At 39.6% G+C, this 144179-nt stretch overlaps 1 protein-coding gene and 1 non-coding gene across 2 annotated transcripts; one reads left to right on the top strand and one right to left on the bottom strand.

Annotated features, from left to right (window-relative positions):
- Nucleotides 1–33723: 33723 nt before the first annotated feature.
- LOC103302990 (protein FAM200C-like) lies at nucleotides 33724–133949 on the bottom strand. Its single transcript, XM_054719735.1, is given in 5 exon segments — nucleotides 33724–34257; nucleotides 34259–35483; nucleotides 35485–35524; nucleotides 132314–132589; nucleotides 133751–133949. Coding segments are annotated over 5 exon segments (2274 nt in total).
- Nucleotides 98538–98644, top strand: LOC114229885 (U6 spliceosomal RNA). The gene has a single exon (XR_003615775.2). It is a non-coding gene; the product is annotated as a U6 spliceosomal RNA (small nuclear RNA).
- Nucleotides 133950–144179: the final 10230 nt, after the last annotated feature.

Here is a 144179-nt window from a genome sequence, read left to right as displayed (position 1 = left end):
ATTTTTTTTAAATTTCTTTATTGATTAAGGTGTCACATATTTGTCCTCATCCCCCCATTCCCATCCCACCCCTCTCCCCACGCATGCCCCAACCCCATGTTGAACTTAACCGTTGGATAGGCTCATATGCTTGCATACAGGGCCTTTGGTTGAACTCTCCCCCTCCCCCCACCCTCCCCTATCCTCCCTCTGAGGCCCGATAGTCCGATCGATGCCTTCTTGCTTCTGGTTCTGTTCTTGTTCCTCAGTCTATGTTGTTCATCATTTCCCCTAGATGAGCGAGATCATATGTCACTAGATATATACTTATAAGAACTGAATGTGAGACGAGCAATAATAGTTATGCTGACAGGCAAATGAATCAGTCTGTAGCGAGCTTCCCCCTGGACCAACAGTTCTTTTGAGACCCAATTTCAATGTCCAGCAGTTCCTTATGTGTACATGTCAGCACTGACCCCTCAGCTCTGGATGGTGGACAAATGGTGGTCACGGAGGTCCGACTCCCTCTGGTTTGGTCTCGGCCGGACCCAGGGGCACGGCATCACCCGGACTAAGGGGCACGTGGCCTCACCCATACCCAAGGGGCGCGTGGCTTCACCCGGGCCTGAGACCCAGCCTCACCCAGATGGATCCAGGGGCACACGGCCTCACCCGGACCCAGGATCCGGCTTCACCCGTACCCAGGGATGTTTGGCCTCTCCCAGACCCAGGGGCATGTGGCCTCACCTGGGCTTAGGTGCACAAGGCCTCACCCAGATCCAGGGACACATGGTCTCTCCCGGACCCAGAGACGCTTGGCCTCTCCCAGACCCAGGGGAACGTGGCCTCACCCGGGCCTAGGTGCACGAGGTCTCACCCGGATCCAGGGACACATGGTCTCACCCGGACCCAGGGACGCTTGGCCTCTCCCAGACCCAGGGGCACGTGACCTCACCCGGGCCTAGGTGCACGAGGCCTCACCCGGATCCAGGGACACATGGTCTCACCCGGACCCAGGGACGCTTGGCCTCTCCCAGCCCCAGGGGCACGTGGCCTCACCCGGGCCAAGGTGCACGAGGCCTCACCCGGATCCAGGGACACATGGTCTCACCCGGACCCAGGGACGCTTGGTCTCTCTCAGACCCAGGGGCACGTGGCCTCACCCGGGCCTAGGTGTGCGAGGCCTCACCCGGATCCAGGGACACATGTTCTCGCCCGGACCCAGGGTCCCAGTATGCTAATTTAAAGTCTCTTTTCTCACCATGAAAAAGTTTTAAAAAATTTTAGAAATGCATCTGGGAAACACCCCAGAATTGTTTTTTTCCTGCAAAAAGAAAGATGGTGAATTTGACCCAGGAAAAAATTCCGGCTAGGTTCTAGCAGTGAGTTTGGCATTTCCATAATAAAGAGTGGTTTTTAAAATGCTAATGAAGTGTGTTAAAAAGTGAACTTTCAGACCTCTGAGAAAATCAGTAAATTGTCTGTTACAAAAAATTTGCCACAGAAAATGCTTTAAAATAATTATAATTGACTCTAAAATCTCAAAGAAATTGTTGAAATATAGATAAATAATGTATTAATTATAAAGATCTAAGTAGCCCAGGTAAAGACTGGTTACACCCTTTGTTGATGGAGGAAGGGGATGGTCGTCCTTCCCCCAGCAGAAGAAATAGGTAGGCCAGTTCCCTCCAGTAGCCATCTTTAAAGAATGTGGTAATTTACATTTTAAAAGACTGAACCTGTTTTGCCATCCAGAAATGTAGGTTTGACAGCTTAAAATTTTGGAAGTTTGCTTCCTCATGAAAAATCTAGAGGACAGAATTAAAGCTAAAGATTGTTAATGTCTTGTATTTTGGAAATTTATCCTTAAAAATGTAAGGTAATACTAATCTAGAAATGCTAAATATTTGACTTGTCAGCTCTAAAAGTTCAAAGTTCAAATTAAATTGGGAAAAAATATAATTGTGGTAATTAAATGCCTAAAGTATAAAAATTTATTTTTGAGAAAATAAAATGTTGTGTTTCTCTGAAAAAATTAGGAATTCAAAATATGTTGCTTATTGGTCTAATTTAATAAGGATTAATTCTGTGATCCCAAAAGAAAATTTTAATACAGAGACCAGTTTAAATTTAATTGATATCTTAAGATAATTATAAAAAGTATATAATCTTTAAATCATATATATGTTAACGGAAAAAAAACATTGAAACCTGTAAAGAATTTTAGTGAGTTTATTTGAGCCAAACTGTAGACATATGCCGGGAAGCAGAACCTCAATGAATTGAGATAATGCTCCAAAGAATGGTGGGTTACATCTGTATTTATACATTGCCATCAGAGTAGGGACATAGGTGGGCTACATGAAATTCATTGGTGATGGATTAAGGAGGTGGGATAAAGTAAAATGGTGGGAAACCCCTGGGATTGGATAAAAAGTAAAATGATGGACACATACTTAGGTGGGTACAGGAACAATTAACATGATAATGAAGGAATTTGAGGCATCTGTCCTGGTGCCCATCACATTTGGTTGTGCCCCAGGGGCTCCAGCAAAAGAAGGAAGTTACAAGTTACCCAGACATCTCACAGATATGTTATCTTAGAGGCAAAAAAGGCAAATGGGCTCAGGAAAGATCTAAGTTGATCTTTGTCAGGGAAAATATCAGCTTAGGAATGACTGCCCACTATAACCTGTTTGTAGTTAAATATTTAATTTTCAGACCATCTTTTGTGGTTATTTTAGGTCTCTGAGTTTTCAAGACTGCCACACAGGCCTCCCCTGAGCTTGTCAGGTTAGCAGGTGGCTTCTTTTGTTCACACACACACACACACACACACACACACACACACACACATATATATATATGTTTCTTTCCAAGTTAAAATTTCAAGACTTTAACTGAGAGATGATTCTTGGAAAACTCCAAGTGCCTGGAATGATTCAAAGAATTTGTTCTCTCTTCTGAAAGGAAATATTTTTGAAATTTAACCGATTTAATATACTTGAAATCACATGGAAAGCTTTATCAAATAAAAATTAATCAATATATTTTACTTATATACATATATTTTAGATGTTATAAAGGTTTTGGACTCTAAAAAGGGCAAAATGAAGTAAATATTTCTTTAAGTCCAACAGAGGAAATCCTATCTAATAATAGACAAATATGCAAATTGACCATACCTCTGAAACACCCACAAGCCACGCCCACCATCCAATCAGAGTGAGTATGCAAATTAACCCAAACCAAGAAGGCTATAGCCACAGAGAGCAAGGTTTCCTAAGTAACAGAGGAAGCCAAGCTTTCCGCCTGCCCTTGCCAGGCCTAAGCCTCCACTCAAGCTACAAAGTTTCAATTATAGAAGGTAAACAAATTCAAACAAATGGCGGCAGAATGGAGCTTGAGAGAGCAGGCCAGGGTTGCCTCCGGCAACAGGGGAAGCAAAGCTTTCCGCACACCCTGGCCAGGCCCACCCGCTTAAGGCTACAAAGTTTCAATTATAACCCCAACAGAAATGGCTGCCGGCCTCGGAGGGAGCCCCAGGCTTGGCTCCACTCCAGGCTACAAAGTTTCAATTGTAGAAGGAAAATAAATTCCAGATACCAGGGCCTCTGCTTGGGTTGCCAGGGGGCATGGCCAGCCTGCAAACCACCACAGGCCCCTTGCTCAGGCCACCCCACGCCCCAAGGGAACCCCCACCTGATCCAGGATGCCCTTCAGGGCAAACCAGCTGGCCCCCATCCCTGTACTAGGCCTCTATCCTATCTAATAAAAGAATAATATGCAGATTGATCATCACTGCAACACACAATATAGCTGCCCCCATGTGGTCAAAGATCCTGCCCCCATGTGGACACAAGATGGCCACCACAAGATGGCCTGCAAGGGAGGGCAGTTGAGAGGGACTAAGCCTGCAGGAGAGGGCAGTTAGGGGTGACCAGGCTGGCAGAGGAGGGAAGTTGGGGGTAAACAGGCTGGCAGTAGAGTGGTTAGGGGGTGATCAGGCTGGCAGGCAGAAGCGGTTAGGAGCAATCAAGAAGGCAGGCAGGCAAGCATTTGGGAGCCAGCAGTCCTGGATTGGGGTCCCATATTGGAGAGGGTACAGGCTGGGCTGAGGGGCAACCCTCTTCCTTGCACGAATTTCGTGCACCAGGCCTCTAGTTTAAAATAACAAAAAACCTCTAGCCACCTGCATTTTTAATTAGGATGGAGGTGGGGCAAGTTTTGCACCTTGTGAATCAGACTTAAAAATTTACTGAATTTGCTTTGCTTTGCTTTTTCATTAAAGATACCTACTTAAAAAAATTAGCTTTTTAAAATAAATCAAGGTCTCATATAAATTGAGTTATATGATAAACCAATATTTTTATAAACAATTAAATTCTAATAAAGCCACCAGAAACAGCTAGTGAAATTTCTGTTTTGACTGTCTATCTTTTAGGGATTTTGGTTTGTTCTTTCTTTGTTTATTGTGAGAATAAGCAAACCATCTTTTCTGTCACAGAGCAGTTTAGACAGCCGCCATTTCGGATTGCCTGACTTGGCAGCTGCCATGTTGGCCACATGGCTTGCAGCTCCCCTGGGGGCTTCCATCTTGAAACAGCAAAGGCCAACCCCTCTCTTTGAATTAGCCAATGTCTTTGTAAGCAATTTGATTAAGTCTTCTAAGAAAGTTACTGTGACCTCCCATGATCCTTCTGTATATGCAAATTAGTCAAAGGGGATACTCTTTAAAAATAAAATTCTAGTTTAATAAAAAGGAGAAATTTTAAAATTTTAAAATTTTGAAATTTCTTCCACTAATATTGACAGGGTAAACTAAGATTGTTGTTGGAGTATTAAATCTGACAGTAAAATAATAGTCAAACTTACTGTAATGAGATTTCTTATAATATGGCTATTCGGCAATATCTGCCAGCATTAAGCAGCAGCCCTGTAGGTTGCTTATTGTAAAAAGAAAGACAAAGATTTTCAAATGAAACTCTCTGTAGCCTGAAAATTATTTTGGAAGGGAATAAAGAGAGGTTTTCTTCAAACATCTGAGGAACTGTAATTAAAAGTCAATATATTTGGCCTTGTAAACTAAATAATTTGTGTTTTTGCCTCTCCAACAAACACTGTGTAAAGTTACTTAAAGATTAATTGCAGAAATTCGATGTCACTTACTATCCATAATCTAGGACAAGTAAAGTTAAAGTAAATCAATAAATAAATAAACCTTATTTTGGATTAATTTAAATTGGCTAATTGAAATAAGTGAATATTCATAAAAACTTAATTGTACTGGACAAAAACCTGTTCCTGAAGTATTAACTAAATTTTTTTATTGATGGTTCATCTCATAGTAAAACTGCTTAACATGCAATGAATCTCAAGCAGTTATATTTTTGTGCAAAAAAAAATTAAAATTGAAAGTTATCAAGACTGAATTATAAAATTTCCAAAAGCCTCCTAATATTTAAATAAAAAAGGGGGGATAGTAGAATAATATCCTATAAAAAATAATACATTGTAAGAAAATTACATCAATAAATTTTTTACTTTAAAAATTAATTTTCATTTGTAATGTTGATAGCAAGACACCCATGAAAAATCACATGGTGTCAAAATAAGCCAAAGGAAAATTGTTTGGGCAAAAAATGAAAAAGGATCCCAAGTCTACTTTATAGAAAAAAAAAATTCCTTTATTAACCTTTGGTCAAGACTATGTTTGTATATTTCCAAAAACCTCCAAGATCATGTGGATTCCTGCAACAACGGATGCCAGGGAGGAATTGACAGTACTGCTCCAGCCACAGAAATAGCAGTGGCCCTAAAAAACAGAGGAGGAACAGTCCATAAATGAAGATGGTGAAGACGCCTTGCCATGCTAGCAGTCAGCAGCTGTGCTTTGCAGCAGGTTGCCCAGGACCAAACCAGAAAGGGTCGGACCTGCATTGCCACCATTTGTCTACCAACCAGAACTGAAATATCATTGCTAACATGTACACATAAGGAACTGTTGGGCATTGAATTTGGGACTCAAAACTATTGGACATTGAAATTGGGACTCAAAGAACTGTTGGCCCAGAAAGAAACTGACTGCAGGCTGATTCTTTTAATGCCTGACAGCAATTTAAAGGAACTTGATAGAACTCTGTCCTTTCCATTGAATTTAAAAATCTTAAAACATACATTCTTGTTAAATTTAACCTTGTGCACTCGGATGTCGAGTGTGACTCGACACGGTTAGCATCGGTAGCAGCTCGAGAAAAAAGCAAGTGAGTGCAAAGGGTTAAAAAATCAAAAAGGGTGAGATGCCGGGAACCAATTCCAGCATGTAATAATTACAAGAATTTCACCAAAAGGTTGGTGAAGTTTGGGTGGCTCAACAAGGGTGAGCCACATACGTAGTTTACCTGTTGGAATGGCTAAACAGTACTTCTCCCAAACCTGAATAGGATTATTGCTTGCTGCCAGACAGCTCAGGGCATCTTAATCTTTATTGCCTCCTGTTGGCCAAACACCTGAACAGCTGTAGGCTATTCCCTAAACTGACAATGCTTCTGTAAATCTTACCCTTTGAAGTGTATATCTCCACCTTGCCTTAGGACAAATTGTGTTAATAAAAGCAAGGGCCCTAGACAAGGAGGTAGTCTTTTAGCTCCTTTAGCTGAAGCACCTCTCTGACTCCCAATGCCTTTAAAAATTATCTTTCGTCCTTGGACTCCTTCTTGAATCTACGCATCAGCCCCTTTCTCCAGAATGCTGAACCCTTTGTAAGGCTGGGACAAGAATCCCAGCATTCTATGTGGCTTCTTCTTTAAATATCTAGTTATAGAACTTCAATTCAGTTAGATTTCAGGCAGTTCTAAATGATGTTTGTTCTATAGTTTAGTAGTAATTTTGATGTGGTTGTGTGAAGATTCTAGTATTGCATTTATCTATGCTGCCATCTTGACCAGAAGTCTCTATTGTATTTTTTAAATAAATCTTTATTGTTGAAAGTATTACATATGTCCCTCTTTTCCCTCCATTGACCCCCTTCATCCTTCCCCCACCCTCTGCCCCAGGTCTTCAGCACCCTATTGTCTGTCTCCATGGGTTATGCATACATGCCTACAATGTCTTTGGTTGGTTACCTCCCACCCACCTACCCCTCCCTTCCCTCTGAGATTCTGCACTCTGTTCCATGCTTCCATGACTCCCACTTCTAGGAATATATCCTAAATCCCAAAATACCAATCAGAAAAAAGGTATGCAACCCTATGTTCATAGCAGCACAATTTATAATAGCTAAGATCTGGAAACAGCCCAAGTGCCCATCAGTAGATGAAAGGATAAAAAAGCTGTGGTACATTTATGCCATTCAATACTATGCAACTATAAAAAAGGAAAGAGCTCTTAGCCTTTGAGATAGCATGGAGGAACCTGGAGAATATCATGCTAAGTGAAATAAGTCAGTCAGAAAAAGGTAAGTATCACATGATCTCACTCATATGTGAAATATAAATATTGTATTTTAAACTAGAATAAATAAATTCAGTGTCCGTCTTTTGGCAGATGTAGTAACAAGCAAAACTCAGGAGGTGTTGCTGGTCATGGTTTTCATCATGTAAAGGATGCTGATGTTCAGTGAAAGAGAATGAAGCTGAAGTAAAGGCAGAAGTTGGGGTAAGAGATAGGGAGGAGTGGAGATCAGAGAGAGATGGTACCTCCCTAGGTTCAGTTGTTTCTGAGACCCAGCTATGTCCCTGCAGAAAACCAGGTCCCTCAGTTTTATTCCTTTCAGTGATTTCCCTTTTTTGTCTAAGCTTGTCCAAGTTGAGTTTTTTATTGAGCAAACCCAAAGAGTACAGATTAATAAATGGACCACTCACTGAACAGCAATGTGTTTTCAGAGTGGCTTATTAATTTGGTATGGCTAAATGATAGGGTGTGTGGGAATGAGTGGTGGAACCACTGAAGCATTTAAACAAAAAAATACTATGGCCAGATTTGTTCTTGGGAAGATCACTGGTAGAAATTTACAAGATGAGTTTGATGGGGCAAAAGTCTGGAAATTGTGAAACTGGTTGTTAAAGGAAGACCTCTTGAACTTCTAATTTTGCTTCAGCAAGTAGTAGTCAACTCTCAGAGAATAAAACCTTAGGAAATAAACTAAACAAAACTGATTTTGAAAATAAAATAATTAATTACACACACACACACACAAAAGCACAATGCCACATAAGACTTTTATATGAACCTTCTGTATCTTGCTTTAGGTCATTTTAAAATGTTCTTTGCAATTGCTACTCTTAAACTAAAATTGAAATTTGTCTCCTTCTTCTCCTCTGCAACTCTTTCCTTTTATGCAATACATTCCTCCTTTTTTCATTCCCTGGATAATCCTGAACCAGGGTTACTAATTCAGGGCAAAAGAGTGTCAGGTGTTAAGAAGGAGCACTTCCCTTTCAATAATAAGGATTTGTACAGAAATATTATTGTGGGTTTTAATGGCACAAAGGCCAGACCACCTATTATCCAACATCTAGAGTTGAATCACAAATATTGAAAGAGATACAAGAATACTAATTTGTTGTCGTAGTCTGCCAAAAAGCTAACTTGATATCATAAAAATTTTTATTGCATGATAGCTATCTGTAATACTAGCCAAAGGGCTGTATAATGGGCAGTCACAATTGAAAATGACCTTTATTATGCTGAATTCATTTCTCTAGTGCGACCATTTTCCTCATCTTACATCCCAACAGTAATAATATACATGGAAATAAATCCAAATTGTGATTCAAATTTCAGAATGTGAGATTCACAGGTGTGGTGGCTTTTCTCAGCTGAATGTGGGGGGTAGATGAGTAAGAAACCTAGGAAGATTTAACAAAGTGAGGAGCATTGTTCAGAAAATCAGATAGGGGCTCAGCATGGGCAAGACTGTCTATCTTAAAAAAGAATCTTCACATAATGCAACAAGAATGTACGTGAGTGATATGCAATTCAGGAAGAAAAGATAACGCTAAGGAACAAAAGCCAGGCTTTACAGACCAGCCCCAAAATATTATTGAGCATATGTTTCTACTTTCTTTGGGTTGTACTTGTGTTGCTACTGGAGCCACAGAACCATTTGGCTGCTGTTCATTTAGACTGGCTATGTAGTTAGCAGAATGAGTGTTGGACTCAGAGTCAAGAGAGCTGGGGTGGAGTTCTGGCTTTGCTACATAATGTCTGGGCCATGTCCAGAAGTCACTTACCTCAGAACTTTAGATTTTGCAACTGCAAAATGGGACTATAATCACTGCACAACCTACTTTGTGGGGTTATTAGGATCAAATGATAGAATGGATGTGGAGGGGCTTTGTTAATTGTAAAAGGTATTGTCATTGTTGTTGTCAGAGTGATTCATCTTCCTTATTTCAGAGGACATCGAAATGGTAGAAAACTAGTACCACAGGTCCAGTTTATTAATATTATTAGTTTCTATAGCCTGATTAGTTTTACACAATAATAAGTCAGTCTGTCTCTCTCTCTCTCTCTCTCTCTCTCTCTCTCTCTCTCTCTGTCTCTGAGAACTGTCAGGTTGGGTTGCATTCAGCTCTTTTTTCCTCTCTTGCTACAAAAGTGTATGTGAAGTGTGATTTGATCAAGCTACTTTGTGGTTGATTGGGAGATCCAGGCTGGGTCAACACTATATTAAATCAGGATCAATTTAGTGTATAAAGTCATCAAGCCCCTTGATCTTTATATGTGTAGAGCCTCAATTTCCTGGATTAAAAGACAGTGACAAGCTCATAACCTTTTGCTTAATGCAATATCTTGTTGCCTTCTATTACTCAGGGTATCAAAGGAAGCTGCCAAATCAACCTGAGGGAGTAATTCTTAATTAGATTCCTGAAAACATACATGAATAAATAGTGTTGCCATTTCCAGGAAAACAGGAACTCCATTTCCTTTATCTAATGACTCATTCACTTGCTGGTGAAGTGCCTTTTGTCTTTTGTGCAGAATAGCCCTTGCTTAACAGAATAATAGCTGTTCTGTGCTTTTTTAAAGCAGAGCTTTTACATACATTATCTCACTTGAACTAATTTTATTCTTACAACTACCTCCTTGCTCCGTCCCTTCACCAAGCTTCTTAAGTAAGCTTCTTAAGATCATCACTGTATCTTCATAATTGCTTTCTAGTCACTTTTCAGCTTTCTCCTTATCAACTGAAATTTTCTTAAACCTATGCATGACCAAATACTATTTAATTGATAACTCCAAAGGTCTTTTCTCCATTCTCATCCTTCCCCAAACTCTTGGTAGTATTGTGTGTTTTTTTTTTTTTTAATTTTCCCTTGCTTCTTAAAAGTTTTATCTCTTGAATATTCCTCCCCATCAACCTCCACCAGTCTTATTTGTTTGTTTTTCATCCTCTGTCTCTTGGAAACTCTTGTTCCTCAGAACTTACCCCTGACACACTTTCTCACTCTATGTTCTCTCATTAAGCTATTATAGCTTCAGTTATCATCTCTAGGCAACATGATTAAATCCAATGCAGATATCTTGCCCTTATCTTCCAGCTGTAAACCTCTACTTCTAAAGACATTCTAGGCTGCTATAGATGGATGGGCTATGAGCACTCCAAGCTCAACAAGTCCTAAACAAAATTATGCTTTCCTAAAACTTTTGTATTTCCTCTCTTTTTAATGATTCTATAATTCACCTAATTGTCTAAGATAGAGTGCTTTACTCTGTCTCTTCTGTTTTCCTGACATTGAATCAAACATCAAGTCCTCTCATTCTTCCTAATTATCACCCAAATTTGTCTTTCCTCCATAATAACTACCACTTAAGTTTATATGAGACTAACAAATAGCTTTCCACCCATTCCTAACTGCTCTCTTTCTCTCTCTCTCCCTTTCCTCCAGCTCACCCTCCAAAAAAAGATATATAATGGGTAACAAGCACATAAAATGATGCTAAACATCATTAGTCATTAAGGAAAAAATCAAAACCACAATGGGATACTACTTCACACGCACCAGGATGCCTATAACCAAAAAAGTCAGACAATAGGAAGCATTATAACAAGCATTAGCAAGGACATGGAGAAATCGAAGCCCTCATACATTTCTGGTGAGAATGTAAAATGACACAGCTACTGCGTAAAACAAGCTGGCAGTTCCTCAAATAGTTAAGTATAGAATTACCATATGACTTAGTAATTCCACTTCTGGGAATGTACCCAAAATAATTGAAAGCAGGGCCTTAAACAGATATATTTACACCTCCGTTTATAGCATCATTATTTACTAGTGACCCAGTGCACGAAATTCGTGCACATAAAAAGGGGGTTAATTAGAGGAAATAATTTAATATTGTTATTTGCCCTTTCTCTATAATAGAAGTGTCAGAGATGAAAGAAAATTAGTAAAATGTATATGAAAACCTTCCTCCTGTCAGAGTTTGGGGCTTACCACAGGACCCAGAGTCAATTCCCCGCCCACCCACATGCACCTCAAAATCGCGTTAGACCCAGACCCGGCCACCACCCCCCCATTAGGCTAGATCCAGACCCGGCCAGTCCCACCCTTGTCAAGCCCTGCCAGGCAGGGGGTGTAGCCTCAGGTCTACTGGCCTGGTGCCAGGACGGGGAGTGTGGCCTGAGGTCCCCCAGCCCAGACCAGGGTGGAGGGGGCATTCCTTGAGGTACTCCATCAAGCCCTGCCAGGTGTGAGGCACAGCCTCAGGTCCTCCAGCCCAGCACTGGGAGGGGGTCACAGCCTCAGGTCCCCCATCAAGCCCCACCGGCAGGGTCACAGCTTCAGGTCCCTTGTCAAGCCCTGCTGGGCGGGGGTGTGGCCTGAGTTCACCTGACCCAGCACTGGGGGTGCACCTTGAGGTCCCCCATCAAGCCCCACTGGGTGGGGGACATGGCCTGAGGTCCCCTGTCAAGCCCAGCCAGGCAGGGGTGTGCAGCCTCAGGTCCCCTGGCCTGGTGGTGAGGTGGGGGGTGCAGCCTGAGTTCCCCTGTCAAGCCCCACCAGGCAGGGGGTGTGGTCTGAAGTCCCTGGCCTGGTGCCAGGGTGGGGGGCGCAGCCTGAAGTCCCCTGTCAAGCCCCACCTGGTGGGGGCTCGGCATGAGGTCTCCCGGCCTGGCACTGGGGCGGGGGGAGCAGCCTGAGGTCCTCTAGCCCAGCACCAGGACAGGAAGTGCACCTTGAGGTACCCTGTCAAGCCCTGCTGGGTGGGGGGCATAGCCTGAGGTCCCCTGTCAAGCCCCGCTGGGTGGGAGGCATGGCCTGAAGTCCCCTGTCAAGCACCACCTGATGGGGGGTGCGGCCTGAGGTCCCCCAGCCTGGTGCTGGGGTGGGGGGGCAGCCTGAGGTCCCCTAGCCCAGCACCAGGATAGGAAGTGCACCTTGAGGTACTCTGTCAAGCCCTGCCGGGTGGGGGGCATGGCCTGAGGTCCCCTGTCAAGCCCTGCTGGGTGGAGGACATGGCCTGAGGTCCCCTGACAAACCCCATGAGGGTGGAGGAGGGCATAGCCTCAGGACCCTGCTGATTGCTCGTTAAGGCTCCTTATGGGAACTTGGCCTCAGCTGTGGGTGCAGCCATCTTTGTGATGGAGTGATGGTCAATTTGCATATTCCCTCTTTATTATATAGGATAGTAGTCAGAATTGGAAACAACCCAAATGTACATCCATTGATGAATGGATAAAATAGTATGGAATATCCACACAATGGAATATTATTTGGCTACAAAAAGAAATAGAGTACTGATTCATGCTACAACATGGATAAATCTTGAAAACATTATGCTAAGTGAAAAAGCCAGACACAAAAGAACATATATGATTCAATTTATATGAAATGTGCAGAATAGGCAAATCTATACAGACACATATTTGTCTATTGATCAGTGGTTGCTGCTTAGGTCTGGGGCTATTGCCAGTGGGGAATTGTGGAGTGATGGCTAAAGAGTAGGAGATTATTTTTTTTGAGGCAACATGAATATTCTGAAACTGATTGTGGTGATCATTGTACAACTCTGTGAATATACTAAAACCCATTCAGTTATTGTACAGTTTACATGAGTGAATTGCATGGTATTTGAATTATATCTCAAGCTGTTACAAAGAAAATGTTTGCTGGCCCTGTTCTCTGTATTTGGTACTGTCTGGGTGTGAATGCAGACTGAGCCCCCCAACCTGCATTCTGATGTATATGCTTGCTAGCCCCAACCCCCTTTCCACTTGTATCCTAGCTAGCCTTGCAGAACCTGTTTATCTGCATGGGTCATAAAAAGCCTCCACAGAAGATTAACTGCTGGCGCCAGCTAACCTGAGTGGTTGGTTGTAATCTCACTTCCTCTATTCCAACCCACGGGGGCTGCAAAGCCCATGAAAAGTCCAGAAGCCTGGTCAATATTTGGGAGACAAAGAAACTAAGGTGATAAAAGGGAAAGTACCCCCCACATTCAATGCTCAAGCTTTAGAGAATTACTCCCCTGAGTCACCGCACTAGTGCTTCAGCAAATAAAGGGTTTTTCCTGAATTTTCTGAGTACCAGTTATGTGTCTTCCAGTTGCCTGGTAATTTCTGCAACATAATTTGGTTCCATGCCTGGGAAATGCACAGCCAAGTTGCCCCTTTGAGGCATCACCGTGAGAGAGCAGGTGGGTGGGCCCTTTCGACTGAACCCTTGTCATGAAGGGAAAGACGCCACCAGTGGTTGACTTGGTCCCAGTCTTCGCTGGGCTCAGACAGATCAGGCCACCCTCCCTGGGTCCAGTGGACTCTAAGAAAGACAGGAAAGCCCTTCTGGGACCAGACGTCTGGTTGGTAAGTGTCCCTGGGGAACAAGTCTGAGTTCAGGCCTGTCTTTCCAGACAGAAGAGGTGACTGATCACCACCTAGGAAAAATATTTGCCTCAGTTCAGGGACTTTCTGTGGGTGGAAGTCAAACTCAGACTGACTTATGTGTGAATGTGAGTGTGAGAGTCTGCATGAAGTGTAAGTTACCTTGTGTTTGCCCTATTCAACTGGGGGGGATTACACACACACACACACACACACACACACACATACACACACACACACATACAAAATGGGAAGTAGTTCCTTTAAACCCACTGTCTTTAAATGTATGCTAAAGAATTTTAAGAAGGACCCAGACTGCTGCCTGCAATGCAGATGCCTCGCCATGAAATGAGGGGCCCCCAGCTTATGGCCGAGGATGGGAAACAGAAATTCCAGGCTTGGGAAATATATTCTCCCAAAATATTCCATTGGGGAGAATGCTGAGATTCTGGGGAGGGGTAGTTCCTGAACCAGGGGCAGAAGACATTGCTCTGTGGTGTAAATGTTTACTGTGTTGCACGTGCCTGTATAAGTGTGTTTGTTGATGTTTTGTGTCTCTTTGTTGTTTGTTTAATTTGTTTAAAGATGGGGCAAGTCCCGCTTTGGGGAAACCCAATTATGTGTGGTGAGATAGAACATGTGACAGAGACTGCAGGTAAGTCTCAGCAGCTGCCAAGAATTTTTCATCTTGGGGACTCTTCCTGCTGTCCCTCTCAGAATGTTAGCCACCAGAAACTCTTTTTAAAAAAATATATATTTTATTGATTTTTTACAGAGAGGAAGGGGGAGGGATAAAGAGTTAGAAACATCGATGAGAGAGAAACATCAATCAGCTACCTCCTGCACACCTCCCACTGGGGATGTGCCTGGAACCAAGGTACATGCCCTTGACTGGAATCGAACCTGGGACCTTCCAGTCTGCAGGCCGACGCTCTATCCACTGAGCCAAACAAACTTTTAGCTAGTGAGATTTCTGTCTGTGTGTCTATAATGTAATGTTGGCTTTCTACCTTTTAGGAACTTTAGTTTGCTCTTCCATGGTTTATGAATATAGGGGCAAAAATTACATAAGGAAGTAAGCTATGCAGGCTGGGTTGGGCAACAAGGTTAATGCTTCCATGATAATGGGCAGTTCTTGAATGAGGATGGACCACATTCTAAAGGTGACTCCCAGGTCCTGGGGGCATACAACTCCCAGCCAGGGTGGTATGTCCTTTCTTTGAACCAAAAGGGCAATTATGGTTAACTTCATAATTAATATTTCCCATAACTACAACTAGTCCCCAATGTTCTATTTTCCCCCATAACACTGTGAGGAACAGATCTATAGAAGTATCCTCTAGCTGTGAAGCAGGGGCACTCCTATTTTCATAAAGGAAAATAAAATAAAAGGGTACTTTCACATTGAGTTATCCCTGTTACAAAATTGGTCAAGAAAATGCTTTAGGTAATAATTGACTTTAAAACAGTGATGGCGAACCTATGACATGCGTGTCAGCACTGACACGCGTAGCCATTTCTGATGACACGCGGCCGCTGAGGCGGCCGCATGCCGAGGATAAAACATTTGCTGCTCCTGAGGATGAAACATTTGCGAAATAATGTTTTTTCCTCAAAGTGACACACTACCCGAGTTATGCTCAGTTTTTTGGCGAAGTTTGACACACCAAGCTCAAAAGGTTGCCCATCACTGCTTTAAAATCTCAAAGTTCTTAATATATAATAAATAGATGTAACTAAAATGAAGGATTTATGATAAAGCTTTTCAGTAATAATTATAAATATATTAATAATAAAAGTCCAGTAACTCAAGAGGAGATTGACTATGCTCTCTGTTGGAAGAAGGGGCCAGTTGTCCTTCTCGCTGTAAAAGTAGAGAAGCCTAAAAGAGAATAAGGGCAGACAGAGAAATAAGATCCCTTGTTCTGCTTTCCCCTCCCTATGTGACCAGGGACAATCCCAGCCTCCCCCTCAGGAGGAGAACTGTCTTGATAAGGCTCTAACCAGCTCTGAGGCCTCTGCACTACAAGAAGCCAGCTTTTCTAGGTTGCAAAAGAAGTTCGAGCAGTGTAAAACAAAGTTAAACCCTCTGCTGGAAGACCCATGTGGCTTAGCTGACCAGCTAGACCCACAAGTCTATATATAGATCCAAGTTAATGTCTATCTTGGGAATACTATTCTCAGGAAAAGAAGGGGGAATGATTTGAAGGTCATCTATGGCTATCTGGGAAAGGGAGCACCTGGCTAGCCCTGGTGTGCTTCCAGCAGATGTAAACTTTCCAAACCCAGGAGCCCCAATGGGACTTTAACAACAATACCCATAGGGGATACGAGATAACTCTCAGGAAACTAATAATTAAAGGGATTAGGGAAGCAGTTCCCTGGTCTCAGAACCTAAATAAAGCCTTCAATATTCAGCAAGGCAGAGAAGAAGGGCCTTCTGAACTTTACCAAGACTAAAAGATCAAATGAGAAAGTACTCTGGGCCATACCCTGAGGACCTGTTGGACCACGAAATATTAAAAATTACATTTTGTCATCAATAATTGGCCTGACATCTCAAGAAAACTGCAAAGTCAGAGAACTGGAAGGATAGAAGTGCAGAAGAGCTGTTTTAAAAAAAGGCTCAGAAGGTCTATGTACATAAAGATAAGAAAGGCAGAAAAAGAAAGCTTACATAATGTTCACAACTATAGAACAAGTGGCCCAGGGAAGGGATGGTCTGGAGAGCCAGAAACAGAAGCCACAACAGTAGAGACAATACAAAAGAGGGGGAGCATATGGGTCACAGAGAAAAAGGAAGGGACCCCTCACTGAGCTTTTAGATCCCAAGACCACATTCTCACCCCCTTTCCCTGGAACAGTTTCTTTACTTAACAGTCTGGCTACTATCAAAAGCTGAACTCATTATCACCCAAACTTTAGCATGTTATCTCTAAGGAAAAATGTGGCAGTTTTGAATCCAAGCAGCTAGAGGTCTGGGAACAAGCTGCAGGGCCTGCTCCCTTCTCCTCCACCCTTTTCTCCAGCCTCATAGGCCTATACATAATTTTCCAAAGTCTTTGATAACTTGAAGGCTTTAGAGCATTCCTGGGTTAAATGATAAACATCTAAATATTTTGAAATAACAGGATACTGAAACATTGATTAATCTGAGTTTGCCTCCTCTAGAGAATCTAGAGGATGGAGTTGAATCTATTAATGAATGTCTTGTATTTTAATTGAAATCTTTCTTAAAATATGAATGTATTGCTAATCTGAGGAGTGTTAATTACTTACATGTCATCTAAAAATTAAGATTAAGAATTCTAACAAATTGCAAGGAAAATATGGCTTGGTATAATAATAATAATAATAATAATAATAATAATAATAATAAAGCATAAGGCATGGAAATGCATTTTGAAGGAGAAAGATGATTTCCAAAGCTGGTTATTTCTGAAAGTTGTAAGAATGTTTCTGAAAGTTATAAGAATGTCTATGAAAGTTTGTAGGAAAAAAATGTTAAAAGAAAATTGAATAAATGACACAAACCAGTAAGCAAGGACAAGCAGAACAGGGAAATTGAGATAGTAAAACAGCAATTTGCAGCCATCTAGAAAATCCTATCTTCCCTAAACCAAGGACACTTAAGAGTAAATTATTTGCATTTGGCCTCCCTAAACAGAAGTTAAATAGCTTATATCAATGTACTCAGGGAGACTGATAGCAGAAATGCAATTAGTGTAATTTGCTGTCAACACCCAAGGACAAATGAAGTTAGAAAATAAGACTTATTTTGGTTAGTTCTTTTCTAGTAAAATGGTTATATTATATTAATAAAATATTTTAAAATATAAAAACATATTTTAATCGTGGGAAATGAAGTTTGCTAGCCTATATTTGTGTCTAATACACTTTGATATATGATCTTTAGGTAAAATTAAGTTTTATAATCCTTCAAGAATTTGAATTTTAAGAAACTTTCCCTTGACCTAGAATTGACTTTAGATCATCCAAATAGGCTCTGAAATGCCTCAAATGTTTTTCTCTCTCATGAAGGAAAATTTTATGCTGAAGGTACATAGGAACCTTTGTAAAATACAGTTATAACTAACTAGAGGCCTGGCGCATGAAAATTCATGCACTCAGGGGGGTCCCTCAGCCCGGCCTGCACCCTCTCACAATCTGGGCCCCTCAGGTAGTGTCCCTAGGCCTGGCCTGAGATCAGGGCCTATCGGGGCTTTCCTTCCCCTGGCTGCAGGCAGCTGGCCCCACTGCTGCCGCTGCCACTGCTTGCCATCTGTGCAGTGCTGCCCCCCCTGCCTGCCACCAATGGCCTCCCTCTGCAGGCGACAGGTATGGGGTGTGATGGCTTGGCTGGCCTGGGACTCCGTCTGCGGGGCGATTGTTGGCCAGCTGCACTCCTGCCACAAAGTTGCAGCCAGTGGCCTGGGCCTCCTTCTTTCTTTGCTGGCAGGCTGGGCCAGCCCTTCAAGGGGCTGTCTGCCTACCTGATCGCCACTAACCACTTGCCTGCCTACCTGGTCAGCCCCAAACACTTGCTTGGGAGTGGGGCCAGCCTGGTGAGGAGCCGTGGTGGTTCTGGTCTCTAGTTGTTTCTGTTCCACTTATGGTGGCTGGCATTTTATTATATAGGACTAGAGGTCTGGTGCACAAAATTCATGCATGGGGTGTGTGTCCCTCAGCCCAGCCTGCACCGTCTCCAATCTGGGACCCCACGAGGAATGTCCGACTACCTGGTTAGGCCCAATCCCAGTAGGATCGGGCCTAAACAGGCAGTCAGACATCCCTCTCACAATCCAGGACTGCTGGCTCCCAACTGCTCACCTGCCTGCCTTCTTGATTGCCCCTAACCGCTTCTTCCTGTGAGCCTGATAACCCCCTAACCACTCCCCTGCCAGCCTGATTGATGCCTAACTGCTCTCCTGCCAGCCTGTTTGTCCCTAACTGCCTTCCCCTGTAGACCTGGTCCCTCCTAACTGCCCTCCCCTGCAGGCTCGATCGCCCCCAACTGCCCTCCCCTGTAGGCCCGGTCGCCCCCCAACTTCCCTCCCTTGCAGGCCTGGTCCCTCCCAACTGCCCTCCACTGCTGGCCTGATCACCCACAACTGCCCTCCCTTGCAGGCTTGGTCCTTCCCAACTGCCCTCCCCTGATGGCCATCTTGTGGAGGCCTTCATGTGTCCACATGGGGGCAGCCATCTTTGACCACATGGGGGCAGCATCTTGTGTGTTGGAGTCAATTTGCATATTACTCTTTTATTAGATAGAACAGAGGCCTGGTGCACAGGTGGGGGCCAGCTGGTTTGCCCTGAAGGATGTCCTGGATCAGGGTGAGGGTTCTCTTGGGGCATAGGGCGGCCTGGGTGAGGGACCTATGGTGGTTTGCAGGCCAGCCATGCCCCCCAGTGACCTAGGTGGAGGCCCTGGTATCTGGGATTTATTTATCTTCTATAATTGAAACTTTGTAGCCTGGAGTGGAGGCCTGGGCCTGCCAGGGTGTGTGGAAAGCTTGGCTTCCTCCATTGCCGGGGAAACCCAAGCCTCCTGCTCACTCCGTAGCTGCAGCCATCTTGGTTGGGTTTATTTGCATACTGGCTCCTTATTGGCTGGTGGGCATGGCTTGTGGGTGCAGCAGAGTGATGGTTACTTTGCATATTACTTTTTTATTAGATAGGATGGTTATTGCTTATAATATTATAGAATGTTGGGTTTTGCAGAAAGGACAAAAAATCCATGTCATCTGCATTATAATGAAATCCATAACCATGTCATTTTTAATTTTTTCTTGTCATTTGGAGACAGTTACTGTTTTGTTATAATGCATTTGGAAAAATATTACATTTTCTAAAGAGTCCATGGAAAGGACTGACAAGGAACATCAGAAGATCTTAAAGCAAGTTAGTGTCTTTTTCTCCTTATAGGATCCCTCTGAAATTTGGCAATTCTTAATAAATGAATCATGGCAATGCATTTCTTTGCATAAATTCAATAAGACCACTTTCTAATGGTGGTTTTATTGAGTGAAAACTTTGACTGGAGTGTCATGTTTAAAAGAGTCATATCTGGACTATGAAGACTTGAAGCCAATAAAAGTGCCATGGAGAAAGCCTGGTATCTTTCTTGGTAGCCCTGAAAATGGATGGCACTGGAGCTTCAGGCCCATACCTTGCCATTACTGGTGGTTGGTCAGAGTGGAAGGGGAGCAGCAAGGGTGCCTCTGTATCCCTGCAGAACCCCCACGCATCTAGACCACAACGAATAGGAGGGCTGCTAAGGTGGACCTTGAAACCTAAGGCATGGGCCTGGGTGGAGCCACTGCAGGTACATGTCTTGGTGAGGAATTCACCTAACCCATCAGATATCACAGGCATGCCTGACAGCAGCTGGATGGCATGACTTCTCTGCCCTATGGGCACATTGAGACTCAATCATAAAATTCTAGCAAAGGTAGTCAGTTACTATTCTTGTTGTGTTTATGCAAATGATCAGGCGAAATTGAAACTAGACTTAATGCAATAGATGAATTGGTCTTAATTTGGCTCTGTAATAAAAATAAAGGTGATTTTAAGGAGAAAAATATGATTTCAATAGGAAATTATTAGAACTGAAATGTTTTCTTTTCCCTTTCACCAGACCATTTGTTGTAATTCTTGCTGTTTTAATTGCTCAATAATACTAAATTTTATAGTACTGTTTGTCTCCACCAGGTCACAAGCCCATCTCCTTCAGTGCCCAGGCCTCATCATCCCTCTGACAGAGAGCAAGGATTTCTTGGCTCTGAAAGAAACCTTCGTCCCTCCTCAGCATTGAAGCAGTTAAGAGGAAGCCACCAATGCCCACTTTCCCTAAAAGAATTTAGAGCCAAGGTCCTTGAAGGGATGTGTTAGGCAGTTAGACAGACATGAGCAGAGCAAGGATGATGGGCCAACTGGAGGAGAAATGGATGGGACCCTGAAAAGTGCTTCTCACCACTCCAACTTCTCTGAAGCCAGAAATGAAGAAACCTGTGTAGACTCCCTCTCCCTTCCTCTAAAAAAGCCAACAGGTTTTAGAACACATAATGCAGATAGAATCAGTAAGCCCTGAAGCTCCAGATGTTACACCAGACCAGATCTCTGGACTGCCATTACAATCCCTTGGTTGATGAAAATGAAAAAGACTCGAGCTGCTGAACACCCTACTCCCTAGCTTTGAGTCTTATATTGAATCCCCAAGGCTGAAAATCAGCTTGAGGATCAAGGGGGAGGGGGCAGAATGTGAAGGTAGCCTGAGCTCCCCCAATCTGCATTCTGATGCATATGCTTGCTAGCCCCAACCCCCTTTCCACTTGTATCCTAGCTAGTCTTGCAGAACCTGTTTATCTGCATGGGTCATAAAAAGCCCCCACAGAAGATTAACTGCTGGTGCCAGCTAACCTGGGCAGTTGGTCATAATCTCACTTCCCCCATTCCAATGCATGGGGGCTGCAAAGACTGAAAAAAGTCCAGAAGCCTGGTCAATATTTGGGAGACAAAGAAACTAAGGGGATAAAGGGGAAGTCTCCCCCCACATTCAACACTCAGGCTTTGGAGAATGACTCCCCTGAGTCATCACACTAGTGCATCTGCAAATAAAGGGTTTTTCCTGAATCTTCTGAGTACCTGTTGTATGTCTTCTGTCTCCTGGCAATTTCTGCAACATGGGTACTCAGGGAATGGTTACAGAGATAAATAAGACTCAGAAGCCTTCAAGGAGCTTATGATGGAGACAGATAGCAAAATAAGCAACTATTATGATAGAGTAAAAGAAAGTGCTCTAAAAGAGCTTGGGGTTTCTGGCAAAAATAATAGATAGTGATGCCTTATGCAATAAGTAAGGATTGTTTCAACTAAGAGGCAAAATTTAACCTGGATCTTACAGTATGAATAAGAATTCCAATTAAAAAAACAAAGCATCAGGTTGCTGTTGGGACAAGGGTCAAAAAGGAATGTCATTCCACATTGAGGGACCAGCATATGTGAAGGAATGACAGTATACAGTTATCTAGCACAGTCAAGGGGCAACCAATTTGGAAAGTGCATAAGGATGTGGAAGGGTGTTATGAGAGATGAATCTGGAATGGTAGCTTGGGGTGAAATTCCTGAGCACCTTGAATTCCCTGAAGCTTGGAATGTTTCCTGAGATAGGACTTCATTTCACAAGGCAGTGGTGTGGTAAAGCTCCCAGTATGAATCATAAATAAGTATCTATGACACTACCACTGACTAGCTGTGACCTTGAACAAATCATAAGCCTAATCTTTCTGCACTTCAATTTCCTTAACCTGAAAATGAAGATAATGATTCTACTCATACAGTTTAGTATTGATCAAATGAAAGGGGAATGTGGTAGACACTGTGAGCTGAATAACTCGATATCTTCACTGTTCCCAGTCCTTTCCTCTCTTGCCTGCATCTACAACAGAAGCTTGAAAAGACAAATAGATGCTCAGTCTCCATTGGATCTCAAGATAGCTACAGAATAGTAATACACTTATGGCTAATGATACATAAACAAAAGACTGATGAGGGGCTTCTAGCAGAGATTTTTTTCCTGAAGAAAATATAGAGACATTGCTAACACTGTCAACTGCACCTTAGTTTCTGCATTGAATGCAGACATGATACATGGGGTCAAATAGCCATCTTACAACTAGTTTATGGCAGCAATGAAGATGAAAACCCAAAATGCTGAGTATGGATGGTAGTGCAGAAATATCAGAAGAGATGCTGGGCTGTTGATGGTACCAATAAATGAGTGCCAGCAACAACCTACCTGTAACTTATGTGAGAAAAATAGATCTCTATTTGTATGAGTTAGTTGGGGTTTCTATTACTTGCAGCCAAAATCACTCTGAATTGATATAGAGTTGATGAAACAACTTTAGAAGCTGAAAAGTGATTTATAAAAATAATGATTTTTTTGGAGGAGAGTTATATACTTTCAGTTTTATTTTGATAACAGGGTGAAAATAATACTAGTGTACAGGTGGAAGCTGAAGCCATGGGAGCAGATGAGATCACTCATGAAGAACAGTAGAGCAGAGAAGAAGATGGCTAGAAATGGAAACTTGGGTGGGGAGATGGTTACCTTTTAATATTGGATAAAAATGGGAGTCAATGAAGAAGAGACTAAAAAGCACTCATCATTCAGAAATATTTGTTGAGTGCCTATGTGTCAGACCCTGGGTTTGAGGCTGAGCAGTCAGAGAGGTAGGAAGGAAACGAGAAGAGCATCTGGAGAGTGGGTAGCAGGGGTGTCTGGTCAATAGTGTCACATGCTGCAGAAAAGTCAAGTGAGGTGAGAAATGAGAAACTCCTTTCCTCAACCACATTCATCTGAATTCCTTTAATGGGAGTTTATTGTTAGCTGTTAATAGCCTGTCTGGAAGATAAATGCTAAATTAATTTGGGAACTGACTTGTAAAACTCTCAAGTGGCCTAAATCATTTAAAAGAAGTTCAAATTATATTATGTGAAATTGAATTGGTTTCTGCAGGTGGTTGTGGAACCTTCTTCTCTAGAGATATGTTTGTCAAATATGGTTTCTGTCCAGATCTTCTTAGGAGCACAAAGAATGGTGCTGTGAGAGCAGCACAACTCCATCAGGTCTCTCTGGTGCCTTATTCTGTAAATATAAATTAGAGCTCTTTGTTCTGAACTCTAATAGACCTTAAGGCCTTATGCTGTGCAATATACACTTGGTTCATGTGGTCTTTTATTTTACTTGTGTCATGAATATTTGTCTTGCCTTTCTAAATAAACTGAAAGTTCTTTGAAGGTAGAAATCATATCTTGTGGTTATCTTTGATTCCCCTCATGGTTAGGCAAAGAGTAGGCCTTCCAATAAATATTTAAATATGAGAAATGTGGTCAAGGTATAAAATGCCAATGTGCATTTTATAAAATGTGTGCATTTTACAGAAACCAATATCATTTTAAATTATAATACCAGGAATCTAGCTATATAATTTCATTTGGTACAAGATTTAGTTTTGAAGGGTAGAAAGTGCATGAATGAACTAGCCTGTGTACATTGTATCTTGCATTGCAGTAGAAAGCAAGAGAGAAACAGATACAGTTTTAATGAAGCTCAGTACCACTTGGCAGCAATATCCCATATCTCTGTGGGGAAGGCTGGATTGGTATCAAGTGGATGGAAGATATTCAGGTCACAGTCAACTGTGACATTTGAAGATATGTGTTTTGGATCTATATGGGTTCAGTCAACAACAACAGGTGCATCAGAACCTTTTTAATACGGAGAGTTCAATAAACATTTATAGACCCTATATCATGAACAGGCATATGAATCCAGCCATTAAATAGTAAAGCTCCTCAGAGCTTAATCCTAGGCTATTTATCTCTTCTCACTCTATACTTTCTCCTTAGATTATTTCATTTACAGCTTCTGCTTCAATGACCATCCATAGGCAGATGACTCACATGTTTGTATCTTCAGAACAGAACTTTGCTCTTATACATATAACTTCCAGCTTGACATTTCCTCTCAGATGGTTCCCAGAAATTTCAATTGAAAAAGGTCTTAACCTCATGCTTTTCTTATTCTCCCTTTCTCTCTACCACCCCCTTCAACCAAACCTGGCCCTCTTCCAATGTTTTCTGTCTCAACTGATGACAACTTTCTCTATCTTTTTCCATGAGCCATAAACCTAGCAGTCATCATGACACATCCCACTTTTTCACTCTCATATTCAGTCCTGCAGGAAGTACCAACCATTACTTCAACCTAGTGTATCTGCTCACTTCTCTTTCTCTCTGATGCCACAACCCTAGTTCCAGCCATCATTTTTCTCACCTGGTCTGGACCATTGCAACTTTCTTAATCGGTATCTCCACTTATACTTTCATCTCTCAGTTTGATATCTAAACAGCAGGCAGAGTGATTGGTTTGATATACAAATCTTAACATACCACCCATTGCACAAATCCTTAAATGGTATACCATTTGTCTTAGAATAAAGAACAAAATCATTTACTTAGCCTACAAAGGCCAGAATGATTCCCAGGTTTATAACTTGAGCTTTCATTTAATATATAAGGTATATTTTTTATAGTGAATCCAAACAGAATTTTGAAAGCTCCTTTAAGCATTGCATCCCATATTTGTCTTTACTATACTGAACATAAGTTAACCTTTTCATGATGACTTGGTGATTTTGGCATCTTCTCGCTTCTTGTTAACTTTACTTGTCAGTGTGTCAGCTTCAAAGAATCCCTTGATTATCTCCCTTTTATGTATTTTCAATAGATGTGTGTGTGTGTGTGTATATATATATATATATATATATATATATATATATTCATTATATATAATGTTATATTATACTATATACTTTATATAGCTAATCTATCTATATGTTGATATATCTATAATCTCTATATTTCTCTATCTATCTATCTATCTATCTATCTATTTATCAGTTGGCTTACATGATTGTGGAAGCTGGCTAGACAAGTCTGAAATCTGTAAGGCAGGCCATCAGGAAGGGCAGGCTGGAATCTCTTGGGGATTCCACAAGCAAATTTTCTTCTTCCTCAGGAAAACTTTAGTTTTGCTTTTCCAATTGATTGGACAAGGCCCACCTAGATTATCCAGAGTAATCTCGTTTACATAAAGTCAACTGACTGTAGATGCTAACCACATCTACAAAATACCTTCAAGAAACACTTAGATTAATATTGGGTGGAATAACTGGGGACTCTGACCTAGCCAAGTTGACACATAAACCTGACCATCACATTTTTGAAGCAAATACATATTCATAGTTGACATATGATCTATTCCATAGGCTGGAGGGAGGCTTTTGGATAGCTATTGCCCTCAATGTTCATAGACTTTTTCATTTCTTTCTGCATTAACAGTTGTGTTCCAGTTGGTTAAAACTGCTGGAAACCCCACCTTCAGGTAACTGAAGTGGTTCTATATGATTCTTAGAATTCACATATTTAATTTTGAAATAAAAAAGTTAATTATTTGACACACACAATTATTAATATATAGGTAATATGCAGAATACTATTGGTCCTCAAAGTCATATGGGGTCTACAGTGTACCACAAAGGATGATTAGGACAAAAGGGAATAGAACTGGCCAGCCAGGAAACAGAAGAGAGCTCTGGGATTGAGGTAATGAGAATCCTCATGCCATGATTGGGCTAAATTTTTAATAGGAAACACTATAAGAAGTATGTCATCTTTTTATATTTTTTATTTCAGAGAGGGAGGGAGAGATAGAAACATCAATGATGAGAGATAGTCATTGCTCGGTTACCTCCTGCATTCCTACTACTGGGGATTGAGCCCGCAACCCAGGCATGTGCCCTGATCTGGAATTACACCATGATCTTCGGGTTCATAGGTCAACGCTTAACCACTGAGCCATGCCAGCTGGGCAAGTATCTCATCTTTTGATGTTTAGGTAAATATATATATATCACTAGAGGCCCCGTGCATGGGTCGGGTCTGGCCCGCTTGCCCCGATCAGGCCAATAGGGCCAGGCCGGCCAGGGTGAGGGGCCGTGGGCAGTTGGCCATTCCAACCTCTGGTCAGATTCCTGGTTGAACTCTTGATCGAACTCCCAGTCAAGGGGACAATTTGCATATTAGCCTTTTATTATATAGAATTAGAAAGAAAACACTCTAAATTAATATATGTATTTGGGCATGGTGACATGAAATTAAAGAAATTATGTTAAGAATAAATAATTTGTGGAATAAAATGAACAAAATAAAGTGATGAACAAAATAGATCTACAGACATAGAAGCATGGAACAACTGATGAATCTCAGAGGCAAGGCAAGGGTGGGTGGGGAGACATTAACCAAAGAACTTATATGCATATATGCATAACCCATGGACACAGACAATAATGTGGTGAAGGCCTGAGAGAGGGACTGGTGCAGGATGGAGGGGCCAATGGGGGGAAAAAAGAGGACATCTGTAATACTTTCAACAATAAAGATAAATTAATAATAATAATAATAATAATAATCACCAAGCATTGTGCTAAATCCTTTGGATAAAGATTATCACTTTTATTTCTCAGGCAAGACTTTGTAAAGGTAAGAGTAAGCAGATCATAGTTTTATCCTAATGCTGAAAGTACTCCTTAAGTAAAACTGGAGATGTGAAGGAAGTTTTAGTTGAGTAGATAAGCCTAGACAAAGTTGAAGATATGCTGATGTTTGTTTGGAAAATACCTTAAGGTCTAGAAAATATAAGATTCTTGCTACCAGCAAAGCTTAAGACTAAATTATGTTGGTGTACATTTTTTTTCCGTTTGTTTGGTGGGGAGATAATACAGAGAGGAAGTAAACTTAGTATATTTGAGGCATATATCTCTAAACATCTCAGAAGAGATGAGAACCACCTCATTGGAAAGGAGCAACTCTAGTTAACTGACCCTGGCATAGGGTCCCAAGAGGTAAACAATGTTTGGTTCAGTAATTCCAGCAAGCATAAACTTGAGACACCTCTGAGTCAGCCTTGGTGTTGCTGAGACTAAAGGGTAAATACGGAGTCTAAACATGAAGGCCCTTGCTTCTTTAATGACCAAGGAAATTGGCATTGGAAGGAAAGATGGACTATAAGGTAAAACTAGGGAGATCAGTTAGAATCAGATTTGAGATTTACATAGCTTGTATAAAGTTTGCTTCAGGATTTCCTCAGACTTATAAACTACCAAATTATGAACATTCCTTATATATAAATGGCCTTCCTACCTTCAACTTTACTCTCTAATGCTGCAAAATGTGAATCTCATTTCCTTCCCATCACATTGGACCCCTGTCTGCCCCATCTACCATCCATAGGGCTGGAGATGATTGACCCATGCACTCAGCCCCAGACCCCAAAAGCACTGTCTTTATTCTCCCTCTTTCCATCTCTCTTTATAGGAACAACAACATAATTGTTCTCCTGTTTTTTTTTCCTTAAAATTTTCCCTCTTGGGCACAACATCTTCCTCAACTAGGTGCCAGTGCTCCACATTTGGGATTGAAATATCAGGCTGTGATGAAAACAGAACTCAACATCGACTCAGACGCTCTTGGATTTGCATCCCAGCTCCATCTCTCTGAGTTTTGGTTTCCTTATCTTTAAAATATGAATTGTAATATCTGTTTTGTCTGCTTCAAAGAGTTTTTGAGAACAGCAAAATGAAACTGAGTTAATGGAAAAGAAGGTACTTTGTCAATTCCAAATACATATACCCATACCCTAAGCAGAGAAAGAAAAAACACAACCCAAGACAAAAAAAAAGTAAAAAAAAAAAAACACAAACAAACAAACAAAAAACAACAACAACCCAGAAACTAGGAAATAGAGAGTAAACAAAATGGATTATGAAATTTTGCTTTGAGGCTTGGGGCAATTTTTTTGGTTGTTTCTGAGTGAAAGCAATGTTCTTTTGTGAGCTGAAAACAATCCTGATCAAGGCTCGGTAAGAACACTGCTAGTGATGCATCTATATCCATAAGCTTTGAAGTAAAATTAGACATTAAAACAATATAAAACAACAACAACAAAAACCAGTGCCCTCAATCTCTAAAACCCTGGAAAATGGCCCAAAGTTACCTTTAGCTTTTCAACAAAAGTCTCTACCTCTTTATTTTTCTTAATTAAATTTTATTTACCTTAAACAATCTTCAATATAAACAAACACTATGCAAGTATATAATATTTTATTTGCTGGTATTAGAACATGGTGGAGAACTGATGCATATGTGTCTTTAAAAGTATTTAAATATGCCTCTTCAAAATAAACTTTTTGATGTTTCAAATTAAAGGTTGCACCAGATTCACTTTTGTTTTCAAAATTTATTTTTTAACACTTGTAAACATATAATATTTGGCTATATTATGGGTTAAATTGGGTTTTGTGGGCTAAGCCTTGGATACTAACCAGAAAGGCCACATTTGATAATAGAGCATAAAATGAAGAGCCAGAACTTTGTTTGAGCCCCAGCTCTGTCCCTTACTTGCTATGCAATCTCAGTTTTTGTGAAGCTTAGTTTTTTCTTCTATAAAGTAAAGATGATACCTACCTTTCTGGGTTATAGTAATGACTATAGATTATATATGTTTAGTTTCCTACTTGTGCCATGACAAATGACCCCAAACTTAGTGTTTTAAAACTACACAAATTTATTATCTTCTAATTCTGCAGGTTAGAAGTCTAACCTGTGTCTCACTGGGCTGTAAAATCAAGATGTCAGCAGGGCTACATTCCCTTTTGATTCTTTTTTAAAAAAAATATTTTTTTATTGTTGATAGTATTACAGATGTCCCCCATTTTCCTCCCATCCCCTACATCCCCTTCCAGGTCTTCACCACCCTACTGCCCATGTCCATGGGCTATGCATATCTATATCTATAAAACCCTAATATGCAAATAGACCAACCAGCAGAACAACTGAACAACCAAACAACTGGTCGCTATGATGTGTGCTGACCACCAGGGGGCATGCACGGAATATGGCGGTCATCATCAGCAGGTGGCAGAACATGGAGGGCATCAGCTGCAGCAGGATGGTGGAACAGGTGAGTGGGGGCACCAGACTATGGTGGGGCAGCAGTCGCTGTCATTGGGGCAAGCCTCTGGTGGTTACTGAAAATTCTTTGCTCCTGCAAGCCATGGTCCCACCAGGAACTCGCACCTGCTACTGGCACCCAGCACTAGCCCTGATAGCTCTGTGCCGTCAGCGGGTGCAAGTGGGGCTGGCGCCATCAGTGCATGAGAGCAGGGCTGCCAGCAGACAGGGGACTGGCGGTCACAGCAGGAGGGGCCTGGCTGGGGTGAAGAGGATGGGCCGAGACCCACCTTTGTGCCCACCGCAGCCTTGCGGCCCACAGTTCCTTTCAAGGCACACGAATTCATGCACTGGGGCCCTAGTAAATATATAAGTTCTTTGTTTTATCTTTTCTCTTCCCCCCATCCCCACATCAAGGTATGTCAGTTTGTTCCATGCCTTCATGCTTCCAGTCTTCTTTTGTTGGTCAATTCATTGTGCTCATTAGATACCACAAATAAGTGAGAACATGTAATATTTGTCTTTCTCAGATTGGCTTATTTTGCTTAGCATAATATTCTCCAGGTTCATCCATGCTGTCCCAAAGGGTAAGAGATCCCTTTTTTCACAACTACATAGCATTACATTGTATAAATGTCCCACAGCTTTTTTTTTTTTTTTATCAATTCTTCTGCTGATGGGAACTTGGGGCTGTTTCCAAATATTAGCTATCATAAATAATGGTGGTATGAATATAAGGTTGCATATATTCTTTCTGATTGTTTTTTTGGGGTTTTAAGGATATATTTCCAGAAGTGGGGTCGCTGGGTCAAATGGGAGTCCCATTTTTAATTTTTTGAGAAAACTCCATACTCTTTTCCATAATGGTTGCACCAGTCTGCATTCCCACCAGCAGTGAACTAGTGTTCCTTTTTCTCCACATCCTCGCCAGCCAGCATTTGTTGTTTGTTGGTTTTTTGATGATAGCCATTCTGACAGGTATGAGGTGATATCTCATTGTAGTTTTAATTTGCATTTTTCTGATTATTAGTGACTTTGATCAAGGAATGACCCCGTCCCCCGGGAATTCCAACACTGCAAAGTGAGGGAGATGGAGATGAAACAGCCACTGAGAATGAGAAGGAGAGGGCAGTGAGGTGGAAGAGGACCAGAAGAGTATGGAGGCCAACCAAAGCTAGTATTTTCAGAAGGAAAAAGTGGTATAGAGGGTTAAATGCTTCTGATAAATCAAGTACAATTGGCACTGAGAGGTGACCATTGGAGTCAGCAAGGTGAAGGTCATTGGTCACCTTCACAAGGGAAGTTTTAGTGAGGTGGTGAGGGTAAAAGCTTGTTTGGAATTGATTTAAGAGGAAATTGGAGGAGAGGAATTGAATATGATGAGTATGGGCAATACAATTGTGTAGTTTTTTTATATAAAATTGAAAAGAGAAATAGTAATTGTAGAGTAAGATTAAAAACATTTTTTAAGAAGGGAGAAATAAAAACATGTTTGAAATGCTGATGTAATGATCCAGTAAAGACGGAAATAATTATGATGTACAATAGAGATAAGATTAAGTAGGTGAATTGAAATGGGGTTGAGTGAACAAATGGAGTGGTTTGCCTTAGCTAGAAGCACAGAGAGTTCATCTATAGTAACAGGGAGGATGGTAGTGTGTGTATACAGATGGAGTCAGCTGGTGGTGGGAATATGAGAAACAACTTCTCACCTGATTGCTGTTACTTCCTAGTGAAATAAATAAGGATAAGAAGAAGGATAAGAGAACTACTGGGGGTTGGGAAAGGAAGTAAGGCATTATTTGTTTAGATGAATGGAAGAGTGAATGAGTGGGTAAATTTAAGGAAATTACCGAGTAGCATTAAGAGTCCACTTGAGGACAGTGGTCATAAAATTAAAGTGAGACCAGTAGGCATTTCATGTGTTTCCCCCAGACATGTTTAGCTGCCCAGATGCAGATTGAAAGGAGGCAGGAAATCTGATTAAAATAGAGTGGAGACTTTGCCAGATGGATAGGATAAAGCAGGACAAGGGCAAGGGAGTCATGGGTATATACAAAAGAGAAGTTATAATGATTGACCATGGACTCTAGGCTGGGTACTGAAAGAAGTGAAAACTACTGTATGTGGGATACGAAATAATGAAAAGGTTATAGGATCAATGCAACAAGGAAGGCATAGTAAGTATTTTTGTCTGATGATATGAGATTCAAAATGAAAGTATTTTGGTAGAGGAAAGAAAGGTCTGGAAAAGGCAATGGAAAGACCTATTCTACCTCCAGATCCAGTAGTATAAGGAGTAGACTGTCAAACTTCAGTGGGAAGGCCAGGGGGTGGGGGTGGTAAGAGATCAACCAAAGGACTTGTATGCATGCATATAAAAGCATAACCAATAGACACAGACACTAGGGGGGTGAGGGCATTTTCTGGGGGATAGTGGTAGACGGGGGTGGGGGATGTCAATAGGGCAAAAGGAAACATATGTAATACTTTAAACAATAAAAAAGAAAAAGAAAATAGCCACACTTAAGGCCATGAGGAAAAGATATTCTCAGGGGCAAGCTGAGTTTCAGTTAGATCAAAAGGGAAAAAATATTTAGAGAACAGTCCAAGATTATAGGAAAAACAGTTTAGGGAAAGATGACTGGACTTTGATATGGAAATATTTGGCCCATTAAGTGGTGGCAGCAGAATATTGTGTGTTCTGGGCTATGTTTCTTGTCACATGCTTTTCTTAGAGACTTGAAAAAGGAGTGCTGCAGGGTATGACATAGTCAATGTCTTTCTAGCAATGACCACAAAAGAGAGTTCCTGATCAGTCAACATAAACCCAGGGATCTGCTGGAAATGTCTACCACTTTGAATCCATATAACAACTCTTGTCCTGACTTCTGTAGACTTCAAATAGCCTTTAGACTTTAATTTGGTTTCCCAAGTTATCTTTTTTTTTTTTCTGGCAGAGAACGCACTAGCTGGCTGGCAGTTCTATTTTTCAGTATAAATTAATCAATTGGCTTCCCATTTAATCAGTTAGTTTCCTGTAAATTTGGTTAACATGACTCAGTCCCCTGAAGTGTGAATGACATAAAAATCAAGTTTCTGATTTTGTTAAGCTGAGGACCAGACGCTGGAACTCATGGTGACCCCAGTAATGTGGCCCAGCCTGAAGCAACTGTGTCTGCTTTCTCCACAGATTTACCTTAATTCTATTCTAGTAAGAATACATCAAAAAGAAAATAAGGCTGAACTCTTATATAAAATGTCCTGTTGTTTAGACAATAAACAATATTTACATTGGATTATTTATTCTTATGCAAATAGGATACAAGATGGAGGTGTAAAGAAACAATGTGCTTTGGAAAATATTTTGGTGAAGTTTACACACCTTCTCCGCATTTTCTCAAGAACTCTGGCTAGGGAAGTTTGCTTATCATTATCATTATATTTATTATTATATTTTATCTGGCCTTATTTCAGAAAAGTAAAACCAGAAAACTAAAGTCCAGGTGGCTAAGGGAATCAGTGCAATGATGGATTAGAATTCTCAGTCCACAAATGCCAGGACCCATGCTCTGAAGACAAATGTTTCTGGTTTGAAGCCCAACATGAACATTAACTAAGTTCCATCAAATAGCATGATCTACATGAATGAATATTCTAATACTTTTTTACTTTAAAAATTCACAGTTCTGGGATTAGGACATACTGGTGTCCTTCCTTGTAAAGAGACTGGCTTTATTCATTTGTCTGAGCATTAAAATTCAAAATGTTAATGGACCTAGCCACACCAGTTTCTCAGAGAAATAAGAAAAGATGTTTATCTCAATATATCAGTCTCTCTATTACCCCACTACCCTGTGTGTGTGTGTGTGTGTGTGTGTGTGTGTGTGTGTGTGTGTAGTTTACATCATTGTTGGGTTAAAAGTAGAACCATGAGGAAAAAGAGAGTCAAAGTAAAGCAACAATGCTGGGATCCATCTAGAGCAGTGGTTCTCAACCTTCTTAATGCCGCGACCCTTTAATACAGTTCCTCATGTTGTCGTGACCCCCCAACCATAAAATTATTTTTGTTGCTACTTCATAACTGTAATTTTGCTACTGTTATGAATCATAATGTAAATATCTGATATGCAGGATGTATTTTCATTGTTATAAATTGAACATAATTAAAGCATAGTGATTAATCACAAAAACAATATGTAATTATATATTGTGAAATATTTATTTCTAATTACAAATAAATGAAATTTTGTCTTGAAGCATGGTGCAGCATGGGTAACAGTCTTAATATAACAACAGTAAACTACATTGCTACATTTTGCCACAGTATGCATGAAAAGCTAACGTCTCTGTGAAGCTTGAGATTGCTTCTTTCTCACCAGATCAGAAATTCTCTGGGCAGTCTTTGCAAGAGCACAGCGAAGATCATCTTCCACAAGTCTACTTCTGTATTTAGACTTGATAACCAACAAGCTGGATAACCCTGTTTCACAAAGATATGTTGTTGGAAATGGAAGAAGAAGGCGCAACACAGTCTCAGACAGAACAGGATATGACTGCAAACACTTGATCCAGAATTTTGTAACTGGCATTGTAGAGAAATCAGTTCTCACTGCATCGCTGTTAAGTTCAATGAATTCCTCTTGTGGTGTCTCAGGATCATCTTCAACTTTGACTGTGAATGGGCTTCTGGCAAGTGCAAATGGGGTGTCAGGTAGATTTGGAAAGTATGATGACATTTCGTCTGCAAGCATGTGCAAGTGTTCTTTCACAGAAATTATCATTGTAATCCTTTTGTCTGGTTCAATGTCATGTTCCTCAAAGAAAGCAGATAAGGTAGGCAACATGTAAATTTTATTTTCATCTAATTTTTTTTTGCCAAAGCTGAAGTTTCATTTGCAATGATCGGATCTTTTCAGACAAATCAAGGCATGTTGCATTTGGTCCTTGCAGTGATAAATTTAATTCATTCAAGATGGCAAAGATGTCAACCAAGTAAGCTATTTTCTGCAGTTCACTTTTATCACTGAAAAGTGCTTCGAACTGTGGTCTTGCTTTCTGATTAAAAAACGTTTTGAGTTCATCACGAAGCTCAAAAACACGGTTTAAAACTTTTCCTCTTGACAACCATCTCACTTCAGTGTGAAATAGCAGAACATTGTTCAGCGCATCCAACTCATTGCACAGTTGCAAAAACAGTTGACTGTTTAAAGTGCTCGCCTTTACAAAATTGACAGAACTTATGAGGTTTTTCATTACTTCTTGTAACTCTTGTCGCAGTGTCTTCATTGCTAATATTTGCCGATGAATCATACAGTGAGTTCCGATGACTTTTGGTGACTCATTCAGTACCAAACATTGAAATCCAGATCAACATCCTAGCATAGCTGGAGCACCATCTGTGCAAACACCACAAACCTTTTCCCAAGAGATCTTATGCTTTTTCAGAAATGAACCAACTGTGTCAAATACATCACGTGCAGTAGTTGTCGTTTCAAGAGGTTTACAAAAAAGAAACTCATCTTTAAAGTCGCCATCATTAATATACCTCACATAAACCAGTAACTGTGAACAGTTTGCAACATCTGTAGATTCATCAAGCTGAATAATAAATATTGGAAGTGGAGCAGATTTAATTTCCTGGATTACCTGATCAAGAATATCAGCAGACATGTCATCTATTCTTCTGCGGACAGTGTTGTTAGATAAGGAAATTGCACTCAATTTCATAACAAATTCATCTCCAATCATAACTTGAACAATGTCTTTGGCCGCTGGCAGCAGTAAATCCTCAGCAATGGTGTGAGGTTTCATAGCTCTGGCAATTCTGAGTGCCACCAAATATGAAGCTTCAATGGCTGCTACATTTTGTTTGTGGTACTTGCCACCAGTGTCAAGTCTGGCTTTCTTGCTTCTAAAATAGTTGGTATCCTTGCTGGAAAAGCTCAGATGCTTGCTATCAAAATGGCATTTTAGTTTCTTCGGCGTCATAGATTCGGCTGATCGAACTTCACAACAAATAACACATTGCTGTTTCTCAATTCCTGTTGTAATTATTGAGGTAAAACCATACTGTAAAAAATCATCACTATATTTTCTTAATGTTCTTCTCTACAAGATCCATTGTCATGGGATAGTTTGCTAATGAAAATAATATATAACAATAGCTTGAATAATACAAAAGATGATACATGGCATAGTTCAGTCAATACAGTTCATTAAAGTTTCCTATGATTCACCATTCTCTTATTGTTTTTTGTACATACCTGTTACTTTCACAAGGGGGCAGTATTCACATCAACCACAGCTGAATATAAAAAGATCGATCAGCATCTAGATTAAGTTCTCATGGTACAGATATCTTTTTTTTTGCAGTAGTTGATGATTTTACAGTACATGATTTTACATTCACCCAGTAATTATAATTCATGAAGTGTCGTTTTATCTCCAATACTGCTGCTCTCAACACAGTAGCTGCTTTTAACAGAGTAACTGCTTTCAACACAGCAGCTGCCTTCTACACAGTAGCTGCTCTCTACACAATAGCTGCTCTCTACACATGTGTGACGGTCCACATAAGTACATTATGGCGCCAACCCTGTCACATACACCTGTATTTGTACGGGGTGTATGTGATTGGGTTGGTGCAATGATGTCATCACGCCGGGTACTCGTATGGGCATATCTGCATGTGGGCGGACCCTCCTGGAGACGGATAGAGGAGCGGTGTCTCGGTTCTTAAGACCATCGGAGATATGTGTTTTCCGATGTTCTTAGGTGACCCCTGTGAAAGGGTCATTCGATCCCCAAAGGGGTCGCGACCCACAGGTTGAGAACTGCTGATCTAGAGACTTTTAATGTGTATGCAAATTGGCCAAAATGAGGCTGAATAGATAGGAAATAACAGAAAGGAAACAACTATGATCCCTTCCCAAACATTCATTAGTTGATGGCGAAATTCAGGTGAAAGAAGAAAAGAGCTGCCCTAGCCAGTTTGGCTAATTGGATAGAGCATTGGCCTGTGGACTAAAGGGCAGGGACCTTGATTCTGGTCAAGGGCATTTACCTCAGTTGCAGGCTCCTCCCCAGCCTGGTCCCTGGTTGGAACTCCTGCAGAAGGCAACCAATCTATGTGTTTCTCTCACATCAATGTTTCTCTCTGTCTTTCCTTTTCTCTTCCACTCTCCCTAAAAATCAATGGGAAAATATCCTCTGGTGAGGATTAATGAAGAAGAAGAAGAAGAAGAAGAAGAAGAAGAAGAAGAAGAAGAAGAAGAAGAAGAAGAAGAAGAAGAAGAAAAGAGAAATAAACACTCCAGGATTTATCTGGCCAAAACAGGCATTGAAGATGATAGCTAGAATAGAGGTCAGCAAACTATGGCCAGCAGACAAACTATGGCCAGCCTGATACCTGAATTTGTTTGGCCATCTGGCTAGAATGTTATTTACAATTTTTTGTTGGTGTTGTTAATCTTCACCCAAGGATATTTTTTCATTGATTTTTAGGGAGAGTGGAAGAGAGAGGGAAAGACAGAGAGAAACATTGATGTGAGAGAAACACATTGGGTGGTTGCCTCTTGAGCGAGCCCCGACCAGCGCCTGGGCAGGGGAGGAGCCTGCAACCGAGTTACGTGCCATTGACCTTAATCAAACTCAGGACCCTTTGGTCTGCAGGTTGATGCTATATCCACTGAAACAAACTGGCTAGGGTATTATTTACATTTTTAAATGATTAAAACAAATAAATGGAAGAATAATATTTCAGGACACTTGAAAAGTATATGAAATTCCAATGTTAGTGTTCAGAAGTAAATTTTTATTGGAAACCATAGACATTCATTTATATATTGTCTATGGCTGCTTTCACACTATAGTGACAGAGTAATTGTGGCAGAGGTCAGATGGCCCACAAACCCATAAATATTTAATATTGGTCCTTTACAGAAAAAGTTTGTCATTTTCTTAGCTAGAATGGTAAATGGCTATTTGGTTTTTATTTGATAACTGTTTATCAGTTCACATTCTTAAAACTAAAACCTAAAGTAATCTGAGGGACGATTGAATGGATATTTAAGTTTATTTTCTACTAATGGATTCTTTAATAAAAATCTTTATCAGTGAATGTAACACAAGTATTAACTCAGCAACTCAATTAATTCTCAAGTAACTCCCAGAGGTAGAGTATCATATAGTAATTTGGAAGTTGAGATCTGAAATTCGTAGTATCCTTTGGTACTTTAGCTTTTAATTCTATCCAGTGATTATATATATATATATATATATATATATATATATATATATATATAATGTCCAATGTCCACCTGGAGCAGAGCTGAAGAAGAGGAAGAAAAGGGGCCTGTTATAATATTGAATCCAAAATCAGATAATAAGAAAGTATCTTCGGATATTAAAACTTGACTGCTAAAATTGAAAATTCAGCAAAACTCCCGAATGATAGAATGTGTGTGTCTAAAGAAGGAATTAGTTATTGGAAATTTAAGTAGAAAAAACCTCACAAAATATAAAACAAAGAGATGGAACTATCAGAGAAAAATTGAAGTATGCAGTATCAACTCAGATCCATGAAGTTATCACTACTCAGGCTCCTTCTATCTTTTTGTTACCACCATTCTCTATGTAAGCCACCATTCTCCAGGTATGGCTTCCATCCTCAGCTTACCTTGCATCCAAGGTAGCTTCTGGGGCTCCAGCCATCTTGTCTATATTCCAAACGGCCAGATGAAGAAAGTAGATGGAAGAGTAAAATGGACAATTCTCCCAGTTTTGTCAGTTCTCTTTAAGGAGGCTTTAGGGAAATTCCACACAGTTTTACTTTTAATTTCATTAGCTGGAAGTTGATCATGTGGCCACATTTGGCTAAAGAATGACTGAAAAATCAATGGCTTTTTAAATTTTTTTATTTTTTAATTAAGGTATTATATGTGTACATATCTTACCATTGCCCCCACCACCCCATTCCAACACATGCCCTCACCCCCCAGTGTTTTGCGTTCATTGGTTATGCTTATATGTATGCATACAAGTCCTTTGGTTGATCTCTGATCTCCCCCACCTCTCCCTAACTTTCCCACTGTACTTTGACAGTCTGTTTGATGCTTTACTGTCTCTGTATCTATCTTTTTGTTCATCAGTTTATAATGTTCTTTATTATCCATAAATGAGTGAGATCATGGGGTATTTTTCTTTCATTTACTGGCTTATTTCACTTAGCATAATGTTCTCCAGTTCCATCCAGGTTGCTGCAAATGGTAAGAATTCCTTCTTTTTATGGCAGCATAGTATTCCATTGTGTAGATGTACCACAGTTTTCTGATCCACTCATCTGCTGATGGCCACATAAGCTGTTTCCAAATCTTACCTGTTGTAAATTGTGCTGCTATGAACATAGGGGTGCATATATCCATTCTGATTGGTGTTTCCAGTTTCTTAGGATATAATCCTAGGAGTGGGATTACTGGGTCAAATGGGAGTTCCATTTTAGTTTTTTGAGGAAACTCCATACTGTTCTACACAGTGGCTGCACCAGTCTGCATTCCCACTAGCAGTGCACGAGGGTTTCTTTTTCTCCGCATCCTCGCCAAAACTTGTCATTTGTTGATTTGTTGATGATAGCCATTCTGACAGGTGTGAGATGGTACCATATTGTCGTTTTGATTTGCATCTCTCGGATAATTAGTGACTTTGAGCATATTTTCATATGTCTCTTGGCCTTCCTTCTGTCTTCTTTCGAAAAGATTCTATTTAGGCCCGTTGCCCATTTTTTAATTGGATCATTTATCTTCCTTTTATTAAGTTGTATAAGCTGCCTGTAGATATTGGAGATTAAAACTTTATCAGTGAGCCCAATACATTTGCAAATATGTTCTCCCATACAGTGGGGTTTCTTGTTGTTTTGCTGATGGTTTCTTTTGCTGTGAAAAAGCTTTTTATTTTGATGTAGTCCTATTTGTTTATTTTCTCTTTAGCTTCCATTGCCCTAAGAGCAGTATCAGTGAAGAAGTTCTTGCGGCATATGTCTGAGATTTTGCTGCCTGTGGATTCCTCTAGTATTTTCATGGTTTCCCATCTTATGTTTAAGTCCTGTATCCATTTTGAGTTTATTTTTGTGTATGGTGTAAGCTGGTGATCTAGTTTCATTTTTTTGCATGTATATTTCCAATTTTCCCAACACCATTTATTGAAGAGACTGTCTTGGCTCCATTTTATGTTCATGACTCCTTTGTCAAATATTAATTGAGCATAGTGGTTTGGGTCAATATCTGGATTCTCTATTATATTCCATTGGTCTATATGTCTCTTCTTGTGCCAGTACCAGGCTGTTTTGAGAACAGTGGCTTTGTAATACAGCTTGAAATCTGGTATTGAGATCCCTCCTACTTTATTCTTCTTTCTCAGGATTGCTATGGCTATTCGGGGACTTTTTTTTATTCCAGGTGAATTTTTGGAGAGTTCTATCTAGGTCTGTGAAATATGCCGTTGGTATTTTTATGGGGAGTGCATTGAATCTGTAGATTGCTTTGGGTAGTATGAACATTTTAATGATGTTGATTCTACCAATCCATGAACATGGTGTGTTCTTCCATCTTTTTAAGTCTTCCTCTATCTCTATTTCAGTGTCCTGTAGTTTTCCACGTATAGGTCTTTTACCTCCTTGGTTAAGTTTATTCCTAAGTATCTTAATTTTTTTGGTGCAAAGGTAAATGGGATTGCTTTTTTAGTCTCTCTTTCTGTAAGTTCATTATTGGTGTATAGAAAGGCCATAGATTTCTTGGCGTTAATTTTGTATCCTGCTACATTGCTGAATTCATTTATTAAGACTGTTAGTTTTTTGATGGAGTCTTTCATTTTTTTTTGTGTACAATATCATGTCATCTGCAAATAAGGACAGCTCTACTTCTTCTTTTCCAATTTGGATGCCTCTTATTTCTTCTTCTTATCTAATTGCAATGGCTAATACTTCCAGTACTATGTCAAACAGGAGTGGTGAGAGAGGGCATCCCTGTCTTGTTCCTGTTCATAGGGGAAATGGTTTTAGTTTTTGCCCATTGAGTATGATGTTTGCTGTGGGTTTATCATATATAGCTTTTATTATGTTGTGGTATGATCCTTCTATTCCCACCTTGTTGAGAGTTTTTATCAAGAAAGGGTGTTGGATTTTGTCAAATGCTTTTTCTGCATCAATTGATATGACTATGTGATTTTTATCTCTAAATTTGTTTATGTGATGTATCACACTTATTGATTTGCAGATATTGTACCATCCTTGCATTCCTCGGATAAATCTTACTTGGTCATGGTGTATGATCTTTCTGATGTACTGCTGGATCTGATTTGCTAGAATTTTGTTGAGGATTTTGGCATCTATGTTCATGAGGGATATTGACCTGTAATTCTCTTTCATTGTGTTGTCTTTATCTGGTTTTGGTATTAGGGGGATGCTGGCTCCATAGAAGGAGCTTGGAAGTGTTCCTTCCTCTTGAATTTTTTGGAATAGTCTGAGGAGGATAGGTTTTAGTTCTTCCTTGAATGTTTGGTAAAACTCCCCTCTGAAGCTGTCTGGCCCTGGGCTTTTGTTTGCCAGAAGCTTTTTGATGACTGCTTCAAGTGCTTCCTATTGAGTTGTTTAGATTCTTCCTGATTGAGTTTTGGAAGGTTATATTTTTCTTGGAATATGTCCATTTCCTCCAGGTTGTCCAGTTTGTTGGAATAAAGTTGTTCGTAGTATTTTGTAACCATCTTTTTGCTCCGTTGTTATTTCTCCTCTTTTATTTCTGATTTTGTTTATTTGGGTCCTCTCTCTTTGCTTCTTGGTTAGCCTGGCTAGAGGTTCATCAATCTTGTTTATTCTTTCAAAGAACCAGCTCTTGGTTTTGTTAATTTTTTGTATTGTTTCTTTGGTCTCTATGTCGTTTATCTCTGCTCTGATCTTTATTATTTCCTTCTTTCTGTTTACACTGGGCCTTTCTTGTTGCTCTCTTTCTGACTCTTTGAGTTGTAGGGTTAGGTAATTTATTACCATTGTTTCTTGTTTTTTTGCAGTAAGCTTGTAGAGCTATGAACTTCCCTCTCAAGACTGCTTTTGCTGTGTCCCATAGATTTTGGATTGTTGTGTTTTCATTGTCATTTGTTGCCATGATGTTTTTTATTTCTTCCTTGATCTCTCTGGTAACCCAGTCATTGTTTAATAGCATGCTGTTTAGTCTCCATGTGTTAGATTTTTTTTGGATTGTTTTTATTGTAGTTATTTCCAATTTTATGCCACTGTGATCTGAGAAGATACTCGGTATGATTTCTATCTTCTTGAATTTGAAGAGACTTTGCCTATGTCCCAGCATATGGTCTATCTTTGAAAATGACCCATGTTCACTTGAGAAGAATGTATATTCTGTGGCTTTGGGGTGAAATGTTCTGAAGATATCAATTAATTCCATCTGGTCTAATGAGTCATTTATTATTGATGTTTCTTTGCTGATATTTTGTTTAGAGGATTTGTTCAATGGTGATAGTAGGGTATTAAAGTCTCCTACTATGAGTGTATTGCTGTCAATCTCTCCCTTGATATCCTCCAGGAGTTGTTTTTTTTTTCTTTGTATTTGGGTGCTCCTGTATTGGGTGCTTATATGTTTACCTGAGTTATTTCTTCTTGTTGGATTGCTCCCTTTAGTATTATGAAGTGGCCTTCCTTATCTCTTCTTATGTCCTTCACTTTGTGATCTAATTTGTCAGATATAAGTATTGCGACCTCAGCTTTTTTTCCATTTCCATTTGCCTGGAAAACCCTTTTCCATCCCTTCACCCTCAGTCTGTGAGCATCTTTCTTTCTGAGGTGGGTTTCTTGTAGACAGCAGATTTATGGGTCTTGTTTTCTTATCCAATCTGTTACCCTGTGTCTTTTGATTAGGGCATTTAATCCATTTACATTTAAAGTTATTATTGATAGGTACTTAGTTGTCACCATTCTTATTCTTTACACCTGTGTTCCCTCTTCGCTTCCTATATTCTTTCTTACAGCAGACCCTTTAACATTTCTTGCATTGCTGGTTTAGTGGTGACAAATTCCATTAGTCCTTTTTTTGTCTGTGAAGCTTCTGATTTCACCTTCAATTTTGATTGATAGCCTTGCTGGGTACAGTATTCTTATATTCAGACTCTTCCTTTGCATGACTTTGTATATTTCATTCCATTCCCTTCTGGCCTGTTGAGTTTCTGTTGAGAAATCAGTTGCTAGTCTGATGGGGTCCTTTGTATGTAACTGTCTGTCTCTCTCTGGCTGCTTTTAAGATTCTTACTTTGTCGTTGGTGTTTGCCAATTTAATTATAATGTGCCTTGGCATCGGTCTTTTGGGGTTAATTTTGCTTGGAACTCTGTGAGCTTTTTGGATTTGTGTGGGATTTTTCTTCCCTATATTGGGGAATTTTTCTGTCATTATTTCTTCAAACAGGTTTTCTATTCCTTGCTCAGTTTCCTCTCCTTATGGGACCCCTATTATGTGGATGTTGTTTTGTTTCGTGTGGTCCCACAGTTTCCTTAGGCTTTCCTCCTGCTTTTTAATTAGGGAATAAGAGAGAAAGAAGAAGAGAAAAGAGAAAAAAAAAAGGACTGTCAGAATGAAATTGGGAAAAGGAAAAAAAAGTAAGAAAGAAAAGAAAGAGACTAATGAAGAAAAGGGGAACAAACTATATATATGGGGAGAAACTCCAGTAGAACAGCCACTAATCCCAGGAAATGCCAGCAACAAGTACCTGGAGATTAATACAAACTACAAACAACAACTAATATTAATTTTTTTTCTAGAAGCTGCTCTAATTGGGTATTTTTTCCCACCTTGTCTTCTAGCTTACTGATGCCATCCTCTGCTTCTTCTAGTCTACTCTTGATGCTTTCTATTGAGTTCTTTACAGCAGCGATGTCCTTTTTCATTTCTTCTTGGTTCTTCTTCATTTCCTCTTGGTTCTTATTCATATTGTCGAATTTGTCTTCCATTCTTTTCAGCCACCTTATGACCATTTCTCTGAATTCTTTCTCTGTTGTTTGCCTCTTTTTTGTGTACTTACATTTCTGATAATGCCTGCTTTTATTTCATATGTGGGCTGTTTCTTTGTCTCCCCATAGTCTCTCTTCTCTGGATGTCTGGTTATGTACTTCTCTCTCTCCTGCGTTGATTTAAAGGCACAAAATACTACACAACCAGGTACAAAACACAAGGCACTGAACAGAAATGTATTCACGCTATTGATAACCCCCAATAAAGGTGACCACCAGAGAAAGGCAAATTAGGGAATAAGAGAGAAAGAAGAAGAGAAAAGAGAAAAAAAAAAGGAAAAGAGGAGAAAAAAATGGCGACGGAATAGAGTCGGGTTTGGAGTCTGTTCCTGGGGCGGAGTGTAGGAGCAGCAGAGGCTCGCAGAGGGAGTGTATGTGGGCAAGCCAAGGGACAGCTAAACTCCAGGAGAAGGCGGGGAAGTGCTGGGCAGTGTTCCTCTGACTGCGCAGCACCCACAAGGGCTGGGTCCCCTCCCGGAGTTGCGGGCTCACCGGGCGCCTCGCCATCTTGCAAGGAAAGGAGGATTTTATTGGAAACCTGACTTTCTGCGACAACTGCAAACACTGAACTGCTGCGATCACCAGACCACCGGTCCCCTATCGGCGCAAACATTTGGATTCAAAGAAACTCTTCACTGCACCACGGAAAGTTCAGATTTCGCCTGAAATAAGGTGCGGTTTCTAATCCCCGCGGTGGGTGAGGGAAGCGCTGGGTGAGGGAAGCGCGGCAGACGCAGGACCTGCAGGAGCCGGGAGGTCTGTGCCTAGAAAAATTGGTGGCAGTTGGAACTGCCGTGATCCGTGAATGAGGAGGGGGGTCTTCTGAGCTGCTAACAGAAGTGACCTCTTGAAAGCAACTCACTGTAATCTGACGAGGAGGGTCAGACTAAGAATTTTCAAAGGAGTGCAGTATCCTCAGTCTGGCGCACAGACCCACTGTATGCACACTTGGGCTCTTTCCGACTCTGATTGCTAAGCCCAATACATAGAAAAACCCAGGTGGAGGGACCCTGAAAGACTGCAGGGGGAAGTTGTTTTTTCGGAACCTGGGGACCAGAGCTGCGTGTGACCATCAGAGAGGCAGCTCTGAAGCGCACACCTCCACAAGCTCTGAGGCGCACACCTCCACAAACCGGTAGTGAGTGCCATAGAGGGGGGAAAAAAAAAAAAGAGCTAGAGAGGCCCGGAAGTCAATTCAGAAACACTGCCACCCAGGGGCTGAAACGCTAATTGTCTCTGGTGTAATAAAAAATAAATATGAGAAATTAAGACACGGCTGGCTTAAAAAGCAGGACTGGCTTCCAACACTGAGGAGCCCTGGAATGAAGCTGAACTGAAATATCGCCCAGACTGGAAAAAATGGCGTACCAAACAGAATAATAGAGGAAGTGAATGACAGCTGCTACTGCACATTTTAGTCTTCCTATTTTTTTAATTTTCAATTCTTTTTTTAATTTTTTAAAATTTTTATTCTCATATTTTTTTATTTTCATTTTTTGCATCTTTTACTTAAGAAACTAAATTTTTTTTTCCTCACTCGATTTTCACCTTTTTAATTATTACATTTTTATTTTCAATCAGCATTATTATTACTATTATTTTACTTTTTTTTTAATGTCATTTGATTTTCTCTTTCTTTTATTTTTGGATTAGTGTCCTACATTCGATTTGCATCTTTCCCTTACAATCGTTTTACCCTATCTCAAAGCTAACATTATGCCATCACTCTCCTCCTAACCTTTCCCCTTTTGGTCCCCAGTTTATCTTAACCCTTTCTGGCTTTAGATTTTCCCTACTTTTTCAGTTTACTCTCTGCTAAAACTTCACCCTACTTATATATCTAATTCCCAACCCCCTGCTCCAAATCCATACAAAACTCTCTCTACGCTACCTTAAAAAAATTATTTTTCTCTTTGGCCTTTTGCTGTTGTTTGCTTGAATGTTGATTAGAATGAATTTTTATGCTTTTTTATGAGATTGTTTTGATTATTCTTTTTGTTGGTTTGGTTGGTTCTTTTGTTTGCTTTGTTTTTGTTTGTTTTTTACTTTTGTTTTCCCTTGCCTCACTTGATATTAGCTGGTGTTGCAGTTTGTATTAATCTCCAGGCTCGTGTTGCTGAAATTTGCTGGGAATAGTGGTTGTTCTAGTGGAGTTTACTCCCCATATATATAGTTTGTTCCCCTTTTCTCTCTTAGTATCGTTCTTGTCTCTCTTACTTTTTTTTCTTTTCTTTCTCTTTTCTTTTTCTTTTCTTTCTTTCTGCTCTTTTCCCAAGTTCAGATTCACACTCTTTGTTTTTTTTTTTTGTTGTTGTTGTTCTTTCTTTTTACTCTCCCTCTTCCACTCCTATTCCCTAATTTGTCCTTCTCTGGTGGTTACCTTTATTGGAGATTAATAATATCGTGAATACAATTCTGTTCAGTGCCTTGTCTGTTGTGCCTGGTTGTGTTGTATTTTATACCTTTAAATCAACGCCAGAGAGAGAAATCTATATAACCAGACACCCGGAGAAGAGAGACCATGAGGAGACAAAGAAATAGCCCCCGGAAAGAAAAGCAGGCATCACCAGAAAAGGAAGTAAACGATTTAGAGGCAAACAACCTATCAGAGAAAGAATTCAGAGAAATGGTCATAAAGTGGCTGAAAAGGATGGAAGACAAATTCGACAATATGAGTAAGAACCAAGAAGAAATGAAGAAGAACCAAGAAGAAATGAAAAATGACATCGCTGCTGTAAAGAACTCAATAGAAAGCATCAAGAGTAGACTAGACGAAGCAGAGGACCGCATAAGTGAGCTAGAAGACTAGATGGAAAAAAATACCCAATTACAACAGCTTCTAGAAACAAAAATTAGAAAGATTGAGGAGAACCTAAGGGAACTTCGGGACAACACAAAACAAAACAACATCAGGATAATAGGGGTGCCAGAAGGAAAGGAAACTGAGCAAGGAATAGAAAACCTGTTTGAAGAAATAATAACAGAAAACTTCCCTGATATAGGGAAGAAAAAACCCACACAAATCCAAGAAGCTCACAGAGTTCCAAGCAAAATGAACCCCAAAAGACCGACGCCAATGCACATTATAATTAAGTTGGCAAACACCAACGACAAAGTAAGAATCTTAAAAGCTGCCAGAGAGAGACAGACAGTTACATACAAAGGAACCCCCATCAGACTAGCAACTGATTTCTCAACAGAAACTCATCAGGCCAGAAGGGAATGGAATGAAATATACCAAGTCATGCAAAGGAAGGGTCTAAATCCAAGAATACTGTACCCAGCAAGGCTATCAATCAAAATTGAAGGTGAAATCAGGAGCTTCACAGACAAAAAAGGACTAAGGGAGTTTATCACCACCAAACCAGCAATGAAAGAAATGCTAAAGGGTCTGCTGTAAAAAAAAAAAAAAGAGAGAGAGAAAGAAATAGGAAGCAAAGAAGGAACACAGGGGTATAGAATAAAAATGGCGTCAAATAAGTACCTATCAATAATAACTTTAAATGTAAATGGATTGAATGCCCCAATCAAAAGACACAGGGTAACAGACTGGATAAGAAAACAAAACCCATATATCTGCTGTCTACAGGAAACCCACCTCAAAAAAAAGCATGCACACAGACTGAGAGTAAAGGGATGGAAATAGGTTTTCCAGGCGAATGGAAATGAAAAAAAACCTGGGGTAGCAATACTTATATCTGATAAATTAGATCTCAAAGTGAAGGACATAACAAGAGATAATGAAGGCCACTTCATAATACTAAAGGGAGAAATCCAACAAGAAGAAATAACTCTGGTAAACATATATGCACCCAATACAGGAGCACCAAGATACATTAAAGAACTCCTGGAAGATATCAAAGGAGAGATTGACAGCAATACAATCATAGTAGGAGACTTCAATACCCCACTATCACCATTGGACAAATCCTCTAAACAAAAAATCAGCAAAGAAACATCAATCCTAAATGACTCACTAGAACAGATGGAATTCATCGACATCTTCAGAACATTTCACCCCAAAGCCACAGAATATACATTCTTCTCAAGTGCACATGGGTCATTTTCAAAGATAGACCATATGTTAGGACATAGGCAAAGTCTCTCCAAATTCAAGAAGATAGAAATAATATCAAGTATCTTCTCAGATCACAGTGGCATAAAACTGGAAATCAACTACAATAAAAACAACGCAAAGAAATCAAACACTTGGAGACTAAACAGCATGCTATTAAACCATGACTGGGTTACCAAAGACATCAAGGAAGAAATAAAAAACTTCATGGCAACAAATGACAATGAAAACACAACAATCCAAAATCTATGGGACACAGCGAAAGCAGTCCTGAGAGGGAAGTTCATAGCTCTACAAGCCTACTGCAAAAAACAAGAAACAATGGTAATAAATTACCTAACCCAACAACTCAAAGAGTTTGAGAGAGAGCAACAAGATAAGCCCAGTGTAAGCAGAAGGAAAGAAATAATAAAGATCAGAGCGGAGATAAACGACATAGAGACCAAAGAAACAATACAAAAGATCAACAAAACCAAGAGCTGGTTCTTTGAAAGGATAAACAAGATTGATGGACCTCTAGCCAGGCTCACCAAGAAGCAGAGAGAGAGGACCCAAATAAACAAAATCAGAAATGAAAGAGGTGAAATAACAACAGACCCCGACGAAATACAAAGGATTGTTACAAAATACTACGAACAACTCTATTCCAACAAACTGGACAACCTGGAGGAAATCGACATATTCCTAGAAAAATACAACCTTCCAAAACTCAATCAGGAAGAATCTAAACAGCTCAACATGCCAGTAACTACGGAAGAAATTGAAGCAGTCATCAAAAAGCTTCTGGCAAACAAAAGCCCGGGGCCAGACGGCTTCACAGGAGAGTTTTACCAAACTTTCAAGGAAGAACTAATACCTATCCTCCTCAGACTATTCCAAAAAATTCAAGAGGAAGGAACACTTCCAGGCTCCTTCTGTGAAGCCAGCATCACCCTAATACCAAAACCAGATAAAGACAACTCAATGAAAGAGAATTACAGGCCAATATCCCTCATGAACATAGATGCCAAAATCCTCAACAAAATTCTAGCAAATCGGCTCCAGCAGTACATCAGAAAGATCATACACCATGACCAAGTAGGATTTATCCCAGGAATGCAAGGATGGTACAATATCCGCAAATCAATAAACGTGATACATCACATAAACAAACTGAGAGATAAAAATCACATAGTCATATCAATAGATGCAGAAAAAGCATTTGACAAAATCCAACACCCTTTCTTGATAAAAACTCTCAACAAGGTGGGAATATAAGGATCATACCTCAACATAATAAAAGCTATATATGATAAACCCACAGCAAACATCATACTCAATGGGCAAAAACTAAAACCATTTCCCCTAAGAACAGGAACAAGACAGGGATGCCCACTCTCACCACTCCTGTTTGACATAGTACTGGAAGTATTAGCTATCGCAATTAGGCAAGAAGAAGAAATAAGAGGCATCCAAATTGGAAAAGAAGAAGTGAAGCTGTCCTTATTTGCAGATGACATGATATTGTACATAAAAAACCCAAAAGATTCCATCAAAAAACTAATAGACTTAATAAATGAATTCGGCAATGTAGCGGGATACAAAATTAACGCCAAGAAATCTATGGCTTTTCTATACACCAATAATGAACTTACAGAAATAGAGACTAAAAAAGCAATCCCATTTACCATCGCACCAAAAAAATTAAGATACCTAGGAATAAACTTAACAAAGGAGGTAAAAACCTATACGCAGAAAACTACAGGACACTGAAAAAAGAGATAGAGGAAGACGTAAACAGATGGAAGGACATACCATGTTCATGGATTGGTAGAATCAACATCATTAAAATGTCCATACTACCCAAAGCAATCTACAGATTCAATGCACTCCCCATCAAAATACCAACAGCATATTTCACAGACCTAGAAAGAACTCTCCAAAAATTCATCTGGAATAAAAAAAGACCCCGAATAGCCACAGCAATCCTGAGAAAGAAGAATAAAGTAGGTGGGATCTCAATACCAGACCTCAAGATGTATTACAAAGCCACTGTTCTCAAAACAGCCTGGTACTGGCACAAGAACAGACATATTGATCAATGGAACAGAATAGAGACCCCAGATATCGACCCAAACCACTATGCTCAATTAATATTTGACAAAGGAGGCATGAACATACAATGGAGTCAAGACAGTCTCTTCAATAAATGGTGTTGGTAAAACTGGACAGATACATGCAAAAAAATGAAACTAGATCACCAACTTACACCATACACAAAAATAAACTCAAAATGGATACAGGACTTAAACATAAGACGGGAAACTATAAAAATACTAGAGGAATCTACAGGCAGAAAAATCTCTGACATATGCCGAAAGAACTTCTTCACTGATACTGCTCCTAGGGTAATGGAAGCTAAAGAGAAAATAAACAAATGGGATTACATCAAAATAAAAAGCTTTTTTACAGCAAAAGAAACCATCAACAAAACAACAAGAAAGCCCACTGCATGGGAAAACATATTTGCAAATGCTATCACTGATAAAGGTTTAATCTCCAACATCTACAGGCAGCTTATGCAACTTAATAAGAGGAAGATAAATGATCCAATAAAAAAATGGGCAACAGACCTAAACCGAATATTTTCAAAAGAAGACAGAAGGAAGGCCAAGAGACACATGAAAACATGTTCAAAGTCACTTATTATCCGAGAGATGCAAATCAAAACAACAATAAGGTACCATCTCACACCTGTCAGAATGGCTATCATCAACAAATCAACAAACGACAAGTGTTGGCGAGGATGCGGAGAAAAAGGAACCCTCGTGCACTGCTGGTGGGAATGCAGACTGGTGCAGCCACTGTGGAGAACAGTATGGAGTTTCCTCAAAAAACTGAAAATGGAACTCCCATTTGACCCAGTAATCCCACACCTGGGAATATATCCGAAGAAACTAGAAACACCAATCAGAAAGGATATATGCACCACTATGTTCATAGCAGCACAATTTACAATAGCTAAGATTTGGAAACAGGCTAGGTGCCCATCAGCAGATGACTGGATTGGAAACCTGTGGTACATCTACACAATGGAATACTATGCTGCCATAAAAAAGAAGGAATTCTCATCATTTGCAGCAACCTGGATGGAATTGGAGAACATTATGCTAAGTGAAATAAGCCAGTCAATGAAAGAAAAATACCACATGATCTCACTCATTTAGGGATAGTAAAGATCATTATAAAGTGATGAACAAAAAGATAGATACAGACAGTAAAGCATCAAACAGACTTTCAAATTACAGGGGGAAAGTTAGGGAGAGGTGGGGGAGTTATGAAATCAAACGAAGGACTTGTACGCAGGCATATAAGCATAAACAATGGACGCAAAACTCTGGGGGGGGGAGGGCATGTGTGGGTGTGGGGTGGGGGGGTAATGGTAAGATATGTACACATATAATACCTCAATAAAAAAATATTAAAAAAAAGAGAAAAAAAAGGAGTGTCAGAATGAAATTAGGGAATGGAAAAAAAAAAAGTAAGAGAGAAAAGAAAGAGACTAATGAAGAAAAGGGGAACAAACTATATATATGGGGAGAAACTCCAATAGAACAGCCACTAATCCCAGGAAATGCCAGCAACAAGTACCTGGAGATTAATACAAACTACAAACAACAACTAATATCAACAAAAAACAAACAAAAACAAAGCAAAAAAAAAAAGAATAAGCAAAACAATCTCACAAAAAAAGCATAAAAAATCGACATAGTCAACATTCAAGCAAACAACAGCATAAGGACAGAGAGAAAAACAATTTTTTGGATAGTTGACAGAGAAGAGAGAGGTGTGTATGGAGTTTGAGCAGGGGATTGGAAATTAGATATATAAGTAGGGTGAAATTTTAACAGGGGGTAAACAGAAATAATAGGGAAAATCTAAAGCAGGAATAGGATAAGAGAAACAGGTCATCAAAAGTGCAAAGGTTAGGAAGAGAGTGATGGCATAAAGGTAGAGTTGAGATAAGAGTAAAACGATGCAAAAGGAAAGATGAAAATAGAATGTAGAACACTAATCCCAAAGTAAAATAAAGTGAAAATAAAATGACACTTAAAAAAAGGGTAAAATAACAGTAATAATACTGATTGAAAATAAAAATGTAATAATTAAAAATGTAAAATCAAGTGAGGAAAAAAATAAAAAAAATAGTTTCTTAACTAAAAGATGAAGAAAATAAAAACAAAAAACAAAAAACATAAAAAGTAAAAAAAATAAAATGTTCAGTAGTGAAGGTCATTCACTTCCTCTATTATTCTGTTTGGCCGCCTGTTTCCCATTCAGGACAGTGTTGCAGATCCCTGCATTCCACTGCTCTTCAGTGTTGTAAGCCAGTCCTGATTTTTAATCAGGCAGTGTCTTAATTTCTTGTATTCCTTTATTTTTTGATTACACAAGAGTCAATTTGTGATTCAGCCCCGGGATGGCAGAGTTTCTGGATTGACTTCCGGGTCTACATGGCCTCTCTAGCCTTCTTTCCCTGTGGCACTCAATACCGGTTTGTGGGAGTGGGCTACCTCAGAGCCGGCTCTCCGAAAGTCACTTCCCGCTCCGATCCCCAGGTTTCAGAAAAACATCTTTCCCCTGCAGTCTCCCAGGGTGTCCCCAACTGGGTGATCCTATGTATTGGGCTTAGTAATCAGAAGCAAGGATTTGAAGAGGAAAAAGCCCTAGTGTGTGAACAACGGGGCTGTAGGCAAGTCTGCGTATCCCCTTTTCCCCTTGGTCCAAGCAACCGGCACACTTTTAAGACCCTTAGGCTTTTCTTTTGCGTCAGAACAAAATGGGTTGCTTTTTAGAGATCCCTTCTGTTAGCAGCTCTGAGGACCCCTTTTCACATTCATGGATAATGCCAACCCCAACAGCCACGGACTTTTCTAGGCACAGATCTTCCCCAGTCCTCCAGCTCCCACAGTGCACGTGTTTCTCTCTCCCACAGGGACCAGAGACCTCACCTTATCCCAGGCGAAATCTGACCTTTCCATGGTGGAGTGTAGACCTCCTCTGAAACCACGTGTTTGCGCTAGTTGGGAACTGGTGTTCTGGGGGCTTGCAGCTGTTCAGTGGTCGCCGCAGTTGCAACTTTTCAAGCTTGCAATAAAATCCACTTTGCCCTTCAAGATGGCATGGTCTCCTCATCCGAGCCGGTCTCTCTGAGAGGGAACCCAGCTGCAGTGGGGGCTGCCCAGTCAGGGGAACCCTGTCCAGCAGCCCCCCACCTTCTCCTGGAGTTTATCTGTCCTTTAACTCGCCAAGAAATACTCCCTGTGCAACCCTCAGCTGTTCCTTCTTTCTGCTCTGGGACAAGGCTTGGGACCCGTCTGTCTATTCCGCTGCCATTTTTTTTTCTCTTCTCAATGGCTTTTTTTATATACAAATAATGACCTCACAAAAAGAAAAAAAAATCCCATTTATCATTGCAACAAAAAATTAAGATACCTAGGAATAAACTTAACTAAGGAGGTAAAAGACCTGTACTCAGAAAACTATAGGACATTAAAAAAGAGATGGAGGAAGACATAAACAAATGGAAGAATATACTGTGTTCATGGACTGATCACATCAACATCATTAAAATGTCCATACTACTCAAAGCAATCTATAGACTCAATGCAATCCCCATTAAAATACCAATGGCATATTTCACAGACTTAGAACAAACTCTCCAAAAATTCATATGGAATAAAAAAAGACCCTGAATAGTCACAGCAATCCTGAGAAAGAAGAACGAAGTTGGAGGGATCACATTACCAGATATCAAGCTATATTACCAAGCCACGGTTCTCAAAACTGCCTGGTACTGGCACAAGAACAGACATACACTGAGTGGCCAGATTATTATGATCTCTGAATGCATTATAATGTGGCCACTCAGTATATATATATATTCTCTGAGGTAGCCCACTTAGAGGCCTGGTGCATGAATTTGTGCATAGGTGGGGTCCAGCCAGCCTGACCACGGGGAGGGGACATGGGTGGTTGGCCGGCCTGCCTGCTGCTCAAACTCCTGGTCAAGAGGACAATTTGCGTATTAGCCTTTTATTATATAGGATATACACTGAGTGGCCAGATTATTATGCATTCAGAGATCATAATAATCTGGCCACTCAGTATATATGATAGACCAATGGAACAGAACAGAGAACACAGTAATCAACCCAAGCCATTATGCTCAATTAATATTTGACCAAGGAGACAAGAGCATACAATGGAGTCAAGACAGTCTCTTCAATAAATGGTGTTCAGAAAATTGGACAGATACATGCAAAAAAAATATGAAACTAGACCACCAACTTACACCATATACAAAAATAAACTTAAAATGGATAAAGGACTTAAATATAAGATGGGAAACCATAAAAATCTTAGAAGAATCCAGAGGCAGCAAAATATCAGACGTGTGTCGTAGCAATATCTTTACTGATACAGCTCTTAGGACAATGGAAACTAAGGAGAAAATAAACAAATGGGACTAATAGTACATCAAAATAAAAAGCTTCTGCACAGCAAAAGAAACCATCAACAAAACAACAAGAAAGCCCACTGCATGGGAGAACATATTTGCAAATGTTATCACTGATAAAGGTTTAATCTCCAACATCTACAGGGAACTTATACAACTTAATAAAAGGAAGATAAATGATCCAATAAAAAAATGGGCAACGGACCTAAATAGAATCTTTTCAAAAGAAGACAGAAGGTAGGCCAAGAGACATATGAAAACATGCTCAAAGTCACTAATTATCTGAGAGACGCAAATCAAAATGACAATGAGGTAACATCTCACACCTGTCTGAATGGCTATCATCCACAAATCAACAAATGACAAGTGCTAGGAAGGATGCGGAGAAAAAGGAACCCTCTTGTACTGCTGGTGGGAATGCAGACTGGTGCAGCCACTGTGGAGAACAGTATGGAATTTCCTTAAAAAACTAAAAATGGAACTCCTATTTGACCCAGTGATCCCACTTCTAGTAATATATCCCAAGAAATCAGAAACACTAATCAGAAATGATATATGCTCCCCTATATTCATAGCAGCACAATTTACAATAGCTAAGATTTGGAAACAGCCTAAGTGTCCATCAGCACATGAGTGGATTAGAAAACTGTGGTACATCTACACAATGGAATACTATGCTGCTGTAAAAAAGAAGGAACTCTTACCATTTGCAACAGCATGGATAGACCTGGAGAACATTATGCTAAGTGAAATAAGCTAGTCAGAGAAAGATAAATATCACATGATCTCTTTCATTTGTGCAATATAATGAATAGCATAAACTGATGAAAAAAAATTGATCCAGAGATATAGAAGCATTGAACAGACCATGAAACATCAGAGGGAAGGCTGGGGGTGGTGGTGGTGGTAAGAGATCAACTAAAGGACTTGTATGCATGCATATAAGCATAACCCATTGACATAGACACTAGGGGGGTGAGGGCATGTACTGGGAGGTGGGAATGGCCAGGGAGAGGTCAATGGGGAAAAAGAAGACTTATGTAATACTTCAAACAATAAAGAATTAAAAAAAAGAATTACTGAAAAAAATATAGTATTTACTGCAGGCAGCAGTTACTCAGCTAAAAATTGATGTTTACTAGTGTTTCCCAAGGAAATGGGAATACTGGAATTTGGTTAGACATTTAGCATTCTCTTCCATAAGTCCTATTCTTAGGTAAATTAGCTTTCAAGTATGGAGGGCAAATACATACTCATAACTTTTATTATTCATGGACCTTCTCTGAATACTCAAGGGTGTAACAAAATTAAAAAGTAATATAACAGCCCTAGCTGGTTTGCCTCAGTCCATTGGCCTGTGGACTGAAGAATTTTGGGTTTGGTTCCAACCAAGGGCACATGCCTGGGTTGCAGGCTCGATCCCAAGTAGGGGGCATGCAGGAGGCAGCTGATCAATGATTCTCACTCATCATTGATGTTTCTATCTTTTTCTCTCTCTCCCTTCCTTTCTGAAATCAGTTAAAAAATGTAGATTAGTAATAAGGTATTTGGAAATACCTAGCATCTTACCTGGTTCATGGTAGACCCTCAAAAATTACCATTTCTTCTTCTGTTCTACCCCTCTATCTTACCTAATAATAGACAAACATGTAAATTGACCATACCTCCGCTATGCCCACAGCCAATCAGGAGTGAGTATGCAAATTAACCCAAAAAAAAGATGGTGGGTTAATTTGCATATGCAGGCACGGAGCAGCCAGGAGGGGCGGGATGCCTGCTATGAGAGGGAGGTGGGCGTGCGGCGGAGGAAGCTACAGGAGTGGTGCTCCGGCAGGGAGTGGAGACTTGCTGGCTCCCGAGCAGCTGGGAGTGAAGCCAGGGGAAGGAAGGCCTATTCTTGCATGAATATCGTGCAACAGGCCTCTAGTATATATATAAAGTAATGTAACAAAGAGAAAGACATGACATATAAGAAACCAGTGGTGTGCTTGTAAATATTTAACAAATGACTCCCTGGAGAGGGGAAATCTCTGATTTGTAGTGTTTGCTGATTTCTGCGTTATTTATGCTCCCATTATGGCTGACATCATATTTCAACATGATGCCACTACCACAGAGTTGAAAAGAGCTAATAACTATTGGTTCTTGTGAGCAAGTATGTGTTGACTCTACCATAGCACTGAAGAAAAAAAATGATGAACAACAATAAACAAAAAGTCAAAAACTTCAGTTAAGTCTAAGTATTTGCTAATGCCTAAGGCAAAAGCAATTCATAACAATTTGGAACTAAAGTTTGAAATGATCACACTTTGAGAGAGGAGCTGAGGAAACAGTGAGACTGAAGAGATTATTGATAGCATGATAAAGAGCTTACCTTCTTCAGAGAAAGGAAGTAGGAGCTCATTAATTCTAGATATTTATAGAATAATATAAACTTTAAATTTTAAGGTGATTACTAGAAAAATGGAAATGGTATGCCTAACTTCCAAACCACTAGATAAAAAAAAATGGTACAAAGAAAATCAATCAATGCAACTATTGTAAACATTCATTTTTTTTTTTGGATGCCCAACACCTTTGAAAGTTTTTCCTATACAGTATATGGGAAACTATCTCACATGAAGAGTTTGAGCCTTCCAATGCATAAGACACAAAGTTACTTTCCCAGCCAACCTTTCACTTAGGGCACAATCACATGACCTAGATTCAATAAGAGACTTTCACACAACACTTTGAATTGGAAGGAGAAAAAGGCACCATGCAGATGTTCTAGTAAGGGTATTGGTCAATGCATCCAGTTGGTCGGAGGTTGGATGACAGGTGTTGAGTACTTATCACTTAGCAACAGCAGCATGAGCGTCTCCAACGAAGAAATTCTGCAGTGTGGTTTCAATGTTGTTATGTTGACTCTAAGTTTATTTCTTTTATCTTCCCAGAGATTCTATTTAAAATATGTAACTAAATTATTGTTTTGAAACTAAAAGTCAACAAAAAGACAAAAAAGTAAAAGAAAAAAAAAAGAAATGAAAGGCATCATAAAGAGAAACATAAGATAGAAGGGATAAGTTCAAACATATCAATAATTCCAATAAATGTGAACAAATTAAATTCCACTGTTGCCTTTAGATGGGGTTAAAAAACAGCATATGTGGTTTATAAGGGACACATACCTAAAATTAAATGATAAAGAAAGTTTGAAAATGAAGACTTGGGAAAATATAAGACAAATGATATTTGGAATTGTATGAAAATAAAGGAACTGTATATTAAAATCTTTGGTGGGTGGCCAAAACAGTACAGAAGAAAATTAGAATGCTTATAAAAGAAAACCTAAAAAAATAGTGGAATAATTATCAAACTCAAGATGCTAGGGGAAAAAGAGTAACACATATCCAGTCATGTAGATGGAAGAAATTAAAGATACGAGCATTACTAAAATAAAAAATAAGCAAATATAGACCTGACCCAAAAAGGCTAATTCTTAAAAACACACAATAAAATTATAATTTTTCCAGTATTTTATTAAAAAGTGCAATGTGTCACTGTAAAAACATTTGGCAAATCTAATTAAGAAAAAAGAGTAAGAGATTCAAATAAGCAATCTTTGCAACAAGAAAGTCATAAGAGACATGGAAAAATTAAAACATTTTCAGAGACCTGAAAATACCTTTTGTCTATAATATTGACTCTTGAAATAATTTTAATATTTTACATATGCAAAACATGAAATTAAATCAATAACGATGAGAAACCCTAAAATTGAATACAAAGGCAAATCGACCAATATATACCAAATTAATAATATAACATTACAGTGGATGAAAAACAAATCCAAGTAACTTTTGACCACATGCCTTCAGTCTAAAGATAAGAAGAACTTAAACAAAGCTTGAACTTTTCTTAGTAAGCTTTTTAATGACAGTGGTGTCACTGCAGCAATTCTAAAACTATTTTGTGTGTGTCTATAGGACTGAGCAAAGGAGTAATTATACGAAAGTTGTTGAAAGCTAGGGCTCTCACTGTGGGAAAAGAAAAATATATCTTTGGAATGAGAGAAGAAGAACCCTAGAAGTCGTAACACCCCAGTAACAATGAACACAGCTAGTGCCAAGCACTTGGTTTCTAAATACCATTCTTCACTGAAAGCAACCAGAACCTTTTGAAGAAATTGCTGGTTCTAGAGCTAGGGAAATTGGAAATATCTTGTTGTGCCCCAAAGTAAGACAGAGGCCACATACTGATGGAACATGTCAAAAGGGTATAAGAGCTGGCTTGAAGGTTTTTACAACCTAATTGAGAACAATTTTATCATCAAAGCAAGCCCTGAATGTAATAAATTTAACATGATTTAGAATAAAATCCACAAGTACAAAATTGTACTGAAAACAGAAAAAAAAATCAATGCATTAAAAATGGAGAAAGAAGGGAAGTCTTTTCTGTATAATAGAATGCTCACTAATTAATGTTGTGGAAATAGTAGAGTTCAACATCAATAATTTGCAATTAACATAGTAATAATTGATTTAAGCAAGAAGCTAAAATCATTGGGTGCAAGTCTGTTGAAGAGAATCTAAGTTATTTCCCCACAGATTACTTATTAATTATAAAGGAGAAAATTATGGTGGAGAAATCTGGTAGACACAACCTTAACAAAGTAATTAAAATGAACATTCACACACTCAAAGAAGGGACAAAATGACATCATGGACTTACAACTGTGCCTACTGAGAAGAGCACAGCATCACTTCTGTGGTATTCCTGCCTAAAATTCATATTCTGAATACAATCATAAAGAATCATCAGACAATAGCAAACTGACAGCCATTCTACAGTATAGCTGACCTGTACTTTCCAAAAATGGCAATGTGATAAAATATAAAGAAACACTGAGGAACTGCTTCAGGAAGTTAAAGACACAGGACAACTAAATGCAATGCACTATTCTAGACTGCAGCCTGGATTAGAAAATTAATTGCTACAAAGCACTTAATTGGAATAATTGTTGGAAATAGAATTTAGAATGTACATTAAGTAATAGTTTTTAAATCAATGTTGAAGTTCTTGAATTTGACATTTTATCATTGTTATGTAAGAAAAATCCTTATTTTAAATAGATATTCGCTGAGGTTTTTGGCAGTAAAGGGTTATTAATTGCTGCGACTCACTCTTACCATGGCTCAGGCCAAACATAATTCATGAAGATATAAAGCAAATGTGGAAAAATGTTACCAAATTATTTTTAAAGACTACTGTTTACCATTGTATGCCAATAAATTTGACAATCTGAGGATGAGTTTCCAGGAAAATATATTTCCAAATTTATTCCAGAAGGGCTTTAATATATGAATAGCTTTACTATCATAAGAAATATTTAGAAAACACATAATTCCTTTCTTATATAAAATGTTCTGGAACATAAAGAACAAGAGGAAACACATGCAGGACTAATGCCAAGGAAAGAGACCTATGGACATGTCTACTTTATGTATTTGGACTTGCATGTCATTGTGATGAACAGAGTAGAATAATAGACTACCAGACTGGGAGTCAGTGGACCAGGCTAACTTTGCCTCTCAGTGCAGTGGGGATTTGAGCAAGTCATGTAATTTCTCTGAGCTTCCACTTCTCCCCATTGTTCCGCCCCCCCCCCCCCCGCCACTCATGCCCTCACCCACCTGGTGTCTGTGTCCATTGGTTAGACCCTATAAAATGGGACTAGTGATGTTTACTTTTTCTCCTTTGCAGATCTGAATCAAATAAGCTAACACTGTAGGAAATAAAAATCCCTGGACACATATAAGAAATGCTAGACAAGAATTCAGGGAAGTCCATATGCATCTTGGGATTTGACTTGCATTTGCAATTCCTTTTCAACAAATGTCTTCTGTTAAAAATAGTTACATTTGGTCTAGGTTGTGATTTTGAAAAAGGCCAATGGTGGAATTTCCTAAACTTTGTATGTTTGATATTCTCTCTGCCTTGAAACAGTTTATATAATGAAGGAATTGTCTCTTTCTTCATGTGAGTGTGTAAATATAGAATTACTCCTTAGCTTTAATGACAATTCCAAAAAGCTCTCCTGACCCTCCTGGATCAGGATAGGGGTTCCTGCCACATAGCATTTTGTACTTGTCTCATTACTCATAGCTTCCCTGCTAGGCATAAGCTCTAAGAGGGCAAAAAAACTAGATCTACCTTGCTCATCATTATAGCCTCAGTGTCTACATAGTAGGCACTGAATAAATATTTGTGGAAAGGCAGCTTTTATAGAAAAAAAGATAAATGAGTAAAAATCCCTGCTGAAAGAAGAGTTGTCTGCTTTCAATAAATATTTTTTAACATGTATGATGAGCAGTGCCCTGTGCTGAACAGTGTGGGTGCAATAGATATTATCCCAGATTTCCCAGTTTTTGACTACTCAGCTCTGTCTGAGTTATTATCTTCTCTGGATGCCAGGAAGTGACCATTTGCTGAGTCACTCTGCCACCTTTTGGCTGTACCTAGGAATTGCACCTTCTCTGGCATCCTGAGAGGAAGTACAACTCTAAACTTGCCCTGTAGCCTTAAGGCAACAACACCATTCCTTCATGCATTCCACACTCCTTGAACTCAAGCCTCATGCTAGGTTCTGTGCCATAATCTGGAGATATAGTGGAAAAGCACACATGGCTCTTGTCCTCAAGGAGTTGACAGTCCAGTTTAGGGGGAGAGAAGATAATAAACATGTAATTACCCAAATAATTAACTACAAATGTGTTCAGTACAATGGAAGAGAAATGCAAGGTGCTATAAGAGTGTCCTATGTCCTTGTATTCCATCTTATTTCTGGATTAGAATCCAGGCATTGGTTCGCTCTCTGATACCCCAACCTATGCTCTTGAAATGGGAGTGCAATACATGTTGCCACCCTAACCAGAAGAGCAGCAATATCAATGCTTGGGCTCAGATGAAGGTGCAGAAACATAATCAGAGTGGCTGTGGTGATTTGTGTGTGTAGTTTTTATTTTTATTTTATTTTTTCTGAAATTATTTTATTTTATTTTATTTTCCTTTATTGATTAAGGTATTACATATGTGTCCTTTTCCCCCCATTCCCCCCACCCCCCTACTCATGCCCTCACCCCCCCCTGGTGTCTGTGTCCATTGGTTAGGCTTATATGCATGCATACAAGTCATTTGGTTGATCTCTCCCCCTTACCCCCACCCTCCCTTACCTTCCCTCTGAGGTTTGACGGTCTGTTCTATCCTTCTCTGTCTCCGGATCTGTTTTTGTTCCTCAGTTTATGTTGTTCATTGTATTCCATAAATGAATGAGATCATGTGATATTGATTATTATAATACCCAGGCTTACCTTTTTTCCAAACCCAAACTGATTCATTCAAAGTGACTTGCCAAAAAAGTAAATACTCTAGCTTTCAATACTACTATTACTACTAGTTAGTATTTATTGAGAGCTTACTTTATGCTAAACACTACTATGCACTTTAAATGCAGCATCTAGAATAACATTTCTAACAAGCCTATGAGGTAGGTATTATTATTATTCCTGTAAATACAGTACTGGTGAGGAGCATAGGGTCTGGAAGAGGATTGCCCACTTTGAACCTGATAATGCTATCCTCAAGCTGTGTATCTCTGAGCAATTAAGTTCTCTGTGTCTTCATTTTCTCATCTATAAAATAGAAATTATAAGAGTAATCTACCTTATAGGGTTGATGTGAAGAGTGAGTTAATATATGTAAGGTATTTAAGAGAACAATGTCTGGCACATAGTGGGGGCTCAGTAGGTGTTAGATGATATTTTTATGGACAATGGCATTTGGACTTAAGTATCTTCCACAGGCTCTCATAGTTACTGAATGATACAGATTATAAAAACAGGCAGTCTGATTCCTGAGCCTGGCTTGCACACTCGTCCTCTATGCTGTTCTGAATATCCTGTTCCTGGGTATTTTCTGTTTCTCAGGCAACAGAAGTCTCAATTGACTCTGCACAATAAAATTCTGGAATAATTTTGCTGAGCCTTGGTCTTAGCTGAACACTGACAAAAGTAGTCTTCAATAAGCAATTGCTATTTCATATTCCAGGAGAAGATCACAAAGGTACATTGTGGAAATAATATTTCTTTTTGATATTGATGGAAGCACTGGAACAGGGAAGTTTTCAACAACATCATTTCTTTCGCATGCAGTGTCTTTGGGAACATGATGTAGTCACTGTGCAAAGAACAATTGTTTTAAAGCCAACCAGATATGCATCCAAATCTCAGTTCTCCCATTTGACCCCAGGCCAGGCCTTTTTTTTTTGTCTGTCCCTCAGTTTCTTTACACTGAAAATAAGAGTGATAATGACTAGCTCATAAATTAAGGGTATAAAGGAGTAAAATATTCTATCTATCTATCTATCTATCTATCTATCTATCTATCTATCTCTATCTATCTATCTATCTATCTATCTATCTATCTATCTATCATCATCTATCTCTATCATCTATTTTTGTTATAGGGCTTCACACAGTCCTTGAGTTGAAACTTAACAAATGCCAACTCTCTCCCATCAAGGGATTAGTGGTTGTGGTTACAAAAAGGTGAAGGGGCTGTGTAAGATTCAAATGGAAGGCAAGCGTAAAAAGCCAACATATGACAGGAAGAGTAGAAAAGGGGGATAAAGGCAGTCAGGAGATGTGAATAATTTAATCCAGGACACAGACTCAATTCCAGAATGAGGGATGACTTCTTAGCAAAGAATCAACCCCGATCTGTAATTATTGAAGCCCAGAGTCTCCACACTGACAGCACCACCTGGGATAAATGTGCCTATTTAGAGCTGCAGCCCCAGTCACTGTTGCTCCCCCACTGAGAGGAAGGTTAATGTCAGGGTTAAAAGTAAAGGCAGGTGGAACGTGTCTCACTAGCCTACTCCTCCACTTGCCTTAATAAATGACACCTCCAAAGGCCCTTTGTTCCTGGAGTTGAGGGCCACCTGCCTCAGAAGCCAAATCAAGTTAAATTGGCATATTTTGGGATACTTTCTTGATCTCTTAATTATATGAGAAAGTATCAGGGTGGGGCTGATTCTGGATAAAACTTGCACTATTCCCAGAGCCATGACTCTGCTGGTTAAGGCCCAATTAGTTCTCATGGCTGAGACCTCTGAGTGTATTTGGGAGAGATTTAGTTTGTGACATACTGGGTTGGACAAAACTCCCAACTTAGCTTAAAGGTTCTGGGATCAAGTTGCACAATTTGGAATGATGCAAATGAAATTTGAACACAATAGAAGCTACAGAAAGCAAGTGCTATATCAGCTTCAGAGCTGGGAGCCAAGACAGTCAGCTTTCTAGATGTTTCAGAAATGGGGCTTCTGCAATGTTTGTTTTCTGAGGTTTGCTATAAGTAAGCTGAAGGCTTCAATTGTCTCAGTAATGGCAGAGATTCTATTTTAAAGCTTCAAAGGAAAGCTTTCAGGCAAATACAACCTACTCCTGGGAATCAGTGCAATTGTAGGAACATTTGTTGTGGCTCCTTTAGGCAAACTTCAAAGTCACAGAGACTTGGCTTAATGGCTTTCAAAAGGCCACCTTCACATTTGAATGGAGCAGGTGAGAAATTATCTCAAATGAGCTTGATGTGAGCAACCAAACATTTGATGAATACCTTCTATGTGCTGACCGTTCTGTTAGGCATTGTGAGCCATCCAGAAGAAGCATATGACCTGACTTCTCCACCTCATCACGGAGCCTGCAAAACAAAGAAACTGATATGTGTTTAATAATCTAGGAACAGTGGGATGAAAGCTGAGAAGCTTAAAGGCATTTAGAGAATGTGGTGGCTAGAGACATTAGTAGGTTGGCTAAGTTGTAAATCAGGAGACAAGAAGACCACCTGGCCATAACACAAAATCTAGATCAGGGAGAGATTATGGTGAAGTAGGTAGTATGAGGATGAACAGAGGGAGCCTTATAGGGTGTCTGGATAGTAGGGAATATGATAGATGGATGAAAAGCTGTTTTTGTTTTTTTTAACAATTGGCCTTTTCATTCCCTCTGACTTCATCTTGCAACATGCTCCTGGTATTGAGGTAAGAAATTCTAGTACTGAAGTGATCACCCCAAAATTCTCAATTGTAGCCATCATTCCATGCACTCAGAGGTATGATGCCATCCATTTTGTGGCTCGAAATCTTCAAGTGATTTGGAATTGTCTGTTGGTTCTTTTTCAGCCAGCAAGTAGATGAAGGAAGAGAGAGAAGAGTTGGAGGGTTTTATAGGTCAGTCCTGAAAATACTTACATTCCATTGGTCAGAACTCATTCATATGGCCACATATAGGGGTAAACAAAGGCTGGAAGATGGAGTCTGGCCGTATGTCCAATCAGAAGATAACATAGGTAGTGGTGATCACTCACAACCTGTGCCACATGCCTCTATGACCACTATGACCCATTCTTCCAACATGCCAAAGTTCTTTTCTTCTCAAGGCCTTTGTAGTTGCTATTCCTGTGCCTTCTATAAATAGCACCCCTTGACTGGTTGATGAAGAGGCACTGTCTCAGAAAGACTCACAGGAGGAGTCTCATTCTATCACATTTTACTCTTGTATTTATTTCATAGTACTGCAAAAGCATGTATATTACTGGTTGACATTATTTTGCTTATTGTCTCTCTCTTGATTGAATGTAAGCTCCAGGAAACCAACAACTTTGTGCTGCTTGTTAACTGTCATATACTCAGCACCTAGTATACTCAGCTTGACTCATGGTACATGTTTGATTGAAAATTAATCAGTTAAAGGAATGGGAAAAAAAGAAAAAAACAACAACATTTCCTAGAAGCAGAATGCAGGTAAGAGGGCACAGAAAGACTGAAAGCAGGTGGACCAGCTGGCATGTTAGTCAGTTGCATAATAGTTCATGCTTATATAGCATTTATTATGAACCAGATACTGTTCTAAGCACTTTATGTACATTATCGCATCAAGTCCTCACAAATTCTATGAAATTGTCACTATTATTATCCTCATTTTACAAGTAAGAAAGTTAAGGCACTAATAAGTGTATTCAAGATTACACAGTTTAGTAAGTAGTCAGGTATGATTTAAACCCAGGACTGCCTGGCTCAGAATACATGCTTTGAAGGCAGCACATTACTCTTGTTTTTCTTGGCAGGTGATAGGAGCCTGGCTTAGAGTAGATGTGGTAGAAATGCAGACTGGACTGGAGAAATGAGGAGATGGGATGTTTATCTGAGACTTGGCTTTCAATTTTGTTTAGAAAAAATCCTATATAATAAATGTATCTGCAGGTATGAAAGGCATTCTAGCACTCATTCATTCCCCACTTCCCATAACTAGTCCACTCTTCTCTGTCACTTCAGAAAAAATGTTCTGGGACACAATGAGGGAAATGCAAAGAGCGGTAATTATTTTATTGAAATTTTGTGAAAGTAAAGGAGAACGATATATTCCAGAAAACAAGAGGGCCACATAACAGGTTAACTCCCATCACTCCCAAAGAGTTGATTTAATAAAAGTTGAATCATTTTCACTTGCCTCCCCATAACAGTTACAAAACAAAATTAATATAAAAATAGAAATTCCTCTGCTTGCCAGTGAATATCTGGAGGAAATGTGTGATGCATGCCTCAGATAAAAAACACTGTGAACCTTGAACTCTAGTAGAGAAGTTAAATTGCCTTTGCTGGCTCCTCCTCTTTTGCTCTAATTGCTGGAGTGTCTTGGGACTTAGTGCTGTTTCTTTTTTTCCCCTGTCATCACTCTCACTTTTTCTCTAGGTTTTCCCATCCAGCCTCTGGCTTAAATTACCATCTATATGCTGATAACACCAAAATTTATATCTTCGGCCCAGGTCTCTCCCTTAATCTCCACACTTCAATGTATATCTGCTTATTTGACATCTCTACTTGTAATATCTAAAGAGTACTTTAAACTTCAAAGTAAAAACAGAACTTTTGACTTCTGTACCCTCCATGCCTGCTCCTCTCCCAGTTTTCCCCATTTCAACAAATGGCATCACTGGGCAAACAGTTTCTCTGACCGCTCCCCCAAACTAGGAGTTGTCCTTGATTCTTCTATTTCTCTAACTCCTCTACTGTAAGTGGACAAACAATGGGTCTGGGATGCCTGTCACTACCTGAGCCAATTAATCAGAGACAGGATTGAATCATACATGAGTCTTTATTCCAATATTGCTGGCAGTATGGGAAAGCAGCAGGGCATCTACAAAAATCTGCTTTGCCTCCCACCATAAGCCAGCTGCTTATATGGGTAGAAGGACAAAGATTACATGGGGGTAGGCAAAAGGGTATGCCAAATGGGCAGTTTACAGGTAATGTGGACTGGAAATTTGCAAAGGCCTGCAGGTATGCAAAGGCTTTGAAGAGCTGATGATATGCAAAGGGCTTTCAGGTTCTGGTTTCTGCAGCAGAGTTGTTAATTCCTCCATGATAATAGGCAGCTCCTGGATGAGGAGGATGAGCTGCATTTCCAGGTGAGTCCTCAGGTCCCATGTGCAACTCCCAGCCATGGTAGAATGTGTCTTCCTTAATCAGAATAAAACAATCATGGTTAAAAGAGCATGGTTAATATTTCTTACAATTATAGCTGGTGCCAAACTTTCTATTTCTGCCCCTATCACTACCCCCACTCCATACTCAAACTAACATCAAATCTTGTCAATTCTATCTTCAAAGTCTTTCTGGAATCAGTTAAATCCTCTCCTTATTTGCCACCATTCTAATTGAAGCCTAAATCACCTCATACCTAGATGACATAAGCAGTCCAAATTGGTCTCACTGCCTTGACTCTTGGAGCAGCTAGAGTTATTCCTTTTTGTTGTTCTTTTATAAAATACTCGAGACCCAGTGCATGAATTTGTGCACCTTAAAAGGACCTGTGGGCCACAAGGCTGCGGTGGGCACAGAGGTGGGTCTTGGCCTATCTTCCATATCCCCGCCGGGCCCCTCCCACCACGCCCCTGGTCCCCTGTGTGCCAGCAGCCTCGCTTCCACTGTTGCTCCCATGTGCTGATGGTGCTGGCCCTGCTCATCTCCACTGATGGCGTGGAACGATTGGGGCCGGTGCCAGCAGCAGGTGCGAACAGGGCTGGTTCCATCAGTGGGTGCAAGCAGCGGCTGCTGTCCCTCTTGCCCCTCAGGAGCAGGGGGAGGTGGAGAAGCCCTGAGGAGCAATCGGGGCCGGCAACCGCCACTTGCACTCACTGATGGTGCCGAGCTATCAGGGCCATTGCCAGGCACCAGCAGTGGATGCAAATGGTGGTTCTGGCACCAGCAGTGGGTGTGAGTGGGGCCGGTGCTGGCAGCAGGTGCAAGCACCAGGTGGGACTGCGACACGTGGGAGCAAAGAATTTTCAGTAACCACCAGAGGCTCACCCCGATGACAGTGGCCAGCGCCCCACCTTGGTCTGGTGCCCCTGCTCACCTGCTCCACTATTCTGCCACAATTAACGCCCATCATGTTCTGTACTCCGCGGCCTGCTGCTGATGCGCCATGTTCTTTGTGTGCCTCCTGGTGGTCAGAGCATGTCATAGCGATCAGTTGTTCAGTTGTTTGGTTGTTCGGTTGTTCCACCGTTTGGTCTATTTGCATATTAAGGTTTTATATATATATATTTTAAGAATGATATTTTAAAAATGTGACTTAATGAATCCTGTGGTACTGAACAACCATGAGAGATATCAGTGTGAACTCATATTTAGTTTAATGTATATATAAATAGATATAGAAATAATTATAGATATATGGATATATCTGGGTTAGTACACCTAGGTATATAAGCTGAGAGGAATTGGAAGCAATGACACCCCACCAGCAGTAAGAATAGTGTGCAGATCTTGGTTTTTAATACTGTGCTATAATAAAAGAAACCAGGGCTCCTTGGAGAAATAGCTGATTCTAGGACTGAGAACGGAAAAATAGAAGATAATACAAGATAAGCACAGAGCATCTTGTAATGCCACAGGGTAAAAAAAAAAATGTGAAGAAAGAAAGAAAGAAAAAGAAGAAAAAAGGGAAAAAGAAGATGAGCATTCCAAAAGAATATAGAACCCAATCTGAACAACCTCCCAATAGCTAAAGCTGGAATAATTTTAACAATAACATAGGTAATATAATATTTTGACTATAACCCAAAGTATAAAATACCCATGAGGCTATACTGATATAAAGAAACAGTTGGGTAAATAAAATAATTTTTAATGGGGAAGAAAGACTACATCTTCTTTACAGAAGAATTCAAATATTATATGTAGATCCTATCCACTCCAGTGGGTGAAATTTACTTAATTCCTCTCTCCACCTCCCTGAGGATGGGCTAGACTTAGTGACTTGCTTCTATAGCATGAAGTATATAAAAGAAAAATAACTTTATAGTGGATAAACTTGGCAGAAATCACCTTAAAGTGATGAAAGTTAACATCTCCAGTAAGGTCATGTGGTATCATGTGCCCCTGATATCATATGATGAGAAGAGCACATCACGTCAGTGATAATCTTTTCAAGCACCCATAACCTGAGTCTAATTATGACTGAAAAAATTAGACAAATCCAGATTGGAGGATATGTTATAGAACACCTGACCAGTACTCTTCAAAATTGGCAAGGTTATGAAAAATAAGGAAAGATGGAAATTACAATAGATTAGGAAAAAATTGGGATGACATGATGACTACATACAATGTGGTATCCTGGATTAGATCCTAGAATAGCAAAAAACATTAATGGAAAAACTAGTGAAATCCAAATAAAGTCTTGAGTTTAACATTCATGTACCAATGTTGATTTCTTAGTTTAGACAAATATACTGTGGTATTTCAAGATGTTAAAAATATGGGAAACTGGATTCAAGACTATTCAGAAATTCTGTACTATCTTTGTAATTTTTCTGTACATTTATAATTATTCCAAAATAAGAAACTTGTTTTTAAAAAGATTATTTGAATTATATGGCTATCTCACTTAAACCTCTCCAACTATTCCCTTTGCATCTAAAAGAAAACTCAAACTCTTTACCAGACCCACAAGTTTCTCTCCAAATTCATTATGTACCACTCTTGTTACTTCATTCTAGCAACAGAGGGATTCTGAAATTTCCTCAATCATACCACTCTTCCTGTATTGGTGGGCATCCTTGATCCTCTGTCTATTCGAAGCAAACTCTCTCCACCCCTGGCTTTACTTTATGGTCTAATTTTACTTACTTCATTTCATAGCACCTCTAATGATTTGAAACTTGCTTATTTATTACACTAGAGGCCCGGTGCCCCAATTCGTGTGGGGGGGAGGGACCAAGGGAGGTTAGCCAGCCAGGGGAGAGACTGTGGCAGGAGGTTGGCTGGCTGGGGGGGAGGAACCATGGGAGGTTGGCCGGCCAGGGGAGAGGGACTGCAGGAGGTTGGTTGGCAGGCCTGATCAGGTGATTGGGGCCTGTGCCCAGGGCAGGGACCGTGGGAGGTTGGCCACCGGCCCCAAGGAGGGAGCTGGCCCTCGGCCCCCCAGGGAAAGGGGCCATGCCCACCACCACCTTCCCCTCAGTTCCCTGTCTCAGCCCGGGCCCGAGGGCCCCGGTGGGGTTGGGAGAGGAGGCGACAGTCACTGGGCTGGGCATGGAAGGAATGGACACCAGATGCTGACACTGCTGTCGGTGCCCTGCCACCGCATGGTTCCTCAACTGCCCCCTCTTCCTTCCTTCACCACCGCGCAGCCACCACAATGAAAGAAACCAAGGCTCCATGGAGAAATGGCTGATTCTAGGACTGAATGAACTCCAAATAAAGTCTTGAGTTTAGTTAACATTCAAGAGGGAGCTGCTCTGCTATGTATGAAACCCCAACCCAGAAGAAGATCTTCTACAAATAATTTAGCACCAGGGGCTGATGAGAGCTTGCTGGCTGCGGGGAGGGGCCATGGTAGGTTGGCTGTGGGGACACACTGACCACCAGAGGCAGCTCCTGCATTGAGCATCTGCCCCTGGTGGTCAATGCACATCATAGCTACAGGTTGACCAGTTGTTCTGGTCATTCCAGTCATTCTGGTTGTTCGGTCATAACGGTTGCTTAGGCTTTTATATATTGTATATACTAGAGGCCCAGTGCACAAATTTATGCATAGGTGGTGTCTGGCTGGCTTGGCGGATTGGGGCCAGGCATGTTGGGAGGAGGAGATGGCAGGAGGTTGGCCAGTGGGCCTGCCCTGATTGGGGCCCGATCAGGGCTGGCCGGCTGGGGGGAGGGGCTTCATAGAATTGGCCGGTGGGCCCCACCCCCAATTGGGGTGGGGGAACCGATTGGGGGTGGCGCCGGCCATGGGGAGGGGCTGTGGGCAGTGGGCTGGCCAGCCCCACCCACAATTGGTGTGTGTGTGGGCCAATCAGGGACCAGCAGCCTGGGGGAGGGGCCATGAGTGGTTGGTCAGCAGGCTCTGCCCCTGATCAAAGTAGGGGGGGGCGATTAGGGATGGAGCTGGCTGGGGGGAGGGGCCGTGGGCTGATTGGGGTGGTGGGGGCCCATCGGCAGTGGGGCTGGCCAGGGAGAGGGGCTGCAGGAGGTTGGCCGACCAGCCTGGCCCCCTATTGAGGTTGGAGGGGGCAATCAGGGGTGGGGCTGATCGAGGTGGTGGGGGCACATTGGGGGCAGGGCCGTCCAGGGGGAGGGTTTCAGGAGGTTGGCCAGCTGGCCCCACCCCCCGATAGGGCTGGTTCACTGGCTGCAGTGGGCATCAAAGCAACTGGTCATTCTGGTTGTTCTGGCATTCCGTTTGCTGGCTTTTTATATATATAGATAGACTAGAGGCCTGGTGCATGAATTCGTGCCTGGGGATGGGGAGGGGGACCATGGGAGGTTGGCCAGCTGGCCCTGATCTAGTTGTGTAGATGTGCTGAGTTAGTGGCAAGCAAAGACCACAGACAGAGTGGCCCAAAATGGCCTGAACACCATCTATGCTCTGAGGTGGAAATACAGCTCTACTTAGCTGCCTGCCTCACTCTCCCTGGGGCAGAGTTACTGACAGACAGAGAGGTCAACTCTCCTACTTCAGCCACACATTTACTTGGGGCTCTTCCCCCAAGCATGATAGGTAGCTGACTTCATCCAATTGTGGCACACCGCTGTAGGAACACTAGCCAATCAGTGGTTGGGGGCCCAGAAAGATGCAGGGCCGAGTTAGAAGTGGCTGACTAGGGCAGAAGGGTGAGTGCTTGGCACCGGCGGTGGCAGAGATAAGATGGCAGTGGTGCTTACTTTATGTCTTTGCAGTTAGGCTGCTCCCTTGCCTCTTTTGCCCCCTCCATGCTGCTACTCTGTCTTGATCAGCATTGGGGTCGCTCTTCTCCTATAGGTTTTCTGGACCCAGATTCTCTGGTGCCCAGAGCCTTAGCTGGGGGGAGAGACCAGCAGGGGGGAGGGACCGCGGGAGGTTGGCTGTGGGAGTGCACTGATCACCAGGGGGCAATTCCTGCATTAAGCATCTTCCCCCTGGTGGTCAGTGCGCGTCATAGCGACTGGTCGACCAGTTCTGGTCATTCTGGTCGTTTGGTCATAATGGTTGCTTAGGCTTACACTTATATAGATTATAGCTAGACTTTGAACTGTAAAAGTCCTTACCTCTTGTTCATTACTCTTTTTCAAGAACCTGGTAGGCATCAAATAAGTATTTGGGGGGAGTATTGATCTTTTGGTGCTTCTGAAAGTTTGCTCACCTTTGGATTCACCCTCACAACTGTCCAGAGGCAGAAAAGGCAAGAAGACTGGGAAATTAGTCTTACGTAGCTTTGAGAGATTCGCTAGTGATATTGCATGCTATCTCTTAGAAGCACAGTATAGGGAAAAGTGACCTTTGGTTGGAAGAGAGAGAGGACTTTAAACTAAAGGTTTAGATTGTAGATCTTAATCTTGGATGTCTCACAATCACCTAGGGGAGCTTGTTAGAAATACTGATATCCCTGGGTATGTAGTCATTCTGAATTTCCTTGGGGGGCATCCCAGCTACCAGGTCTGAATTTGGTCCCTGGTTCTCTTATGTTAGAAACACTTTTGGTGGGGTATTTAACATGCAATTTCCCAGTCTCCAATCCCAACCTACCAGAGTCTATATTTTTTAACTCAGTACTCACTAAAATTTATGAATCAATGCTTAAAAATATGGGACTGAAAACTATTTTTTCTATTGAAGACAACTAATTTTCAGGGAACAAAATTCATCTAAGGCCATTTAAGTTACAAAAATAAAACTAAGTTAGTAATAATGTTCTCGCAGAGGCCGATTTGGCTCAGTGAATAGAGCATCGGCCTGCGGACTCAAGGGTCCCGGGTTCGATTCCGGTCAGGGGCATGTACCTTGGTTGCGGGCACATCCCCAGTAGGGGTTGTGCAAGAGGCAGCTGATCGATGTTTCTCTCTCATCGATGTTTCTAACTCTCTGACCCTCTCTCTTCCTCTCTGTAGAAAATCAATAAAATATATTTAAAAAAATATTCTCTTTGTAAAGATCAGAAAATCTAAAACTAGTATATATAGCAAATGATGAAAAATACATTCTAATTCAAAACTATGAACAATTAAGAAAGTTAAAGAGAGAGATAAACACAATTAATAGATGAGAGATAAAAGTAGGGGGATGAAGGAACAAGAAGCAATTATTACTACTTACAATGAGACTATAGATTTTTTCCATTGATTTTTAAATTTATATTTGTTGTTGAAAGTATTACAGATGCCTCCTTTCCCCCCCCATTGACCCCTTCCACCCCACTCCCCTCCCTCTCTAGGCCTTCCCTGCACTATTATCTATGTCTATGGGTTATGCATATAAGTTCATTGGTTAATCTCTTCCTACCCCCACCCCACCAAATACATCAGTCTGTTTCATGCTTCAATGTATCTGGATCTTTTCTTTGTTCATCAGTTTATTTTGTTCATTGGATTCCACATATAGGAGAGATCATGTGATACTTGTCTTTCTCTGACTGGCTTATTTCACTTAGCATAACACTCTCCAGGTCCCTCCATACTATCTCATAGGGTAATAGATTCTTCTGCATAGTATGCCATTGTGTAAATTTACCACAGTTTTTTATCCACTCATCTACTGATGGGCACTTGGACTATTTCCAGATCTTAGCTATTGTAAATAATGCTGCTATGAACATAAGGGTGCATATATTCTTTCTGATTGGTGTTTCTAGCTTCTTAGGATATATTCTTAGAAGTGGGATCACTGGGTCAAATGGCAGTTCCATTTTTAATTTTTTGAGGAAACTCCACACTGTTTTTCATAGTGGTTGTACCAGTCTGCATTCCCAACAGCAGTGTACTAGGGTTCCCTTTTCTCCACATCCTTGCCAGCACTTGTTGTTTGTTGATTTGTTGATGATAGCCATTCTGGCAGATGTGGAGTGGTACCTCATTGTCATTTTAATTTGCATTTCTCTGATTATTAGTGATATGGAGCATTTTTTTTATAGGACTCTTGGCCATTTGCATGTACTCTTTGGAGAAGTTTTTTTTTTTTTCAGGTCTTCTCCCCATTTTTTAATTGGGTTATTTGTCTTCCTTTTGTTGAGTTGTATGAGTACTTTATATTATTTGCAAATCAACCCCTTATCAGAGACTATAGATTTTTAACAGAGATAAACTGTCAAACTTTGTTATGTAAAATGCTTTAATCTTACCTAAATTTGCACCTTCTAATGTTTTCAACACTCTCTTTCCCTAATATTCATTTAAAAAAATTATATATATATATATATATATATATATATATATATATATATATATATATAATTGATTTTTTACAGAGAGGAAGGGAGAGGGATAGAGAGTTAGAAACATCAATGAGAGAGAAACATCGATCAGCTGCCTCCTGCACACCCCCTACTGGGGATGTGCCCACAACCAAGGTACATACCCTTGACTGGAATCGAACCTGGGATCCTTCAGTCCTCAAGTCGACGCTCTATCCACTGAGCAAAACCGGCCAGGGCCTAATCTTCATTTTTTTAAAATTAAATTGTGACATTGGTCCACATGAACATATAGGTTTCCGGCATGGGTTTCTATGTTATAAGACTGATATATTGCACCATGTGCCCACCACTTAAAGTCAAATCTTCTCCTGTCACTATATATTAGGATCTCCTTTCACCTCACCCTCTTCCCTCTGGCAACCTCCATAATGCTATTTGTGTTCACGAGTTTCAGTTTTATATTCCACATATGAGTGAATCATATGGTTCTTAGCTTTTTCTGACTGACTTATTTCACTTAGCATAATGTTCTCAAGATCTATCCATGTTGTTGCAAATGGTGGTATTTCATCCTTTCTTATGGCTGAGTAGTTTTACATTGTGTATATGTAAAACTACTTTATCCAGTCCTCTATTGCTTGACACTTTGGTTGTTTTCATGTATTGGCCACCATGAATAATGCTGCAATGAACATAGGGCTGCATATATCTTTGTGAATACATGATTTTGAATTTTTTTTGGGTATATACCCAGGAGTGGGATTACTGGGTTGTATGGTAGCTCTATCCTTAATTTTTTGAGGAATTGCCAGACTGCTTTCCATAGTGGTTGTACCAGTCTACATTCCCACCAGCAGTGAATGAGGGTTCCCTTTTCTCCACAACCCCTCCAACACTTGTTATTGCTTGTCTTGTTGATAATGGCCACTCTAACAGGTGTAAGGTGTTATCTCCTTGTAGTTTTGATTTGCATTTCCCTAACAGCCAGTGAGGTTGAACATCTTTTCATATATCTATTGGCTATTCTTATGTCTTCTTGGGAGAGGTGTATTTTCAGATTCTCTGCCCACTTTTTGATTGGGTTGTTTATTTGGTGTTGAGTTTTATGAGTTCTTTATATATTTTGGAAATCAAATTTTTGTTGGAGCTACTGTTTGCAAATATCATCTCCCATCTGGTTGCCAGACTCTTTGTTTTGTTGTCAGTTTCTCTTTTCCTAATCCTCAGTGAAGAAAATTTCCAACTTTCTGCTCTGATAAAAAGCTACTCAATTTCAGTAGCAAGACAACACCCCTATTTGCTGGCCTTCTGACATATTGCCACTGCTGACAAAAGGAGTTTCCACAGCAGAAGTAAGATGGCTCTACCCCTCTTCCCACACCCCCAGCCAGCCAGGTCTAGAAGCAGGAAACAAAACCCCATGCTGGTCTCCCTCTCTCTCTGAATAAGAACCTGCTTTCCTGAGAGTCCTGATGAATCCTGTCTGTCCAAGGTCTTGGATGCTCACTGCCACTTCATAAATATATTATAGCACAGATTACATGACACCTTAGAACTATCCTGTCTAGCAGTCTGACTTCCCTCGAAGACAGGTTTGTTTCTTATTATCATTGGATCCCAAATGTCATCACAGTGTGTGGTATATAGTAGGCTCTCAATAAAGCTTTGACATGAACTGAAACTTTTCATAAAGGACAGAGTGCCCCAAATTGCTTAAAATTATGCATTAACTATCCAGTGAAACTTTAGTTTGTGTTACAGCTGCTTTTGTGAAATAAAGATGGTCTATTTCTTTTTATGATTAGTTTAAAGTAACCTTTAAACAGATATAAATTAATTTTTTTCACAGTGAAAATGGTCTTGCTTTAATATTTGAGCAGCAAAACTTTTTTTAAATGATTGAATGCTTATGTGAAATCAGGATCATCTGTTTATCAATGATATAGAGAACACAATGATATTGTTGTATACCAACTACTATTTCAAGAATAATGAATAATTATATTCAGGGAAGTTCTCTTACTTTCCTAATTGCATTAGCCATACACATGCATTCTAGACACATGGAGAGAGAATTCATTTGTGTAACCATTATGTTCTTCAAAGTAGTTTCACATATGTTACTTCATTCCACTGGAGCTATCATTTCCATGTATCAATTAGGACACTGACACAGAGTTGCTTAAGTAATATGGCCAAGGTGACCCTGCAAATTAACATCAGAGCCAGGACAGGGCCATATTACTCCCTTCTCTTGTCCAGTATGCACGAGGATTGGCGTTTCCTATGTGAGCCATATTAACTTTTGGAGATCAACATTAAGACTTAAATGTTATCTGCCAACATGTTAGAGCTTAATATGCATATGGACCCTCTTTCCAAGTGGGTCCATTTTCTATGAGGGAAGGAAATCTTAAGCTCATCAGCCACATTATTCAGAGTTGATGAACTGTTGCTTAAAATTCAGATGATTCTGTCACTGTTCTTCCTGCCAGAACTGATTTGCAACAGGAATTGCAGTCCATAGTGTTGTCAACACGGTCCTTCTTGCTGCTTTTGCAGTTTGCCCCTGCCTTTGTTAAAAAGGATTGCAGAATCTGTGTGGACTACTTTGAAGAGTCAGACAAGCTGATGTAACTCTTAACAGCCCTTGGGCCTTCCAAGAAGGACAAAAAGGAAATGTAAGAATTTTTGTATTTGTTTAGGTGGTTTGTTTTGTATAGAATCCAGGAGGTTGAAAGGAACTCACACATTACTTAGTCCAGTGTCTTTTCTATACCCTTGTGGAAACTCAGTCTCCAAGAAGGAAAGTGACTTGCTCAAGGTCATGCAGATAGTGGCAGAGCCAGGACTATAATTGTAATCACCTATTTCCAGCCCAGTGTCCATTTCTTTAATTGCAGCTGAAGTCAGAGTCAGCTCCATTCAAATGGTATTATAATTAATACTATTAATAAAAATATCCAACTTCTACTGAGCACGTCCTATGTTTAAAGCACTGTGCTAAGTGTTTTATATGTATTGTTTCTCTTGTTTAAACTAGAGGCCTGGTGCACAAAATTCGTGCACTGGGGAGGGTGTCCCTCAGCCCAGCTTGCACCCTCTCTAATATGGGACCCCTCGGGGGATGTCCAACTGCAGGTTTAGGCCCGATCCCTGTGGAATGTGTGTACTAAATTAATAAATTGGACATCCCTCTTTGTTGGACATCCCTCTTACAATCTGGGACTGCTGTTGGACATCCCTCTTACAATCTGGGACTGCTGGCTCCTAACCGCTCACCTACCTGCCTGATTGCCCCCTAACTGCTCCCTTGCTGGCCTGATTGCCCCCTAACTGCTCCTCTGCGGGCCTGATTGCCCCCAAATACCCTCCCCTGCTGGCCTGATCACCCCCAAGGCTTTTATTATTATAGATATGACCCTGCACAGAAAATTTTACTAACCCTGCTTTACAATAAGGGCTTGACGATTAAATCATTAGGACCAGACACCAAGATTTCCTTTCTTTGAATAGTGAAGGGAATACTTATCTTGTCTTTAAGTTGCCCGGAAATTAAAATGAGATAATGACTTAGAAAAGTATAAAAGCACCATATAAAGACAACTGTCTTTTTAATGAAGTGGCAAAATGAAAAACACTTTTTATTCGCCCCTTCCTTCCTTTACAGCTTTTATTTAAACTTTGAAATTTATAAAAATTTCACTCCAATTTTCATTTCTTTACATTCAACATTATTTTGTATTGGTTTCAGGTTTTATATTAGTTACAGAATAGTGGTTAGACAATCATATACTTTACAAAGTGTTCCCCGATATTTCTAGTACACACCTGGCATCATACCATCATTACAACACTATTGACTATATTCCCTATTTAAGTGACAATGGGTTTACAGGTTCCTTTCAGTCTTTCTTTTGTGTTGCTTGTCCTTCCTTTTCTTTCTCACTTCTTCCCTCACTTTCTTTATATAGTATCTCAATTGGCCATCAAAGCTGAGTGAAGGCACTGGGACACGCTTCATCCATTTTACAGACCAGGAAACTGAGGCCAATTCCAATTGGCTGTGGAACTTGACTCAGCACACAGGAAGCCCTCAGAGCCATGCTCTTTGCGCTTCCTAAGGGGCAGCGGCCCAGCAAACAGAACAAACCTTCCAGTCAGGCTTCTGAGCCTCTTTCTCAAGCACCTCTTCATTGCGGATGCTCCACATTCTTTCCTCTCCCCCCATTCTTTACTGTCCCCCCCTTCTCCGAAGCAGGTGGAAGGCTTTCCACTTACTGCCTAGGTATGCTCTGCTATGGGGCAGGGTGTAGCGAGCTTGCTTTTGGGTCAAGGCAGGAGCAGGAGTCACTGCCTCTGAAGTGTGAAGGCCACCTGAGCGAGGCCCATTAGCACTGGGAGCTTCTCTGAATCACATCAGTCAATCCAGTACCCTGCAGTGCAGCACCCCTCCACTGAGGTGGCACCACCCTTAAACCCCTGCCTCACGGGTGAGGGTCCTTGCCCCTCTGCCAGGAGTCCTTCCATGCCCCTTGATCCCTGGCTGGGCCCACCCACATCTTGGGGGCACTGCAGAATATCTGTCTCTCTGCAGATGAGGCAGATCCCTGCCCTAGGTCTCCGCAAAGCTATGGATCAGTGGCCAGAGGCCTGGTCTGGGTCTCAGCAACCACATGCCTGCAATGTTCCCAGGGACCCTGGGAGCAGCTGGGTGAGTCCCGCCTCACCTCCCCGGGGTGCCGATCTCCCCAGGGACCCCTGGGAGAGGCTGGATGGGCCCAGCCATGCCCCCGTAGGTTGCCTATATCCCCAGGGACACCCGGGAGCGGCTGGATGGGCCGGCTAGGCCCCCTGGGTTGCCGATCTTCCGGCCACGCCCACCTAGGTTGCTGATCTCCCCAGGGACCCCCGGGAGCGGCTGGATGGGCCCGGCCACGCCTCCCCGGGGTGCCGATCGCCCCAGGGACCCCCAGGAGTGGCTGCATGGGCCCGGCCACGCCCCCCCGGTTGCCGATCTCCCCAGGGACCCCCGGAACTAAGAGGACTGGGCACCGCCATCTTGATCTTTCAACGGCCGGATAGGCCACCCGGAGTCCCACCCCCCAGCCTCCCGCTGGCCCAATCGTGGGCGTAGCGGAGGTGCGGTGAATTTGCATGTTTCTCTACTACAAGGTTGGATGACTTCTTTTTAAAAAACAAACAGTAAACCAGTAATAATTCACTGTCTTTCTTCTTTACTCCCAAGAAGAAAATAGGAAAACCTTAACATTGATTGTTAGCACCCTATGATGGCTCCTCTTGGGGTTTGGCTTTGTGGGGTGCATGCCTTCAGATATTGCTCAATTTTCTCTAGTGCCAAGTTATCCCATGGTTGGTAATAAATCTTATCAATAAGAGAACAAGATCTTAAATTGTTCTTTTTAAAAAAATCCTCATCTGAGGATATGTTTATTGATTTTTTAGAGACAGGAAGAGAGAGAGAGAGAGAGAGAGAGAGAGAGAGAGAGAGAGAGAGAGAGAGAGAAACATCGATGTGAAAGATGTGAAAAATTAATCAGTTGCCTCCCAGACGTGCTCTGACTGGGGATCGAACTTGATACCCAGGCATGTACTCTGACTGGGAATCGAACCCACAATCTTTGGTGTATGGGACTACACTCCAACCAAATGAGCCACCCAGGGCCCGGTTGTTCTTTGAGCTGGGTTTTTAATCTGAAAAAAAATCAGACAAATGAGCAAATTTATTCATGTATTTATTTCTTCTCATATATTCTCCCTTTATCTTATTTTGAGAATATTATTTTCACTTAACAAATATCATCTCTCCTTTCCCCTGTAATTTTCTTCTCTGCTTTTGAACAGCTTGCTAGAGGAGCTTTCTTTCCAAGTACAAAGGCTTTGGCCTTTCTAGGGAAGACAAAGGGCTAAATTAAAGGCACAGCTGGTAAATTGCCACTGGGTGGGGTGTTGAGACTTAGTATTCAGCCATTTACCTCTGCCCAGTTGACTTCCCCTTGCTCTCTCTCTTTTCTCATCCCCTGAAGGCTGGAAGTAAAGAATCACCAGGTTCTTCATTTGTACTTCAGGTATCAGGGCTATAGCAAATGCCTGCCTGGATTTGTCTTTCCTTGGACCAAAGGTGAAAAAGCCCAGAACCATGATCTCAAGAAGGGAGGAAATTCACAATGTAAATATCAACTTTCAGTTACACTTGCAAATCTCTTCCTCTCTTAAAAATACCATACCTCAATTTCTACCTCTGTGAATGCATTATTTTGTTAAATGGAGAGATAATTCACACTGTGAATAAATTATTATGACTCAGTTTAGTGGAAGAAAACTCCTTCACTTGTTCATTCATCCACCCATCCATTCATTCATTCATTAATGGAATATTTACCATATTTTAAGCACTATTTTAAACTCTTGGGTAGTCAAAGATGAATCATGCAGTTCCTGTCCTTGAGAAGTTATGGTTTCTCTAGGGTAACAGCTATTTAATCAGGTTTTGATGCAATATAGCAATTGCGATGATAAAAGGTACAAAGATGAGAAATGATTGAACTACTGTATTTTGATAAATTGGGGGTGTATGTGTGCTATTTATAAAAGCTAAATGAAAGTTACTGAGAATGTTTAGATTATCTCTTGCCTTCTCCCTTCCCTTCTGCCCCTGCTCCCTTCAAGCTGTTTTAGAGCAACCATATCTTATAGGAGGGTTCATCTATCCTGCGATATGCTTGTCAAGAGATTGCAAATTCAACATTTTAATAGAAAAAAACTTTTCAAAAAATGTTCAACTACCCTCTTGACAATCCAAAATGTTGGAGCCATACTTTCTTGGGTCACGGGGCAATATTTATACTTTAGAGAAATACAGGATAAGGGCAGTTATGAATTCCCATGTTATTAAAATTCATTTTTGGCAGTCTGATTTCATTCAGGCCTAGCCTAAATTTCAGATCCTGGAAACAGGTGTATGCTTCAGAGTGTCAAGTAGGTCAGGGGGAGGGAGCTGCTTTGGGAGACTATGCTCTCAGAATTGAGTCATATGCATAAAGTAACCCTGAATGTAAACAAAATAGACAATAAAAATAGAAAATGCTTTCAAAATTTTACTAGTATCAGAAAAATGTGAAAATTCTAGATTGCGCCCAAACCGGTTTGGCTCAGTGGATAGACCGTCAGCCTGCGGACTGAAGGGCCCCAGGTTCGATTCCGGTCAAGGGCATGTACCTTGGTTGCGGGCACATCACCAGTGGGGTGTGTGCAGGAGGCAGCTGATCGATGTTTCTCTCTCATCAATATTTCTAACTCTCTATCCCTCTCCCTTCCTCTCTATAAAAAATCAATAATACACACACACACACACACACACACACACACACACACACACACATATATATATATATATATATATATATATATATATATATATATATATATATATAAATTCTAGGCTGCCTAGGGATGGTTAATTGTGTGAAGTTATCGATGTTACTCTATAATGTTTATTGGGTTTTAAATACTTAAATTAAAATAGACAACACATGCATATAGTATGTCAGCAACTTAGTATCTTTTTTTGTTTAGGTATGAAATGGAATGTTGTTGTTTTTATAATTTATTTTTATTGTTGAAAGTATTACAGATGTCCCCTCCCCCCATTAACCCCCTCCACCCCACTTCTGCACCCCCCAGGCCTTCACCTTTCTTGAGGAAACCACTGTGATCAATTTCTTATGTACCTTCTTAGAGATACTCCATGTATATCTATAAGCACATATAATGAAATTATGATAATTATTTTGCTATGGCTATCCAGTTCTCCAAATACCTTTTACTAAAGAATGCACATTCTCCCCACTGATATGAAATAACTTTATCAAATATGAAATTCTCATATGTATTTGTATCTACTTCTGAATTGTGTTTTATTTCATCAACATGACTATAAATTCATGCTAGTACCATACTGTATTTATTTATTTATTTATATTGTTGAGAGCATTACAGATATCTACCATTTTCCCGCCTTTGCCTCTCTCCACCCAGCTTCCACTACACCCCAGGCCTTCACTGCACTATTGTCTGTGTCCATGGGTTATACATATATGCATATAAGTTCCTTGATTACTCTCTTCCCACACTCCCTATCCCCTCTGAGATATGTCAGTCTGTTCATCAGTTTATTTTGTTTGTTAGATTCCACACATAAGTGAGATCATATGATATTTGTCTTTTTCTGACTGGCCTATTTTGCTGAGCATAATAATCTTCAGGCATATCCAAGCTGTCTCAAAGGGTAAGATATTCTTTTTACAGGTGCATAGTATTCCATCGTGTAAGTGTACCACATCTTGTTTATCCACTCATCTACTGATGGGCACTTGGCCTGTTTCCAGATCTTAGCTATTGTAAATTGTGCTGCTATGAACATATGGGTGCATATTTTGTTTCTGAATGATGTTTTGGAATTCTTAGGAGATATTCCCAGAAGTGGGATCACTGGGTCAAATGGCAGTTTAATAGTTAGCGGTCTGCATTCCCACCAGCAGTGTACAAGGATTCCTTTTTCTCCATATCCTTGGCAGCACTTGTTGTTTGTTGATTTATTGATGGTAGCCATTCTGGCAGGTGTGAGTTGGTATCTCATTGTAGTTTTAATTTGCATCTCTCTAATGAATAATTAGTAATGTTGAGCATTTTTTCATGTGTCTCTTGGCCATCTGTATGTCCTCTTTGGAGAAGTGTCTATTTATGTATTTTTCTCCTTTTTAAATTGGATTGCTTATCTTCCTTTTGTTGAGTTATATGGAACTCACTGTATGGGAGAACATATGTGCCAATGATACCTCTGATAAGGAGTTAATTTATAAATTATATAAAAAACCACACTGTCTTAATTACCACAGACAGATTTATAATGCATTTTAATTGAGTAATTCCACATCCCTCATTACTTTTTCAGAAAATTTGAGGCTATTCTGACTTTTAAAATTTATTTCTTTTTTTTTGGTAAATTTTTTTAGATTTATAGAAACCTAACCATGATTTTCCTGCTATTATGTGTTCATAGAGGCTAGGCATACCAGTAAGTGTGACCAACTACTGATTTTAATTGAGTCAAATATAAAGATATAAAATGCATTGTGATATCTTTACAGTTCATGTACGTGCTTATGAATCAAATATCAGTATGCCTTATTCTACTTCTAGCCATGCCACTTATTAACTGTGAGGCCATGGTTAAGGTATTTCACCTCTCTAGGTCTCAGTTTTCTTATTTATAGGAAATCCAATTCTAAATAAAATTTATGGTTTAATAACCAAATAATTTGTAAAAGAAAAATGTTAAAAAGGTTTCCAGGAAAGAAAATTATTCTGAATGTTGGGACTACTATCTGTTAATTCCAGTAATTTAGTGTTTCAATTCTTTCAGTTCTTCTGATGTAATTTTCAGCTAGTTCTCCTATGTAGTTCACATGTCTCCTTGTAACATTTACTAATCTTATTTTTTACCAAAGAGAAAGCCAGGCCTCAGCTCAGTGCTTTCAGTAGGATATGGTCTTTAGTTAAATTTAATGTTGTTTTGTGGTTGTATTTATTTTTATGGCTATATTATATACATTGGAAGTAATACTGCTTTTCCAGTCACTATAGTGACTAAGTTTTCTTTTAAAATAAATGTATTTAAGTATAAAAAAATTGATTCAACTTTTAGAAAAATGTTAAATAATAACAAAGCTGATACACATATAGTAAAAATCACGAAGGTTATTTGAGAATGATTAAAGTTTGGGAAACACTGGATTATGTTATTGAGGCAAAGACTGGCTAGGTAGTCACCAAATCCAATTTCTTTTTATTACTCACATAGGAAGATTACATTTTCAAGACTCTCTTATAGTAAACTTGGGGCTAGGTAAATGAGTACTAGTCCATGGATTGTGGGTGAAAGTGTTGTGTCCCACTTTTAGGCCTAGCTCCTAAAATATCCCATGAATTCCTCTGCTCATCCTCTCTTCCCTTGTCACTAACCAATTGTAGAGTAACCAGTAGACGACTCAAAGGCCATAGAGCAATAGTTCTCAACCTTTCTAATGCCCTGAGACATTAATACAGTTCCTCATGTTGTGGTGACCACAACCATAAAATTATTTTTGTTGCTACTTCATAACTGTAATTTTGCCACTGTTATGAATCATAATGTAAATATCTGTGTTTTCCGATGGTCTTAGGCTCTACAGCAGCGGTTCTTAACATGTGGGTCATGACCCTGCTAGTGGTTCTCAACCTGTCGCGACCCACAGGTTGAGAACCACTTCTGTAGAGCCTAAGACCATCAGAAAACACAGATATTTACATTACAATTCATTAACAGTAGCAAAATTACAGTTATGAAAATAATTTTATGGTTAGGGGTCACCACAACATGAGGAACTGTATTAAAGGGTCATGGCATTAGAAAGGTTGAGAACCACTGCCATAGAGGGTAGTGAAGCCAGTAGATGCAAGGAGCCTGAATGCCTGAGTCTCTGTTTGAGGAGAGCTGCCCAGGATTGATGCTGGGAACACATGAAATAACCTTTTACTGCTAAGTCACTGAGATTTGGGATAATTTATTACAGTTACAACAGTTAGCCTACCCTGACTAATACAGTGACCTCTGAAGACTTAAGTACTTTTCACAATGACTTACCTATGCATGGAGAATACTTAGTAAATGTTTGTTAAATAAGTGAATTTTGTCCTATTTTAATCTGTCTTTATTCATAATTGTCAAATGGTAATGTTTTTAGGTATAGGATTGAGGTTTCAGCTCAAGTCCCAATCCTTGTTTTGTGACACATTTTACAGTTCCAGTATCCTAGATGACTTTAGCATTTTCAAAATAAAATTGGTTTTAATTACTGTTTCAAAATATATACCCTATAACACCTTTAAGACCAAAGTGGGTGGGATTGAAAATATGGCACCTTATTGCCCAAAAGACTGGGAGTCTCTGCCTTAAAATATGAATATGAATTCCATGTTCTTACAGAGTTTCTAAAATTAAATTATTTAAGAGTCTGCTCTAGATTAGACCATCCCTCTGCCTCCAGAGGGAAATGTTTTTAACCCTCATAGACACAATAGCTGTTTGTAACTTATAAAATAACAGCAAGCCTCCGGAGGTGAGGTTTCCTTCAGATATTGTATTCTAAGGTCTTAGAAGTTTAATATTCAGGAAACTCTTCTGTGGGGAGGATCAAATAAAATATTATATATTAAAGTCCTTTGTAAAACATTAAAGTGCTATACAACTATAACATTATTGTTAGCCATTGTTCTACTATTAAAGCCCATTTCCTCTTCTTCTGCCTGCTTAATCAGGTAAAACAATTTTCTTCACAGATCATCCACTTAAAACAATATAACTTGAAAGGCAAATTAGAAATATCTACATTGCAGATTTAAATGTCCAAGTACTTGAATTAGATGGTATGCTCCTGGAATAGGTGCCATAAGTTAAAATGGAAAAATCAAGGGTAATTTTCCTATAGAGAACACATTATTGGAGGTAGTATGGTGGAATTGTTTCCCAATTCTGAGCTACATTTTCCTTATCTGTAGAATGTGGGAAATGATAGAACTTCTCACACAGTGTTGTTGTCATGATTAAATGAAATAATGTATGGGGCACACATAGGACAATGTCTGGAACATAAAGAGTGCTCAATCAACAGTAGCTCTAACATTATGATGATGATCATAAACTCAGGCTTTGCAGCCAGACTGTCTAAGTTCAAGTCTTAGCTCTGCCATGTACTAGTTGGGTAATCCTGAAAAAGCTGTTTAAACTCTCTGTGTCAGATTTCTCTCATTTATAAAATGGGAATGATGATAGGGTCTATGTCATAAAGTTGTGAGGATCAAATGAGACAATATATATCTTAGACCTTTCTCCCCATCCACAATGGAACTTCCTGAAAAAGTTGTCTCCCCCTCTGGCCTCTTCTTTATTATTTCTCACCCTCCACTGGTGGTACTCTCATCAAAGTCACAATTAGCTTCATTGTTCATAAAGCCTATAGACATGTTTGATCTGCATCTTGCTTGACCTGTTTGTAGTATCAATAAATCCTGACTGATTCTTTCTGGAAATACTCTTTTCTGTGGCTTCCATGACACCACCCACTCTGAGTTTATTCTTTTACCTCTTCTTTCTTTTTTCTTTCTTCCTTTCTCCTCTCTCTCTCTCTCTCTCTCTCTCTCTCTCTCTCTCTCTCTCTCTTCTTTTGTAGTCTGCTTCCTCTGCCTGCACCATAAACTATCTGTTTCTTAGGAAACTGTTTAAGCTTCTTCTCATTCTACAAATTCTCTTTGTAGTGATTTGTACTGCTCCCATGGCTGATAATTCTCTTTCTAATATGTGGCTTCATCAGATATATTGAGTTCAAGACCCATATATTCATCTATATTATTAATTCACTCTTAAAAAGCTAATAGATACCCAACTCAACATGTACAAAATTGAATGCATCACACAACTTCCATACTGTCCCCCAAGCTTCTTCTCTTCTGTTCCCAGTTAACCATACCAGGAATCTGAGGTCAGATTAGACTATTACCCTTCCCTTGCTCTATCAATCTGTTCAACAGGTCCTGATATTTTCACCTGAAGGGGCAGGAGAATATAGTGATTAAGAACAGCGACTACTACTAGTTGAAGGACCATGGGTAAATAATTTAATCTCTCTAGCCTCAATTTCCTTAGTAGTGACCACCACATAGGGTTCTTGTATGGGTCAAGTGATATTGAAAGTAAAGTGCATGCTACACTAAACACTAGCCATTGTTATCAATTGCATCCTTCACATTTCTCTTTGCCTTGCAGAACTGCTCAAAGATTGAGACAGGCTGGAATGCTCATCTCATGAGGAAGAAGATGATGATTGGTTCCATCTCTGTGCTTGGGTCATTGCAATATGATTGATAGGATATACACTGAGTGGCCAGATTATTATGATCTCTGAACGCATAATAATCTGGCCACTCAGTATATCTATATCTATATCTATATCTATATCTATATCTATATCTATATCTATATCTATATCTATATCTATATCTATATCTATATCTATATCTATTTTAGAGGACCGGTGCATGAATTCGTGCATGGGTGGGGTCTGGCCAACCTGGTCAGGGGGAGCGGACATGGGCGGTTGGCCGGCCTGCCTGCTGGTCAAACTCCTGGTCAAGGGGACAATTTGCTTATTAGCCTTTTATTATATAGGATATATACTGAGTGGCCAGATTATTATGCATTCAGAGATCATAATAATCTGGCCACTCAGTGTATATTTGGCTGACTTTAACCTGCCTTTACATTATCCTTGAAAAATGTTTTCCTACCACCTTAGGAATAGGAAAATGTATATACTTCTCTTTATCCCCCATTTCCACTGTTGGCCACCTTCATTTCCTACCTGCACTACTGCAATATTCCCCTTGCTGATTAATCTTCTCTGCTCCTCTATCAACCTGTCTTCCATAATACAGCCAGAATGATATTTATGAAATATAAATTAGATTATATCTCTTTCCTACTGAAATCCATTTGATGGCTTACCACTGCCCTCAGGATAAAGTCCAAAATCCTTAACTTCTCCAGTTCATGTCTAGGTACATCATGCCTGTCCATCAGGGCCTTTTCACATCCTTTGAGTAAATCACTTTTCTCCACTCTTATTCCACATTTTACCTGGAAAGTCTTACTAATATCTCAAATCTTAGTTTAGAAATCTCTTCCTCCATTTCTGGCCACCTGAGAGTGGATTATACACCTCTTTATGCTCCCATATTACTCTGGGGTCTTTCACTCCTATGCCCACCTGTCACACTGAATTAGCATGAACTGTTTCTATGCTTATGTCCTTAAAAACGTAAGTCCTTTTTGGAAGAGAATATATCCTTTTTACTATTACATTTTCAGTAGTTAACATAGTTCCTGGCTCATGGTAAATGTTCAATAATCATTTTTGGGAAGTACAAAAATATTACCTAAAAGACAATAGCCCATTTTATTTAGAAATGTCATATAGCATAATATTTTAACTACTAGAGGCCCGATGCACTAAATTTATACAAGAATAGGCCCTCCTTCCTCCAACTGCTGGCACCAGCTTCCCTCTGGCACCCGGGACCCAGGCTTCCCTCACAGCCCTGGCTTCATCTGGAAGGTCATCCAGAAGGACACCCGGAAGGACGTCCAGTCTAATTAGCATATTATGCTTTTATTATTATAGATAAATCATAAACCTGTTCACCTTAAAGCTTTCCAGAGAATATGTAAATCAACATAAGAAGGCAGTACTAATATGTAAATCAACATAAGAGGCAGTACCTTCCTCTCCTGAAAGAGTTTTCACATTAACTACCGGTTGTCATTTTTGTATCTCCCAACCATATAAAATTGTTATTTTTCTGGATATAAATATCAGATACTTAATTAAAGAAATTCAGTACCTACTACAGCATCCAAGGAGAACTGTAATTTTGGTCCCAAAGCCAGAGAGATAATCTGTTGTTCCAGAGTACATTTGAAAGCATACTATTATGATGACATAATTAGCGCACTGGCTACTTTTGAAATGCTGTAGGAGTACCATGGGTATAGTTTGCTAAACTCTGGAAGAGAAATCAGAGGAAAGTGAACTGCTATAAGGTTAAAAGACGGCTGGGTAGGAAAAATGGAGGCTGAATAGAGACGTGTTCTAAGACTGGTCCTGGGGCGGAGAGTAAGAACAGCTGAGATTCGCACAGGGAGTGTCTGTTGGCAAGCTAAGGCACAGCTAAACTCCAGGAGAAGGTGGGGGAGTGCTGGGCAGGGTTCCCCTGACTGTGCAGCACCCACAGCGGCTGGGTCCCCTCCCGGAGCAGCGGGCTCAGAGGAGGAAAACTCGCCATCTTGCAAGGAAAGGAGGGTTTTATTGGAGGCCTGACTTGCTGGGACAACGGCGAACACTGAACATCTGTGAGCACCAGAACACCGGCCCCAATCTGTACAAACACAGGGATTCAAAGGAACTCTTCACTGCACCAAGAAAAGGTCAGATTTCGCAGGGATAAGGTGAGGTTTCTCCTCCCGGCGGCGGGAGAGGGAAACGCGTGAACGGCTGGAACTGCAGGACTGGGGAAGTCTGTGTCTAAAAACATCGCGACTGTTGGAGCTGCCGAGATCCATGAATGTGGAAGGGGGTCCTCTGAGCTGCTAACAGAAGGGTTCTCTAAAAAGCAACCCATTTTGATCTGAGGAGGAGGGTCAGACTAAGAATTTTTCAAAGGGGTGCAGGATGCTTAGTCTTGTGCGGAGATCCACTGTCTGCACACTTGGGCTTGTTCCGATTCTGAATACTAAGCCCAATACATAGGAAAACCCAGTTGGGGAATACCCTGAGAGACTGCAGGGGGAAGTTGTTTCTCCGGAACCTGGGGAGCAGAGCTGGGAGTGACCATCAGAGAGGCAGCTCTGAGGTGCACACTTCCACAAACCAGTAGTGAGTGCCATAGGGAAAAAAAAAAAAAGCAAGAGAGGCCCGGAAGTCAATCCAGAAACACTGCCACCCAGGGGCTGAAACACAAATTGTCTCTGGTTTAATCAAAAATAATTACGAGAAATTAAGACACCGCCTGCTTAAAAATCAGGACTGGCCTACAATACTGAGGAACAGTGGAATGAAGGGAACTCCAATACAGCCCAGACAGGGAAACAGGCATACCAAACAGAACAATAGAGAAAGTGAATGAGCACCACTATTGCACATTTTATTCTTCTTATATTTTATTTTAATTTCATTTTAATTTTTTATCTTAATTTTTTATATTTTAATGTTTTATTTTTTATTTTCATTTTTTGCATCTTTTACTTAAGAAACTAATTTTTTTCCTCACTCGATTTTCACCTTTTTAATTATTACATTTTTATTTTCAATCAGCATTATATTACTATTATTTTACTTTTTTTTAAGTGTCATTTAATTTTCTCTTTGTTTTATTTTGGGATTAGTGTCCTACATTCTATTTGCATCTTTCCTTTAACATTGTTTTACCCTATCTCAACGCTAACTTTATGCCATCACTCTCTTCCTAACCTTTTCCCTTTTGGTCTCCTGTTTATCTTAACCCTTTTTTGGCTTTAGATTTTCCCCACTCTTTCAGTTTACCCTCTGCTAAAATTTTACCCTACTTATATATATAATTTCCAACCTCCTGCTCCAAGTCCATACACACCTCTCTCTACACTACCTTAACTAAAAAAAAAAAAAAAATTGTTTTTCTCTCTGGCCTTTTGTTCTTGTTTGCTTAAATGTTGATTAGATTGAATTTGTATACTTTCTTGATTTTTCACAGAGAGGAAGGGAGAGGGATAGAGAACTAGAAACATCGATGAGAGAGAGACATCGACCAGCTGTCTCCTGCACATCCCCTAAGGGAGATTGTGCGCACAGCCAATGTACATGCCCTTGACCGGAATCGAACCTGGGACCTTCCAGTCCACAAACCGACGCTCTATCCACTGAGCCAAACTGGTTTTGGCTGAGTTTGTATACTTTCTTAAGAGATTGTTTTGCTTATTCTTTTTTTGTTTCTTTGGTTCTTTTGCTTGCTTTCTTTTTTACTTCTGTTTTCCCTTGCCTCACTAGATATTAGTTGGTGTTGTAGTTTATATTAATCTCCAGGTTCGTGTAACTGGCATTTGTTGGGATTAGTGGTTGTTCTATTGGAGTTTACTCCCCATATTTATAGTTTGTTCCCCTTTTCTCTCTTAGTATCATTCTTGTCTCTCTTGCTTTTTTTTTCTTTTCTTTTATTCTTCTCTTTTCCCAAGTTCATTTTCACACTCCTTTTTTTGTTCTTTCTTTTTACTCTTCCTATTCCTTTCTTATCCCCTAATTTGTCTTTCTCTGGGGGACACCTTTATTGGAGGTTATTAATATCGTGAATACAATTCTGTTCAATGTCTTGAGTGTTGTACCTGGTTGTGTTGTATTTTGTACTTTTAAATAAACGCAGAAGAGAGAGAACTATATAACCAGATACCGGAGAAGAGAGACCATGGAGAGACAAAGAAACAGCCCCCATAGGAAAGAAAAGCAGGCATCACCAGAAAAAGAAGTAAATGAATTTGAGGCAAGCAACCTAACAGAGAAAGAATTCAGAGAAATGGTCATAAGGTGGCTGAAAAGAATGGAAGACAAATTCGACAATATGAGTAAGAACCAAGAGGAAATGAAGAAGAACCAAGAAGAAATGAAAAATGACATCGCTGCTGTAAATAACTCAATAGAAAGCATCAAGAGTAGAATAGAAGAAGCAGAGGACCGCATAAGTGAGCTAGAAGACAAGATGGAAAAAAATACCAAAACAGAAATAAAAAACATCATGGAAACAAATGACAATGAAAAAACTACAATCCAAAATCTATGGGACACAGTGAAAGCAGTCCTGAGAGGGAAGTTCATAGCTCTACAAGCCTACTGCAAAAAACAAGAAACAATAGTAATAAATTACCTAACCCAACAACTCAATGAGTTAGAGAGAGAGCAACAAGAAGAGCCCAGTGTAAGCAGAAGGAAAGAAATAATAAAGATCAGAGCAGAGATAAAAGACATAGAGACCAAAGAAACAATACAAAAGATCAACAAAACCAAGAGTTGGTTCTTTGAAAGGATAAACAAGATTGATGATTCTCTAGCCAGGCTCACCAAGAAGCAAAGAGAGAGGACCCAAATAAACAAAATCAGAAATGAAAGTGGTGAAAAGACAACAGACCCCGCTGAAATACAAAGGGTTGTTACAAAATACTAGGAACAACTCTGTTCCAACAAACTGGACAACCTGGAGGAAAGGGACATATTCCTAGAAATATATAACCTTCCAAAACTAAATCAGGAAGAATCTAAACAGCTCAACAGGCCAGTAACTATGGAAGAAATTGAAGCAGTCATCAAAAAGCTTCTGACAAACAAAGCCTGGGGCCAGATGGCTTCACAGGAGAGTTTTACCAAACATTCAAGGAAGAATTAAAACCTATCCTCCTCAGACTATTCCAAAAAATTGAAGAGGAAGGAACACTTCCAAACTCATTCTATGAAGCCAGCATCACCCTAATACCAAAACCAGATAAAGACAACACAATGAAAGAGAATTATAGACCAATATACCTCATGAACATAGATGCCAAAATCCTCAACCAAATTCTAGCAAATCGGCTCCAGCAGTACATCAGAAAGATCATACACCATGACCAAGTAGGATTTATCCCAGGCATGCAAGGATGGTACAATATCCACAAATCAATAAACGTGATACATCACATAAACAAATTGAGAGATAAAAATCACATAGTCATATCAATTGATGCAGAAAAAGCATTTGACAAAATCCAACACCCTTTCTTGATAAAAACTCTCAACAAAGTGGGAATAGAAGGAAAATACCTCAAGATAATAAAAGCTATATATGACAAACCCACAGCAAACATCATACACAATGGGCAAAAACTAAAACCATTTCCCCTAAGAACAGGAACAAAACAGGGATGCCCTCTCTCACCACTCCTGTTTGACATAGTACTGGAAGTATTAGCCATTGCAATTAGACAAGAAGAAGAAATAAGAGGCATCCAAATTGGAAAAGAAGAAGTAAAGCTGTCCTTATTTGCAGATGACATGATATTTTACATAAAAAACCCAAAAGACTCCATCAAAAAACTAATAGACTTAATAAATGAATTCGGCAATGTAGCAGGATACAAAATTAACGCCAAGAAATCTATGGCATTTCTATATACCAATAGTGAACTTACAGAAAGAGAGACTAAAAAAGCAATCCCATTTACCATTGCACTAAAAATATTAAGATACCTAGGAATAAACTTAACTAAGGAGGTAAAAGACCTATACGTGGAAAACTACAGAACACTGAAAAAAGAGATAGAGGAAGACGTACACAGATGGTCAGTAAGTCATGGATTGGTAGAATCAACATCATTAAAATGTCCATACTACCCAAAGCAATCTACAGATTCAATGCACTCCCCATCAAAATACCAACAGCATATTTCACAGACCTAGAAAGAACTCTCCAAAAATTCATCTGGAATAAAAAAAGACCCCGAATAGCCACAGCAATCCTGAGAAAGAAGAATAAAGTAGGAGGGATCTCAATACCAGACCTCAAGATGTATTACAAAGCCTCAGGTCTCAATACAGCCTGGTACTGGCACAAGAACAGACATATAGATCAATGGAACAGAATAGAGGATCCAGATATCATCCCGAACCACTATGCTCAATTAATATTTGGCAAAGGAGGCATGAACATACAATGGAGTCAGGACAGTCTTTTCAATAAATGGTGTTGGGAAAATTGGACAGATACATGCAAAAAAATGAAACTAGATCACCAACTTACACCATACATAAAAATCAACTCAAAATGGATACAGGAATTAAACATAAGACATGAAACCATAAAAATACTAGAGGAATCCATAGGCAACAAAATCTCAGACATATGCCAAAAGAACTTCTTCACTGACACTGCCCCTAGGGCAATGGAAGCTAAAGAGAAAATTAACAAATGGGACTACATCAAAATAAAAAGCTTTTTTACAGCAAAAGAAACCATCAACAAAACACCAAGAAAGCCCACTTATTGGGAGAACATATTTGCAAATGCTATCACTGATAAAGGTTTAATCTCCAACATCTACAGGCAGCTTATGCAATTTAATAAAAGGAAGATAAATGATCCAATTAAAAAAAAATGGGCAACGGACCTAAATAGAATCTTTTCAAAAGAAGACAGAAGGAAGGCCAAGAGACACATGAAAAGATGCTCAAAGTCACTAATTATCCGAGAGATGCAAATCAAAACAACAATGCGGCACTATCTCACACCTGTCAGAATGGCTATCATCAACAAATCAACAAAGGACGAGTTTTGGCGAGGATGCGGAGAAAAAGGAACTCTCATGCACTGCTGGTGTGGATGCAGACTGGTGCAGCCACTGTGGAGAACAGTATGGAGTTTCCTCAAAAACCTGAAAATGGAACTCCCATTTGACCCAGTAATCCCACTCCTGGGAATATATCCGAAGAAACTAGAAACACCAATCAGAAAGGATATATGCACCCCTATGTTCATAGCAGCACAATTTACAATAGCTAAGATTTGGAAACAACCTAGGTGCCTGTCAGCAGATGACTGGATCAGAAAACTGTGGTATATCTACAGAATGGAATACTATGCTGCCATAAAAAAGAAGGAATTCTCATCATTTGCAGCAACCTGGATGGAATTGGAGAACATTAAGCTAAGTGAAATATGCCAGTCAATGAAAGAAAAATACCATATGATCTCACTCATTTATGGATAATAAAGGACATTATAAACTGATGAATAAAAAGATATATACAGAGACAGTAAAGCATTAAACAGACTGTCAAATACAGGGGGAAGGTTAGGGAGAGGTGGGGAAGATAAGAGATCAACCGAAGGACTTGTATGCATGCATATAAGCATAACCAATGGACACAAAACTCTGGGGGGTGAAAGCATGTGTGGGTGTGGGGTGGGGGGGACAATGGTAAGATATGTACACATATAATACCTCAATAAAAAAAAGTGGAAAAAAAAAGGTTAAAAGGGATGCTCACCCCATGAGGGAGAAGAGGATGAGTGGTTCCATCTTTAGCTTGGGTCATTACAATGTGATTGGCAGGATATACACTGAGTGGCCAGATTATTATGATCTCTGAACGCATAATAATCTGGCCACTCATTATATATATATATATATATATATATATATATATATATATATATATATAATATTGTGTGTGTGTGTGTGTGTGTGTGTGTGTGTGTGTGTGTGTATGTATATTAGAGGGGCCCAGTGCATGAATTCATGCATGGGTGGGGTCCAGCCAGCCTGGCCAAGGGGAGGGGACATGGGCGGTTGGCTAGCCTGCCTCTTGGTCGAACTCCTGGTCGAGGGGACAATTTGCATATTAGCCTTTTATTATATAAGATATACATTGAGTGGCCAGATTATTATGCATTCAGAGATCATAACAATCTGGCCACTCGGTGTATATTTGACTGACTTTCATCTACACTGTCTCTTAGAAATGTTTTCCTACCACCTTAGGAGCAGGAAAAATGTATCGAAAGTCAAAATTTTGGTGAAAGATTTTTCAGAGATCATAATAATCTGGCCACTCGGTGTATATTTGACTGACTTTCATCTACACTTTCTCTTAGAAATGTTTTCCTACCACCTTAGGAGCAGGAAAAATGTATCAAAAGTCAAAATTTTACAGGCAATACTGTGAAATTGGACTTGTTAGTAATGTATCATGCTCAGAGTATTTCCATTATAGCCTGGTGAACTCATAACTTATACTTTTTCTGTTGTGACTTTATTTTGTATTTTAAAACTCTTAAGAAGTAATATATGAGACACAGGATGTAGCCAAAAACTGGAAGAATCTTGGCCAAATCTCAGACAGAGGCCACCCAGTCAGAACTTTTCTAGAACTTGGGATCTGAACTGAGGTGTTTGAATCCCCAGGGCCCAGGCTAGTTGGCACTTAAAGACTGAGCTGTAGCCCTAGCCAGTTTGGTTCAGTGGATAGAGCATTGGCCTGTAGACCAAAGGGTCCCGGGTTCGATTCCGGTCAAGGGTGTGTACCTTGGTTGCAGGCTCCTCCCCAGCCAGGTGCCTGGTTAGGGCTTGTGAGGCAACCAATCAATGTGTCTCGCGCACATCCATGTTTCTCTCTGTCTTTCCCTCTCTCTTCCACTCTCTCTAAAAATCAATGGAAAAACATCCTCAGGTGAGGATTAACAAAAGAAAAAGAAAAAAGACTGAGCTGTAGCTATGGAAGGGTGTGTGTGTGTGTATGTGTGTGTGTGTGTGTGTGTGTGTGTGTGTGTGTGTGTGTGTATGTGTGTGTGAATGCAAAAGAAAATATATGCTGATAAAAAGATATATAACCAGCTTTCACCAAAATTGTCAAACCCTCGTTTCTTCAAACAAATTTTTACACTTTCTATGAACTGTGCAAGGTACTGAATTTCTTTCATTAAGGATCTAATGTTTGCAGCCAGAAAAATAATAATTGTGAATTTGTGTGTCTGCATATGTGTGCTATAAAAGTGACAACTGGTGGCCAGTGAGAAAACTTGTGGAAGAACTCACCTCAGAATATATCCAAATTAATGTCACCTGGTGTCTTCCAGTCCTCTCCTATTTATTTGTTTTTAAAATCTGTATTGTTGAAAGTATTATATATGCCCCCCCCCCTTTTCCCCACTGACCCCTTCTAGCCCACCCCACCCCCTCCTCTTGTTTAAGGGTGATGAAATCAGGGCAAAAAAGAATGATTGTCTCTCTTTCAATCACATATCTAAGTTGAAATTCATGCCATGAACTACTAAAGTTCCTTTCTGGAAAGAACGTCACTCACTTTGAAACAGCAGTTTAGAAAACCAGAAACTCAGCAGCTATGGAATTTCCTCTCTTAACTCCTATCCATCCAAGCATCACAGACATGCCAAAGCAGTGAGAAATAAGTCACAGGAAAGAATCCTGTTCTTGGAAAAGGAAGCCTAGTCCAGCAGCTAGTGGAGGATGTGCTCCATTCTAGTGAGACATTTTTTCAATCATATAGAAAAAGATTCAGTTTTCTTTTGAAAAAATAAAAATTAAAAAGCTTAACACTATTAGTAGTCAGGGTTATATATGATTGTTGGCTTTTTAATTCCAAAATATATTGGGACTATTAGAAGATTCAAGAAAATGTGGAACCATTATAGACAATTTTTCAACATTTTTTTCAAGGTTCTCTTGCAGATTAAAAATTTTGATGAAGAAGGTTCTTTATGACTTGACCTGGCCCCTGTTTAGCTGACTTGGAAAAGGCCTTATGCGCATCAGATATTTGTATAACTTGGATCAGTGTTCATTAACATACTTTCATTACCAGTAAGTGAGTCAGATTTTTTGGTACTTAATTCATTTAAAAATTTTTGGAGGGGTATATTTCTAAAAAATAATACAAAAATACCTTACCTTTGTAAACTTTGTAATAACACATAGCCATGTGGACAAATTGCAAGGGCCCCTCCTAGTGATGGGTCTTGAAACTTAAACTATATTAGCTTCAACGGTAAATCTGCCTGTGTTCCCAAAATTTTGAAAGGTGCTCATGTGTTCAGTAGGAAGGATGCAAGGAGGGTGGAGAGAGGCATGTTGGTGATGATGAATGTCAGTGTAGCAAAAGCAAGAAATTGTTTAAAGAAGTGGGAACTCTCCATAGTACATGAAGAAAACACTAAATTCTTGAAAATGTTCAAGGCAAATTGGTCTCTACTCTCACACATAATTAGATTTGTTATGTTTTTGTTCTCTTGGTCGAGTCTCAAAAAATGCCATTCTATTTCTTTATGATGTTCCATGGATAGAATTGGTACAATCCTAAGATAGCTACTTAAAAAAACTTTTCATGCTGAAATCTGAAATGTCCACATTAGTGTTCATCTCTGTGTATACTGCTCTCTTATTTAACCTTACAAACTTTACTTTTGACTGTTATTTGATTGCCTGAAGGAGGAAAAATACCTCATGTACTTAAAGCTTATTATTAACCAGCATTTTAAGGGTTAGAGAATTTAATGGTGTTACATAAAATTTGATTCATTAAGGTATTAAAATGGTATCCTTTTTTGATCCAAATGCATTTGTCTTTATTTTCTGTTTATTTATTTTTATTGTTGACACTATTACTGATGTATCCCATTATCCTCTCCCCTTTGCCCTTGTAAAGCTTAGACATAACTTATGAAGTGATTATATATCCTTTTAAAAAGTCAACATTCCACAAATCACAACGTAGAAAGTAGCTAATTATTTTGGAAAACGAGGGGAAATTTTACAATACTTTTACCAAATGAAATCTCTGCACTGTTGGGACCACCATTTTCCATGAACAGTAGTTGTGTTGGGTTATTTAATCATGCAGCTTTAGTTGTAAGGAGCAATTTCAGGGGGGCAATTTATTTCTTGAAAGGCTTCTAAAATATAGGTGGCTGTTTCTTAAAGAAAACCTACTGTATGAAAACCCAAACTTTAAAAAATTGGAAACTTAGGGGGTGATATATGACATAATAAGTTATTCTTTTCTTTAAAAGAGTAACCACAGAGTTTCTTTAAATAACATATTTCTCTAGTGTAGTTCTAATGTAGTAGGAAGACACTTTTTACAGCCTTTGCTTCTAGCTGGCTGTGCTCTGGGAAAGCCTGTTCTTCACCTCTCTTAGCCACAGTTTTTTCTTTGGCAGAAAAGGAATTATAACCTGCCAGATTAATTGTTTTGAGAATTTAATGAGATACTGTGTGGCAACGTGACCAACATAGTGCCTGACATGTGACAATTACTTTATAAATGCTATCTGAAAGTACTGATTAAGAATATTTCTTATAAGGAAAACAGATTTACTTCCCCTGGGTATTTTTATTTATTTCTTGGATAAATTTTTTGGTTGTTGTTTTTAAGTTTACTAATGACATTTATGATGGTAAGAATTAAAAATACACTTATGCACATTTTAGTGAAAGTAATTTACTGAGCTGTTTTTAATAGCATTTCATAAATCCATTTATTAAAAATAAACTCTAATGCTCACTTCAGCAGCACAAACACTAAAATTGGAACAATACAGAGAATACTAACATGGCCTCTGTGCAAGGATGACATGCAAATTCGTGAAGCGTTCCCTATTTTTACATCAGGACAGAAGGGAATAGAATGAAGTATACAAAGAGATGCAAAGCAAGGGACTGAAATCAAGAATATTCTACCCACCAAGGCTATCATTCAAAATTTAAGGGGAAATCAGGAGTTTTGCAGGCAAAAAAAATGCTAAGGGAGTTTATTACCACCAAGCCAGCAATGTAAGAAATGCAAAAGGAACTGCCAAAAAAAGAAGAAATAGAAAGAGAAGGAACAGAGGCATAAAGAGTAAAAATGGCAACAAACAAGTACCTATCAATAATAACTTTAAATGTAAAGGGATTAAATGCTCAAATAAAAAGACATAGGGTAGCTGAATGGTTAAGAAAACATGACCCATATACACTGAGTGGCCAGGTTATTATAATCTTTGAATGCATAATAATCTGGCCACTCAGTATATATATATATATATATATATATATATATATATATATATACACACACACACTAGAGGCCTGGTGCATTAATTTGTGTATGGGTGGGGTCCGGCCAGCCTGGCCAGGGGGAGGGGACATGGGCGGTTGGCCAGCCTGACTGCTGGTCGAGGGGACAATTTGCATATTAGCCTTTTATTATATAGGATATACACTGAGTGGCCAGATTATTATGCGTTCAGAGATCATAATAATCTGGCCACTCAGTGTATATGCTGTCTACAAGAGACTCACTTCAGAACAAAGGATTCACACAGACTGAAAGTGAAGGGAGGGAAAAATATTTTTCAAGAAAATGGAAATGAAAAAAAGCTGGGGTAGCAATACTTATATCAGACAAAATAGACCTCAAAGTGAATTCCATAACAAAAGATAAGGAAGGCCACTTCATAATACTGAAGGGAGCAATTCATCAAGAGGATATAACTCTGGTAAACATATATGCACCCAATTCAGGAGCACCTAAATACATAAAAAACTTCTGGAAGATATCAGGAAAAGATCGACAGCAATACAGTCATAGTAGGGGATTTTAATACCCCATTGAAACCACTGGATAAATTCTCTGGACAAAACTCAGCAAAGAAACAGCAACCCTAAACAAATCACTAGATCAGATGGAATTAATTGACATCTTCAGAACATTTCACCCAAAAGCTATGAAATATACATTCTTCTCAAGTGCACATGAGACATTTTCAAAGATAGACCACATATTAGGACACAATCAAAACCTCTACACAAATTCAAGAAGATTGAAATCATATCAAGCATCTTCTCAGACCACAATGGCATATAGTTAGAAATCAACTACAATAAAAACAATCAAAAACAATCTAACACATGGAGGCTAAATAGCATGCTATTAAACAATAAACGGGTTACCAAAGAGATCCAAGAAGAAATAAAAAAACATTCTTGAAACAAACAAAAATGAAATAAAAACAATCCAAAATCTATGGGACACAGTGAAAGCAGTCCTGAGAGCGAAGTTCATGGATCTACAGGCCTACCACAAAAACAAAAACAAAACACAAAACAAACAAACAAGAAAAACTGGTAATATGCTATCTAATTCTACAACTTAAAGAACTAGAAAGAGAGCAACAAGAAAAACCCAGACTAAGTAAAAGGAAGGAAATAATAAAGATCAGAGTGGAAATATAAGACATAGAGAGCGAAAAAAGAAAACAAAAACATACAAAAGATCAATAGAACCAAGAGCTGGATCTCTGAAAGGATAAACAAGATTGATGAACCTCTATCCAGGCTCACCAAGAAATAAAGAGAGAGGACCCAAATAAAAAAAATGAGAAATGAAAGAGGTGAAGTAACAACTGACCCCACAGAAATATAAAGGATTGTAAAAAAATACAATGAACAACTCTATTCCAAGAAACTGGACAACCTAGATGAAATGGACATATTCCTAGAAAACTACAATCTTCCAAAACTCAATCAGAAAGGATGAGAAAACCTGAATAGGCTGAAAACAACTAATGAAAATGAAGCAGTAATAATAATTTAAAAAAAAAAAAACTTCCAGCAAATCAAAGCCCTGGTCTGGATGGCTTCACAGGGGAGTTTTACCAAACATTCAAAGAAGAACTAACACCAATCCTCCTCAGACTATTCCAAAAAATTCAAGAGGAAAAAACATTTCCAAACTCTTTCTATTAAGCCCGCGTTACCATAATCCCAAAACGAGATAAAGAAACTACAAAGAAAGAGAATTACAGGCCAATATTCCTCATGAACATAGATGCCAAAATCCTCAACAAAATATTAGCAAATCACATCTAGCAATACATTAAGAGGATCATAAACCATGACCAAGTGGGATTTATTTTGGGGATGCAGGCTGGTACAATATCTGCAAATCAATAAATGTGATACATTATATAAACAGATTGAGACAAAAACCATACGATCATAACAGCTGATGTAGAAAAGGCATTGACAAAGTCCAACACCCTTTTTTGAAAAAAAAAACCTCAGCAAAGTAGAAATAGAGGGATCATATCTCAACATAATAAACACCTGATATGACAAACCTATAGACAACATCATACTCAATGGGCAAATTACTAAAACCATCCCCTATGAACAGAAACAAGACAGGGATGCCCACTTTCACCAGTCCTGTTTGCCATAGTACTAGAAGTACTAGCCATAGCAATGAGGCAAGAAAAAGAAATAAAAGGTATCCAAATTGGAAAAGAAGTAAAATTGTCATTATTTGCAGATGATATAAAAAATCCTAAAGACTCCATCATAAACTACTAGACCTAATAAATGAATTTGGCAACATAGCAGAATACAAAATTAACACCGAGAAATCTTTGGCGTTTTTATACACCAATAATGAACTCACAGAAAGAGAAACTAAAAAAAACAATTCCATTTACCATTGCAACAACAACAACAAAAAAATTAATATACCTAGGAATAAACTTGACTAAGGAGGCAAAAGACCTGTAGTTGGAAAACTAAAGGACATTGAAAAAGGATATAAAGGAAGACATAAACAAATGGAAGAATATATTGTGTTCATGGACTGGTAGGATCAACATCATTAAAATGTCCATACTGCCCAAAACAATATATACATTCAATGAAATCCCTATTAAAATACCAATGGCATATTTCACAGACATAGAACAAACTCTCCAAAATTAATATGGAATTAAAAAGGCCCAGAATAGCCACAGCAATCCTGTAAAAAAATAACAATGTTGGAGGAATCACAATACCAGATATCAAGCTATATTACAAAACCACTATTCACAAAACTGCCTGTTACTGGCACAAAAACAGACATATAGAGCAATGGAACAGAACAGAGAACCCAGAAATCAACCCAAGCCATTATGCTCAATTAATGTTTGACAAAGGAGGCAAGAGCATAAAATGGAGTCAAGACAGTCTCTTCAATAAATAGTATTGGGAAAATTAGACAGATACATGCAAAAAAAGTGAAGCTAGACCACCAACTTATACCATACACTAAAATAAACTCAAAATGGATAAAGGACAAAAATCTTAGAAAAATCCATAGGTAGCAAAATATCAGACATATGTCATAGCAATATCTTTACTGATACATCTCCTAAGACAATGGAAACTAAGGAGAAAATAAACAAATGGGACTACATCAAAATTAAAAGCTTCTGTAGAGCAAAAGAAACCATCAATAAAACAATAAGAAAGCCCACTGCACCAGAGAACATATTTGCCAATGTTACATCTGATAAGGGTTTAATCTCCAAAATTTATAGGGAGCTCATACAACTTAAAAAAAGGAAGATAAAAATCCAACCAAAAAGTGGGCAAAGGACCTAAATAGACACTTTTCAAAAGAAGACAGAAGGAAGGCCAAGAGACATATGAAAACATGCTTAAAATCACTAATCATCCAAGAGATGAATATCAAAATGACAATGAGGTACCATCTCACACCTGTAAATGGCTATCGTCAACAAATCAATAAATGACAAGCGCTGGCAAGGATATGCAGACTGGTGTAGCCACAGTGGAGAACAGTATTGAGTTTCCTCAAAAAATTAAAAATGGAACTGCCATTTGACCCAGTAATCCCACTTCTAGGATTATATCCCAAGATATCAGAAACACCAATCAGAAAGGATATATGCACCCCTATGTTCATAGCAACACAATTTACAATAGCTAAGATTTGGAAGCAGTCTAAGTGCCCATCAGAGAATGAGTGGATTTAAAAACGGTGGTACATCTACACAATGGAATACTACACTGCTGTAAAAAGGAAGGACCTTTTACCATTTGCAACAGCATGGATGTACCCGGAGCACATTATGCTAAGTGAAATAAGCCAGACCAAGAAATATAAATATCACATGATCTCACTCATTTGAGGAATATAATGAACAACATACACTGATGAACAAAAATAGATCCAGAGACATCAAAGCATTGAACAGACCATCAAACCTCAGAGGCAGGGTAGGGGAGGGTGGGGTGGGGGGTAAGAGACCAACCAAAGGACTTGTATGCATGCATATAAGCATAACCAGTGGACACACACAGTAGGGGTATGAGGGCATGTGCTTCTGGGTAGGAGTGGGCAAGGAGAGGTTAATGTGAGTAAAAGGAGACATACGTAATACTTTCAACAATAAAGAATTAAAAAAAAACAAAAACTCCAAAGTAGTACTTTAAAATAACTAGATAAAATTTATTTTTGAGTTTCTGGTGGCAGAGTAAATGGAAGCTATACTGACACTCTGCCAGGACCAAACTGGAATTGCAACTAAAATATAGAAAATCTATATTGAATAATCAGCTGAAGACTAGCTGGAGAGAACCCTGATAACCATGGATAGAAAGTGGAGACTGCATAGAGAATGGTAGGAAATGCTGGACAGGCTCCCTCAGACAGCAGCTGAAGTTCTGAAGTCATATCTCAGCTGGCGGGTGTGTGTGTGTGTGTGGGGGGGGGGGTTCCCATTGAGAACTCTGGGTTCTAAACCCTAAGCTTGGTTCCCCAGCACAGATAACCAGTACTGAGAAAGAGAGATGCCCACATAACATCTGGCTGGGAAAAGCAGCACGGTTGTTGTCTGCCAGGTAGAGATGGATGGAAATGCAGGCCAATGAACAAAATTTAATGTGCAGCCACTCACCTTGGTCTCTAGCAGAGGGAGGAAAGAGTGGATTAGAGCTGTGTGAGGAGAATCCAGGATTGGGGGCTCTGGGGTTAGAGCTCAGAAGATAGCCTCCCTGGTTTCCAGTGCTGAGTTAGTTCCTCATACTAGAGAGAACAACTTTCTCCAGCAGACCTTTACCATCCAGGCAGCTTTTGCCTGAGTGTGTGGGGGGGGAGTGATTGCCCCACCCCGATGGAAAACCTCTAGCCCCACTGTGTGGTCAATTGCCTAAGGCTAACCAAGACTGAATAACAATCAGACTGGAGGCTTTTAGTCTTTGCCTGATCTCCTTTTGGGCCCAGGGCTAGGAAAAACAGACATTGGTGCACATCTTGGTCCTTTTGAAAGACACCCACCCCAGCAGAGGGAGCCATAAGCTGTGGATTGCTGATAGCTCCAAACAGTACTCAGGACCAGTCACAAACAGCATCTGACATTGTCCTGCACCAGAGATTGGGAGTTGTAGCAGATCTAACTAATACATAGACACAAACCCAAAAAACCAGCCAAAATGGGGAGACAAAAAACAAGTCCCAAGTGAAAGAATGAGAGAATTCTCCACAAGAAGAGCTAAATGAAATGGAGATAAAAAAATGTATCAAATATAGAATTCAGAATAATTATTGCAAGGTTGTTCAAAAGCATGAAAAAAGATATAGAAACTATGAAAAAAAGACCAGTTGGAAATGAAGGATGACATAGCACTAATAAAGAACACATTGAAATAAATACACAAAAGATTAGGAGAAGCTTAGGTTTAGATCAGTGAATTAGAAGAAATTGTAGAAAAAAATCACTCAATCAAAGACCCCCCCCCCAAAAAAAAAAACACACACAATTAAAATACAGGACAGCTAAAGGGAGCTGTGAGACAACATGAAACAACAATATTCATGTTATAGGAGTACCAGAGGATATCATAGGAGTACCAGAAGGATAGAGAACCTGTTTGAAGACATGTCAGAAATCTTCCCTAACCTGGTAAAGGAAAAATTCACACAATTTCAGGAGGCACACAGAGTTCCAACAAGAAAATCCCAAACAGGTCCATACCCAGACACAACATATTTAAAATGCCAAAAATTAAAGACAAAGAAAGAATCTTGCCCTAGCTGGTTTGGCTCAGTGGATAGATCATCAGCCTGTGGACTGAAGGGTCCTGGGTTTGATTCCGGTCAAGGGCACATGCCCGGGTTGCGGGCTCAATCCCCAGTGCGGGGGCGTGCAGGAGGCAGCCAATCAATGATTTTCTCTCATCATTGATGTTTCTATTTATCTCTCTCCCTTCCTCTCTGAAATCAATAAAAATATATTTTAAACAAAGAATCTTAAAGGCAGCAAGAGAAAAAAAAATGTTGCCTACAAAGGAGCTCCCATAAGGCTATTAGCTGAGTTTTCATCAGAAACTACAGGCCAGAAGGGAATGGCATGAAGTATTCAAGGTGATGAAAAGTGAGGATCTAAAACCAAGATTACTATATCCAACAAGGCTATTATTCAAAAACAGTTGGTGAAATAAAGAGTTTCCCAGATGAAAACATGCTAAAGGCATTTATCACCACCAAACCAGCACTGCAAGAAATGCTAAAGGTGTTGCTGTAAGAAGAAATAGAGAGAGAGAGAAATAGAGGAATAAAGAATAAAACTGGCAGTAAGTAAGTACCTATCACTAATAACCTTAAATGTAAATGGATTAAATGCTCCAATCAAAAGACATAGGGTAGTGAATAGATTAAAAGAAAACAACAACAACAACAAAAATGACCCAAATATATGCTGTCTACAAGAAACCCACTTCAGAAAAAAAGACTCACACAGGATGAGAGTGAAGGGATGGAAAAAATTTTCCATGCAAATGGAAATGAAAAAAAAAAAGCTGGGGTAGCAATACTTATATCTGATAAAATAAAATTCAAGTTAAGGCCATCACAAGAGATAATAAAGATCACTACATAATACTAAAAGAATCAATCCAACAAGGGGATATAACCCTGGCAAATGTATATATATATATATATATATATATATATATATATATATATATAACCAATATAGGAGCACCTAACTATCTAAAAAAAACACATAAAAACAAACAAACTTCTGGAGGACTTTAAGGGAAAGATCAACAGCAATATAGTCATAGAAGGGGACTTTAATACCCCACTGAATTCAATGGATAGATATTCCAGACAAAAAATTAACAGACTACTGTGACTCTAAGTGACAAACTTGATCAGATGGATTTAATTGATATTTATAGAATATTTCACCGCTAAGCTGCAGAATATACATTCTTCTCAAGTGTACATGGGTCTTTCTCAAAGATAGACCACATGTTAGGACACAAAACAACTCTCTACAAGTTCAAGAAGATTGAAATCATATCAAGAATCTTCTCAGGTCACAATGGAATGAAATTAGAAGTCACTACAGTAAAAACACTCAAAAACATTCAAACACATTGAAGCTAAATAGCATGTTATTATACAATTAATGGGTTACCAATGAGATCAATAAAGAAATAAAAAAAAACTCCTGGAAACAAATGAAAATGAATACACAACAACCCCAAATCTCTGGGACATAGCAAAAGCAGTCCTGAGGGCTTATAGATCAATGGAAGAGAACAGGGACCCCAGAAATCTACCAAAGCCATTAAACTCAATCTTTGACAAAGGAGACAAAAACATGCAATGGGATAAAGACAGCCTCTTCAACAAATGGTGTTGTGAAAATTGGACAGATACCTGCAAAAAAAAAAAAAAAGACTTAAATGTAATTCAGGAAACCATAAAAATACTAAAAGAAGCCATAAGCAGCAAAATCTCAGACATCCTTCATTACAATATGATTTTAGATATATCTCCTAGGGCAAAGGAATTAATGGAGAAAATAAATAAATGGTACTACATCAAATAAAAAGCTTCTACAAAGCAAAAAAACAACAACACAAAAACAAACAAAAAACAAACAAATCAAAACAAAACAACAACCAAAAACCCCCACCATCAAATGAAAAGGGAACCCACTGAATGGAAGAATATATTTGCCAATAATACATCTGATAAGGGGTTAATATCCAAAATATACAAGGAACTCATACAACTTAACAAAAGGAAGACAAACAATCCAATTAAAAATTGAGCAGAAGATCTGAATACACATTTCTCCAAAGAGGACATACAAGTGGCCAAGAGACATATGAAAAAATACTCAAAGTCACTAATATTAGAGAAATGCAAATTAAAACCACAATAAGATATCACCTCACACCTGTCAAAGTGGCTATCATAAAAAATCAACAAACAGCAAGTGCTGATGAGGATGTGGAGAAAAGGGAACACTAGTTCACTGCTGCTGGGAATGCAGATTGGTGCAGCCACTGTGGGAAACAGTATGGAGTTAACTCAAAAAATTAAAAATGGAACATCTATTTGACCCAGCAATCCCACTTCTGGGAATATACCCTAAAAAACCTGAAACACAAATCAGAAAGAATATGTACACTCCTATGTTCATAGCAGTGTTATTTACAACTAGAGGTCCAGTGCACAAAGTTCATGCACGGTAGGGTCCCTAGGCCTGGCCAGTGATCAGGGCTGATCTGGACCTTCTGGCTGCCAGCCGGGGCCTTCCTTCATTCAGCGCTGCACCCCTGGTGATCAGCACATGTCATAGCAAGCAATCGAACCCCTGGTCTCCCAGTCGAATTCCCAAGGGGACACTTTGCATATTAGCCTTTTGTATATATAGATTGCTAAGATTTGGAAATAGCCCAAGTGCCCATCAGTAGATGAATGGATAAAAAAGCTGTGGGACATTTACACAATGGAATACTAGCCTATCTAATAAAAGAGTAATATGCAAATTAACCATCACTCCCCTATACCCACAAGCCACGCCCACCAGCCAATCAGGAGCTAGTATGCTAATTAATCCCAACCAAGATGGCTGCGGCCACAGAGTGAGCAGGAGGCTTGGGTTTCCCCGGCAATGGAGGAAGCCAAACTTTCCACACACCCTGGAGGGCCCAGGCCTCCACTCAAGGCTACAAACTTTCAATTATAGAAGATAAATAAATCCCAACCAAAATGGCTGCAGCCATGGAGGGAACAGGAGGCGTGGGATTCCCCAGTTATGGAGGAAGCCAAACTTCGTGGCCTGCCTGGCCTCCGCTCAAGGCTACAACGTTTCAATTATAGAAGATAAATAAATCCCAGTAGGATCGGGCCTAAATGGGCAGTTGGACATCCCTCGAGGGGTCCTAGATTGGAGAGGGTGCAGGCTGGCTGAGGGACACCCCTCCCCTCCCTGTGCATGAATTTCGTGCACTGGGCCTCTAGTAGAGCTATAAAAAAGAGGGATCTCTTACCCTTTGGGACAGTATAGGTGGATCTGGAGAATATTATGCTAAGTGAAATAAGCCAGTCTGAGAAAGACAAATATCACATGATCTCACTTACTTGTGGAATCTAATGAACAAAATGAATTGACCAACAAAATAAGACCTGAAGCATGAAGGCATGGAACAGACTAACATACCTTGATGTGGGGTTGGGTAAGACAAGAATAGATAAACCAAATACCTTATATATTTAATATGCATAGCTCATGTACATGGGCAATAGGGTGGTGAAGACCTGGGGGTAGGTGAGTAGGGGCTGGGAGGAGGGGGGCTAAGGGGAAAAAATGGGAGACATCTGTAATACTATCAACAATAAAAAATATTTAAAAATATTAATTGAGCATAATGGCTTGGGTCAATTTCTGGGTTCTCTGTTCTGTTCCATTGATGTATATGCCTGTTCTTGTGCCAGTACCAGACTGTTTTGATTACAGTGGCTTTATAATATAGCTTGATATCTGGTATTGTGATCCCTTCAACTTTGTTCTTCTTTCTCTAGATTGCCCACCAGACCTACTCCAGGTCTTTTTTGGTTCCATATACATTTTTTGAATATTTGTTCTAGATCTGTGAAATATGCCTCCCACACATGTGCTCTGATCTGGGCTTGGGATCAAAACCTGCAACCCAGGTATGTCCCCTTGACTTGGAATCGAACCATGACACTTTGGTGAATTATTTGTTCCAGTTCTGTAAAACACATCGTTGATATTTTGATAGGAATTGCATTGAAATTATAAATTGCTTAGTATATTATGAACATTTTAATGATGATAATTCTTCTTACCCATTAGCATGTTATATGCTTTCATTTACTTGGTATATTTTGCAATTTCTTTCTTCAGTGTCCTAATATTTTCTGAGTACAGATCTTTTACCTTCTTGCTTAAATTTATTCCTAGGCTTTGTTTGATACAATTGTAAATGGAATTATTTTCTTAATTTCTCTTTCTGGTAGTTCATTATTGATGTATGAAAATGCAAGTTCTTTCTCTGAAGCGATCTTGTCACTCTCACTCTTTGTCTCCTCATTTTTCACTCTAGACCAGGTTTACTTAGCTCTCACAGTGCCCTGCTTTTTCTCTTTAACACTTAGCACAACTGTAACTAAATAATTATTTCTGTCATCAATTGTTTAATATTTGCTTCCTTAACTAGATTGTAAGCTCCAGGAGAACAAGGATTGTGTCTATATTGTTGTAATTTTATCCTTGGCAACTTTACACAACCTGGAACATATTATATGATAATTCATATTTGGTTGAATTAATTAAGGAAAGGAAGAGCACAACATAGTATATTGCAAAATGGGCACACTTATGTGGACCTCACAAAGTTATTGAGAGGATTACATCAAAGAGGATGCACATAGATGCGTGGCACACAGTAGGTACTCAGCAGATGTTCTAAAGAGCACCTAAACTATTTATAGATTTGGTGAGGTATTTTTGTTGGGTGTGTTAGAGTGGAGTAGTGAGAAAATATTGTATTAGATATCTAAAAATAATTTCATATTATCTACTGTGGCTTACCAATATTTGTTCTACAGTCATGCCATGCACATAAAAGGTATTTTCTCCTGACAATAGTCTTCTACTTAAATATAAACTCCTCTATTCATTTCCTAGGTTCTGTGAAGATAGTTTATCATAGGAGCAGGCAGTATGTCTGTTGGCTCTTTCATAGTTGAAATATATTTTGGAAGAACTAGATTCTACTATGTGAGCTGACAGAATTTTCTAAAAATCAAGAGGGCTAATAGTAATAGGGGAAAAGATCTGATTTCTATTTTAAGGTGTGGTAAGAATCTTAGAGATGTAGGTGGAAAACTTGTAAAAACTGGTCTTTTACTTAGACTTCAAATCATTGGAATTTAATGGGATCTGTAAAAACTCTAGGAGAGAGGGCTTGGGGGAATCACAGTGGAATATGACTGATCTGAAAGCCTTTGTGAGGAGCCCTGAATCAAAGTTTGCATTTGCCTGAGCTTTGAATCCCTCCCTCCAGCTGGCCAGTGATGCCACACTGGTGGCATTAACCTCAGGGTCATTCTTTTTTTAAACAATTATGTTTAATTTGTAAATGTGATTTCCAAATGCACAAGCTCTCCTGCCCTCCCCTGAATCCCCCTGTCAAAGAATGTGTGAATTCACATACATCCTGTCTTAACTGTGTAGGCGAAAATTCTGATCAGGAGACATTGTTTCACATCCTGGGTTTTTGAGAGAATAATAAACAGAACAAAAAAGTAGTTCTCGTAGCAATAAGGCTTCTTCTCTGAGTATGAAAATTGCCAAAGTATCTTAGGTTATCATCTACGGTACTTGTTGGTTTTATTTCTCTGTCCAGATTGGACTAAAAGTAAAACAGGAGGTGAAAACCCTTACTTCTATTTGTTAATCTTTCTTCTTCTATCTTTTTTAAGCAGTCCTCTTTCCCCCCTCTTTTTTGCCTCAATAGAAAGAAAAAAAAGTTTTGTCAGCACCCCTGTTTCTTTTGTTGTTTTCTTTTTCTCAGAAGTCTTTTTCTGCTTTTATCCTAATCCCAGTCATGCATGAGAGAACAGTTGTGCTCTGTTGTTAGGCTGTTCTGCTAGTTTTGAATCAGTGGGACTCCCTCTTTGTTCTCTTTATTTTCTGAACAGAGAAAGGTAAAAGAGTAGGAATAGGGATTGGAACTCTTAAAAAGAGAAACCTATATTTATTTAGATTTAATTCTTTTTTGGGCCATGTTGGTAATAATTAAGGAGTTACAGTGGATAGACCTGAGATCTCAGTTTCCCTGCCTAGAACATTTTAACTGGTATCTCTGGAAATAATGCATTTTAACCACATGCTACTAATTTCCACAATTCTTAAAATTGGCTAAATGATTGAATGTATGTGTGTTTCCCACTTGGGTCTTAGATTTTGCAGTAATTGCTTTATGATTCAAACACCACCCACTTGAGGTGATGCTTGCATGGGGTTTAGAATTCACTTAATGATAAGATCATTTTAAATTCACACAAGATTTGGCTGTTACCAGAGTACCAAAGAAGCATGGCTAGCTTTATATATTTAAATTTTTACTTTTGTGACTTTTAAAGGGGATTCAGAAGTGAGACTTGAATTTAGGATGAACATGAGAGGGCTTCATCCTTACAAAACAGCCCTTTTCTGATGTGGTTATCCAACATGGGCTTGCTTCAGGTTGTCATGGTGATTTTGTAGGCCTGAAAATTTTCACAGGCTCAAACTATGAAGTTTTTATAAACTGTTTTGATTAATTTTTCCTCCACTCCAACTTCTCTCTCACTTCAACTGGTTTCTCTTTTGTTTCACTCTTGATTTATGGCAGGTTGCTGTCATTTAAATAGATGTGCATTTTGAGATTCCTCCTTTCTGTGCTAATGCAAAGAAAAAACCCATGCAAGTCATGCTTAAAGAGTTGGTTATTGTTGCTTGCTGGATTTCGACTCTCTGTGGTTGTGGAGCCTAATTCAAAGTAATTCAGGCTCCTCAGTGGGGGCAGTGCATAGCTCCACAGGAAATTATGATAGCAAAAGTCTTCCTGTTGAGCTCTGCACTTGGCACTACAAAGTGCCTCAGGCTACAGCTACCTGAATAGGGTTGAATTAGACCAGACAACCGCATCATCCCACTTCTTAATCTATTAGAGCAATATACAAGTGGCAATTGTTGATTGCAAAAATGGGATTAAGAGGCTCTTCAAGTGAATTGATTTTCTTGTGAGAACAAAAAGAGGAAAGAGAAGCCTTCGTTTGAATCACACAGCCAGAAAGTTTCATGAATGGGTTCCACTCCAAGTATTAGAATTAAAGCAATCAGTGCTTCCTTCGTGGGGTTTGCAGGTGAGAGAAATAAACTGCTCTAAAATAGGAAATTACATGTAAAACCTAAGTTTAATGCATCTGCATTGCAAGACTCCCAAGAATAAAGTGGCCACTGGAAATCTGCCTAATAATGTGATACAGACAAATGACACCCCTGGTTCCACTTTGGCCCTAAGCACTGGTGTTGGCTTCAGCTGGGGGTTGTTTGTGAGTCAGGTGAGTCATGGACATTTTTCAGGATTCAGTGTCTGATTTTCCCATGATGACACTTTTCTCCCTCACAGGTTTATAGTTCCGTGCTCTCAGCTGAACCGTTTTTCCATCAGCCAGGTTATTTTTTAAAAAGTCACTTAATGTCTAGTTTTGTTTGTTTTTTTCCTTTGAAGTGTCCTTAGATTTTTGACTCTAGATTACTATGGAAGATGTAAATCCATTCTCTGCTAGTTGGAACAAAATTGTGCTTTACTTTTTTCCAAAGTGCTGTTTAGTTTGGAAGGACATCTATCATAGTAATTTGTCTTTTGAAGCCAAATGGCATTGTCAGGCCTCTGCCACAGGTTGATTGTATAAGCCTTGGAAACACAAACTCTGTTGATTCAAATTTGTATGATGCTCAAAGCTATGATAACAACTCAAATATATTGAAAACTCATAAGAATACTGAAAGAAAGCATGTAGTGGATATACAAATGAACTTCCATATTCTAATATCTAAAGGGATAATAAGGGTCAGTTGAATATTGGTTGTTTTCTATGGCATATCATACACCACAAATGTATCTAGAATAATCATTCATCCAGTGGCTTTAGCTGTCAGAAACTCCAAGGGTGTGGAGAATAGAAATGACACACTGATGCCAGCTGGGAAAAAGAAACTGACCAGAGCAGATTGGGGAAGCCTCATATTACCTCTGCCTTTAGTGTTATGTCACATTCTAAGCAGCAGCACATAATTTGGAAAGCCCAGCCCTTTGACAACACAATTGGCAACAATCAGTTGAAATGTGTTAAAAAGAGGCACCTGTTTGGGAAGATAATCATAATTCCAAGTGACAATGAACTCTTCACAGAGCTGAGACTTCGCAGAAGAAAATCCTTGTTGATGAATGTAGAAAATGAAAGTGTCTGCCTTTCCCTCACCTATCAGCCTCAGGGGTTAGGAGAGAATGTAGTGATGTGGGAGGCCACATTTGTTTACAAGCACAAAGGGGTCTGTAACTTCCATCTTCAAAGGTTGCTTCAAAGATACTTTGGAGAAAAACAGCACAATTTAGACATTTGACATTCCCTATGCGTACTGATGATGTGACTTCAAAAGCCCAGTCAACCAAGCTGGTCAGTAAGATGTTATTTGTACTTTTTTATGAAGAAATGCTGCCCCACTTATTTTGTTTTGTTTTGTTTTCTTAACCTGTGGATTCAGTATCCTACGGCCACATCAGAAAGTGCTTAATGGAGTTGCTGCTGTGTTGTGAGTCTGGAAAGACCACTGAATCTCAGGTCCTGACCCCTTGGGAGCACAATTTTGGCAGTAATTTCCAAAGCAAGTTTGAGGGAAAGGGCAGAAACAACATATAACCAGTGCCAGAGGACCCCATACAGCCAGGAGCGCAGTGGCTGATGGTTTGTTCTGCAGCATTCCAACTGCTCACTGAACAGTCTTTACCTTGGCAGGTGGAGTGTTGTTGTGTGTTTTTTTTTTAAGGGAAGCCCTTGTTTAGACATTGTTTGCACAGGTTTTCAATAGACTCACAAATGGGAAAACTCTCCAAGGAAGGAAGAACATGTGCATTTACATGAAAATATAATTGATAGATTTCATGTCCTCTTTTTCCTGCATATTCAAGTAATTGTCTTTCTGGGCATATTTCACTTGCAACAGCCTTTATTTAAAGCTTAACTCAAGGGAATCACAGTTTGTTAGTTCTTTTTTCCCTGTGGATTTTCCCTAAACCCCAAAAAGTAGAGGCATTGGCTTGCATATAACATAGCAAGTATAGGATACAGTAAGTAATAATTGGATATTTATCATAATGTTGCTTTCCCAGAACACTATTCATTAACTGCCCCATATTTAATTATGCCAATATTAGTATGAGGGAGTCTTTGGCTAGTGTATTTGCACATGCTATCAATTATGTCCTAATAAATTAATTTGCTTTTCAGGATTCACCAGAGGCACCAGTTGGGCCTCTGCGTTCCTGTTTGACTGTTCTGACTTTGAACAGGTTTATTCAGCTGCTGTCTGCTAAGCCCTACAGAAAAGCACAATGGCTACTGATAGGCCTTTTATGGTTTATTGGAAACTGGTGGTCCGCACTGTGGCTCTGGTCAGTGATTAACCTGCGAGAAAACAAACTACACAAGGCTAAGTTGATGTTAGAGGAGGAATGAGCTCACTTCATTAAGACTTGAAGAGGAAACCTTTTCTTCTTCAGTGCTTGTTCAAAAATTTCAGGTCTCTATTTAATCACGTAATTCTCTCTAAGTAGCAAGAGAAGTCTGCTGCACAGCAAGTGGTCTTTTGCCTCATGACAACTTAGAAAGATAATTTATATATAAATATCTTCATAGTTTTGTATAGGGAGGAAACCAATTTTAGTATTACCCCGTGAAACAAATTTACTTGTTTCTTTATTAAAATAAATCACTGGGTACACTCCATGCTATTTCATGTATACAAACAGTGGTCTTAATACTTACTTTTCTTTGATAGTGTTATTGAAAATTCAGGTGAAAAGTGTCTCCCTTCCTCCTTATGATTCTAAACAAGGATTTGAAAGGCGCTGTGGAGGAAGGGAGTGAGGCCAAAGCCTCAAACAATACAGATTATTGCAAAATTGGAAGAAAATAAATAGCTTTCCATCTAGAATACAAGATAGGACAGGATGTGCATGGCCTACATGTGTTTTGAGAAGTATTGAATTTCCTGGCATTCTCTCTCTCTCTCAGCAACCTCAACTTTGTAGCTCTCAAGTAAAATCATAAAAGATTTAGATATAGTTCAGATTTTGGCAACTCCCCACTCTTGGGGGAGAGAAGTGGGTTTTCATGGTCTTGAATTGGAAGTAATAAATACTTGTACTAAATGAACAGCAAGAGATTTCAATGGTGCCTTCCAGTACTGAATTTAAGGATGTAATGCCCTTGTTTTAATTGAGCACAAACTGGTAGTCCCTGTAGTAATTTGAGAGACATTTACCCTCTTCACTCACTTTCTCACTGGCACAGTTTTTCTTATTCGATCTAAAGATAGGTACTTGATTGCCTTCCCTCCCCTACCCCACCACACACACTCATATGAACAACACACTCTTAAAACATCATTATGGGAAGGGGTTTAATTAATCAAGAAAATACATAACAAATTGGTAGATTGCATATCAAAGAGAAAAGTTTCACAAAATCCCATTATCATCAGGTACATGTAAATCTTCAGAGACTTAATCACTGGAGAGTAAATCAGGTGGAGGAGAAGGATTCTACTGTGCTGAAGCCAGATCCTCTGAGCTGGATACTACTGCCTGTTCTACTGGCTGCTCTTAACTGGTACCTTATTCATAATCCTCCCTTCATCACTTATTTGCACCTCAATTACAATAAGTCTGCCAACAGGACTGAAGCTCTGATTTTCTGATATCATACATATTCCAAGATGGACAATGTATCTCTTCTTTTTCTCTTTCCATGCCTCCTTACTCCCTTTGGTTGCAGTGAAAGGAATTTTACAAACCTCTCTGGTTCGTTGACCATCTAAATAATCTTTTTTTATTATTCCATCCTCCATCACTTTATACAGTGCCTCCACTCCATCATTATATTTCCCTATCCCATCCAGTAGCAACAAATGTGATTAACACCATCCATTTGCTGATTATTAGGCTATTTCTCTTTTCCTATTGGATTCTCTCATGCAAATGTTACATTATTGCTTCTCAAACTTTAATATGCACTGTGAATCACCTGGGGAATCTTGTTTAAATACAGATTCTGACTTGATAGATCTGGTGTGGGGGGGTCTGTGTTTCAACATGTCTAATAAGCTCCTGGATGATGATGATGATGATGATGATGATGATGATGATGATGGTCCCTGACCACACTTTAAGTAGCAAAGCTCTAGAACTGGATCTTTCTAATCACACTTTGAAAAGCAAGGTGTTCTGTGGCGATGCTGCATTGTTAGAGAATCAAACACTTTAAAGGAGGCACACAACTTGTCAGTGAATGCATATGCTTTTCTACATTTAAAAAAAGTAAACTTGGTGATAATTACAGGAAAAGGCACAGTTTGTGACAAAGTCCACAATGGAGGGGGGAAAACAGAGCTCAATAAATGACCTATCATTACAATATTTCAGAATGTTAAGGAAACTTTACATCTTGGTGGTATCATTGTGAAGAAAGTGTTCCAAGATTGGTGAATATTTTAGCTGTATAATGGTATTTCAAAAAGTCTTTTAAAATGTTATTTATTTTTCACCACCCTATTGTCTGTGACCATGGGGAATCATACATGCATATAAATACTTTGATTAATCTCTTCCTGCCTCCCTCCCTGTGGTAGTATTTATTGTAAATTTTTCAGCTTCTAAAATTTTCTGGTAATCAGGTTCATTAGAGTGGATGTTGGACAAGCTATATGCCTTAATCTAGATTGGTGTTTCCTCTTTGTAATTTCTTAGATACTTTGGAAAAGATTTTCTACACCTCCTGTAAGCAAATTTAAGGAATTAATATTTCTGTAGGGTGCTGTTCTTAAGTCTAATCATAGTAGCTTATGCTGCAATTTAGACTATTACTATTTTGTTTAGCCAACTACAAAATGTTTACAATATATCTGCTATCACCCTGAGATAGTGCTAGGTACCATGGGAGAGATAAATACTTTTAAGATATGGAGAGTACAAACAGCTGTACAATAGAATGAGACACAGTCTATAAATTCATATGGTGTAATTTTCAGGCTGTATTATGTATTATTAAATAAAAAAGAAAATGTGCAAGATATGGCATGCTACTTTTTGTGCAAGAAATAAGAATATACAAATATGGGGCTTAATGGAAACTAGGTATAGAGGATAGGAATAGAAGAAAAACTTTTCTGATGGTAATATTTTAAATACTTTTGGCTTTCTAATAAGTGTGTTTGTCATATTAAAAATTCAATAAAAAAGAATGAAAATCACATCTTAAAATGTAATACAAATAGAAACAAATTAACCTGATTAAATATCACATTTTTAACAAACCACAGAGAGAAAATGAAAATTTCTTTTAAAAATGTTAACACAGTTCTCTGACTGTATATATACACTGAGTGGCCAGGTTATTATGATCTCTGAATGCATAATAATCTGGCCACTCAGTGTATATCCTATATAATAAAAGGCTAATATGCAAAGTGTCCCCTCGACCAGGAGTTCGACCAGCAGGCAGGCTAGCCAACTGTCCATGTCCCCTCCCCCTGGCCAGGCTGTCCAGACCCCACCCATGCATGAATTCATGCACCAGGCCTCTAATATATATACTGAGTGGCCAGATTATTATGCATTCAGAGATCATAATAATCTGGCCACTCAGTGTATATCATTAGTAGATATGTTTTAAAGACAAAAAGAGCTGTGAAGTAATCATAAATTTTACTTATTTTATTGTCAATAGTACATTGTATTTGTGCACATAAGATAAAGCAAATAAGTAAATGTACTAATGGTACTAAGATCCAAGATGTAAGTATAAAATAACATAAAGTAAATGAAAGCCATCTAATGTTATTTCTTCTTTTTCAATTTCTATTTTTTAATTTTATTGAATTTCTTGGGGTGACATTGGTTAATAAAACTTTATAGGTTTCAAGTGTACAATTCTGTAATACATCATCTGTATATTGTATTGTGTGTTCTCCACACCAAGTCATGTCTCCTTTCACTTTTCTTCCCTTTACCCTATTCTACCTCCCCCATCCCTTTTCCCTCTGTTAATCACCACACTGTTGTCTGTGTCTATGAGGGCTTTTGTGTTTTGTTTTTGTTTTTGCTTAATCCATTCACCTTTTTCACCCAGCTCCCCTCTGACCGATGTCAGTTTGTTCTCTGTATCTATGAGTCTGTTTTTATTTTGTTAGTTTATTTTGTTCATTAGATTCCATCACCTCACACCTGTCAGAATAGCTATCATCAACAAATCAACAAACAACTGTTAGTGAGGATGTGGAGAAAAGGGAAACCTCATGCACTTCTGGTGGGAATGCAGACTGGTGCAGCCACTGTGGAGAACAGTATGGAGTTTCCTCAAAAAATTGAAAATGGAAGTCTCATTTGACCCAGTAATCCCACATCTAGGAATTTATCCCAAGAAAGCAGAAACAGCAATCAGAAAGGATGTATGCACCCCTATGTTCATAGCAGCACAATTTACAATAGCTAAGATTTGGAAGCAGCACGAGTGCACATCAGTAGACAAATGAATAAAAAAGCTGTGGTACATTTGCACAATAGAATACTACTCAGCAGTAAAAAAAGAAGGAAAAAATTTTGCAACAGCATGGATGAACCTGGAGAGTACTATGCTAAGCGTAATAAGCCCATCAGAGAAAGGCAAGTACCATATGCAAGCCTTTACTATTACATTTAACTCAGAAATATCGGTATGAATTAATTATATATACATATATACTCTAAAACATATATATGCATGCATATATTTTTTCCTATCTCTATCCATTCAAAGGGTTAGAAGTAATGACATCCCTGTGGCCATTAGAATACCTAAAGCTCAGATGTTGGTTTCTAAATACTATTTCCCACTATAAAGAACCAGGACTCCTTAGAAAATGGCTGATTACAAGGCTGGAGTGGTGAAAATACAAGGTGAGCCTGAAACACCTTGTTGTGCTAGAAAGAAAGAAAGTGACAAAACACTAATGGGTTCAAGTCAGAAGGACACAGGGACTGGTTCAATGGATTGTCACTGATCAAATTTGAGATATTTTTCACATAATAAAAATGATGGAGTGGATTATAATACATTGGATTAAAACAATCCATGAGTCTGAAGTAATAGGGCTGAGGGGGAAAGTGAGGGTGGAAGGAAAGCTTCCCCCACCCCCCAAAGTAATACTACTCGTCAAATGTAGAAAGAATGACAAGATTAGAAACTTAACATTTTTAAACCTCCAATATAATAGTTAATCAACAAGGATCAACAGTGGGTGCTAAAACCAATGAATGAAAATTTGTTTGGGCAATAGGACAATCACATGGTGTCAAGGTATCATTCCATAGATTATTTACTAACTTCAAAAGGAATAATGTATTTTTACAATGGTGAGATATGATATCAGCATTTTAATTACATAATTAGACTTAGCATCACTTACATAACATTACATGCCTTCTGATGTAATATAACAAGTACACAATAGCACATAAAAAGTACTTTTGCCCAAGAGTGTTTAATATGGATCTAATCCTGAGGATATAGTCAGAGATATCCAGAATGTGAAGTATTCTACAAGACAGCTAGCCTGAAGTCTTGGGGGAAAAAGTTGATGTTAAAAAAAAAAAGTACAAAAGGGGAAGGGATTGTTCTAGGTTAAGAGACTAAAGAGATATGGCAATTAAATGCAATGTATAAAACTTAATTGGAATCTGGATTGGGAAAAAGGAAACATAGAATGCTTTTGGGAGACAATTGGAGGAAATGTGAGTACATATAAATTAGATAATTTTATAGAATGACTATTACATTTCTTGGGTATGATAATGATATTTTGATTGGGTAGGAAATTGTCTTTGTTCTTAGGAGATATGTGCTGAAGTGTTTAGGGGTGAAATTTCATGATATCTGCGAGTTGTTTTCAAATATATAATACATGATATATGTGTGTCATGATATATGATATATCAACACATACATATATGTATTTATAAGAGAGAAGGAGAGAAAGCACATGTAGCAAGATGTAAAAAACTGGTGAATCCAAGTGAAGGGTATACAGGAATTGACTGTACTAATCTTTCAACTTTCCTGGATATTAGAAAATTTTCAAAATAAAACTTTATGGGTGGGAGGAGAACACACTGCCATCCACAGAATTGCTGGGAAGGCATCAAAACAAAAAGAGAAAGTTACTGGGGTCAAAATGCCCTAAAATTCTCATTTTGGAAGAGAATAGAAATATTGAATAGAATTACATTTTATTAAGTATGACTGAAAATTTAATGAAAACCTAACTATATATTATAACCACACAGGAAAAATAATTAAAACCAGGTGACATTAAAACACATTCTTTTGACAGTACATCCATATTGTAATATATCCAATGGACAAAAAGACCCATGAAGAAATATTACACTGCATTAAGTAGTCTTTTTCTTGGTGGTAATAATTATATTGTTATTTTGAAACCATCTAATATGTAATGATGTTAAGGTCACTAAGATCCAAGATGTTCGAGAGAAGAGAGATACAAGTATGCAATTAAATTAATTAATTAAAAACCCTATAAATTTAAATTTGATTGAGAATATAGTAATTAATACTATATGTTTTATTTTTCACTTACTGAAAACATACATCTTTCCTAACTCTTTTAACTGAAAAGCTCTAGGAGTAATGAAATCCCAGTAGCAATGAGCACCCATATTGTGGTCTCTAATTTTTCCACTAGATGGTATCAAGGACTTCTTAAATGAATAATTGATTTTAGTTTTGGATGAGAAAATGAACATTATGAGCCATAAAGCAAGTAAGTTTACAAAGATTACATAGGACATTTCAAAATGACATAGGAACCAACTCAAAAGGACTAGACTCCCATTGGCCAAATACAGTATAATTGGAATGCTAACAAGAATCCTATATGATAAAAGCCTAATATGCAAATCGACTGAACAGCTGAACAACCGGCAGAACGACTGGCAGAATGACCAGTTGCTATGATGCGCACTGACCACCAGGGGGCAGATGCTCAACGCAGGAGCTGCCCCCAACCCGCAGGCCCCAGGCCAGCCAAGGCAGGTGCCAGCAGGGGCCTCCTCGATAGCCCCACTGGTTGCCCCACAGATTGGCCCTTATCGCCAGCCAAGCCTAAGGACCTTACCTGTGCATGAATTTCGTGCACTGGGCCTCTAGTAGTGACTATAATAGAATCATAAAATATATAAAAATCTGGGAGTTTATAATGATGATATTTTAAAAATATTGATCACCAGGGGCTGTGAAGAGGGATGAATGTGGAGTGACTGCTTAATAGGTTTTGGATTTCCTTCTGGAGTGATGAAAATATTTTGGAACTAGAGGTGATGGTTTTATAACATTGTGAATGTATAAAATGCCACTGAATTATATACTTTAAAATGTTTAAGTTTATTGTGTGAGTTTTATCTCAGTAAAGAAAAAATAAATGATGGATACATGGAAGTTTATTACATGCTTTCTCTACTTTTGTGTATGTTTACAAATCCCATGGCTCAAAGAACAAACTGTAATGAAAATAAACGATGCAAGTAAAGAAGAACTTAAAGTATGAGATTGTCTAACTACCTGATACTGACTGTAAACTGTAATTGAAAATTATTTTTTAAAATTAAAAAATGAACAACAGTTTTGAGGACAATGGCTTTGTAATATAGCTTGATACCTGGTATTGAGATCCCTCTTACTTTGTTCTTTCTCAGGATTGCTGTGGTTATTCAGGGTAGTATTTATTCCATATAAATTTTTGGAGAGTTTGCTCTAGGTCTGTGAAATATGCCATGGGTATTTTAATGGGGATTGCATTAAATCTATAGCACAAGAACAAACATATAGACCAATGGAACAGGACAGAGAACCCAAAAATCAACCCAAGCCATTATGCTCAATTAATATTTGACAAAGGAGGCAAGAGCATAAAATGGAGTCAAGAGAGTCTCTTCAATAAATGGTGTTGGGAAAATTGGACAGACACATGCAAAAAAAAAAAAAAAAAGAAAGAAACTAGACCACAAACGTACACCATACACAAAAACAAACTCAAAATAGATAAAGGACTTAAATGTAAGACAGAAAACCATAAAAATCTTAGAGGAATCCACAGGCAGCAAAATAGCAGACATATGTTGTAGCAATATCTTTACTGATACAGCTACTAGGAAAATGGAAATTCAGGAGAAAATAAACAAATGGGGCTACATCAAAATAAAAAGCATCTGCACAGTAAAATAAACCATCAACAAAACAACAAAAAATCCCACTGCATGGGAAAACATATTTGCCAATGTTATTTCTGATAAGGATTTGATGTCCAAAATTTACAGGGAACTCATACAACTTAACTAAAGCAAGATAAAGAATCCAATCAAAATGGGCAAAGGACCTAAATAGACACTTTTCTAAGAGGACTTGGTGCAGTGTAACTTCCTTCTGACCCTCTCTGCTAAGCTGAAGCACAACCCTTGTGATGGAGTGGTACCAGCCAGCTTTGAGGCCCAATTGTTGCCAGCTTTTCTTATTTCTTTTAGTAGGCGCACTATGACCATTTAATTTGATTCCTGTTGACTATTAAAATTCAGTACCTGTAGAACAATTTTATAAAGAACATTCCACCACATTGGATGGAGTAAAAACAAATCAATGACACGCCCAAAACTGCTCTTAACAGAGTTACTTTATTTGAGTGGATGGCCACAACTGTTTTCTCCCTGCCTCAAGCCTAATTGTTCCGATAGCCTATTTTGTTAACCATTCACTATTCTGGGCACAGATCATTGGGCTAAGCACTATCATAATTAACTGCCAGTCAGCTAGCTGTGCTGGCCTCAGGGATCTTTGCTGCCTCTGAAGTGGCTTGCTTGAACACTGTCCAGAACAGGTGCTCTACAACCAGTGTGACCGATCCAACATAATCTACTGCTGTTTTTATGAACAATAAAGCTGAGAGGCAGAGTTCCAAACAATACTTAGCGTAATCACAGGTGCTTATGAAACTATGAAAATTGGAGGCTGGAGTGAGTGTGTAGCTGGCAGGACTCTTTCCCCATTTGTCTTGTGTTTCTGTGTAGCCTTAAACATATGTGGCTGCTATTATTCAGTAATCAGCTCTTCTTTGTAACTCTAAAGAACCTTAAGTAGCTGAATCTGTGCAAACTTTTAGCCCTCTTGCATTCTTTCCCCTTGGAATATAATCGACCTACCACCACTCCCCTCTCCCCTATCTTTCTCTTAGTTTTTCCCTTGGTTCATCCTATATTTACTTTCACAAAATAAATATATTATGAGATACATTATCTCATAAAACAGAAAGACTGGAGGTAGGGAAGGTTTTTAAAAATCTGGTTCATTTAACATTGGGGAAACCAGCTGTATTTCAAGAGAACACCCAAGCAGCCTACAACAAGGATGTAACCAGTGAAGAGCTAACTAGCAACCACATGAATGAGTTTAGAGACAGATGCTCCCCTAGTCAAGGTTTCAGATGAGACCACAGCCCCAGCTGAGAGCCTGGTTGCAACTTTATGAGAGACGTTAAACCAAAAGGACCTATCTAAGCCATTCACTAAATTTGAGGATAACTCCTTACATAGCAATAGATAGCTAATAGAGATGGTTAGTTTCTCTATGAAAATATAAAGCCAGAATCCAATTTTGGAATGGGGAAGTTTGGGATAATGTAGGCCTAAACAAATTTTTACAATAATGTAAAAAGTTATCAGTTATCTTCATTGCAAGCTTGTATCCCTTCAGGTAATCTGATAATAATGACATGAATGTGAGGACAAATGAGATCCTTCTTTATCTCTTGGGTATAAGGGCAGGGTATTGGGACCTTGACAATAGTATATGGTCAAGTTCATTCCCAGAGAAGACAAGTCTGCTAGCCCCACATCATGGTGGTGAGTTGGGGGCTAATAAGAGAAAGGTCTAGTAGGAGATTGCCTGCGCAGGGGTGGCATATGGAATCTAGAAGCCACATTCTCTAAAATACAATTTTAAGCCTTTCTTCTAAGTATTACAGATCATCTTTGTTGTTCTAAACATTCAATAAAGGCAAGGTCTTGTGATAATGAACCCACTAGGCTAGATTCTAAGATGGCTGCCAACAGGACAGCAGACTGCAAGATAGTGTGTGAGTGAGAGAATAAAAGGAGAGTGAGAGCATGTGTGGGGAGTGTATGCATTTGTGGGTGAGGGACAGATATATTCCAAGGAATTGTTGGGCACTGCCAGACTTGGCTCCCCTGGCTGGGCAGCCTCTACTGCTGCTGAAATCTCTCCCAGAGTGTCCGGCTCTGCACAGAGACTGTGCCATCTTGAAGGGGAGAGTGGCGGTGACCTGAAGCCCAGCCTTAACTTCAACCGGGGAGACCCTAGGATATCTACTGGGACTTTACAAACATAACCCTCAGGGACCAGCTACCTCAGCTGTGAACCCAGGAACACTAAGACTCCAGTCTCTCCAACCGCGGGCACCTAGAAAGTCTGTCCAGGAAGAGACAAAGCAGCTTGAGTACAGGGACGACCCCTGTGCCTTCTCACAGAGCAGAAAGAAGGAACAGCTGAATTGATTAATATCCACCCAGAATTGGTGAATTAAACACAGCTGGTGAGAAATCTGTGGATGGTAAGGAAATCCTTGGATGGAAAGATCAGCTATTGCCTAGGGCAGTGATGGGCAACCTTTTGAGCTGGGTGTGTCATACTTCACCAAAAAACTGAGTATGTCACTTTGAGGAAAAAAACATTATTTCGCAAATGTTTCATCCTCAGGAGCAGCAAATGTTTTATCCTCGGCATGCGGCCGCCTCAGCGGCCGCGTGTCATCAGAAATGGCTACGCGTGTCAGTGCTGACATGCGTGTCATAGGTTCGCCATCACTGGCCTAGGGAGAAGTGATATTTGGGATCCAGGCTGAAGGGAGAAATGCACACGAAACGTGCATGTAACGTGCGCAGCGGGAAATAGAGTCTCAGAGGAAGATTGAGCCTCACAAAATACGCGTTGTTGGGGTAAGTATAGCCTTCGAATGTGGAAGGGGGTCCACAGGGCTGCGGGCAGAAGAAGACTATAGAAATTAACCCTGGCAGGGCTGGGCACAGGAGGGCAGTCTGGAGTTCTGCCAGTGCGCCAGCTGCGGAGTGCCAGGGGAAGATGAGAGTCTGTGCGCATCCTGTGGCTTTTGTGGGTTTCTTTTTCTTTTTCTTTTTTAAATCCTTGCTTCTGATTACTAAGCCCAGTACATAGGATCTTCCAATTAAAAAACACTCGCCGAGACTGCAGGGGAAAGCTGTTTTTGTGGAACCTGGAGAACAGAGTGAGGAGAAATGAACAGAAAGCCAGCTCTAGGGCAGTCCATCCCTCTAACCCAGCATTAAGTGCATCAGGGAAAGCCATCTAAATGCTGGGTAGGGGAGGAGCTTTTTAGCCCCAGATATCAATATAGAAACACTGCCACCCAGGGGTTGTATCAGAAATTGACTCTTGTATGAATGCAACTAAAGTCAGACTAAGAAACAAAGAGCTCCCAACTGCCTGAAAAAAAGGATTGTGGCTTATGACACAGAGGAGCTGTGGAGCACAGGGAACTCCAATACTGGGCTGTCTGCCTGACAGGAAACAGACCTGCCAAACAGAACAGTAGAGGAAGTGAACAACCTTCACTACATTTTTATTTTTTATCTTTTACTTGAGAAACTATTTTTTTTTTCCTTTCTCACCTGATTTTACTTTTTTTAAATTATATTTTTGTTTTTAATTACTATTATTACTACTATTATTTTACCTTTTTAAAAGTTTTACTTTATTTTTTCTTTATTTTATTTTGGGATTAGTGTTCTACATTTTATTTTCATTTTTCTTGTAGCATTATTTTACTCTATCTCAATTTTTCTTTTATACCAACACTCTCTTCCTCACATTCCCCTTTTGCCCTGTTTCTCTTACCCTGTTCCTGCTTTAGTTTTTTTTTTTTTAATATTTTTATTGAGGTATTATATGTGTACATATCTTACTATTACCCCCCCCACCCCACACCCACACATGCCCTCCCCCCCAGAGTTTTGCGTTAGTTTTTCTCTATCCTTTTTTTTTACTCCCTGTTAAAAATTGATCTTACTCATATATCTAATTTCTGCTCTCCTGCTCCAATCCCATACATACTTTACTCTTCCCTTTCTTCACTATCTAGATTTTCTTTTACTTCCCCTTTGTTGTTGTTTTTTTCTTTTCTTTTTTTTAAAATTATTTGCCTTTTTTTCTGTCTTTTTAATGCTTGATTGTTGATTAGTTTGTTTTTTATTGCTTGTTTGTATTTGTTTTTTGGGTTTTTTTTGTTGTTTGTTTTTGTTGTTGCTTTTTTTGTTGTTGTTGTTTTTTTGCTTCTGTTATTTCGTTCCTCACTTGTTCTCTTCTTCGACATTGTAATAGCTTAACTAATTACAACCACAAACTCAGGCCTAGCTACTCTCTATACTCCATTTCCAATAGTAAATGAATACATAGATAAATAAATTAAAGAAGGGGAAAAGTTCTATATAATATATGATCTATATGATCTCTGAATGCATAATAATCTGGCCACTCAGTGTATATCCTATATAATAAAAGGCTAATATGCAAATTGTCCCCTTGACCAGGAATTCAACCAGCAGGCAGGCCAGCCAACCGCCCATGTCCCTTCCCCCTGGCCAGGCTGGCCGGACACCTCCCATGCACAAATTCATGCACCAGGCCTCTAATACACACACACTCACACACACACACACACACACACACACACACACTGAGTGGCCAGATTGTTATGCATTCAGAGATCATAATAATATAGCCACTGAGTGTATACTGTATATGTATATTTATATATACATTAATATATATATTTCTTTCTCTTCTTTTGTATTTAGGTTTTTTTTTTTTACTTTTCTTCTTATACACTCATTTGCTACCTACCTCCTATTGTGGCTATTTGCCACTCATTCAATCCCTTGACCTTACCATCTGGAAATAAACTCTGCTTCCTCAGATTCATCTGGATGTTTGTTGTTTGAGGGTCTGTAGTTTACATATTTTGTATTAGTTGTTATTTGTAGTTTGCATTCATCCCTCAGTGTTTGTTGTTTGCATTTTTCAGATTATTTGTTTTTTTATTGGAGACTTCTCCCCATATACATATATTTTGCCCCCTTCTTTTTTCTTCTCTTTCTTTTTGCTCTTAAATTTTTTCCTCTTCTCAATATCATTTTTGCACTCTTTTCTCTCACCTAACTCACTTTTTTTCTGGTGGTCACCATTATTTGAGGTTATTAGTATTGTGAATACATTTGTGTTTGGTGCCCTGTGTCTTGTTGTGGTGTATTTTGTGCCTTTAAATGAACACAGGAGAGAGAGAACTACATAACCAGATAACAGGAGAAGAGCGATCATTGGGAGACAAAGAAGCAGCCTGCATATGAAAGAAAATGAGGCATCACCAGAAAAGAAAGTAAACAAAATGGAGGTAAGCGATATGTCAGAGAAAGAATTCAGAGAAATGGTCATAAGTTCGCTGAAAAGGATAGAAGACAAATTCAATAATATATCTAAGAAGCAAGAGAAAATGAAGAACAAATAATAAATGACAAATGAAATTGCTGCAATAAAGAACTGAATAGAAAGCATCAACAGTAGACTAGAAGAAGCAGTGGACCACATCAGAGAGCTAGAAGACAAGGTAGGAAAAAATATGCAAGCAGAGCAGCATCTACAAAAAAATCTTAAAAAACAGGAGGAGAGACTAAGGGAATTTTGGGTCAACATGAAGTGAATCAATATCTGCATAATAGGGGTGCCAGAAGGAGAGGAAACTGAGCAAGGAATAGAAAACCTGTTTGAAGAAATAATGACAAAAAATATCCCTGATACATGAAAGAAAAAACTCACACAAGTCCAACAAGCTCACAGAGTACCAAACAAGATGAACCCCAAAAGACTGACACCAAGACACATTATAATTAAATTGGAAAACACCAACGACAAAGTAAGAATCTTAAATGCTGCCAGGGAGAGACAAAAAGTTACCTACAGAGGATCCCCCATCAGACTAGCAACTTATTTCTCAAAAGAAACACATCAGGTCAGAAGGAAATGTAATGAAATATACAAAGTCATGGAAAGGAAGGTTCTGAATCCAAGAATACTGTACCCAGCAAGGCTATCAACCAAATTTGAGGGTGAAATAAGGAGCTTCACAGACAAAAAAAAGGACTAAGGGAGTTTGTTACCAACAAACCAGCAATGCAAGAAATGCTAAAGGGTCTGCTGTAAAAAGAAGAAATAAGAAGGGAAGAAGGAACACAAGCATAAAGAATAAAAATGGTGACAAACAAGTACCTACAATAATAACTTTAAATGTAAGTGGAATAAATGCCCCAATCAAAAGACATAGGGTAGCTGAGTGGATAAGAAAATATGAAACATATATCTGGTGTCTACAGGAAACCCACCTCAGAACAAAGGACTCATAGAGATTTAGGGTGAAGGAATGGAAAAAGGTTTTCAGGCAAATGGAAATGAAAAAAAAAAAAGCTGGGGTAGCAATATTTATATCAGACATATTAGACCTCAAAGTGAAGGCCATAACAAGAGATAATGAAGGCCACTTCCAAATACTAAAGGGAGCAATTCAACAAGAAGATATAACTCTGGTAAACATATGTGCACTCAATACATGAGCACCCAAATACATTAAAAAAAAAACTTCTGGAGGATATCAAGGGAAAGATTGAGAGAAATAGTGTCATAGTAAGAACTTTAATACCCCACTAACACCACTGGAAAAATTCTCTATACAAAAAATCAGCAAAGAAACAGCAATCCTAAATGACTCACTAGATCAGATTGAATTAATTGACATCTACAGAACTTTTCACCCCAAAGCCACAGAATATACATTCTACTTAAGTGCATATGGGTCTTTTTCAAAGATAGACCTCATATTGGACACAAGCAAAGTCTCTTCAAATTCAAGAAGATAGAAATCATATCGAGCATCTTCTCAGATCACAATGGCATAAAACTAGAAATCAAACCCAATAAAAACAATAAAAAAAATCAAACACCTGGAGTCTAAATAGCATGCTATTAAATAATGATTGGGTTACCAAAGAAATCAAAGAAGAAATAAAAAGCATCATGGCAACAAATGACAATGAAAACACAACAATCCAAAATTTATGGGACACAGTGAAAGCAATCTTCAGAGGGAAGTTCATAGCTCTATAGGCCTATCTCAAAAACAAGAAACAATGGCAATGAATTATCGAACCCTACAACTCATAGAGTTAGAAAGACAGCAACAACAAAAGCCCAGCATAAGTAGAAGGAAGAAAATAATAAAGATCAGAGCGGAGATAAACGACATAGAGGCCAAAAAAACAATACAAAAGATCAACAAAACCAAGAGCTGGTTCTTTGAAAGGATAAACAAGATTGATGAACCTCTAGCCAGGCTCACCAAGAAATAAAGAGAGAGGACCCAAATAAACAAAATCAGAAATGAAAGAGGCAAAGTAACAACCGATACCACAGAAATAAAAATTATTATGAAAAAAATGCTATGAACAACTCTATTCCAACAAACTGGACAACCTAGATGAAAGGGACATATTCTTAGAAAAATACAAGCTCCCAAAACTCAATCAGAAAGAATAAAAAAACCTGAATAGACTAATAACTACCGAAGATATTGAAGCAGCGATCAAAAATCTTACAGCAAACAAAAGAACAAAAGCCCTGGTCTGGACGGCTTTACAGGGGAGTTCTCCCAAGCATTCAAAGAACTAAAACCTATGTTCCTCAGACTATTCCAAAAAATTCAAGAGGAAAGTGCACTTCCAAGCTGTTTATATGAATCCAGCATTACCCTAATCCAAAAACCAGATAAAGACACCACAAAAAAAGAGAGATACAGGCCAATATCCTTGATGAACATAGATGCTAAAATCCTCAACAAGATTCTAGCAAATTGGATCCAGCATTACATTAAAAAGATCATGCACCATGATGAAGTGGGATTTATTCTGGGGATGCAAGGATGGTACACTATCTGCAAATCAATAAAAGTGATACATCACATGCCTGGGCCAGCGGGGTCTTCTAACGAGGGTACCGAGGTGGCACACCTAAGAGAATGAGAGACAGACAAGGGCTGCAGAAGAATGGAGGCAAGACAAAAGGGTTTCTGATCAAGCCTCGAAATTTTATTTTTTACAGCGTTCCTTATATGTGGTTTGAGGTGCCTAGGAGGGGTAGGGACTGAATGGGTCATGTGGGTTTAGATAATTGACTAAGGTCGTAAAGGGTGCTGACTATAGATAAAGGGTGTGGCATTTGAAGGGCGGCTACAGAAGGAATGCTTTGTCCTCAGGCAAGAGGAAGTGGGCCTAGTTTCTGTGAGTTTCTGTTTCAGTAACTTACTGAAGTAAGGTAAGACTTAATCCTTTGACCAACTCTTGGCTTCTGACATCTCCTCCCTTTCTGTTTAAGAAACAGGAGTGGGCATTAATCGACCGAGGAGACATTGACCTGGTTCCTCCCGTGGGCTTTGCACACCCACTGTGTGTGGCTCTTGACAACTTTTGGGGAGGAGAGGCAGAGCCATTATTTTTATCGATGTCAACCTCTATGCAAACCAGGTATACTCTCAGGGAAATCCAGAGGAGGTTGGAAAAATGTCCCGACCTTCCCTTGCAATGCTTTGCTCTGCACTCGGTTCGATACCCATACCTCTGGCTCTGGCTAGAGCATAGGTAAGCATCCCTCTGGTTAAGATGCTGTCCCCATAGGGAAGGAGCGAGTCTGGGTCCGGAGGTGCTCGGGCTCTTGGTAAACCGAGTCCCACCTATCGGCCATTTCCAGGCGTTGATAATGAATCTGAATGGGTTTTGCTAGAGCTGAATCTATTTGCTGTTTTACGAGGTCGGTTATTTTTCTAAATGCCCAAGGGCCAAATGTAAGAATAAGGAGAAAACCAACAAGGGGACCAAGGATGGAGAGGAGGTAGGGGAGGAGTCCATTAAGTCCACTCCAGAGCGGGTTTTCAAATAGCTCTTTTCGTCTCTTGACGAGGTCTTCTTGTAGCTTCTTGATCTTGTCTCGGACGATGTCAGACTTCTTGGCATAGAAGCAGCATCGTTCCTGTAGAGCCAAACATATCCCTCCCTGTTCTGCTGTGAGTAAATCTAACCCTCTTCTATTTTGTAATACGACTTCTGCTAAAGAATCAATTTGGTCCTGAAGATCACTAATGGTCCCTGAAAGAGCTTGGACATCATCAATTAATTGATTAAAGAGTTTTGTGTAGGAGTGTATTGCTACTCCTAGACCTGCTGTGCTGGAAGCTACGGCTCCAGAGATCCCTAGACCAAAGAGTAAGGCGATGAATTGGACAGCCCGTTTACTATGCCCAGCAATGTAATCAAGACTGGGTAAGGGAACAGGCTGAGTATTCCATGGAGAGGTTGTAGGTTCTAGATCTACTAAACCTTTAAAAATTTTTCCGTCTAATTCAAGAGTGAGTAGTGGCCTCTCAGTGGTAATCTGTTGAACCCAATAGATATCAGAGGAACTGAAGGCAGAATCCAACCTAGGTTGTTGAATATTACTTTTATTGGTGGAGTTTAGGGGAAGTAAGATAAGCTGAGCTATTCTTTGTCCTTTGGAAATGGATATGGGCCCTGAGGGGGCTGAAGCTAGAATGGTAATCTGTCCTGTGTAATCATTGTCAATGACCCCTGGGGTAACCTGAAGGCCGGCCAAGGAGGAACTGCCACGCCCTAAGATCAAACCAAATGTTTCTGGAGGTAAGGGTCCAAAAGCCTCAATGGAAATAAGTTGAATGCCTTGATCTGGTATTAATATTGTATCGGAGGCGGAACAGAGGTCCAGTCCTGCGCTTCCTGGGGTGGCGCGGCAGAGGGAGCTGATGCCTGGGCGGGAAGGATCTGTTGTGGGACGAACCTGATGGCCCCTTGGTTCGGTACCTTGTTCGGGGCCAGGGGCTGGCCCCTCGAGGAGTTTCCCTGCTGGGGTGGAAGGGCTTTACCCTCGATATCTGTTTTTGAGTGACATTCATTAGCCCAGTGGAGACCGCGTCAGCACCGAGGGCAAGCGGTCTTTGGGGGAGCCTGTGGTTGTTTGCCACTGGGGCAATCCTTTATGAAGTGTCCTGGCTGTTTGCAATTAAAGCAGGTTTTTTGTTGTGTATTTGGCTGTTTTGGGGTAAAATTTTCTAGAGCCGCTCCTATAGCCAATCCAATGGCATGGGAGGTACCTATACCGGAGCAAAGTTTAATATAATCAGAGAGATTGCCACATCGATGAGGTCTTATTGTCTCTTGACAGATAGGGTTAGCATTCTCATAAGCGAGATGCTTCACAAAGGCACTTTCCGTTTCACCTCCCCCCACTAATCTTTCAGCGGCGTCCGTGAGGCGGCTGATCAAATCACTGTAAGGCTCGTCAGCTCCTTGGCGAATTTTGGCTAGAGAGGTAGTGGCAGAATCCTTAGGGGGGAGACGGCGCCAAGCCTTAAGACCGGCGACTTGGATTTGGGCTAGTAAACCAGGGGGAAATTTGGCCTGGACTTCATTGGTTTCATAGGGGGGTCGGCCAAGAAGTTTATCTCTGGTCCACGAGCGGGAGTTTTTACTTTCATTATTACGTTGGGCTGTATCACGGCAGTTCTCAACAAAGTCTGTACGCCAAAGGACATAATCACCTCCTGAGAGCATGGCTCGAGCTAAGGATAGACAGTCATTAGGTGTGAGCTGATAGAGCCAAATTACTGTGCTGCCCCTCCCTGTAGACTGCAAGAATGTAACAGTTGCATGTACCTGCCAATAGGAATGTAGAGAGATAGACTCAGTCCATTTTAGGCAAGCTGCCCAGTGTGCCCCTGTGTAACTGGACCCCTCACCCTACCCCTGACCAATCATGGGGGTCATAAACACTCTCCCTGCCCACTACTCGAAACCCCCTTAAAGTCTTTGTGTTGGCGAGAGAAGTTCTCTTTGTCCCCGGTGAGCGCTGGAGATGAGAGCTCGTGCTAGCACGAATAAAGGTTCTCTTGCAGTTACAGCGGGTCTTGGCTCCTTCCTGGGGGGTTTTTGGGGATTCTGAACACTGGGCACTACATGAGCCATTTGTCACTTAAGCTTTTGAGAAGGGCGATAGTAAAGGGGGCCGTAGGGCCATAGTTACTGACCGCGGCTTTAAGATCGTTAAGATGTTTAAGATTAAGGCGGCGTATTTTTGTTCAGATGTGTTACTCTGGCTAGGGTTGGGGTCTTCAGTGTCTGAAGCTTCATTGTCTGAGTCTGGATTTTGAGTTTGAGAGTCAGAGCCTTCTTCTTCTTCCTCAACGACCGTAGGGCGGGAACCCTGACTGCGGGTGACAGGAAAAGCGTGGAGGGTGGTTTTTGATTTCAGGTTTTTTGGGACAGTTTTGGAAGGGTTTGGGTTAGTAGAGAGGGTGGTAAGTTCTGCCTCGAGGGCTTGGACTTCTTTAATAAGCTGGAGGTGTTCACGTTTTTTTTGGAAGATTTCTTTTAAAGAGGATATGTCTCGGGTAAGAGAGACTTTAGCTTGTCTGATGGGGTCAGAATTAAAGGGTAGATTTGGAGCTGTAGCACGGAAAGGAGGAGGATAGTAAAGGGTGAGGGTGGGAGTTTGTAAGTTTTATTAGGAGGCTCTTGAAGAGCAGGAGCAGTGAGACCCCAAGGATCTTCGCCATCGTGGCAATGAGCAGCCTGTTCATCAAGGGTTTCTTGATCTTCTGGGGAGAGTTTATCATCGAAGGAGGTCTTATTTAAACTTTTAAGTGAGGGATAGATACCGGGGACCTTAGTACTAGGGGTAGGATGAGGTTCTTTGGTTTCTTCCATAAGATCCTTTTGAGGTGGGTCTTCTGGCATATTTACCACGACCGATGGACAAGCTGAGGGCGGGCGGGAACTATCTTTTAAGACTGTCTCTCCTGTTTTTATTATGTATTTTATATCAGGATCTAGAGGATGAACTTTAAGAATATCATGTATAAGGTTCCAGTAAGAGAAGGCGGATATAGGGATTTTCTCTGGGCCAAAAGTCTCATAATAATCCTGAAGGACGTCGCCCACTCTTTTCCATCGCTTTGAATCGATGGTGCCCTCTAGTGGAAACCAGGGACATGTTTCATGAATAAAAGAGAAGAAATGTCTAAGGTCCTTTCTTTTTACCCTTACTCCTCGCGTCCTGAGGGACTCCTTGAGCCCACCGAGGAATACCTCTTGAGAACTGAGAGAGGTGCCCATGTCGATGCGGGAGCTTCTCAATTTTTTTGCCTCCTCCGCGTAAGCCTCTGGGACGTATAAACCCCATACCAGGTCAGCCCTGAGTTTCCGTTGTGCCTAGGACAGTTGTCTCATCAACGATCTCCTTTTGCCCAAAGGCCCCTGCTCGTGTATCATAGGTCGGGATGTATAAGCCCCATGCCAGGTTAACGACCACTAAGACAAAGCGAGCTCAGGGTTTGTGAGAGACGTGACGAGGAACCGACCAGAGACAAAATACTCCTCAGGGTGATTCAGAGTTCTCGCTCAGCCAGATCGTGGTACCCTTGACTCTTCCCAGATCGGCGAGACGAGTGCTTATTAGCGGACTGGGGGTTGAAACGAGAAGCTCAAAGTGTAGGAAATCCGTCAAGGGCCATAAAAATTCGTTCTCATAAGGAATTAACTCTTAAATCTTTGTCTGAAAAGATCATCTGTAAAACTCAACTGCGATCATACTCACGGACGGGCAGCTCCGCGGCGATCAAGGGACGAGTCTTCACTCACGGCAAGTTCCGCGGCGACTCAAGAGGGTGTCCGGCCAGACCGATGTGCAGATGTTCCCCGGAGAGCCGACCCTCAGAACCCACGTTGGGCGCCAGAAATGCCCCGGCCAGTGGGGTCTTCTAACAAGGGCACTGAGGCGGTGCACCTAAGAGAATGAGAGACAGACAAGGGATGCAGAAGAATGGAGGCAAGACAAAAGGGTTTCTGATCAAGCCTCGAAATTTTATTTTTTACAGCGTTCCTTATATGTGGTTTGAGGTGCCTAGGAGGGGTAGGGACTGAATGGGTCATGTGGGTTTAGATAATTGACTAAGGTCGTAAAGGGTGCTGACTATAGATAAAGGGTGTGGCATTTGAAGGGCGGCTACAGAAGGAATGCTTTGTCCTCAGGCAAGAGGAAGTGGGCCTAGTTTCTGTGAGTTTCTGTTTCAGTAACTTACTGAAGTAAGGTAAGACTTAATCCTTTGACCAACTCTTGGCTCCTGAAAAATAAACAAATGGGACTACATCAAAATAAAAAGTTTCTGCACAGCAAAAGAAACTATCAAGAAAACAACAAGAAAACCCACTGCATGGGAGAACATATTTGCCAATGATATTTCAGATAAGGGTTTAATCTCCAAAATTTGCAGAGAACTCATACAACTTAACAAAAGAAAATGGTCAAAGGATCTAAACAGACACTTTTCCAAAGAGGGCATACAGAAGGCCCAGAGACATATGAAAACATGCTCAAAATGACTAATCATCTGAGAGATGCAAATCAAAACAATAATGAGATACTATCTCACACCTGTCAGAGTGGCTATCATCAACAAATCAACAAATGACAAGTGCTGGCGAGGATGTGGAGAAAAAGGAACCTTCCTGCACTGCTGGTGGGAATGCAGATTGGTGCAGCCACTGTGGAGGATAGTATGGAGTTTCCTGAAAAAGTTAAAAATGGAACTCCCATTTGACTCAGTAATCCAACTTCTAGGACTATATCCCAACAAATTAGAAACACCAATCAGAAAGGGTATATCCACCCCTATGTTCATAACAGCACAATTTATAATAGCTAAGATTTTGAATCAGCCTAAGTGCCCATCAGGAGATGATTGGATTAAAAAACTGTGATATATCTACACAATGGAATACTATGCCGCTATTAAAAATAAGGAACTTTTACCATTTGCAACTGCATGGATGGAATTGGAGAGCATTATGCTAAGCGAAATAAGCCAGTCAGAGAAAGATAAATATCACATGATCTCACTCATATGTGAGATATAATGATCAACATAATTTCTTGAACAAGAATAGATCGATCTATTGACAAATGGTAGGGGAGCGGGGTTAGGGAGCAACCAAAGGACTTATATGCATGCTTATTATCATAACCAATGGACACAGACATTGGGGCAGTGGAGGCTTTCCTGGGCTGGGAAGGGATGTGGGAGGGGGGTAATTGGGGTAAAAGGAGACATATGTAAAACTTTAGACAATAAAAAAATGTAAAAAAACCCACAAAAACAAAACACTAGGCTATTTGCAATCATGGAGTGTGAAGGCTCAAATTATAGAAGCCTGTTTTTTTTTTGTTGTTGTTGTTTTTTTCTCATCAAAGGGATTTTAATTAATATGTAAAGGACAAAATGGGCACCCTGGCCTTGATGTTTTCTTTTTTTTAAATTTATTTATTGATTAAGGTGTCACAAATTTGTCCTCATCCCCCCATTCCCATCCCCCTCCCCACGGATGCCCCCACCCCCCTGTTGTCCTTAACCATTGGATAGGCTTGTATGCATGCACACAAGTCCTTTGGTTGATCTCTCCCCCTTACCCCCACCCTCCCCTACCCTCCCTCTGAGGCCCGACAGTCCGATAGATGCCTCCTTGTTTCTGGGTCTGTTCTTGTTCATCAGTCTATGTTGTTCATCATTTCCCCTAGATGAGTGAGATCATGTGTTACTAGAAATATACTTATAAGAACCGAATGTGAGACGAGCAATAATAGTTATGCTGACAGGCAAATGAATCAGTCTGTAGTGAGTTTCTTTCTGGACCAACAATTCTTTTGAGACCCAATTTCAATGTCCACCAGTTCCTTATGTGCACATGTCGGCACTGATTTTTCAGCTCTGGATGGTGGACAAATGGTGGTAATGCAGGTCCGACTCCCTCTGGTTTGGTCTCGCCCAGACCCAGGGGCACAGCTTCACCCGGACTCAGGGGTGCGTGGCCTCACCTGGACCCAGGTGTGCGTGGCCTCACCCGGTCCCGGGATCCAGCCTCACCCGGACCCAGGGGCGCGTGGCCTCTCCCAGACCCAGGGGCACGGCCTCACCGGGACCCGGGACCCAGCCTCACCTGGATCCAGGGACGCACGGCCTCACCCAGACCCAGGATCCAGCTTCACCCGGACCCGGGATCCAGCTTCACCCGGACCCAGGGGCACGTGGCCTCACCCGGACCCTGGGGCGCATGACCTCTCTCGGACCCAGGGGCGCACGGCCTTGCCCGGACCTGGGGGCACACGGCCTCACCCGGACCTGGGACCCAGCCTCACCCGGACCCAGGGGCGCATGGCCTCACCCAGACCCAGGGGCGCATGGCCTCGCCTGGACCCAGGGGCGCGGCCTCACCTGGACCCGGGACCCAGCAGGGTTTCGTCTTCTTGATCCCAATTCCTGTCGGTCAATTCCCTCTCAGCAATTCCTTTGGCCATTTTCTCAAAGCTCCGGGGTGGCTGCCGCAGAACTCGCTGGGCGGCGGGCTCGGCAAAGCTCCAGTGCACCCGGTGAGCGGTGGCAGGCTGGTCCGAGGTCACTGCGGTGGCACTCGGATCTGCAGTGGTGACCAGTCGCCAGGTGAGTGCACCTGGATCTGGGACCCAGCCGGGCCTCGTCTTCCCAATCCCAACTCACATCGGTCAGTTCCTTCTCAGCCATTCCTCCGGCCATTGTTCTGGATGGTGTCTGCTCTGTTTTCCAGTTTTAGTTTCAAAATTGTTATGGTAGGCAACAATCAAGCGTCTGCCCTATGCCGCCACCTTGGTCCTCCAGAAGATTCTTAAGTAACCTTATAAATGTGGTTCTGAACACTGTGTCGTCCATTAGTTTACTTTCCTTCATCCCTTCTATTCGTGAGCTGCTTTGGTGTCTTCACCTTTTGGCTGCCTCCCTATAGCTCAGCTTCCCCAGTCTCCCTAGGTGGTCTCTCTTGATATCCCCCTTTGTGGGCTGGATGCAAAGTCTTGGTGTTGTTAAGCCTTGATTGCTGTTGGTACACTGGGAGGATTTGACCTCCAGTCCAATTGGCTGTGAGGATCAGCTGTGTCTATGCCGGGAGACAGCCTTATTCAACTAGACTTGCAAAATTGTAAAAGCCTCTGTGCTCAGCTTGGATGGGGTGGAGTTTCAGGGTGGAGCCTACAGACTTGGAGAAGCCTGGTTTTAAAGAGGTGGGTGAGTGAACCTTGAAGGCTAAGAACTTGGGGAGCATAATGATGATGTTCCTGTCATCTCCATCTACAGCTTTGTACAATGTCTTGTTGCTCCTTTAAAAATCAAGAAAAGTAGAATAGAGCTTCAATTTCTTAATTTCAGTGGACATTCTGGGTTGGCACCCCAGTACTGATTCTTTTTCTTTCATAACAGAACCCCAATTTTGATCAGGAGCCCATCCCTCCCCCCACATAGCCATGTGGTTCTCAAAGTATGGTCCTCAGGTCAGGAGCATCTGTGTTACGTAGTAACATATTAGAAATTCAAACTCTGAGTGTACTTCATAGCACTATGTGTTGCAAAATAAGTTCTCCAAGTGATTCTGATGCATGTTGAAATGTGAGAACCATTGGTCTAAGGGGAATCTCACTTCTTTGGTGGTGACTGGGTTAGGAATGGTTGCATGGCCCGATTCTGTTAAATCATATACAAAGAGAGGACTGCTGTATGACTTCTGGGAAAAGTTTGCTCATTCCTAAAAGAGACACATATGAAAACATTGTCTGTCTACATCTTCTAGATGTTATATTTGGAACTGTGGCAGCCATCAAGCCTAAGAACAAAGCTTACACTGAGGATGGCAGAGCATAGAGTTGGAAAGATCCCAAGGTTTGCATGAAATCACTAAATGCTATATCAACCAGATTAAAACAAAACAAATCAAAACAAAACAAAACAGAACAAAACAAACAAAAAACACTTCCCTACCTCCGGTAGCAAACAAATAGGCAACAGAGGCTTACAAGGAGGCTTGGAGAGAGTTGACAACATAGCCAAAGAGAAGAAAATGCTTTCAAGGAGAAAAGAGTGTCCTACAGTATAGAACTTTTTGGCCAATATGATAGCCACTAGTTGTAAGTGGCTATTTAAATGTAAATTAAATAAAATTTAAAGTTCAGTCACTAGCCACATGTGCTTATGGCTATTACATTGCACAGCAGAATACATAACATTTTCATCACTGCAGAAACTTCTGTTGGACAGCATTGGGATGAAAATCAAACAAGATAACAAGCATAGAGGGTCCAGTGGAACTAAGTGATGGGGAGGTTATTGGTAATATTTATGAGAGCAATTTCAATAGAGTGATGGCAGCAAAAGTCAGAGTGAAAAGTTAGTGGAGGTGAGGAAATAGAGGTAACAAGTTTAAACAGCTTTGTGTGTGTGTGTGTGTGTGTGTGTGTGTGTGTGTGTGTGTGTGATCAATTTTAATTGAGGGGTAATTTACATACAATGAAATGTTCCCATTTTCAGTATGTGGTTCCATCAATTTTTACAAATGATAGGTTATGTAACACACCACAATCAAAACCTAGAACATTTTATCACCTCAAAAATTGTTTTGTACCCTTTTTAAATTTTTTTCTCTTTTGTCACTTTATTATTTTATTCTTTATTGATTAAGGTAATACATGTCTCCTTCCTTCCCCATCCCCCCCAGAACATGCCCTCACCTCCCTTGTGTCTGCGTCCATTGGTTTTGCTTATATGCATGCATACAAGCCCTTTGATTGATCTCTACCCCCTACCTCCATCCTCCCTTCCTTCCCCCTGATGTTTGATGGTCTGTTTGCTTCTTCTCTGTCTCTGGTTCTATTTTTGTTCATCAGTTTATGTTGTTCCTTAAATTCCAAAAATGAGTAAGATGACGCCATATTTCTCTTTCTCCGACTGGCTTATTTAGCTTAGCATAATGCTCTCCAGGTCCATCCATGCTGTTGCGAATGGTAGGAGTTCCTTCTTTGTTTACAGCAGCGTAGTATTCCATTGTGTAGATGTACTGCAATTTCTTAATCCACTCATCTGCTGATGGGCACTTAGGCTAACTCCAAATCTTAGCTATTGAATATTGTGCTGCTATGAACATAGGAGAGCATATGTCCTTTCTGATTGGTGTTTCTGAATTCTTGGGATATATTCCTAGAAGTGAGATTATTGGGTCAAATGGGAGTTCCATTTTAATTTTTTGAGGAAACTCCATACTGTTCTCCACACTGGCTGCACCAATCTGCATTCTCACCAGCAGTGCACAAGGGTTCATTTTTCTCCACATCCTCTTTAGCACTTGTCAATTGTTAATTTGTTGATGATAGCCATTCTGACAGTTGTGAGATGGTACCTCATTATTGTTTTGACTTGAAACTCTCGGATGATTAGTGACTTTGAGCATGTTTTCATATGTCTCTTGGCCTTCTGTATGTCCTCTTTCAAAAAGTGTCTATTTAGATCCTTTGCCCATTATTTTGATTGGATTCTTTATCTTGATTTTGTTAAGTTGTATAAGTTCCCTGTAAATTTTGAAGATTAAGCCCTTATTGTAGATAACATTGGCATATACGTATGTTCTCTCATGTAGTGGGCTTTCTTGCTATTTTGTTGATGGGTTCTTTTGCTGTGCAGAAGCTTTATATTTTGATATAATGCCATTTGTTTATTTTCTCCTTAGTTTCCATTGCCCTAGGGTTTGTGTCTGTAAAGATATTGCTACAACATATGTCTGATATTTTGCTGCCTATGGATTCCTCTATGATTTTTATGATTTCCAGTCTTACCTTTAAGTCCTTTATCCCTCTTGAGTTTATTTTTGTGTATGGTATAAGTTGGTGGTTTAGTTTCATTTTTTTTGTTTGCATGTATCAGTCCAATTATCCCAACACCACTTATTTATTTTTATTTTTTAAAATATATTTTATTGATTTTTTTACAGAGGGGAAGGGAGAGGGATAGAGAGTTAGAAACATTGATCAGCTGCCTCTTTCACACCCCCTACTGGGGATGTGCCCACAACCAAGGTACAGGCCCTTGACTGGAATCAAACCTGGGACCCTTGAGTCCGCAGACCAATGCTCTATCCACTGAGCCAAACCGGTCAGGGCCCAACACCATTTATTGAAGAGACTGACTTGACTCCATTGTATGCTCTTGCCTCCTTTGTCAAATATTAATTGAGCATAATGGCATGGATCCATTTCTGGGAAATCTGTTCTGTTCCATTGGTCAATGTGGCTGTTCTTGTGCCAGTAGCAGGCAGTTTTGAGGACAGTGGCTTTGTAATATAGCTTGATATCTGGTATTGAGATCCCTTCAACTTTGTTCTTCTTTCTCAGGATTGCTGCAGCAATTCCGGGTCTTTTCTATTCCATATGAATTTTTGGAGAGTTTGTTCTAGGTCTGTGAAATATGCTGTTGGTATTTCAATGGGGATTGCATTGTATCTATAGATTGCTTTGGATAGTATGGACATTTTAATGATGTAGATTATACTAATCAATGAACATAGTATATTCTTCCATTTGTTTATTTCTTCCTCTATGTCTTTTTTCAATGACCTGTAGTTTTCTGAGTAGAGGTCTTTTATCTCTTTAAGTTAAGTTTATTCCTAGATATCTTAATTTTTGTTGCAGTGCTAAATGGGATTGTTTTTTGAATCTCTTTTTCTATAAATTCACTTTTGGTGTATAAAAATGCCATAGATTTCTGGGTGTTAATTTAGTATCCTGCTATATTGCCAAATTCATTTATGAAGTCTAATATTTTTTTGATGGAGTCTTTAGGATTTTCTATGTACAGTATCATGTCAACTGCAAATAATGACAGTTTTACTTCTTCTTTTCCAATGTGGATGCCATTTATTTCTTCTTGTTATCTAATCTCTGTGGCTAGCACTTCCAATACTGTCTAATAGGCATGGTGAGAATGGGCATCCCTGTCTTGTTCCTGTTCTTAGGTGAAATAGTTTTAGTTTTTGAGTATGATGTTGGCTGCAGGTTTGTCATATAAGGTTCTTATTATGTTGAGGTATGATCCCTCTATTCCCACTTTGCTGAGGGTTTTATTAAGAAAGGTGTTGGATTTTGTCAAGTGGTTTTTCTGCATCAATTGATATGACTATGGAATTTTTATATTTCAATATATTTATGTGATGTATCACATTTATTGATTTGTGGATAGTGTACCATCCTTGCATCCCCGGAAAAAATCCCACTTGGTCATGGTGTATGATCTTTCTAATGTAATGTTGAATCTGATTTGCTAGAATTCTGTTGAGGATTTTGACATCTATGTTTATAAGGGATATTGGCCTGCAATTCTCTTTCTTTGTATTGTCTTTATCTGGTTTTGGGATTAGGGTAATGCTGGCTGCATAGAAAGAGCTTGAAAGTATGCCTTCTCCTTTATTTTTTGGAATAGTCTGAGGAGTGTAGGTTTTAGTCCTTCTTTGAATGTTTGGTAAAACTGCCCTGTGAAGCCATCTGGCTCTGGACTTTTGTTTGCTGGAACTTTTTTTATTACTACTTGAATTTCCTCCTTAGTTATTGGCCAATTGAGAATATTTTATTCTTCCTGATTGAGTTTTTGAAGGTCGTATTTTCCTAGGAATATATCCATTTCCTCTAGGTTGTTTTAGTTCATTGGAGTAGAATTGTTCACAGACCCTTGTATATCTGTGGGGTCTGTTGTTATTTCATTGCTTTAGTTTCTGATTTTGTTTATTTGGGTCCTCTTTCTTTGTTTCTTGGTGAGCCTGGCTAGAGGTTTGTCAATCTTGTTTATCCTTTCAACGAACCAGCTCTTTGTTTCACTGATCTTTTGCAATTTTTTTTTGTCTCTATGTCATTTATTTCTGCTCTGATCTTTATTACCTCCTTCCTTCTGCTCACTCTGGGCTTTTCTTGTTTCTCTCTTTCTGATTTTTTAAGTTGTAGAGTTAGATCATTTATTATCAGTTTTTCTTATTTTTTGAGGAAGGCCTGTAGTTCTATGAACTTCCTTCTTAGGACTGCTTTCACTGTGTCCCATAGATTTTGGATTGTTGTGTTTTTATTGTCATTAGTTTCCAGGATGCTTTTAATTTTTTCTTTGATCTCTTTGGTAACCCAAACATTTTATAATAGAATGCTATTCCGCCTCCAAGTGTTTGAATTTTTTTATTGTTTTTATTGTAGTTGATTTCTAATATTATGCCATTGTAGTCTTAGAAGATGCTTGATATGATTTCAATCTTCTTGAATTTGGAGAGACTTTGCCTGTGACCCAATATGTGTCCTATCTTTGAAAATGTCCCATGTTCACTTGAGAAGAATCTATACTCTGTAGTTTTGAGGTAAAATGTTCTGCAGATGTCAATTAATTCCATATGATCTAGAGAGTCATTTAGGATTGCTGTTTCTTTGCTGATTTTTTGTCTAGAGGATTTATCCAGTGATGTCAGTGGGGTATTAAAATCCTCTACTATGATTGTATTGCTGTCGATCTTGCCCTTGATATCTTCCAGAAGTTTTTAAATGTAATTAGGTGCTCCTGAATTGTGTGCAAATATGTTTACCAGAGTTATATCTTCTTGTAATATCAACCCCTTTAGTAATGAAGTGGTCTTCCTTATCTCTTGTTCTGGCCTTCACTTTGAGGTCTATTTTGTCTGATTTAAGTATTGCTACCCCAGCTTTTTTTTTTTTCCATATCCATTTGCCTGAAAGATATTTTTCCATCTCTTCACTTTCAGTCTGTGTGAGTCTGTTATTCTGAGGTGGGTGTCTTGTAAACAGCATATATATGGGTCTTGTTTTCTTATCCATTGAGCCACTCAATGTCTTTTGATTGGAGCATTTAGTCAATTTACATTTAAAGTTACTATTGATAGGTACTTGTTTGTAGCCATTTTTATTTTTTTGTGCCTGTGTTCCTTCTTCCTTTTTTATTTCTTCTTTTTAAAACAATCTTTTTAGCATTTCCTGCATTGCTGGCTTGGCAGTGATAACCTCCTTTAGCCTTTTTTTTTTTTTTTTTTTGCCTGTGAAGCTCCTTATTTCCCCTTCAATTTGATTGATAGCCTTGCTGG

This window comes from Eptesicus fuscus, chromosome 1 (assembly GCF_027574615.1).
Source record: "Eptesicus fuscus isolate TK198812 chromosome 1, DD_ASM_mEF_20220401, whole genome shotgun sequence".
Taxonomy (NCBI): domain Eukaryota; kingdom Metazoa; phylum Chordata; class Mammalia; order Chiroptera; family Vespertilionidae; genus Eptesicus; species Eptesicus fuscus.
The sequence above is the reverse complement of the archived record's forward strand: the minus strand, read 5'-3'. Positions and strand labels throughout refer to the sequence as shown.